This window comes from Diceros bicornis, chromosome 23 (genome assembly GCF_020826845.1).
Source record: "Diceros bicornis minor isolate mBicDic1 chromosome 23, mDicBic1.mat.cur, whole genome shotgun sequence".
NCBI lineage: Eukaryota > Metazoa > Chordata > Mammalia > Perissodactyla > Rhinocerotidae > Diceros > Diceros bicornis.
In genome coordinates this window covers 42,169,951-42,314,129 of record NC_080762.1, presented here as the reverse complement: position 1 = coordinate 42,314,129, position 144,179 = coordinate 42,169,951, and the positions used below count along the sequence as shown (strand labels likewise).

Below are 144,179 nucleotides of genomic sequence, written 5' to 3'. Positions count from 1 at the left end.
AATTTTTGACAAAAGGGTGCCAAGAACACACAATGGGGGAAAGGATAGTCTCTTCAATAAATGGTGCTGGGAAAACTGGACAGCTACATGCAAAAGAATGAAATGACCCCTATCTTATATCATACACAAAAATCAACTCAAAATGGATTAAAGACTTGAATGTAAGACCTGAAACCATAAAACTCCTAGAAGAAAACATAAGGGGTAAGCCTGTTGACATCTTTCTTGGCAATGGTTTTTTTGGATTTAATACCAAAAGCAAAAGCAACAAAAGCAAAAATAAAGTAGGACTACGTCAAACTAAAAAGCTTCTGCACAGCAAAGGAAACCATCAACAAAACGAAAAGACAATCTCTGGAATGAGAAAAAATATTTGCAAATCATATATCTGATATGGGGTTAATATCCAAAATATATAAAGAACTCATACAACTCAATAGCAAAAAAACCAATTATTAAAAATTTGGGAGAGGAACTAAATACACATTTTTCCAAAGAAATACAAATGCCTAACAGGTACATGAAAAGTTGCTCCTCATCACTAATCATCAGGAAAATGGAAATCAAAATCACGAGACATCACCTCATACCTGTTAGAATGGTTGTCATCAAAAAGATAAGAGATGGGCCAGCCCCAGTGGCCTAGTGGTTAAATTCAGCACGCTCCACTTCGGCTGCCCGGGTTTGGTTCATGGGCGCAGACCTACACCACTCATTTATCAGTAGCCGTGCTGTGGTGGAGGCTCATATACAAAATAGAGAAAGATTGGCAACAGATGTTAGCTCAGGGTGAATCTTCCTCAGCAAAAAAAAAAAAAAAAAAAGACGAGATAACAAGTGTTGATGAGTATGTGGAGAAAAGGGAACCCTTCTACACTGTTCATGGGAATGTAAATTGGTGCAGCCACTATGGAAAACTGTATGGAGATTCCTCAAAAACATTAAATACAGAAAGATCATATGATACAGCAATCCCACTTCTGGATATGTATCCAAAGAAAAGGAAAACAGGATCTCAAAAAGATATCTTCACTCCCATGTTCCTTGCAGCATTATTCACAATAGCCAAGGTATGGAAACAACCTAAATATCTATCAACAAATTTATGAATAAAGAAAATGTGTTATATATATCTACAATGGAACATTATTCAGCCATGAGAATGAAGAAAATTTTGCCATTTGCAACAAGATGGGTGGACCTTGAAGGCATTATGCTAAGTAAAATAAGCCAGACAGAGAAAGACAAATACTGCATAGTATCACTCATATGTGAAACCTAAAAAAAAAAAAAAAAAAAAAGCCAGAGTCATAGAAACAAAGAGTAGAAAAATGGTTGCCAGGAGATGGGGGATGGAGAAAGTAGGGAGAGGTTAGTAAAAGAGTACAAACTTTTAGCTGTAAGATGGATAAGTTCTGAGGATCTAACGTAACACATTGTAACTACAGTTAATAACATTGTATTGCATAATTGAAATTTGCTGAGAGTAGAACTTAAATGTTCTCACCCACCACCCCCGCAAAATATAAATATGTCACATGATGAGTGCGTAAATTAATTCAATGGAGGAAATCACTTCCTAATGTGTACGTATATCAAACCACTGTGATGTACATTTTAAATATCTCACAGTTTTATATGTCAATTTTACCTCAGTAAAGCTGAAATTTTAAAAATGTCCTCTGCAAGGAGACATAGTTGTTCCTTCTCCTCCTCCTCCATCTTTCTGCTCCTTCTGCTTCTGCTTCTTTTCTTCTTCCAATTCTTATGCCTCCAACTGTTGTTTTTCTTTCGTCAAATAGCATTAGCTAACACTCCAGCACAAGGTTAAACAGCAGTGGAGGTAGGGGGCATCTTTACCTTGTTCTTGACCTTAATGATAATGTCTCTAGTCTTTACTCGTTAGGATGCAGACTTTAAAATAAAACATATTTTATCATGTTAAGGAAGTATCTGTCTGTTCCTATTTTGTCAAGAGTTTCTATTAGGAATTGTGTTAAATTTTCTAAGTTGTTTTTAGCAGCTATAGGGAGAAATATATGATTTTTCTCCGTAGAACTATTAATGTGGTGAATTATGTTAATAGATTTTGTAATGTTAGAAATCCTTGTATTTCTTGCATCAATCCCACTTAGCCATATTATTTTCTTTAAGCAGCGTTGGAATCTGTTAACTAATATTTTACTTAGGATTTTGCATTGGTATTTATAGGTGGTATTGGTCTATAATATTCTTATTTAGTGCTTTTTTATAAAAGGAATTTCAAAGTTTTTCTTATTTTTTATTCTCTGAAATAATTTATGTAGCATTGGGACTATCTGGTCTCTAAAATTTGTTAGAATTGCCAGTAGAACTATCATGGCCTATTTATTAAAAAAAATTTTTTTCATGTGGAATTTCTAGATAATTTATTTCTTCTATGGAAATAAGTATGTTAAACTTTCTCTGTCCACTGGAGTCAATTTTGATAAGCTGTATTTTCTTAAGAAACTTCCCACTTTTCACATTTATTTACATAGAGATATGCAAAGTTATCTTTTTATCCATAGTTATTTCCTCCTTTTCATTTCTTAGTTTGTGTCTTTGTGCTTTCTTCCTTTTTTTCCTGATGAAATTAACTGGTGGTTTGTCTAATTTGGTATTTTTTTATGAAAGAACCAGAATTTTGGTTTTTAAATTTTGATCTTTTTTTCCCCAATTCTCTGCATCATTAATTTCTGCTTTTATCTTTATCTGCCTTTTCAGAGCTTACTTCTTGTTTACTTTGTTGCTCTCTTTTTTAGTTTTTTGAATTGGAAATTTCATTTATTTATTTTCACTCTAATTAATATAGAAGTTTAAGGCTATGAATTTTCTTTTGATCACTGCCTTAAATATATCCAACAGATTTTCTGACATGTAGCATTTTCATTTTTAATGTTATTCAGAATTTTGGTAATTTTTGTTTATATTTTCTTTCACTTTTTCAAAGAGTTGTTTAATAAAATTAAAAAGAAATTCACGGGGCCGGCCCGGTGGCGCAAGCGGTTGGGTGCGCGCGCTCCGCTGCGGCGGCCCGGGGTTCGCTGGTTCGGATCCCGGGCGCGCACCGACGCACTGCTTGGTAAGCCATGCTGTGGCGGCGTCCCATATAAAGTGGAGGAAGATGGGCACCGATGTTAGCCCAGGGCCGTCTTCCTCAGCAAAAAACAAAAAAAGAGGAGGATTGGCGGATGTTAGCTCAGGGCTGATCTCCTCACAAAAAAAAAAAATTCACGTTGGAAGCCCTTTTGATTTTTTTTCTTGGTGAGGAAGATTGGCTCTGAGCTAACATCTGTTGCCAATCTTCTTTTTTCGCTTGAGGAAGATTGTCCCTGAGCTAACATCTGTGCCAGTCTTCCTCTATTTTGTATGTGGGACGCCCCACAGTGTGGCTTGATGAGCGGTGTGTAGGTCTGTGTCCAGGATCCGAACTTGCGAACCCTGGGCTGCTGAAGTGAAGCGCTCGAACTTAACCACTATGCCATTGGGCTGGCGCCCCTGGCCTTTTGATTTTTGACTGCATTTTTCCCTTCTAATTTTATTGCATTCTAATCAGTGTGTAGAGTTTGTAATGTTTCTATTTTATGCAATTTTATGATGTTTTTATTTGTCACCTAACACAGTATAAACTTGGGTCAATTTTTCATGTGTACTCACAAAGAATGTATTCTTGATTTTCAGAGTTAGTGTTGTATTTCATATATATTTATAAGATCTATTCTATTGACTATATTGTTTAGGTTTTGTGTGTCCTTATTTATATTTTTCTATTTGACTGGTTTTGTACTGAGAGTGGTGAGTTAAATATTAAATTTTCTTATTATTTGTAAATTTCCATCTCTTTCTCCTTGTATCCTCAATGGTTTTTGATTTGCATATGTACTTTATGTATTATTTGGGGCATAGGTATTCATAACTATTCTATCTTCTTTGTGAATTCTTGCTTTTAGCATTACATAGTATTTTTATTTTTCTTGTTTATTGCTTTTTGACCTGAATCCTGCTTTATGTTAGGATTACAAACCCTGCTTTCTTATTGTTTCCTTTTGTCTTCTACATCTATGCCCATACCTTTATGTTTAACCTTTTAAATTTAAATGTTTTAGATGTATCTCTTGTGTACAACATAGTTGGGTTCTGTTTTATGAGCCAATTTGAAAATTTTTCTTTTAATAGGCAAGGTGAGCTAATTCACATTTATTGATATGTCGTATGTTTGGTGCTGTGTCATATTATTTTATGTTGTGATTACTGTGTGTATTATGTCGTATTTATTATATTTCTTTCTCTAACTTGTGTGTGTTTTTGCTACTTTTAAAAAAGTTTCTTTTGGTAATTAAGAACATTTTTTTTTCTCTTTATTACCTTTATGTTTATACTTTTCATAGTTCCTTTCATCCCTTTATTTCTTACCAACTATTTACGATCTTGTTTGTCAGTTTTAAATGGTATCCTTTCACTTCCATCTATTACCTGTATAATGACTTTACTCCATTTTCCCCTTTTCTTATTCTTTATCCTCCCATTATTTAATTGCATTCATTCTACTTTTTTAGAATATAAAATGTTCACGTTATGTCCCCACTCTTTGTTTTAGTTTTGGCTTCACAATTAAGTATATTAAATGTTTATCACAGTGCCTTTGCTGGAGTTTCCCCAATTCTCTATTGGTTGAATAAAGATCATTGTCTATTTTATTCCTTGAGAAGCCACGTGTGTACAATATTATCTGAATTTCTGCACATTCAAAACTGCTTTCTATAGCTTTAAAGGACAGCTTTGGTGGATACAAAATTTTTCACTCTTTCTTTTTTTTGAGTTTCTTGAGAATGATGTTCCACTGTTGCCTTGATTTATATATTGCTCTTGAGAAGTCTCATACCAAATTTTCTTACTCTTATAACTACTTTGATCTGTCTGTAGGTCCTAAGAATTTTTTTCTTTGTTATGATGTCCAGTGGTTTACTAGGACTGTTTTATCTAGTTTTCTCATATATACAGTGATACCTTTAAATATGTGAAATTTGTTATCTCTCATTTCCAGAATATTTTCCTTGACTATATTTTTAAATTTTAGTTGTCGTATTATTTTGTGTTTTTTCTTCTGGGATTCCAATTACCTGCATATTGGACCTTCTTTTCCTGTTTTCCATTTTAAGCATTTTTCTCTGACCTCTTTCACTTCTTTCTTTATCTTATTTTCGTTCTCTTGGTTGTTATTCTGCCTTTTTCAACATCTGTTATTAAATATTCATTTGAATTTATTCTGTCTTGGGCACCTTATAATTTATAATTCTTTTCTGAGATGATTTGTCCTTTACACCAATGTCTTTATTTAATCAATTCCTATGCATATTTTCCAGTTTTTAAAAAAATATTCTTAGTTTTTCAATTTCTAAATCTAATTTTCAAAATGTTCATTTGATGCTATTTAATTCAATTAGGAGTATTGTGTTACCATTTTCTTCTGCCTCATGGATTTTTTTTTTTTTTTTTGGAGGGAGAGGAAGAATTTTGGTCAACTGAAATGCGTTTTCTCTTTTCTTTGTACAGTAGCTTTATATGGAGTTAGTTTTATATTTTCTAGTCCTAGGCAATTGTTGGATAGGGTTTCTAACTCAGGAGCACTGTTTCCTGAAGTATAGTGAAGTTCAGTCTCTTTAATCAATAATGTTGGTAGTGCTGGTGTAGGTGGAGGGATTGGTGTTTCTTTTTCTCTTTTGTTTCTGTGGGACTTTTAATATTTCCTTCTTCTTTATTTCAGTTCAAGAAATAAGGTCCCATGGCTCCCAGAGGCACCGCTCTTTCTCTCTTTGATATGATTCTCACCCAGAAGCAATGCTTCTTGGAGGTTGTCACTTTCTATCCTTTTTCTTTCTTAGCCCCTTCCTTGTGGCTGGTGCTGTGAAGTATCAAGATCTGTTTTCAGTATTTTAGTGCTTAGTGTTGGACTTTCTCCTTCTGGGGGTAATTTTGTCTGTGCTTAGTCTCTGCCCTTTGTTCCCCTCTCCTCTTTTTCACTGAGTCTCTCATGTCTCCCCTTCCCCATTCTTCAGATCCACAAGGTTGCAGTGATTATGGGAGTCTTGTTGGAATGTGGTGTTTATTTCTCTACTTACAGTAATTTTAAATTTATGCTATTCTCTGTCTTTCTGTAATGTTGAAGAGTCTTGTGTAATTTTGTGTTCCTTGTTGATTTTATGTTGTTGTTGTTTTTTTAAAGAGCATATGTAGAAAGGCTTTGATTCAGGTAACTGTCATTATCCTCCAGAGCAGGAAGTCTTTATCTCAGAAGATATTTTGAAATGAACTGTTTCAAATAAGTATTTTATGCCCTGGTAAGTTTACCGGGGAAAAGGTCTTCTGACAGGCTAGGGGTAAAATAAATTCCACCAAGACTCTCCCATTAAAAGGTTGAACTTTATTTATTAGAAGCAATATAGAGGATGTGGAAAGTGCTGGAACTGGACAATTATTTCTTCTTCTCTTGGATCTCTTTGAGAACTTTCTTCTGGAGATGCTCTCTTTACTCCATCCCACTCAGCAGATGGCCTCTGGGGATGACGTGTACAAATATTGGTACTCTTGGATGGCCAATTAAAAAAGGAAATCCAGCTTAGTTCTAAGATCAGTTCTACTTTAGGATCAGTAGAAATGAAAGTTTATTCTTTTTTTCTTTCTTCTCTTGCCATTGAAATAATGAGATCTGCGATGTCAACTTCAAGGTGTCAGCTTAGAGGAAAGAGAGTGTGGACCTGGATGAATGGGCCTTTGAACGGATGGAAAGAGAAGTCTTTGAGGCTCATATGTGGTCCATCACAACGCTCTAGAGAAGAGGTTTACGTTGACAAAAATTGAGACCCTTTTATTGTTCCCCACCTCCCCCCCACCATGTAGACTCTTGCCTTCATCTTTACCCAGTTCCTATCCTCTTTCAGCTATTCTCATAAGAAAAGAATGCCCTCATTCTGCTCAAGGCCAGTTCTTTCCAGCTGGACCCTGATGCAGCCCCTCCTGCATCTCCTAGAACTTTCCTCTCTCAGTCTTTCATTCTCTCTCCTGAATCTTAAACATCCGTGGTATGTCAACTGCTAGCCCTGTAGTGGCTACTGCCCCTTTGGCTACAAACCTGATCAAGTATTTATTATCCTTAAAAATCCTTAAAGTAAATTCTTCCCTCATGTTATGCTACAGCTACTATACTATCTATTTCTTTAAACTTCTAAAAGGAGTGGTCCATATTTGCTGCCTTTAATTCCTCTCCTCCCATTTCTGTCTCTACTCTATGCTTTTGCACCTATGTTCCTAGCACTTCTCAAAGTGTCTCTCCTTAATGTCACCTATAACTTCCTAATTTCCAATTCTAACAACATTGTTTGGTCCTTGAATCACTGGAATTCTATGGTTCCTTGGCTTCTATGCCATGGCACACACTAGTCCTCCTTGTGATTTTCTGACTAGGTCTCCCTGGTTTCCCCTGTGAACTTTATTCAGGGTAGTGACCAGAGAGATGTATCCTCAGTAACTCCTATTAATCTTTTGCCAAGCTCAGTGCCTGGAATGGAGCAGAAGCTCAACATTCTCAAAACACTGCATAAGTGAAATAAAACCTATCTCCAAACTATGACCTTCAATGTGTGATCTGCTGTAATTAGGCCCAGCTAGGGCTGTAGGCCCCACTTACTCTCTAGTCTCATCGTTCACTCAAGAGACATTTAAGATTGAGAGATTTCACAGATAAATCTGGATTTTTTTCTTCTCTTGCTTAACGTGAAGCTGTGGCAACACTGAGCTGGCATTTCTTTAAAGCGACTTTTCATGGAATTGAGTAGCTATTGCTCTCTTATGGACAGGCATGTACTCTCAAGCTTGATTTGATCCATTAATTTACTTTGCCTGCCTGGGGCATTTTAATTTGGCCCTTCTATTTCAACCTGTTATCTATACCCAAACCTTACCTTATCTCGTGATATCCCAAGGAAGTAATGATGGCCCCAGGTAGGTGTCTGATTAGGAACAAAGGGACTTGGTATCCCAAACACATTTACTCCTAACAATTAGGTATTTCATATATATTTATTGGTTGACTTAGCATGTAATTAACTTATAAAGAACTTTCAGAAACTTTAATCCAGGAAACAGAACTGGAAAGTCAAATCTCAATTATCTGTGCTTTAAAGAGAGGTCCATCACAAGCATAAAATAACATTTATGTTAGTGCAGGTATGCCTTGTTAAAAAAAACACAAAACATAAAAATTTGGGCTTATAAAGTAAAGACATTATGACTTGATAATTTTGATTATGCATTGTGTAGTTCCTTTATAAAAGGAAGCAGTGCTGTATACTTTTGAGTAGTAACTATCAAGCCCAGTTAAAGCATGATTTTATTTATAAGTAACTGACCTTTTTTATTGAATTCAATACTGATAATACCCATTATTTAAAAAATTAAACATTTAAGTGAAACATATAAATATTTCAAAAAAAATCTATTTAATTCCTTTGTTTTAGTACAATGCTATAGTCATTCATCTTTGGCTTTTTAATTTAAGCTCATATATTTTGATATGGTCATAATCAATGGGTTGTGCAACATTATCTTCTTTCTCATTTAGCATTGTTTTACGTGAGCATTTGTCTGCCTATATTTCATATTTAACCCTTTATTGGCATCATATATTCTATCAAATAAGTATGTCAGAATGTACCCTATTTTGGAGATTTGGATTGTCTTCAGTTTTTCACTGCTATAGTAATGGTATTATAAATATCTTTTAATTTTTTTTAACTCCCTTTTGAATGATTTCCTCCCATTCCTTCTTAAAACTCTTTTCTTCCTTGGCTTTTTGGAAAGTACTTATCATTCCTTCTCTGTCTTTTTTTTTTTGTCCTCTTTAGCTGTTCTTGGACCTTAACTGTCATCTAGGTCTCTGAAGCAACCCATTTGGGAATTTTATACTTCCAGTCTTATTCAAGTGTTGCCTTTATTCAGATCATTCTCAGGTGTCTATATAATGCATAAACACAGACCTTTATGAAGTACATACTGTTAACCATGCTGTCTTTTAGGGATACAGTGGTGAATAGGATATGGTTTCTGCTCTCAAAGACCATCTGGTCTAGAAGATGTAGGCGTTCACATACACTTACAACAGAATGATATGGGTTAGGTACAAAGAAGACACAAAGAAGAAGCTCATCAATTCTGCTGGGTGAGGGAAGATCAGGAAAGTTTATATAGAGAAGGTCATTTTTGAGTTCAGTTTTGAAATAGAGTTAGTTGTTCAGTAGCCGGAAGATATGGAAAGTATGAGTAGGGGAGATATGGAAAGAAGGGCATTCCAGGAAGAGAGAGTTACCCAATCAGAGATACTGAGATGCAAACCAGATAGACTATTCAGACAATTTCATATGTTTCCATTTTTTGGAGCTCTTAAGAAGGAAACAAGGATAAGATTATGAAGGCCTTAAAAGCCATATAGACTATGACAATAGTAATTAAAGAATTATAAGTACAGGAGTGACATGATGACCTAATTTGCATTTTAGAATATCATTCTAATGACTATTTGGAGGAAGGCTAAAATGGGATCGAGACCAGAGACAATGGAACCAGTTAGGAGACTATTGCCATAAACCAGGCATGAGATGATGAGGGTCTAAATCAAGATGGCAGTAATAAGGATGGACAAATAGGATGGAGGAAAAATCAACCAAGATTTGGTTACTGATTGGCTGCAATCAGTGAGGTAAAAGAAGGAGATGAAGATGAGTCCCAGGTTTCTGACTTTAGTGACTATAAATATTTGTCCAGTGAACGAGCAGCACGGATAATGGTATTAACTAAGAGAGAGAATTAAGATAATGAATTTAGTTTTGTCCAAACTAAATTGCAGGTACCAGTGTCAGGTAAGTGGATGGAGATATGATGATACTGGAAGTCTGGAGAGAGATCTGGGCAGGAGCTGTAGAACTGTGCTGTCAGCCTTGAACAGTTCCTTATTTCCAGTTGTTGTAGGACATGTCTACGATATTCTCCCATCACCTGAAATTCAACACAATCAAATTCTAACTCATCAGCTTTCCCCCCAAGCTAGTTTTCTTAACCCTCTCATGGTTAATTCTGGCACTGTTAAACCGCTGACCTCTAGACTCTAAGCCACAGTGGTAAGCTTTATTCTTTTCATCTTTACGGTTATTGCCAAACTTGCCTATTATCAAGTTCTGCAATTTCTTTCTTCAAAATTTCTCCAGTAGAATTTTCTCGGTGCCCAGAAACCTAGGTTTCAGTCCTGACTCTACTGCTAACTGGGAAGATGATCAATGGTACGAGCCATGCAACCTTCCTAAGCCCTAGTTTCCACATCTGAGAAAAGGAGGGCTTTGAATTAGATAGCCAGTGAATTCTCTTCCAGGTATTCAGTCTATATCTTTTCTTTCTGATTCTGATACTATCATCTAGGTTTATATAACTGCCTCCAAACTGGTGTCCCAGGTTTCAATGTCATTCCCATTCAATCCCATACATATAATTGTCACCTGAAGCTTCCATAAATACTTGTCTTTCATGTTATATCTTTGTTCAAGAACTAGCCTAATGGCTCCCTTTTGCCTATTGCATCAAGCCTGACTTCTTTGTCAAGTTATCAAGATTCTACAAAATAGTTTTTTCCTAGCCAAGGTTACCCTTCATTACCTTCTAACATCATCCCTTATCTCCAGTCAGTCTAGACTTCTGACTGATTTCTTCAAAGAATTTGATTATGATCTTTTCCCCACTTGAAAATCCAGTACCCTTCCCTCTGAATCCTAAATTATCTTTCAAAGATCAACTCAAGTCCTTGCCTCCAGGAGATTATGTTGAACCGTTCCATTCCTTAGTGTTCTCTTTTCCTCTGATTTGCAAGAGCATTGTTATTCTATGGCACAGTTTAGTGCCTAACTATCCATAAACTTGATTTTTGACTGATTCTTGTGCGGTGACTATCTTCTGTGTCTGTCACAGCCTAACAGAGTACGAAGCCTAACACACCATAAATACATGTTGGTTTATTAGCTTTCAGGAGCACACATGTTTCTCAAAATAAGGAACAGACTATAACCTCAATGTTTGAAATAGCAAAACAAAATAACAAAACCAGGGCTCTGAGGGATAGCCTGTAAGATGATTGAAAAATCATACACTAGAATGGACATGGGTAATTGAAGAGCCTAAATAGTCTATTAAATAGAAAATTAACTCGAATTATTTTTGGCTTATTTACATGCAGTTGCCACTTTGGGCATTATGGGTTCAGGCATCATCATTAGAAATTGTGCATTTAGGTATTGAATCATCTCTGCTATCATAAAAGCATTTTGGTTTTAAGGATGCCACTTTTAACTACTGGGGAAATTTAGTGTGATTTCAAGTTACATATTGTTCTAACAGGTCAAAATTTAAAATAGATTCCATGAATTTTGTGAAGAAAGCAGCCACAAAATTAGCCATAAAGTACTTGGGTATGCTCCTAGGTAATTTTAGCTCAGTTTTGAAATTTGAATGCCTCTTTGAACTTCACAATTTATTTCTATTACATTAGATTTCAAAAGAAAAGAAATCGGCCACACTTCATCTTTTCTCCATATCTGTCATCAAACACTTACCTGATTTTGCAATTACTTTGCAAGGCACTTTGAAGTAATTTTTTTTTTTTTTTTTTTGGTCTCTGGAAAGATTTTATTTTTTTTTTATTTATTTTTTTTTTACTTTGTGAACACCATATTTTATTATATCCCCTCAGTCTTTTTTTTTTTTTTTTTTTTTGCATGGACAAGTAACTACTTTTTTATTTTTATTTTTTTTTAATTTTTTATTTAATTTTTTATTTTTTTAAATTTTTTGTTTATTGCAGTAACATTGGTTTATAACATTGTAAAAATTTCAGGTGTACATCATTGTACTTCTATTTCTGCATAGATTACATCATGTTCACCACCAAAATACTAATTACAACCCATCACCACACACATGTACCGAATTATCCCTTTCACCCTTCTCCCTCCCCCCTTCCCCTCTGGTAACCACCAATCCAATCTCTGTCCCTATGTGTTTGTTTATTGTTGTTATTATCTACTACTTAATGAAGGAAATCATGCGGTATTTGACCTTCTCCCTCTGACTTATTTCACTTTGCATTATACCCTCAGTGTCCATCCATGTTGTCACAAATGGCTGGATTTCAACGTTTCTTATGGCTGAGTAGTATTCCATTGTGTATATATACCACAGCTTCTTTATCCATTCGTCCCTTGATGGGCACTTAGGTTGCTTCCAAGTCTTGGCTATTGTGAATAACGCTGCAATGAACACAGCGGTGCATGTACCTTTACAAATTGGTGTTTTCAAGTTCTTTGGATAAATACCCAGCAGTGGGATGGCTGGATCATATGGTAGTTCTATCCTTGATTTTTTGAGGAATCTCCATACTGTTTTCCATAGTGGCTGCACCAGTTTGCGCTCCCACCAGCTGTGTATGAGAGTTCCCTTCTCTCCACATCCTCTCCAACACATGTTGTTTCCTATCTTGTTAATTATAGCCATTCTGACGGGCGTCAGGTGATATCTCATTGTAGTTTTGATTTGCATTTCCCTGATAGTTAATGATTTTGAACATCTTTTCATGTGTCTGTTGGCCATCTGTATATCTTCTTTGGAGAAATGTCTGTTCAGGTCCTTTGCCCATTTTTTAATTGGGTTGGTAGTTTTTTTGTTGGTAAGATGCATGTGTTCTTTATATATTTTGGAGATTAAGCCCTTATCAGAAGTATGGTTTGCAAATATCTTCTCCCAATTGTTAGGTTGTCTTTTCGTTTTGTTGATGGTTTCCTTTGCTGTGCAGAAGCTTTTTAGTTTGATGTAGTCCCATTTGTTTATTTTTTCTATTGTTTCTCTTGCCCGGTCAGAAGTGGCGTTTGAGAAGATGTTGCTAAGACTGATGTCGAAGAGCGTACTGCCTATGTTTTCTTCTAGAAGTTTCATAGTTTCAGGTCTTACATTCAAGTCTTTAATCCATTTGGAGTTAATTTTTGTGTATGGTGTAAGGTAAGGGTCTACTTTCATTTTTTTGCATATGGCTATCCAGTTTTCCCAACACCATTTGTTGAAGAGACTTTCTTTTCCCCATTGTATGTTCTTGGCTCCTTTGTCAAAGATTAGCTGTCCATAGATGTGTGGGTTTATTTCTGGGCTTTCGATTCTATTCCATTGATCTGTGTGTCTGTTTTTGTGCCAGTACCATGCTGTTTTGGTTACTACAGCTTTGTAGTATATTTTGAAATCAGGGAGTGTGATACCTCCAGCTTTGTTCTTTTTTCTCAGGATTCCTTTAGCTATTCGGGGTCTTTTGTTGTTCCATATAAATTTTAGGATTCTTTGTTCTATTTCTGTGAAAAATGTTGTTGGAACTTTGATAGGGATTGCATTGAATCTATAGATGGCTTTAGGAAGTATGGACATGTTAACTATGTTAATTCTTCCAATCCAAGAGCACGGAATATCTTTCCATTTCTTTGTGTCTTCTTCAATTTCTTTCAGAAATGTTTTATAGTTTTCGGTGTACAGATCTTTCACCTCTTTGGTTAAGTTTATTCCTAGGTATTTTATTCTTTTTGTTGCAATTGTAAATGGGATGGTATTCTTAATTTCTCTTTCTGCTACTTCGTTGTTAGTGTACAGAAATGCAACTGATTTTTGTATGTTGATTTTGTATCCTGCAACTTTACCATATTCGTTTATTACTTCTAAAAGTTTTCTGGTGGATTCTTTAGGGTTTTCTATATGTAAAATCATGTCATCTGCAAATAGTGAGAGTTTCACTTCTTCCTTTCCAATTTGGATCCCTTTTATTTCTTTCTCTTGCCTGATTGCTCTGGCTAGGACTTCCAGTACTATGTTAAATAGGAGTGGTGACAGTGGGCATCCTTGTCTGGTTCCTGTTCTTAGAGGGATAGCTTTCAGTTTTTCACCATTGAGGATGATATTAGCTGTGGGTTTCTCATATATGGTCTTTATTATGTTGAGGTACTTTCCTTCTATACCCATTTTATTCAGAGTTTTTATCATAAATGGATGCTGTATCTTGTCAAATGCTTTCTCTGCATCTATTGAGATGATCATGTGATTTTTATTCTTCATTTTATTAATGTGGTGTATTACATTGATTGATTTGCGAATGTTAAACCATCCCTGCATAACTGGAATAAATCCCACTTGATCATGGTGTATAATCTTTTAAACGTATTGTTGTATGTGATTTGCTAGTATTTTGTTGAGGATTTTTGCATCGATGTTCATCAGTGATATTGGCCTGTAATTTTCTTTTTTTGTGTTGTCCTTGCTGGTTTTGGTATCAGGGTAATGTCAGCTTCGTAGAATGAGTTAGGGAGCTTCCCCTCCTCTTCAATTTTTTGGAAGAGTATGAGAAGGATAGGTATTAAGTATTCTTTGAATGTTTGGTAGAATTCACCAGGGAAGTTGTCTGGTCCTGGACTTTTATTTTTGGGGAGGTTTGTGATTACTGTTTCGATCTCCTTACTGGTGATTGGTCTATTCAAATTCTCTACTTCTTCTTGATCCAGTTTTGGAAGGTTGTATGATTCTAAGCATTTATCCATTTCTTCCAGATTGTCGAATTGGTTAGCATATAGCTTTTCATAGTATTCTCTTATAATCTTTTGTATTTCTGAGGTGTCTGTTGTAACCTCTCCTCTTTCATTTCTGATTTGACGTATTTGTGCCTTCTCTCTTTTTCTCTTGGTGAGTCTAGCTAAAGGTTTGTCAATTTTGTTTATCTTTTCAAAGAACCAGCTCTTGGTTTTATTAATTTTTTCTATTGTTTTTTTCGTCTCTATTTCATTTATTTCTGCTCTGATTTTTATTATTTCCCTTCTTCTACTGATTTTGGGCTTTGTTTGTTCTTCTTTTTCCAGTTCCTTTAGGTGCATTGTTAGATTTTTCTTGTTTGTTGAGATAGGCCTGTATCACTATAAACTTCCCTCTTAGAACCGCTTTTGCTGTATCCCATAAATTCTGGCATGTCGTATTTTCATTTTCATTTGTCTCCAGGTATTTTTTGATTTCTTCTTTGATTTCTTCATTAACCCAGTCATTGTTCAGTAGCATTTTGTTTAATCTCCACGTATTTGTGGTTTTTCTGATTTTCTTCCTATGGTTGATTTCTAGTTTCATACCGTTGTGGTCAGAAAAGATGCTTGGTATTATTTCAATCTTCTTAAATTTATAGAGACTCGTTTTGTGGCCTAATATGTGATCTATCCTGGAGAATGTTCCATGTGCATTTGAAAAGAACGTGTATTCTTCGGTTTTTGGATGGAATGCTCTGTATATATCAACTAGGTCCATCTGTTCTAGTGTGTCATTTAAGGCCAATGTTTCCTTATTGATCTTCTGTTTGGATGATCTATCCGTTGGTGTAAGTGGAGTGTTAAAGTCCCCTACTATTATTGTGTTACTGTCTATTTCTGTTTTTATGTCTGTTAATAATTGCTTTATATATATAGGTGCACCTACATTGGGTGCGTAGATATTTACAAGTGTTATATCCTCTTGTTGGATTGTTCCCTTGATCATTATGTAATGCCCTTCTTTGTCTCTTTTTACAGTTTTTGTTTTAAAGTCTATTTTGTCTGATATGAGTACTGCTACCCCAGCTTTCTTTTCATTGCCATTTGCGTGGAGTATCTTTTTCCATCCCTTGACTTTCAGTTTGTGAGTGTCTTTAGGTCTGAAGTGTGTCTCTTGTATGCAGCATATATATGGGTCTTGTTTTTTTATCCAGACCGCCACCCTATGCCTTTTAATTGGAGCATTTAGTCCATTGATGTTTAAAGTAGCTATTGATAAGTATGTACTTACTGCCGTTTTTTAAATTTTTTTTTTCTCAGTGTTTTAGTAGTCCTTCTCTGTTCCTTTCTTCTTCTGTACAGAATTGATGGTCACTTTAGTTTGACCTCTGACTGAAAGCTGTACTCTTTAGCTCCCCTCCTCCCTCCTTTTATGTTTTTGATGTCATATCTAACCTCTTTTTTGTGCATTTGTATCCATTACATTCTTATCATGGAAATAGATAATTTTTCCTATTTGTGGTCTTCTCTTTTCCCCTTAAATCAGTCCCTTTAACATTTCTTGTAGCACAGGTTTCTTGGTGACAAACTCCTTTAATTTTTGCTTGTCTGGGAAATTTTTGATCTCTCCTTCCATTTTGATGATAACCTTGCTGGGTAGAGTATTCTTGGCTGTAACTTTTTTCCTTCTAGCACTTTAAATATATCGTGCCATTCTCTTCTAGCCTGTAAGGTTTCTGCTGAGAAGTCAGCTGATAGCCTTATGGGGTTTCCTTTGTATGTAACTTGACATTCTCTTGCAGCTTTTAGGATTCTCTCTTTATCTTTAATTCTGGACATTTTGATTATGATGTGTCTTGGTGTGGGCCTCTTTGGGTTTATCTTGTTTGGGGCTCTCTGTGCTTCCTGTACCTGGATGTCTGTTTCCTTCCTTAGGTTAGGGAAGTTTTCATCTATTATTTCTTGAAATAGATTCTCTGCCCCCTTGTCTCGCTCTACTCCTTCCGGGACACCTATAACACGGATGTTAGTGCGCTTGATGTTGTCCCAGAGGTCCCTTAGACTGTCCTCAGTCTTTTTAATTCTTTTCTCTTTTACCTGTTCACCTTGGGTAATTTCTTCTTGTCTTTCGTCCAGCTCACAGATCCATTCTTCTGTATCCTCTACTCTGCTTTTGAGTCCCTCTAATGCATTTTTCATTTCCAGTATTGTATTCTTCATTTCTGATTGGTTCTTTTTTATATCTTCCATTTCTTTGTTGACATTCTCACTGAGTTCATCTATCCTTCTCCCCAGATCAGTGAGCATCCTTAACACTCTTAGTTTGAACTCTCTGTCGGGTAGGTTGCTCATTTCTGTTTCACTTAGTTCCTTTTCTGGGGTTTTGTCCTCTTCCCTTACTTGGAATGTATTCCTTTGCCTCCTCATTTTGCCTCTTTCCCTGTGCTTGTGTCTACGTATTAGGTAGGTCAGCTACGTCTCCTGCTCTTGGATAGGTGACCTTATGTAAGTGATGCCTTAGGAGGCTTCCAGTGTGCTTCCCTCAGTTCTCAATGTTCCTGGGGTGACCCCTATATGGCCTACGTGTGTCCTTCTGTTGTGGCCTGTTTGCTCTCCCTGTAGGTGCCCAGGGAGGCCGAGTTATGCTCCTGACCAGCTGTTGTAATGCTCAGCTGCTTGTAGTTGTTGTGGGCCCTTCAGTGTCTTTATCAGGTGTGGGGAGCCCCAGCACAGTTGGCTGCAAGTTCTAATACCACATTTGTGTTGCAGTATTTCTTTTAAGTGAGTAGGCCCCCAGCGTGGCAGTTTGTTAGGCTCAGGGCCTTACAACTGCTGTAAGCCTCTAGCCTATTAGGTCTCTTGTCAGCTCTCTGAGGATTGCAGCTGAGTGGGGCTGGCCTCAGGCACAGGAGCACCCAATTTTTTCAGGCTTTGGAAGGTGGGGCAAACCCCCTATGTGGGTCTTTGAGAAGCACAAGTCTTCTGCAGCTGACAAGCCCTGCCGCCCACAGGTCCACACACACAGTCAACACAGTCCTGCCCTTGTTTTAGTTGCCAGGCTGCAGAGAATCCAGTCACCAATCTATGCAGTCCCACAAGTTGCCTGAGGGCTTGTTGTTGGGTGGGGCCAGTCTCTAGGGTGGGCTGCGTGCCCTGGCTGAGCTGGATTAAATCGGTGCTCTAGCGGGTGGGGCAGACCCTGGGCTAGCAGGCCTCAGGGAGAACTCCAATGGCGTCTGTGTCAGCATGCCCACACCATGCCACAACAATGGCCACCGCCAATGTCCAAGTCCCTGGAGAGATCTCACCTGTCACCGAGATGCACTCAGGGCCTATTAGGTGAGTCTCTTTTCACCACTGCACTGTGCACCTTTCTTTCTGGTGATTTTAGGTTGCTTTCTGAAACGGGTGAGTTTGCGCGCAGGCCCTTTAAGAGCCGGTTTTAGTTTCTTTGTGAACCGGGTTTTCTGGGGGTACTCCCCAATGGTTTAGTAGCAGGCAAAGTCAGATATTATGCCGCTGGTCTCAATTGTGCTGGGTCCACAAAATGCCCACAGTGGGGGCGCTCCCAGCTCAGGGCCCCGCGCCTCCAGGGAGGGCTGCGTACCTGTGAGCTGCTCCCGGAGGCGATGAAGCTGGCGGCTTGTGAAGGCGGCGTTTTCCTATCCAGAAGGGTGTCTCTGCCTCTTCTACCTCAGTTAGGATTGTCCGTTGTTGCAGGAATTCCTCTTATCCAGTTTTCAGTTCTGTCTCAGGGGTAATTTTTCCATGAGTAGTTGTAAATTGGCTGTGTCCACGGGAGGAGGTGAGTTCCGAGTCTGCATACGCCGCCATCTTGACTTCTGTCTTTGGATTTCTACTATCAAGATTGTTGATTATCACATTCATGGGTGAGTTTGATTAATGGGAAAATAGTGATACAAATGTGAAAGGACTCATATTCCACGGAAGAATGAGGATGAAGACTGAGTCTTCCTATGTTGTTTTTCTGATTCAATCATAGAATTGTAAGATTTGATAATCTATAGAGCAGTGAATAGACATAATATTTTTTTGTTATTACATATAAAACCCTACAGTTACCTGAACTTTTGATTTATGGGGTCTGCAGAAAAATATATCTTGTTTTCAAATAGTTTCGGAGAGGGGGGCTCTAGTCTCTCTCAATATGACCCTTTCCAATATCTTAACTTTCCTCATCACGAAATATTTATTTCTATCTAGCCTAAGTCCTGACCACTGTCATTTGAGCCCAAATCCTATAAATTTTTATTTATAGCTTTGGAAGTGTTCAGGAAATATATTTGAATGATTTCTGACTGCTGTCAAGCCCTAGTAACTTGTAGTGCCAGGTATTGAACCAAATGTCCTCTGGCAGGGATGGTATTTTGAGGGGAAAAGACAGAAACTGGCAAAATCTTTTTTCATGCACGTGTGATTTTATGATGGAATTTTATGACAGAAACCAACCAAGTATCTTTTATATGGTTTACGATGTTATCACCTCCTAGGCTGAGATTTCTTTCTCATTATTCATGTTTATTTGGCTTAAGGCAAATTAAAAATCAGACAAGAATATTGTGATATAATTTTGATTTTGCAGATGTAATCTGACACCTGAGCAACTTCAGAGAAGTTTGCTTCTTTTATTTGTGCTATTTAGTTCTGTTCTGAAAAATGCTTTTGCTTTTTCAAAGGCAGATATTGTGCTTGTCTGTATGGCTTGTGCAATTCTGAGCACTCAATCAGCACTTGATATTAATGGCAAACAAGAAAAGCTCTGCATATTATAGTTATTTTTCTAGCTTCACAGATTTTAAAGATGGGATTTTAAAAATTAGTTCACTCTGAAAAAAAATTGTAGCTCGAGTTCTCTGACTATGGTATATATTGATGCATTTCTTTGATAAATTTTTCTTCAATCGATACAGTAAATGGGGTAAAATTTATGGGAGAAATTTATGTTTTTCCCTTCTGAAGTCCCAATTTGTTATCATGCATGTTAAGTGCCAGAAACAGGTGTCCCTTTAAATAGGGTTTTAGATCACCTGTCACCTTCACTGATTTCTTATGAGTAGTCACCTATCCATTGCAACATGTGAACCTGGTCCTGACCAAATCTGATTGGCCCAGTTGTGAGTTGAGCATCAGACCAAAAGGCAGCATTTATAGGCTGACCAGTCTACCCTTTTAATGTTTACCTCCCAATTCTCCTGGCCTTTATGCTTTATAATCAGCATGCACACACATGTGTGTGCACAAATTCTCTCTCTCTTACTTTTTTTCCTACATCTCCAGGCCTCCGTTATTATCTCTTTATCCCCCCACTCCATCTACTTACTACCCAGTGCCTGATTTTCTACTTTTTTCTGCGAATCTCACATTTAGTTCCTACTGCATCGGTCTTCCTCCCCCTTTCTCGGGCCCCTTGTTTCTCCACCACAAGCACATCCAAGTTTAAAATAAATAATTAGAAATCAGTATTTATGCATTTCATTTTGAATTTTAATAGCAATTGTGAATGGGTAGCATCTCTGCTTGGCATACAAGTATTAGATATGACTCTAACAGGAGTCATGGACATATGAAACATAAATTCAATTTGATTTTCTTTTTGTCAGTATTCCTTATTGTTATGGATTGAATTGTGTGTCCTCCCCCTGCCCCCCAAATTCATATGTTGAAGTTCTAACCCCTAATGTGACTGTATTTGGAGACAGGGCCTTTAAAGAGGTCGTAAGTATGAGGCCCTAAACCAATATGACTCCTGTCCTCATAAGAAGAGGAAGAGACATCAGGCGCATGTGCACACAACAGGGAAAAGGTCTTGTGAAGACACACAGAGAAGGCGGCCATCTGCAAGCCAAGGAGAGATGACTCAACAGAAACCAACTCTGCCAGAACCTTGATTTTGGACTTCCAGGCTCCAGAACTGCAGAAAATAAATTTCTGTTGTTTAAGCCATCCAGTCTGTGGTATTTCGTTATGGCAGCCCTAGCAGACTGATACATTTATATAAGGCTTGAGTTTGAAGACATGATTTTAGTGAACTTTGATTTGAACAACTCAACATGATATACTTAATTCCAATCAGCATCAGTGTCAACACCTGATCAATTCAACTCTGCTATCATGATACCTGGAGGCTATAAGTTAAACACTGGTTTTAGTGGGGATTTGATCAGACATTAGTCGCCTGTGCTTCTCAGTTATGTAAAATAAATAACTTCTAGAGATCTGCTGTACAACATTGTGCCTGTAGATAACAATGCTGTATTGTACACTTAAAATCTGTCAGGAGTGTAGCTCTCATGTTAAGTGTTCTTAGCACAATAAAAGAAAACAAAGCAAAAAAACAACATCCCCCCTCCCCGACTTGTTTGAAATGTTAGCTAGGACACACTTGGGTCTGCATTTGTCCTGAGTATTCTGTGTCCTGAGATCTAGAGCATTTCAACCTCTGACTTAGGACTAATATTGATCAGAAACTATAAATATTCATGACATGGTACCCCTCGTTAAGAGGATATGTGGTATAATATAATCTATTTAGCTTGGAGTTTCAAGATGGTTGTTGATGATCACTCCATTAGTAATTTGTTTTTTTGAAACTTGAATCTGTAACCTCATTAATTTGGCTGATACATAGACAGCACATACTGAAGATCAGGCTCAGCTCTAAAAATGATAAACGATTTTAAAAAATGAATTGTAAATTACATGTCACACAACACAAATCAGAGATTCAGATAGATAATCTAGGTTTAAGTTTGATTATGATACTTGGTAACAGGCAGTACCTTGTGGCTGTCAATCCTGCATACATGCACAGCCTTGAATGTGTAGGATATGGCCTCTGTAAAGGTCCTCTGCAGGGGACTGTACCAGTTAGGATTTAGTTAGGAAGCAGGGCCACTATGAGTATTATGGGAATAGGAGATTTCTTATGGGAATTAGACCTGACACAAATGTGTGAGGAACTGGGGATGTGAGGTCCTGAAGAGGAGTTGGAGGATCTGGGAAGGAGTTACTAACCAGTATGCCTGAAGTACTGGCCAGGATGGACAAGTTGGAGCTTGCAAAGAAGTCTGTGTTGCCTGCTCTGAGAAGCCAAGCTCACGCAGCTCTTAAGTGGACCCATGGAAAAGTCTTTGGGAAGCTGTTGCCCCTGTGTGGCTACCACATCTGAGGGTCCACAGCTCAGCAGCTGGTGGTGTGCTTGGGGCCACTGTTGGCTAGCAGAGCCATCAGTTGGCAAGAAGAACTGGACACAGAGCAGAGGAGAGTGAGGACAAACTGAGACCTACCAGGTGCCTCTGCATTTGTTTGCTGCCATGTCTGACTGTGACCACCTTCTAAGAGTAAAGGCTGCTGCTTCACTTACGTCTTCCAAATCTTGCAAAAGTTTCTCTTTTGGCTAACTTTAACCTGGATCCTTCAGTGTCAACTTAACCAAGGTGATATAGCTCAGCACAGGACTGTTAGTTTCCACAGAGCTCTGTAGGACAGAAGAGTCATTGTTTGTGGTTTAGAACCAGCATCATTCTAGGAGTGTCATTTGAAGGTTGTTGAAAGGTATACCTGCCGAAAAATATCCTCCCATCCACCAATCTGTCTTCAGTGGTGCCCAGAGTTCTCACCATTAGTATCTATTTTGAGTTAAAGTGTTATGTCTACAAAAATTTCCAGTTAAAATGCAAAATCTTACTGGGAGAGTTACTATATTAAATCTTGTTAATCATTTATATAAACATTACTTTATCACTTTGCTGGCCTAACAACTGAGAAGGTCTCAGTAGAGAAGAGGGAGAAATCTCCAGTGTTATCCTAGAAGGTGAGGATGAAGTGAGTATCTCGGTGGAAGCCCCATAAACATATAGAGAGTACATAAATGGAGAAGAAAGGATGCAAAAGTGGAATTTGCCTACTTAATTGTATTTCCTAGTAATAATTCTGCTTAGAATTAGCCTCTCCACTATACTACTCAAGGATGAAATTACAAATGGCACTCGTGAGATCTTAATATTCATATTTATGTTCATGAAGTTGATACTAGAATATTTAGAATCATTTTCAGTTTGAAAAGGTATATAACTGTGCAATGATTTGTTCTTTAGTACCAGGAAAATCAACTTATTTTCAGGTTGCCTGGTCTTCACACATACTATTTTAATTTAGCATTTCTTGATTCCATTGTAAATCTTGGGATGGAACTTTAAGACAAGGATGTTTATTAAGTTTTCCTTCCCTTTCCTTTTCTTTTCTGACGTGGTTCTTGAGACAAAACGCAGTGGTGATTTCTGGCTCTGACCTCTGGCAAACTGTGATCTCCTGCAAATTGGCTTGGGTGCTTTCCTTTCAATGGGCAAGATTGCAGGCAGAGACAGGGGCACCTGGAGACAGCTACTCGTGTTCTGGTTACTGTGAGATGTGATGTACAAGAGCAAAATTAGGCAATCACGATAGATTGACATCGAGGACATTCAAGGTGAGCAAGTGCTTCTAGTTTATACGTGAGACAGCAAGATAAATTAATAAAGGAAATTGACAATCATTTATACCGGCTGGCATTAGTAGGCATCTCAGCTAGGCTGCTGGCAAAAGGTCACAGCTCACCTGCCATGGAGACAGCCAACAGTGAGGCCAAAAATGACTCGTTTTCAAACATTGTTTAGATACTTTATACTCTGTGGTGACAGAGGAGTGTCTCTTTACCTCTCCTTCTTCCTCTCCCACCCCTTGACTCTTTAACTCACTTGTAAGCGTGCACGTGCTCTCTCTTTCTGAAAACATGCAGAAGCAATAAATCAGCCAGTTTAAGAAGACCCTGCCAGCCCAACACAGATCGATTTCACAGGGAAGTCGATGGGCTGCTAATAGAATTACAACTACCTGTCAAAACAGGAAAAACATATCTGTGACAGTGACAAAGGGCAAATCAATTTAAGAAGAGGTTTTTTTTCTCCCAGCAACGTAGATGTGGAGTACATGGGTGTCTCTGAGATCCTGTTATTGTGAATAGCAACCGTATACTTGGACCGTTAAAGCTAAGGTTATGTCAATGATTCTAGGAGAGCGTACCTACTCTTTTCTTTTCTAGGAGGTTTGTCTGGTAACTGTAACAATTTGCTCTGTAATAGAATATAACAGAGGGCTGCTGCCTGAAAACACATTCTTTTACCTTTGTTATCCCAAATAAGTTGGTCTTGTCCATTAAATAATTATATTCCCACAAATTTTGCATTTTCATATGTTTCCTGTTGTGTCTCATTTCAGACAAGGAGCTGTGCATTACCAAGGACATCTATCTGGCAAATCTTTATCTTCTAAGTCAACTTGATCATTTTCAGAGCCCTCATAAAACTGTTAGCAATGTGACTCTTAGTAACAGCAACTTCTGTGTTCAGGCTTAGTTTCTTGCAAAGGGAATCTTAATCATGAACACAACTCCAGGCCTAAACCCATTGTATATTAAGATGAGGCTTTTTTAGGTCAAGGACTTGATTTTTATGTAATTTAATATGCATTAACTGAGCCCAGCACCATGGATTTTCTGCAAAACATAGAGACTGTGACATAATAAGAAATATATATTTGGTTTTTGACCCCATTTCATAGCCTACAGCTCCTAAAACCCTTGGACTCTCTGAAGTGACAAGTGTCTTTTTATATGCTAATGAGATGATTGATTAGAAGATTGGAAATTTCAGCCCCAATCCCTGACCTCTGGGGAGGGGTGAGGGGCTGGAGATTGAGTTAATCACTAATGGCCAATGATTTAATCAATCGTGCCTGTGTAATGAAGCCTCCATAAAAATCCCAACAGAAGAGGTTCAGAGAGCTTCTGGGTTGGTGATCACATGGAGGTGCTGGGAGGGTGATGCCGCCCTGAGAGGGCATGGGATCTTTGTGCAACACATACCCCCAATAACTTAGTCTATGCATCTCTTCCATTTGGCTGTTTCTGAGTTGTATCTTTTATGATAAACGGTTAATAGTAAGTAAAGTGCTTTTCTGAGTTTTGTGAGCTGTTCTAGCAAATTATCAAACCTGAGGAGGGAGTTGTGTGTACCTCTGATTTATAGCTGGTTGGTCAGAAGCACAGGTGATAATCTGGATTTGTGATTAGCATCTGAAGTGGAGGGGTGGGGAGTAGTCTTGTGGGACTGAGCCCTTAACCTGGGGGTCTGTACTGACTCCAGGCAGCTAGTGTCAGTATTGCTTGGTGTGGAAAACCCACACATTTGATGTCAGAAGTGGTGAGATGAGGTGAATAGAAGAAAATAGGAGAGTTTTCCCTTTTAGAAACAAACAAAAAGTAATTCAGTGTTACAACAGAATCTAACGGTGTCATTGTACTCAGGAAACACACTGGGTCTCAGACTCACCAAGGCTCAGTCAGTAATCAGTGTCCTCTCATTGCTGCTCCCTCAGTGGAGAAGAACCGTTGTGAGGCAGTATAGACAGAAGTTAAGAAACATGGTTCTGGAATCAGACATGTCTGCATTTTGGTCTGCTACTTTCCACTTACTAGCTACATGACTTGGGTAAGCCGCTTAACCTCTTGAAGCCCGTTTCCCATTTTGTACAATGGGGCTATTAATAGTGCTTACCTCATGTATTTGTTATGAGGAGTAAATGAGCTAACTTGTACATCCTATGGCCCTTCAATGCAGAAGGGCAGAGACCTGACATCACTTATTTCTATAATCTCCTTTCTACTCTTGACTGGGCCAGAATGATCCAACTGGCCATTTTTTTGCTCCAGGAAGCCAGATGAAGTCTCCCCATGCTGTGTTTAAGTGAACAGACATGTAAGAAGCACTGTGATTTCCCCCAGTCCTCCATATACACACCCCTTCCTTGTCGTGTATCTATAGGATCTTATATGTTCTTCTACTATCATTTCCATCTCTGCCTTTTGACACTGGTCTCATCGCTGCCTGGGAAACTAGGTTAAGAGGACCAGGAAAATGCCTTATGGTATCTCTGGTACCTTGTGTTTGCTAGTTGGTGGCTTTAGCACCTGGCATTGAGGGCTAGTGATTCACCCTCCTGGCTCAACCTGGCTTTGGTGTCTATAATTCTCATTCACATGAACTCATTTGAATCCCCACTCCCATGGAAATGAAGACAAGAACAAAATATCAATCACTTTTCAGGAATGTTTGATAGCAATCAATGACTTTTTTTTTTTTAATTGTCCTCTTTCAGACTGAATGCTGATCTGAGCTGCATTGCATGAGGACTTCAGAATAAAACCATACTTGGCCTAGCTGTTTCAAACGATGTCTTAAAGAGGGGCAGCAACCTAGTTTGATGCTCTGCTATTACCTTACATCGACATACTTCTCACTTGGGCTCTACGTCCATTCACATCTTCTACTGCAGTTCCAGGAAATTCATCCTGCAGCTGTCCCAGTTTCAGAGCTATTGTAGTAGCATCATTGCTTGACATACACAAGTGTTGGCTGTAGCCTTAATTTCTGTTCTTCCTTAAAGAAACTTATAAAAAGGCACTATGGTGCATCTGTGTGGATAAAGACCAAATGCAAGTTTCCCTTGTTATTGATAGGATAAATGTATAATTTGTCTCAATTTATATTCAGGATAATTATGTGATGACTCAATACTTAGGACGTTTATACATTACTACCCTGTAACGTCTTCCTTATCATAGTGGAATGGTTTTATTCTCTGAAGGATGAGGAACACAATGTCCTGTGGGCTTAGTATTGAATATTTTAAGTAGGATAGAGCCAGAGGAGGAGTAACGTAAGATCTCCATGTTAGCCCCTGCGTTGAATTTCTTTGTGTAAGTCTGCATCCTCTGCCTCAAATTCCTCTTGCTTTTGTATATGTGTGGGGAGAACCTAAAAATAGTGCTTGAAAGAGTTGCCAAGATCTTAGCTTTGTGTTGGGGAAACCATCCACTAATCTCACTGCCAGAAACCAGAGTCAAAGAAGGTATTCTGAAGCGAAGTTTTTTCTTTTTAGTGAAGAAGATCAGCCCTGAGCTAACATCCATGCCAATCCTCCTCTTTTTGCTGAGGAAGACTGGCTCTGGGCTAACATCTGTGACCATCTTCCTCCACTTTATATGGGACACCGCCACCGCATGGCCTGACAGGCGGTGCATCTGTGCACGTCGGGGATCTGAACCCCGGGCTGCCAGCAGCGAAGCGCGGGCACTTAACCGCTACGCCACGGGGCCGGCCCCCTGAAGCGAAGTTTCAGAAGAAGAACAAACATTTTCAGGCTGATGTCTGGCAAGGCGTCAGGCCTTTGACTTGGTTACTGAGGAGATGAGGTGGGTGAGAAAGCTCCTGTGGCTCAGGGCCGGGGGATGGGCACTCACTTCTCACCTCTGTGTCTCAGCAGTCTGTGTGATGTTTGGTGTGTAACTGACCCAACTTGAGGTCCAGCAAGTGGAGGGAAGCAGTTGCTATGAAAATTATTTTTAAATTTAATAAATGTATGGTATGATTATTAGTTTTTAGAACCACAGGCAAGAACCCTATTAGGTGTCATTGTTCTGCAGCCAGCGTGGTAATTTCCTCCTCTGCAGGTTCTCTCCTCTCTTTCTCCACCCCAGAGACCTGTTGTGGCTATCTCCTCTAGCGCAGAGTTAAGACTATCTGGGGAATACTAGCTAATTGCTGAGTAGCTGATCAGAATCATAAAGGTCGGTAATAACAGGCAACAACCTACTCATGTTCGAAAACAGCAGGATGTGACAAAAGCAATATATCTTGATAAATGCACTTCAGAAATCTATTGAGTTTATTTTGTCTCCCTCAGGCTCTGTCTGTCCATCTTCATTTGCCCCTTTCAGTTTCTGCTTCGTCCCCTCTTTGGGTTTTGTTTCTTGGTATTCCATGTCACTCTCTGTTTTGTCCCCCTTTAAGGGGTTTTGCATCCAATTCCAATGTGTGTGGGTTTTTTCCCACCCGACCACCAATCATCTGACACCAGCTGGGTATCCTACAGTTCAACTTAATTCTGACGCTATCTACCCAGAGACAGCACCAGATTCCACAGGCTAAGGGCTCAGTCCCACAAGACTGCCCTCCTCTTCAGATGCCAACCTCAAGCCCAGGTTGTTACCTGTGCGTCTGACCTACCAGCTTAGAGGTTTGATTAATCTGCTAGAGCGGCTCACAGGACTCAGAGAAACATTTTACTTACTAGATTACCGGTTTATTATAAAGGATGTAACTCAGGAACAGCCAGATGGAAGAGATGCATAGGGCAAAGTATGCGGAAAGGGTGCGGAGCTTCCATGCCCTTTCTGTGTGCCACTCTCCCCCAATCTCCACCTGTCCACCAAGCCTAAAGTTCTCCAAACTTCTTTGAGGGTTTTTATGGAGGCTTCATTACATAGGCATGATTGATTAAATCAATGGCCACTGGTGATTGATTCAACCTCCAACCCCTTCCTCTCCCTGGAAATCAGAAGATGGGACTGAAAGTTCATGGTTGGTTCCCCTGGCAACCGGCCCCTTCTTAGGTTACCTTTGGGCTTTCCAAAAGTCACCTCAATGACATAACAAAAGATCTTTTTATCACTTAGGAAATTTCAAGAGTTTTAGGAGCTCTGTGCCAGAAACGAGGATGAAGACCAAATACATATTTCCTATTATAAATCACAATATCACACCTTTGTTACTCTCCCCTTAGTGACGTTGATGCTGAGAGTACCATGAGTATTCCTCTCCTTGTGTCCCTTCATCCCTTTTTCTTTCTCTCTCCTCTCATCTTTTTTCTTTTCTTTTCTTTCTTCATCCTCTTCTGTCCCTTAACTCCAAACGTTTGTCCTTTCCCACTAATAGAACAGAAGTACGGCTGGTACTACTAACCACAATTTCATGACTTGCATTTCACCAGCTTCCGGCTTCCACAAGGCCCCTCACTCTCCCGTCAAGGACCTAGCCAATTATTTCTGTAAACACTTCGTTTGGAGAGGGCAGGGGTGGTGCCTCATGTGAGCCCAAGTGCAGCACCCTGTGTTCCTTGTGCTGAGCCCCCCTTGAGCTCCACTGCTTGCTTGTGAAGTCGTGTGGAGCAGAACACCACCACTACTGCTGCCCATGCCATCAGTGGCCACACTGACCCCTGTGCCAGGGTCAGGCTTCTTGTGCTCTAGAGGCTGTGAGCCCTCGCTGTGCCTGAGTGACGCTACTTCCCTGGGGCTGCTGCCATGCCGCGTCCTACTCAGAAGTAGGGAGAATGTCTCGTGCCTCACCTGGAGGACTGAGGCAACTTTCGTAGTGGCCTGCATCAGACGGTCCCAGAAGGAAACAGAGGGCACTATCAAAAGAGGTTTTGGGGAGAGTTTGAAGGAGGGATTATTTTCAAAGGTGTTATTAGTTATTAATGGTTCACAAAATATTTTTGCTGCCTTATAATAATTACATAATAACAATAATCACACTGACTTCTATAAGTTGGGTATACAAATGCTATCATTGAAAAATATTCAAGGCTTCCTTTTGGGACTGAGGATCAAATCTCAAATCCTTTACATGTCCTACAAGTTTCCCCAATTCCTCCATACCTATCTGGCCTGATCTTCAGACTCTCCCCCCTACCCCCAAACTCTGCCTTCCTCTTGTTTTGCAAAGTGGACCAAACTGTTTTCCTCTTCAGGGCCTTTACCCATGTTGGTCTCTGCCTGGAACACACTTCCCTCTCTCTTCCCTTCCTTCATATGGTTAACTCATTTCTCAGGTTGCAGTGTCATTTCCATGGAGCATTGCTACACGCTTTCATAACATCATCTATATTTTCTTCATAGAACCATGACAAATAAAAGAAGGCAACAGGGGAGGCTTTTGTGGAACTTTGATGACAGTGATCAACTTAACTCTGAGCATGTGAGGTTTGGTGGGAGTTGGGAGTGGGTAGATTTATTTACATAATTTGTGTGATTGTTTAATATCCATCTCCCTCACTACATGACTGCAGGGATCATGTTTGTTTTTGTACAGTCATGCTTCCCCAGGCCTAGAACATAATAAACTAAGTACCCACTATATGCCAGGTGCTTTACTTACGTTGTGTGGGTTACTTTTTATCTTCACCACAATTCTGTAGGCAGAGATCAGCAAACTACAGACCATGGGCTGAAACTGCACATTAATCATATTTGTGAATAAGGTTTTATTAAAACGCAACCACCCTAATTTGTTTATATAAACAACATGTATTGTCTATAGCAACTTTTGTGCTACAAAGGCAGACTTGAGTAGTTACGAGAGAGACTCTTTTGCCTGCAAAGCCAAAAATATTTACCATCTGACCCTTTACAGAAAAAGTCTGCTCTAATGTAATGCAGAATCTCCATTTCACAGAGAAGGAAACTGAAGATCAACAAGTTTCAGTGACTTCCTCATATCTAGACTTCAGGTGGCAGAACTGAGATTCAAAGTTACCACACCCCCTTTTATCATCTTTCCCCACAGACCAGATCTCCTTGCTGACATATATTTAGGGGAGTGGAGAAAATTCCAAAGGAGAGGTCATATTTGGTCTAGGTCTTAAAAGAAAAGTTGGAATTCTGCAATGGACAAGAGAGGACAAAACAGTCTAGGCTGAGACACAGGTGTGAGAGAGCTTGGTGTGTTTAGGAGATAGGTAGTTGGAGTGATCAAAAGAGGGTGCTGGTGATTGTGGGAGCAGGCGAGGAAATTGACAGGAAAGGAGGCTGCTACAATGAGAGGAGCCTGTGCCAGACCAGGAAGCCTGAACTTTCGCTCCCAAGCCTGGGCTTTCTGCTTTGCTTGTACATCTTCTTTCTTTGTCAAATAATTTGAGCATTTGTTCCAAATATATTTATTTTCCATGAATTATCTACATGTAACACTCTTTTAGTACTATATTGTCTACATTACAAAATGTATAAATATAGAAATTTTAAAAAGGTAACTGAAGGTAAAATGAACAAAATAATTTTTATTTATTAGTGATTCACAATACCTTTTGGCTGCCTTATAATAATGATGATGTTTAGTGAGAGCAATGTTAATGAATATGCTTAATTATATTTGAAAATCTTGGCTTAACACTGATACGGCTGTTTGAAGGTAACATTTCAAGACTAATTTTCTTTTCTTTTTTTTTTTTTTTTTTGGCGAGGAAGATCAGCCCTAAACTAACATCCATGCCAATGGCCCTGAGCTAACATCCATGCCCATCTTCCTCCACTTTATATGGGATGCTGCCACAGCATGGCCTGACAAGTGGTGCGTCGGTGCACACCAGGGATCCGGACCTGGGCCTCTAGCAGCGGAGCGCGCGCTCTTAACCGCTGTGCCACGGGGCTGGCCCCAAGACTAGTTTTCTTTGATATGTGGTTTTAATGGTATCACAGCCAAAAATAACTCACAAAGATACATGGATTCAAGTGAAAGAAGTACATTGTTGGTTTCACTTACAAATTATGATAATTATTTTTCAAAACTATCCACCAATTATGCAAAAATTTTTGTTTCAATTCATCCGGTGTATTTATATCTTCCCTGCTGTCAATTGCTTGTCAATATGCAAATGATTTTGAAAGTGGTTTGTTTTTATATTTTACACAATGTGTTCAAGCTACTGAAACTGTTCACCCGGAAATTTTTAAACAGATTAGGAAATTGTAAGTTTAGGTATCTAGATTTGGCAGTTCTTGAAGATGATACGTACCTTTTCCAGCAACAAAAATCATTTAACAAAGAAAATATTTCTAAACATTTATTTTCGAAATGCTTTCTCCAAAACACAGGTTTCTCCCGAAAAGAAGTTATTTCCTCTCTCTCTTACACTGTCACCTTTACCTAGAAGGACAGATTTTGTGCTTATTTTTTGAAAGTAAATGCATCTCAATGACAGGTCTGATTATCTCATTGTTACTTTCACCTTCTCTCGTGGTTGACTGAGAATTCAAACAGAGAATGGGAGAAATGTTTGTTGTGCCATTTTCTTGTTATTCATTGGCATCATTAGTATTTTCTTTAATCCACAGCTTCTCTGAAAGATTTCTTTAAGCCATTTGTCCCTTTTGTGACGGTTGGTCTAGCAAAAGTATTCCAATAACCTGTAAATCCATTTCACCTGGAATACGTAAACTGAACAGTGTTATAAAGTGCTCAAGTAAATGAATGACTGAGGGCTCCACTGTCAAATCCTTGAAGTCAATGCATATTTTAAATATTAGAAATCCTTAACTACTTTCTTGTATTTTAGATATCCAAAAGAAGAAGTTGTAACATTTTACTCCCGCACCTCCATGGCTCATCTTGTTCATCCCCTGGACACATACACCTTATTTTGGAGACCGCTGCTCTGAGTACCGCAAAGCAAACCACAAGTTATTAAGTGGGAGGCAGGTGACATGATCAGGTTCAATTTGTCTTTGGAATTTTGTTTTGTGGCTTTGTGTCTAGACACTTTAAGTGTTCCCCTAAGGTTTTTACTGTGTGCGTATTCAAATAAATAAGTTAGCTGGTTTTAAATAATATTATCCAAACATCTTCAGACTAGGCAGCCACTCTGAGCCTCGTGAAGGCTTGTCAAGCCTCATTAGTATCTCGATGCCCTCTGAAGTTCTCTGATAACTCCAGGGGCTTTTCCTTTTAGGTTGGAGGATAACGTGCTTTGGGTACAAGGAGACGACTGAGGTCACCTCAGTGTGGAAAGAATAGTCGTGTTCTGCAAGAGCCAGGGCAGATGCTTTTCGTGACCCTATTAAAACTAAAGATTTAAGAGGAAGAATTATTAGCTCTGACTCCATATTAAAAAAAAAGAGGAAGAAGAAAAAAAAAAGAGAAATGACTCTAGGTTAAGAGTTGCTCGAGAAGTTGTGCTCTTTTTAGGCCTTAATGAAAAATTCTTGTTTGTTTGTTTGTTTGTAATATAAGCATATGAAGATAAAGAACCAACCACTGACCTTGAAACAAGGAGAGAAAAAAATGGAGTTAGTCTCTGAGAAATAGAAGTTGTCAAAACAATACCTACCTAGGCGAAATTCAATAGCCATTTCGGATAAAAGTGCTGTGCTAGTTTATTTTGCAGACCACGTAACCAGTACAGGAGGGACTTCATCCCTTGTTAAACCTGCAGGTTTACTTTTGAGAGAAGGATTTTCATTATCTCCTTAGGAAATAATTATGTAAAAAGTTGCTTTATTTCATAATTTTTCCAATTACTGTAATTGTGTGAGTTTAAAAGACAAAATAAATTAAAAATTTTAAAGACTGCTATGTGTAGCTGCTACAAATGGCTTACAGCACAGCATCTACATAGAACCACGTCTTCCAAATTCTTGAGTGGTTGGAAAATACGTTTTATGTCCCTGGAAAAGGAATATATAGATACACAAAATCTTAAGTTGGTATCTTAATCAAGCTACCAAGATATGATCGATATCAGACAGCCGAATGAGTTGTGAGACAGAGCATCTCTTTGGAATTTCAAAGTAGGTGCTTAAAACCTTTTATGAGTCTTCAATCCTTTACTCACTGAGTATAGAAGAGAATTGAGAGGGTTGATATTCGTGAACAAGGAATTTTTTGTAAAGGATTTCTTTGGAAAAAGGTGCTGGATGAGTTGTGAGTTGCACCCTCTACCGTCAAGGGAGAAGGTTAGAGGGTGCCTGCCTCTTGCTTCTGGCCTTCAACAAGACTACTTGGAGACCTTGAAATGTGGCCCCTGCAGTTAGCCAGGCACCAAGGACAGGTATCTGTCTTATGGATGGGAAATACAGAATATGAGAGATGGCTGCCCAGCTACCTTGGTACTGGAGGAATGAATTGTTTCTGATATATTGGGATTAGCCTATATCCCAAGAATTTGTTCAGATAGAGAATTTGTGGGTATTTCCCATGATAGATATGAATCATGCATGGGAGACAGTTGATGTGGTGGTCATCTTTGATCCTGTTCAATAGCACTGATTAGAGGGGCTATGGCACCTCAGCAGGCAGAGTGAACTTTTGGTCACTGATGGAGTCCCAGCAGCTGCAGAAGGGATCAGGTGAGCAGCTTGACTGGAGATGCATTGCCTGAGTCTAAGAAGTGGCAACAGATGATTGCAATGCTTGAGAATCCCCAAGGAGCTCTCAAATGCACCTCAAAAATAAGAGCTTTAAACACTTGACAGGTCCAGAGATCATGAAGCTGTCTTGAAATGTTACCAATCAAATAAAACCTTTCTTCCTCCCATCCTTCTCTTACCTTCCTCCACTATAGCTATGGCAGGACAGTAAGATGGGGATGAGGTTTTAGAAGTACAAGACTGGGACAGGTGGGGAAAGATACGACAAGATGATCTGATTCCCAAATTGAGACTGTGTCTGTGACCTAACATCAGTGGGGGCATTTTGTAATCTGACAGTGAACTGAAAAGGTATGGTATTGCCCAAGGTTGCATCTGGGGGAATGGAAGAACTTTCCTCCACTGATTAAATGTTAAAAGTATAGTGGGAGGCAAAAGTAAAGATGCTTACTGATTATATCTCATGAGTCCTGCCTATTCAACATCCTGGTTACAGAGTCATCCCTTGGCTTAGGGCCCCCAGGACAAAGAGGCAAGAGGACATAGGGAGAGCACTGCCCTCAGTGATCCAGGGACCTGGAAGAAGGGCTGATGTGCAACGTTTCAGCCCCTTTCCCTTTCCTGCTGGCTGCAGTGGCAGGGCTGGGGGCAGAGGGAGACATTGTTGTGAAGTAAGCAGCGAGTGCTATTTCTTTTGGTCTGCAAGGAGGGCTGTTCAGCAGGTTCCGTTGGTCTCCTCATGAATGAACTATTAAAGGGCTGAAAGGGTTGTGCATCTGAGGCTTGGAAAGCACTGCAATGTATATATCCTCCCAGCTTTTATATATGTCTAATGCAAAGAAAACCTCTCATAGTATTATTGAGTATGTAATTTTTTCTTTTCGCAAAAGGAGTTGAGAAAAGAAAGTAACAAGCACTGAAGGATTCAGGCACGGGTTTTTTGTGATTCAGGCAAAATCACAGCATCTTGCTAGTTCAGGGTGGGAAAAGTAGTGAAACTCCACAGTGCAGGGATTAAGATTGCAGGTTTTGAGTCAGGCTGTCGGAGTTTGAATCCTGGGACCTCAGATAAATCTAAGCCTCTGTTTCCTTGCCTGTAAAAGGGGTAAACTACTGGTCTCATGGCATTATTATAGAAATTAAAGAAAATAATCCCCATAGAGTGCCCGATGCAGTTCCTGGTACTTGATAAGTGTGTAGTAATTGTCAGCTAAGATTAGTATTGTTTTCCTAATCTGTAAAGTTGATTCCTACCACTCAAGGTAGCTGTGTTCTGTAAAGTCACCGTGAATATTGAATTAGTGAATATGGAACCATTGCTCTCAGAGGAAATAAAGTATTAGGTTCCTGTGAGCCTCTAGTCACAGTATTTTCATCAACTGATTAATATATAACTTTGTTTTATATGTTTCTGTTTAAAGATCCCTTATTTAATATATATTGTTGATTCATTAATATTGAACTCATGGATAACAGTGCTAAAATGAATGCCTGAATGAAGATTATCTAATGCACCTATTTTCTCTGTGAGGCACATTCTTGTGCTTAAAAACACCAGGCAGCACTTCAGTACTACACCTGGGAGCTATTTTAAACAGCAAATCACCAAAAAAAAGCACAAAAATGTGAAAACCGTGACACCAAATAGACTGTGAAAAGGACACTTGTTTATAAAATGAGAGCTGAAACAAGAAGGCAGTGTTCCAGCCTGTTTGACCTCAGCTGGGAATGTGCATACTGGGCAATTTAAATTTTTTGCTGCTCTGCTCATGTCTGAGAATGCAAAAGCACAGAGTATTAATTTTTTGGGAGGGTTACAAATAAATTTTAGTGCGTAGGCAAATGCACAAATACAGAAGCCATGAATAATGAGAATCAACTGTATCTGGTTGACCGGCAACTGGTGATCCCAGGTCTGCTTGAATATCTCCAGTAATGGGAGAATGACATACAGAGGCAGTTCATTCTGTCCTTGGCCAGATCTCACTTTTACAAGCTTGCCAAATTCTACCCCATGGGACCTCAAAGAAGAACTTTAACATTTCTTTCAAATGACAGTCATTTATATGCTGGTTGATAGCTACCGTGTCTCCTCGGACCCATCAGTAGGTCGAGCATCTCCATCTCCTGTATCTATTCCCCATATGATAATACTGTAATTGCCCTCACTGTTCCTGTTGCCCTCCTTGAAACATGTTTCAGTGTTTCAACATCTTTTTGCGAGTGTGAGGCCCGTGACTAAAGCTGAGTATCTGAGTGCCAGGTGAGGTCTGATCAAGACCCAGAGAAAAGTGGCAATTCCCTCTCTGGTACTAAATGCTAGCTTTTGCTAAATATTTTTAGAGTTTATGTGGCAGAGATTGTTAATGTGCATGCAATAAGTATACATTTATTGACATTTCTTTGCCTCGTGCGTCTAAGTGGGGTCATGTGACTAATTCTTTCCAGTGGGATATGGATGGCAATGATGTAAGCCACCTACAGGTCTGATCCTTAAGAACATCCCTAGGGATTCTCTGTGACCACCTTAGGAGTCATGTGCTCCAGATGACATAGATACAAGCTGGAAGTAGCTCTGGATCCTGAGTCATCTCATAGTGGAGAGCTGTGCAGAAGAGCTGTTCTTCTTGGCATGACTGTGAAATACTATTTTATTCTTTTAAACACTGTGATTTTTGGCAGCATACAGTGTTAATTACTGTGAAAAATATAATCTGTAACAGCTTTTTTTGTGGTCATATTGTGCTGTTGACTGAAACAGAGTATGCTATAAGCTAAAATCCATTGTTCTTTTTAATATAGGCTGCTACTTAGATATATACCCCTATCATGAACTTGCTGATTTTTTGGACATAAGGTCCAATATATTAAATTTTTCTCTATTAGATTTTATTTTTTAGGTCTAGTAATCCTTTTCTAACCTTAGATCCTTATTCTGTCAAGCAACCATTCTTTCAAATTTTGTATCTTTCACAAATGTAAGCCTTTAAACTGCTCACTGATAAACACTTTATTATCAAATACCCTGGGCCTTGGTATTAAGACAAAGAAGATACAAACCTTTTTTCTAGCTCAATAACATATTATTTTCCTAAGTGAATTACTGATAAATTCTGGCATTGTTCTTTTTTCTTTTTCCCTCTTTTTATGCTTTCTTTCCTTCAGTGTAACTACTTATTATTTTATCTGGATTTTTTCTATCTTCCTTTAATTTTAGTCTTAATCTTTCAGTCTCTAGAAAACATATTCTTCTCTCTCCTTGAGAAAATACCTGTCAATAGCCAAGGTTATATCATTCTGGAATCTGATGCCAGGGCCCAGGGATAAAACCCCTACCCTTTGCCCCCATCTGCAAAGCAAAGGATTCTCCTATTATTTCCTCTCCCTTTTCCAAAATCTTGACTGTTACTTATAAAAAAGCTTGAAAACACTATTGAGTCCTCAAGCTGTTTGTTTTCCTAGTGCAGTGAAAAAAACACTGCCTTCAAAATTAGAGGACTTGGGTTTGAGTCCCGGGTTTTCTAATTATAAGCTTAGTGACCTTGGAAAAATGCCTTAACTTCTATGAACCTCAGTTTTTTAAAAAAATCTGTAAATAAGGATAATAGTTCCCATTCTGGATACTCCTAAGATTGTGTGAAGATTGAATAAGTGAATGGTGCCAAAATGTTTAGTGCTAGATGAGTTAGTGTAGTTGCCATCTGCCAAGGATGCTTCCTGGGTCTTTTCTGTCATGGTTCTTCATCCCTTCACAGAGCAGAAGGATTGTATGGTGGCCGGTAGGTCTGATATATCTTGGCAGGTCCTCAGATATAACCATGTATAGCTGTCCCAGGAAGAGAGGAAAACTCCCCGCTGACTATATTGGATCTGTTCCCACTGGTTTTCATCCCTCAAAAGTAGATGAGGGCCCAGCTCTGGGGCTGTAGGCACCGGAGTTATTATTGCTGGGCTCAGCTATAGACTTCCCAATGTCCCCTCTAGATGCTCCATGAAAAAAAGTGTTTTATGGTCATAGAGGTCTGGGAAATGAAGAATTTGTCTTGGAGATTTTCAATACAACATTAACATATTGAAGGCTCTGAGAAATCTTGTAGTAAAGAAACACATTTAACTTCATTTGATTCAGTGGTTCTCAAAATTAGCGGATCTTGGAAACTTTTCTTTCATGGGAGTCATATTAATGTCATGCTGAACTAGCTTTCAACAGAAGCCTCTTTTGGAAATGTTGGCCTAGGATGATAAACAGTTAAATATCCCTCAATGGATAGTAATGTGGCAGTTTATTTTTATCTGATCTTTTCCCCAACCTGGCCCTGTCCCAGCGAGGTTTTGGAGAAAACTCACAAACCACTAGTCTGTGTATCAGATTGTTAGATACCCTCACACACACTGAGAGAAGTAGTTCCTTACCTTCACTACCTCTGGTCTGCCAGCTCTCCAGGATGTTCCTGGAAATCTTCCCAAACCAGCATATTTCCTCCCTCGAGCTCATCCTTTAAGCAGTGTGGCATCAAACAGCTTTGGGGGCTATGTGACTTTTGTCTGTGCCACTGAGAACAGGTGGCTAGAAGAAGGGATACATGGAGTACACTGGGGAGCCTCCTTGTGGCCGTCGCCTCTGCTTCTTCCCAGACAACATAGTACCTGGATTTAACACAGCCAGTCAGCTCGAGGAACCATGAGGTTCAGGCAAACTCGCACCTATTTCTACAGCCCTCATGTTTTCTAGTATCGTCCACTTCTCAGAACTCCACTTTGACCCCTGATCAACTTCACCAAAATGATACCACTGAAATATGGAAATATAGGTTCTCATTTTTTGACAATAGCTGCCTCATCTGCTACCTGTTTCCTTCCCTCAACACACTCACATGAATTCAACCCTAATGATCCCAGCTATTGCTTCCTGAGTACTTACTATGCACCAGGCGTTGAAGCCCTTCACATGCATCAACATACTTAATCCTTACAACCTCAGGGTGATCTAGGAACATTTATTGCCCAATTTCAGAGAAATTAAATAATTTTCATGGAGACATATAGCTAGTCAGTGGTAAAGCTGGACTCTAAAACTTTAGATCTGTCCTTCCCCAAAACCCCTGCTGTTGTCAATGACTCTATATTGCCTTCTTTAGGATATGTCCGGCACCTCCACTCCAGACACCCTGGTGAGCTACAGCAGTCGTGTACGCGCCAGCATCTTTTATTTCCTCACTTCCGTTACTTAATGCTGCATTGAGCTAATTCTGCCCCAGACTATTCCTCCAGGGGCTTTCTCTTCTTCTGCCCCTAATCGTCAGGCACTGCTACAGGAGACACTGAGTCACACAGATCCAGATCATGGTAGAAGTATGCTGTCCAGCTTTAATCTGGCCCTGCTATGCTTGTTCGCCCTTTTCATCTCTCATTGACCTCAAGCATGCCTCATGGGAGTTACTCTCTTCTTTTCTCTTAAGCTCCCAGACCTTCCATTGCCGCCATATAGATTTTCCACAGAAGACTGAGGAGTAGAGGAAATGATACAGTGAAGGAAAGGCAAGGTGTTCAGTGTTGAGGCCAACCCTAAGATTTTTATATCCTCTGCCTTCACTTCAGCAAAGTGCTCATCCTCCTTCCCCTTTCATTCCACCTTTCAAACTCAGTCAGCAGGTTCCTAGCTCTGGTTATAGCCTCCCTTGTACTCTGGGAGATCATTTCTTACCATTGCTCTCTGTCTCCCTTCTGCCCAGATCATTCTCTTCTCTGACATCTTAACACTTAATCACTTGATGTTTGTATTACCCCAGTACATTGAGTTTCTCAAAGATTACTGGTTTCTTTCTTTTCAGATCTAATGAACTTTCCTCAGATCTCATCCACTTCGACTCCTTTAGATATTTGGCAATGCTGACCACCCATTTAAAAAAATATTCTCTCATTGACTTCTATAGCAATGTGCTCTCCTGCTCTTTTTCTGTATCTTTTTCTAACTGCTATGCCACTGTTAGTCCCATTCCTCTTCCTGCTTTCCAAAGCCAAAGTCATGTTCTCTGCTCTCTGTTTCCCACGTGTACCTCTCTTTACTTCAGCTATCACATCCTTGTTGAATGACTTTCAAATCTGCATTAGTAATCTTGCTTTTGTCCTTGCCCCGATAATGCACTTCCAACTGTCTACAGCATAAGTGTACTTGAAAGGAAAAGTGAAGCCTTTCACTTACCTCTAAAATGGGTTCCTTTTTATAACTACTTTATTTCTGTTAGTGGTCCCAGTAATATTAGTCTTCACATAACCCTGAAGTTATGTTTTACATTCTCCATCTCCTTCATGCAATCTACATACATGAGCTTTGTCCTTTTATTTCAAAATATTTTTCTTATTGTCTACATGTCCCTTTTCCCCACCCAGTACCCTAGTTAAAACTGAAGACTGTGGAGTTTGTTCTTGGGACCCTCACTCAAACAGTTCTGGACCCTGAGCACCCCCAGTGATGTCTGTTTCCTATTCCCTCAAATTTACAGTGCCATCAGTCTATCTTCCGCCCTCTAATCAAAATTTTCTCTCTCAAAAAACAAAAACAAAAATATTTAAACTCATTATCCTTGTGGTAGGAATATCTGATAATAGTTTATCATATTGCCCAGTCCTATTACTGCAACTCAAGTTTCCTTGAAGTGGAATCTAGCTTTGCATTGACATAATGAAGGCTCTAAATCTTAGATATCATCCACCATGAATAGGGACCTCTGAAAATAAGCAGCTTGTATGAAAGCCCAGTGCCACTCTCCTTGCTGAAGTCCTAATCTTATCAGCCCTTTGTCTTCTCTCTTTGATTCCAGAGTCTCCTTTTTCCAATTAATTCAGCTACCAACTTCCCACATCTGTCACTCTCCCTTGTTGCTCCAACATTGCCCACTGCACCAAGTTATGTTCATCTGCTTGTTTTGGCATTTCCTATGGACTATTCTCTCTCACTGCCTTTCCAATGTTATTCTCGATTACTCTAAATATTCTCTCAGTCAGCAAGTGGGCCTTTTAGTCTCAGCCTTCCTTGCCCTTTGCTTTTGCTATTCTTTTGACCCTCTTCTTCATCTATTGAAATCACATTTAGCTCTCAAGGGCAATGTAAATCCCACTGTCTCTGTAAGGGTAATTCTTTCACTTTATCCAACACCAATTTCTCTCTCTTTTGAATTGCTATTGTAATTACAGTCAGAACCACTTAAATCAGCTTATAACATTCTCTAAATTTTTCTTTGCTTTTTGTCTTGCCTCTTTGACTTGTGGGCCAGGGTAACATCTTTTACTCCTTTAACATTTGTATAATATAAGCATTAGATAAGTATTAGTGGATTGGCAGCTTGTACTTCCATGTTTATTATAACTTGACCCAAGTTGATAACTACCTGAATATATTGCTGAAGTTATTCTTTTGATTCAGTTAAAAATGGATTTATTTTTCCCACATCAAGAGGTAAAATATATGCCCATCATATTCACAATATTTGTGTGACTTCCATAGATGTTGCCACAAATACTTGGTTGACAATAGAAGTTTTGGAATTCACTTCTAAACGATAGGGTAAGGTTTAAAGAAGTTTGATAATGAAGGCATTTAAAATAAAAGTGTAAATGAATGTATGAATATGCCTCAGACTGAGTCACACAACCTTTCCAAAATGAATTGCAAAAATAAGGATTAAAATAATTTCTCAGGCTCTTACTGTTAAATTATAGTGAAATGAAAGCATTTAGATGGGGCTTAGTTATAGGCATTGCATCGTTAATTATAGTGGTTGCTTTGCTTTTGTTCCAGTGCATTGTAATTAATGAAGATCTACAGCTCTGTGCTTTGTCTTGGAAAACATATGTTGTTGTCATAGGCATCAATATAGCTAAGATATTCTTCATTTATTTCTCAAGTGTGACTCTTTTTAACACAGGGGAGCCCATTGTTGAGGCAGCAACAGAAAAATCACAGCTTGGATGGATCAGAGAGCAATTGACTCTATTCACATATGCCTAACCTTGTCTCAACACCCCACAAATGTGGGTTATAATGACATATGGGACATTGTTTAGACCAACTCAGTGATGATAGTATAATCACGCCTTTTTAAAAATTTTCAAGCCTGAAGAAGTACTTTAGGGTACCAGTGAGGAAAAGTTAGCAATGGCATAAATTAAAATGCATATTCTTGACTTGAATCTTGGTTCAGCCTGTGTGATTATATGTGTTTGCCATTTTGAGGATATAACAACTTTTTTTGAGGATATAACAAACTTTTTTTGGGGAGGGAGACAGGAGGTAGGTAACTAAAAGAACCTCCAGCTTTAATGATATCAATGTTTTATAAGCACTAAATATGAAGAGCCAACCACAAAAGGGAGGAGAGGGTAAGATTTCCGCCTCCTGTTAGAGGTATCACGTAAATGTAGAATTAATGGTAAAGAACATAATTTCCAAGTTTTTCTCCGTCTGGTCTCATTTGCTCAGATCCTTCTGCAAAGCACTAGCTCTAAAAGAAAAGGCACTGAATTAGTCTTGGCACATGGCCCAGCAGAAACCTGACAGTTACCTCCCCACAGCCTTCATGAACATTTGAGGGCTTTGCGCTGCTGTTATTTTGAAATAATCGGTGTGCACACAAGAGTGAACATACAAATTGTGCCGCTTGATCCTTCCTCCTTGCTCTGCAGGGACCAACAGGGCCCCCTATGGAGATGTGGATGGCAGAAAAATCCTTCTCCATCTCCCTCCCAAGTTCCCTGTTGGAGCTGGGCATGCAGCCTAGTAGGTGTTGGGAAGCACCAACTGATTGCCAGCGCCTATCTGTGAGCCCTCTGGCTCCGATGTGACTCTCTCTACCTCTCTGAAGTGACCCCTGGTCGGCGTTTGAAGCCTCTGAGGATTCTCAGGGATGCAAATGATGGGCCAGAGGGTGGCAATGAGAAGGACAGCTCCTTCGTTCTGAGGGGCTAACGGTCCTCTATGCCTTAGGAGCAGAGAACATTGCACCCACTTGCTTGCCTAAATCCATAGTGGGTTATGAGCTATGAATTGATAAAAGCCCTATTTCCTCTCTAGGTGTTGAAAAAGTGGGCTAATTTTGATATTTTGAAGAGGAGTTTTAGAATTTTGTTCTAAGATCCACTTAAGGTTTTTCAAAAAAAGCACTTCCCTGTTTATAGAGGAAAACACTGCCTACATAATAAGAAGAAAAAAATCTCTCAAATCTTGAAAAAGCTAATTGACTTTAGATTCTCTTATCAAAATACGAACTGATATCATAGGACTCCAACAGATTTATCCACTACAGATCTTTTACTTTAATTTATTGGTTACTTCACAGAATTGCCAACTGCATTACAGTCCCAGCTGTAGTGGGAAAAGCACTATCATATAACTCTTGAGCAGATGTGTTACAAGAGTCTTTTCATTTCCTTTCTTAAACCCTAAGAATAATGACACTGCAATATCATGTGGTGAAAAGAGCAATAATTTGATAAACATTGTCTTTCCATTAGATTAGAGCAATTAATCTGATTCTAATTTGGCTGAAACATTATCATACTGGAGTCCCCAGAGCCCTGTGAATAATCTCTAAACACATTGGCACACTCAGTAGACAAACATTATCTCCACTCGCACTGTTCTTCCATATGGTCTCCTCCCATGGTGATGGAGGGCACCCTGCTGTTTCAATCAAATAAATGTCAATTATCTGAGATAGATTTTTAGTTTTTGAGCCCAGGCTTGCAGTGCAGCCAGAATGACTGGGTAGAATGGTCTGCAACTCATTCCTGCACATGCCACTTGCGTTTTATAAGGAATTCACACCTTGCCGCATCATCCAGCATTCCAGGAACTCCATAAATGAAATGGGTGGTTTCAGAGGCTCTGTGTGTGTTTGTGTGTGTGTGTGTGTGAGAGAGAGAGAGAGAGAAAGAGAGTGAGAGAGAGAGAGAAAGATTCTTGACCTTCATTTAGCTTTACTTTGCTTATTCTGGAAGATAGAGAATGTTTTTTAAACTGAAGGAGGGATACTCTTCACCCTCCGTTGTCTGAAACAGGGTTACTGCGCATGTTCATGCCCTATTTAATCACTTCCCTCTTGGTAGCAGCATTTTCTGTCCTTGAATGGAAATCTGGACATAGAGATCTCAGAAACAATAACCCATATCTGACTGCTGGTTCTCCTGCAGGCCTTTTCCTAGACATGTTTGTTCTGAGTATGGAGGGCTTTGGGGGTGAGAGCTGCAGGACTTTCCCACCGGCCTCGTGGGGCTTGCTGATGAGATCAGCTGCAGCTCTGGACTCCGAGGCAGTGGAAGGATGGAGGAAGGGATCCCACCTTCTCCATGTCCAGGGGAGGGCCCTGCAAGGGCACTCCTGGAGTGGAAGAGGAGAATCTAGTCTTTTAGAAAGAGGGCTTCACATTTGAAGCTGACATCATCAGACCGAGCAAAGCAGACAGGGTTAAACAGCATGACATGCTGTGAGGACTGTCAGTTCTACATTTCTTTGCAGAGCCCTCTATCTTTAGGGTGTCAATTATCAGGTGTTGGTTTTGTTATCAGACAGGCCCTTGTCTCAAAAGCTTGTAAATTTGCCCAGAGACCTGAGGGCTGCTGATGACTATATGTCTAGACTAAAAGCACTAGGTCACCCTCCTTGCTGCTGCTACTGTGACAAGCTGGCACAAAGAGAAAGGCAGTCTGTGGGGATCTGGACTAATTCACTGTGGCAATCCAGCAAATGTTGTCAGAAAGGATTTCATTTTCTACATTGGCTGTGATCCCAAATCAAGGAGGAAAGCCACTGAATGCTCAGAGTTAAAAAATACAGTAGCATCAAACTCCTCCTGCCTCTGAAATGGTCTAATCAGAGACTGTCAGTCATTGACATCAAATGTCAAGCCCCAGGTCACCCACTGCACTTAGAGGGCAGGAAGTTCCTTACTCCAGAGGTGGGCTCTGTGCACCTGCTCTGCCAGGCGGGAGGTGTGGAGGATGGATACTTTAGCAACAGCTGGAGCATTTGCTGAAGAGAGTGAACATTATGCCAGGCTGACATGTGGAGGAGGTTCATGAAGAGAAGACTGAGATGAATTAGAGGTGGTAAGGTGCAGTGGTTAAATATGCAGACTCTGGAGGGAGGTGGCTTGGGTTCAAAGCCTGAGGTCACCACTTACTATATGATTCTGGGCAAGTTACTTAGCCTGTAGAATTCTGTTTCCTTATCTATAAAAAGGAGATTGAAGATAGCACCCAGCCCATGTGTTTGTTGTGAGGATTAAATAAGGTAACGAAGGTAAGCACACAGCATAGTGCTGGCACAGTGTATGTGGTCAATGAACATTTGCTACTATTCTTAGACAGTGACGGGCTCAGAAGACGTGGCTTTGAATTGTGTGGCTCCACCGCTTACCAGTTTTGTGTCTTTAAGTCACTAAATCAATGTAAGCCTTAATGTCTTAGGTATCTTATGGATGTTACACGGTTATTTTGAGACTCAAGTGACAGAGATGCAGCGTTGTAATGAGGACACACCAAAGTGTCCACGGCAGCAGTAGTGGTGGGCTTCTATGTGCAAACCAGGCAAACTGCCTTCTCCAGTGCTTCTTAGTACAGAGCTGCTGAATTCAGTAGATGAAACACACACTATATGGGGAAAGGGCTCTGAGTCTGTACAAGTTTGCTCGGGCTGCCCTAACAAAGTACCACAGACTGGGTGGCTTAAGCAACAGAAATTTATTTCCTCACAGTTCTGGAGTCTAGAAATCTAAGATAAAGGTGTTAGCATGGTTGTTTCTTCTGAGGACCTCTCTCTTTTTCTTTGTTTATGAATCAAATTAGTGTAGGTGATGAAGATGAATTATAGAGGTCAGACTTCTGTCTTATAATTTAAATTTCAGTTTTTCTTAGGAGGCAAAACATTGCAATAACCTTACTGAGAGCCTAAACAAGCTTGTGCACATTAAAAAAATAACATTTTCTAGAGTTTGATGATCATCAATCATCTATTTATTCACTTTTAAAAGATTTATCATGATTGCCTTATGATTGCTTATTGTGTGTGTGTGTGTGTGTGTGTGTGTGTGTGTATTATCATTCAGAGAGGCAATGTGATGCAGGATGAGAGAATCACAGATGTCTGTGTGACAAAGCTATTTCTTCTTTCCACTTTTATTGAGATATGATTGACATATAACATTGTATTAGTTTTAGGTGTACAACTAGTGATTTGATATACGTATATGTTGTGAAATGATCACCACAATAAGTCTGGTTAACATCTATCACCTCCCTTAGTCACAATTTTTTTTTTCTTGTGATGAGAACTTTTAAGATCTACTCTCTCAGTAACTTTCAATATAGAATACAGTTGTATTGTATATTACAATATAGTTAATATACAACACAGTTATAGTTAACTAGTATTAATATAGTTATTAATATAATGATATGGTTATTACAGTTATATAATATAGTTATATAGTTATATATAACTACAGTTATAGTAGTTATATTATATTATTACCAATTATATAACCAATTAACAGTATTGTTAACTATAGTCACCATACCCATTCCCAGGACTTGTTTATCTTGTAACGGGAATTTTGTACCTTTTGACCACCTTCAGCCGTTTTGCCCACCCTCTTTCTTGTTGGCTTGGAAGTGTCTTCACATGGTCTTACCTCTGTGTGTGTCTATGGCCTAATTTCCTCCTCTTACAAGGACACCAATCATATTGGATTAGAGCCAACCCTAGTTATCTCCTTTTAACATAATTACCTCTTTAAAGGCCCCATCTTCAAATAAAATTGCATTCTGAGGTCCTGAGGGTTAGGATTTCCACATATAAACTTTGGGGGGACACAACTCAGCCCATACCAGAGTCCCACATCAGGATTATATTCTCATTGTGATACTCTCAGTTCTAGCAGATTTGAACAAAAGCAGGAATTTGAAAGAATATTGAACTAGATATCATGGCTGCTGTGGTCTAGTCAGCATTCACACAAATTAGATGAGTGACCTTGACCAGATCCTTTACTACGTTAGAGCCTCAGCATCTTCTCTATTGTTCATTCTAGCATTAACATCTTATAATGATTTAAATAACATCTATTCATCTATCTCTCTCTCCATCCTATCATCTACTCATCTCATCATCCACCCATCTATCTATCTTCTCATCCAATCAACAAACATTTATTGAATACCTATTGTGTTCCCATCACCAAGCCAATTTCTAGAAATACATGATGGATGAGATGCATTCTCTTCCCTCAAGGCATTTGCTAGTCTAGTGGGGGAGACAGACAAAGTAAAAAGTACATGGATTCTCTCTATTCCCTCTTCTACATGACAATTCTTCAAATATTTGAGGAAGGCTGACATTTCCTGTTTTTTTCTTCTGGCTTCTTGTTTACAGATTAAATACACTCTAATATCTTTAACTACTCCTCATATCATAGTCTCCAGACTCTTCATTCTTTTAAATTAATGTTCTGTAGTATTAAGTAATTACTTTTTTAAACAATTCAGAAATAAATAAGAGCTATATGAAGATACTTTAATGCCACTTGATGAGGAAGCAGACAATAATGAGACTTTACCCATGTTGGGTCCTCACACTGATTTAATCGGGATCAAGATGGGATGTTACAAATTACGTTGGTGTCTCAGATTATATTTCACTCACATTTTCTCCAGTTGTGTCACTCAGCCACATTTACTGAGCTCTCATTTATTTTGGAGCATTGTATTGGGCAAGGTTATCATATACCTTTTAGTCAAATGTAGAAGTCATAATATTGATGCAAGGGCCACAATATTACAAAAACAAAACCAAAACTATTAATCATGTACCAGACACTTGGTGAACTTTATCTCGTTTAAGTATTATAACAATTCTATGATATATTCACCATTTCATAATTGGGGCTACTGGTCTTGGAGGTTAAATGACTTGCTCAAGGTCACTCAGCTGGTAGGAGGATCCAGGATTTATTCTCAGATCTCTTTGATTCTAAAGTCTTGGCTCATAACCCCTCTGCTTAAGCCCCTTTCTAAGAGCCCTCTGTTCAATTACAGGTCAGGGGACAGCTTGGTGGGTTTTCGGTTGGGCTGGTGGGATAGTAGAGTTTCCACGTAAGGGTAAAGTTAGCCGGCAGATTTAGGCCAGGCCTCATGGAGATTATACCTTGATGGAGATGTTATGGTCCTGAGTCTGGGCCTTAGCTTTTCCCTTTTCGGATCTCACTTTTATTATTTTGTCAGGGTGATCAGGCTTTGCAGGATAGAATCTCTCTAACGAAATACAAAAGAGGATGATTTCTAAGCCACAGTGCCTATTTACCATGGGAAATAGAATTGATTTTTAAAATCAGGAACATTTCTTCAACAAGGCGCTCCCTTTCTGTGGGGGTAAGTCACTCAGAAGGACAAATAATAATTTAGATAGTTGCTTGGCGAGCATAGGGTTTACAGCAAACAGATCAGGTTTTGTCCAAGGGAAGTCTCCTCAGGCTAATATAACTTGGAGTTAATCCTTCTCCGCCTTATGGTTATTTCTGCCTAAATTACTGGAATCTATCTTCCAGAATCATGACATAATTTTCTTTGGTCGCTGTTAGACTCAGACACACTGACAGTCTAACCTTTCAATTCTCTTTAGGCAATATTTCTCTTTTGGAAATATGTTATCGAAAACATCCCTTGTGATGACATCCTTCATGTTATAACATTCTAAATTATTGTTTGTCTTTATCAGTTTACACTGTAGGTTGTCTACTTCTTAATGAGATTTGGGTTGGACCTTGTATTGGATGTAAGGGTTGAGTCATCCATTTCACAGCAGGCGGGAGGTTTGGGACACTGACCTCAGCTAGAAGGTTGAGCCCTAATTAGCCTAAGAAAGTCACAGCAAAGCTTTACTCCTAAGCCAGCACCAGTGTCTGTTTTAGGATGCCAGGCTTAAGCTGACATGCCATTTCCTTTGCTAGAGGGATTGGTCCAAGAATTTTTGCATGTTCCAATTTGGGAAAATGGGACATGAAGGGAGATTTGGGAGAGGGAAAAAACTTCCCTGCTTTTAAGAGGGAGCCATGGAAAGAGTAAAGGTGTGAGGCCAGAATGCCTAGAATTATTTTTCTGCCAATCTAAGGGTGAAGTCCCTAGACTTCAGGGAGGAGGGAAGGAGGAGGGAAGAACCTAGATCAGTGTAGGGGAATGGGGCTGGAGTCATTGTATGTAGTCAAGGCCAAAGCCCAGCCTATCTCTAGACTTTCACTTATGTGTGCAGATACATTCCCTCTTTGTGGGAGCCAGTTTGATTTAGATTTTCAGATACATGCAGCTGGACACATACTGAATGAATGATGACTTTCTCAAATCCACTTCATATTCACAAACCGCCAGCAAAAGTTCTGCAGATGACCAAACCTATTCATTATATGTGACTTTTTGATACTCTCAGTTCAGGGAGTGAGATCTTTTAAACAGTCATTAGATTATGGGGTCCAATTTACTTTTTGTTTAATCACTGTAGTTATTAATCTATCCATAGCTCACAGAAATATCAGCATAGCCATTGCTCTGAGCTCAAGGCCAGGAACACTTCTATAAGTATACCCATATATCAGTCAAATGCATCATTCCTCAGAACCATCAGATTACCAGCTCCAAAAGTCTGTCCTAGTCTTCACCCTGGCTTCTTTGTTTAGTGCTAGCCCCACAGACATTGTCGGAAGACTTTACTACCTCTGGATCCCCAGATGAATCAAATTTAGTGACCTATTGTTCAGGATCCAACCAGAATCATATATATTATCAAAGTGCTGGTTGCCAATGAAATTAAGAGGTTATGGCAGAATGTGAATCAATGTACTGATTCCTTCATAGAAACAACAAAAATGTCTGCTGAACTAAACAATATGCTTCGTGAACTAATTAGTTTACCTTCTGGAGTGAGCTCCTTATCTTGTTATGGATAAGTAACAAACAAACAACAGTTTGACAGCTGGTCTGTAGACTCCACTTTGAATAGCAATGAATATGGTTCTAAATAAACCATTCACTCATTCATTCATTTAATAAATAAACTTACTAAACTAATATGTGGAAGTAACCCACGGATAATCTTTGGAGTTAACCAAGAAATCTTCTGCCTTACTCTTCATATTCAACCAGACATCATGCCTTCCTCTACATTCCTGCTGCCATTGACTTTATTCAGGCTTCCATTACTTTCTGAAATGCTGCCATTTCCCTGTTGCCAATCTTGCCCTCTCCAGGCCACAACATACTGTTAAAATATATATATATTTCTGTGCTCAAGGTGCTTCTCTAGCTTCTATATTAATGAAACCTACTATGTTGGACTTTTTGCTGAATACACTGCAAATGGATGTTAGTGCCTTGTACTGCAAATGTTCTTGGTTAATGAGCCCTTCCGCCATACTCTCCTGAGATGAATGTGTCTGCAACTTTTGTAGTTTCCTCTGTGGCCTCTCTTTATGCCATTTGTGTTCTGGAGAAAATTTTTAACTCATAATGGTTGATAAATGATGTACAAAGGATAATGCTAGACCTGGGGCAAAGAGACAAAGGAAGAATGTCTTGTTGGATGTTATAATGCAAGTGCTGTGGTGGTTCAGTCGTCTTTAAGAAGTGATTCAGGAAAGACAGGCTATAAAAGGGTGGGTGGATGTTCTTTGAAATTAGGAAGGGCATCATCGTTACCATCACAGCCTGGAAGAACTAACCAACAATTGTATGAACAAGAGTGGAGAGAAACTATAGTCAGAAAAATATAATGACTTCAGATGATTTGATAAGAAAGGAAGTGCAACAGTCCTTGGGGGATTCTGAGACCTCTTCTCTTAGGAAAGGATGCTTTAATGATCCCTAAGTGCTAATTATATTTTGGCTCAATTTCCACCAATGCACCTCAGTGCCTAAAGGGTTACTTTTTATTGTAGATGCAAAAAATTAGTAATCTCTCTGTCCCTTAGCCTTTGAAGAGCTGAAATTTTATTTTATTCCACTATTATTTTATATAACTCTCACTAAAATGCACTATTATTTTACATAAATCTCACTAAAATGCATCATATTCTTTTCTGCTTTATTTCTGGCAATGGTGTTAAGCAGATTTAAAGTTTTTGTGGTAATTGTTGGAGTCATCATTATGAACATTAATTTTATTGTATTATTCTGTAATGTGGTGATATCTTCGGTAGGCAATTAAGTTATGTGATACTGTTTTACCCCTGTATAAACCTCATATGTGAGAATAGCCTAGAACGTTTTAGATAAACAAGAGTAATGAAGGGAGACTGGCCCTACCAGATAATTTAATGCCTTATAAAGCTACAGTAATCAACAGTATTTTTATGGTATAAAAACAGAATATATAGTCTAGAAATTTATTCCAGTATATAAGTATTCAGCATATAATAAATATGGGATTTAAAACTAGTTAAGAAAGAATAGATAATAAAAAAATGACATTGGGACAATTATCTAATCATTAAGACCAAAGAATTAATGTTTAGTCTCTACTTCACATGATTAATCCCAGATGGCTTAAAGAAATGCTAGAAAATGTAGTAGAAATGAATATTTATATAATCTTGGGATGGGGAAGGGTTTTTGAAGCAAGATATTACAGCCTTAAGGGTAAAGATTGATAATTTATCTACATAAAAAATTTAAAACTTCTGAATTTTAAACACACCCTAAACACAGCAATTAAAAGAGGAATAGTGTCATATCCATTAGGATGGCTACTATAAAAAAAAAACCAAACAGAAAATAACAAGTACTGGTGAGGATATGGAGAAATTGGAACATTTGTGGACTGTTGGTGGGAATGTAAAATTTTGCAGCTGCTATGAAAAACAGCATGGCAGTTCCTCAAAAAATTAAAAATCTAGAATTACCATATGATCCAGCAATTCCACTTCCGGTATATATCAAAAGAATTGAAAGCAAGAACTCAAAGAGATATTTGTATACCCATGTTCACAGCAGCATTATCTACAATAGCCAAGGAGTGGAAACAACCTAAGTGTCCATTGACCGATGAATGTATAAACAAAATATATATACAAACAATGGAATATTATTTACCCTTAAAAAGGAAAGAAATTCTGACACATGCTACAACATGGATGAACATTGAGGACATTATGTATGTTAAGTGAAATAAGCCAGTCACAAAAGCACAAATATTATTTGATTCCACTTATATGAGATACCCAGAGTAGTCGAATTAATAGAGACAGAAAGCAGAACGGTGGTTACCAGGGGCTGGGTGGGGCGGGGGAGAGGAATGGGGAGTTATTATTTAATGGGCACAGAGTTTCAGTTTTGAAAGATAAAAAAGTTTTGGAGATGGATGGTGGTGATGGTTGCACAACAGTGTGAACGTACCTAATGTCACCAACTGCACACTTAAAAATGGTTAAGATGGTAAATTTTATGTTATGTGTATTTTACCACAATTTAAAAAAGTAATAATAAGAAGAGGAATAGTGATGCTTAGTTGTTAAGATCATACTCCAGAGTCAGACACACCTAGGTTTTATCCCTACTCTTCTTTTCTCTTATTAGCTCAATGAATTTAGGCAAATTTGTTAAACTCTCAGTGCCACAGGTTTTTCATCATATGGTTATCTCGAGGACTAAATGAGATAATTCCTATAAAGTGTTTTTTAAAGTGCATGAAAAATGATAACTGCTCAGTTACTGCTTTCTATTATGTTACAAAGTCAAGTGATGAACATATATTATAGATTTATAGACCTGATATGTAAAGAACTCAAACAAATCAATGAGAGAGTGATAAAAACCCAGAGTTTATGGACAAAGGACATATTAGGCATTTCTGATTTCAAGGAATGAAGACATTTCCAGGCTAACTTAAGAAAATAGGGACTTTTTGAAGAATAAATAAAAGAGATAGAGTCTCAGAGAAATCCAAGAATAGGAAATTAGCACAAAATTAGAAATAAATCTAAGGTAGTCTAGGGATTCTGACAGTAGAATCTACATTTGTCTCCTCTTGTTTAATCTATGTCTCATTTCTTCTCATCTAATAAATCATTGCTTCACTCCTTTATTTTATCAACATCATAACTTTTGCTTACCCTTGGTGTGTGCTTCCTTATATCTTTGATTTCTTCATGACTTGGGTTTGCTCTTCGCCCTTCATGGATCTTACTCAGAGCATCTTTTCAACTTCAGTTTCTGCTGCTAACAGCCTGATTTTTCTCCATTTATCCAAATCAAATTATTAGAAATGGAATCTGATGGGAACTTTGCTTGTTTTTGTCAAGAATCTTATTGGACCTTTCTTTGTTTCTGTCAAATCTTTTCATAACAGGTCATCTTGAAGCTCACTGCTTAGCTGACTTTTGGCTGCATTTATATCACATGACCAGCCCTAGTCCAGTCAGCTGTGGGCTGGCAGCTTTCTGTGTGGAACAAAACAGGATCATCTAGGGCTGCCTCTACAGAAGGGGCCATTTGTATTTTCTGAATTTTCTTTTTATTAAGCGCTTTTGTAATGACCAGATTGTTGGATTTTTCTAGTTGAAGATCGACTCCCCCTTCAGTTTTTATGTCTGCTTTTAATAGTTTATCCCTAACTGTTTCTATCACCTTGTTCACAAGCTGCTAATCTGTTATTCAACCTTCCGTCTATAAATCAGAACAGTACAGAGGTGCAGTGAGAAGAGAAGATAACCAAATTGGTAAGCTTAATTTACCATGATTTATAGAAGAGAATGTCAATGAACTCTGCTTTGAGATTTTTTTTTTTTGAACTTTTTTGAATAAACACATGGCGTTGGTGCAGAGGCTTTTTGAATTACTTCAGGTTTGTTCTGGGTTCTGGGAAGGTGAGGTGGCTAAGGTTTATCGGATTCAGCATAAGTTTCTTGTACATTTGAGCAGATGTGACACCTTTATTTAGTATATCATATTCCTTTATGTACTTGTGTTATTTTTTTTCCCCACAGTGTCTTTGCTATAAAATGTTTCCTTTTCAGTAAGAAAATAAGCCAAATTTTCTTGTTATTTTTTGGTTAAGGTGGGAGGTGCACTTTTCGGGGAAAACAATTAAAAGTAATATAAAACTCTACAGTGTCAAAGTAAGATGATCTTTTTATGCAAATATTACCTTGCAGTTTTTAACCATCTGTTCTTAATTGTACTTGTAGCAGACTATCCTCATATTCTAAGAGACATATTGTGAATGCTAAGGTACATGCCTAAGAAAGCCCAAGAAAGTAGGGATCAACATCATGTATTTTAAAAGAAATTAGTTAAAGGAAAAATTTCACCCGTGTTTGTGCATGAAAAATGGAACTGAATTGAAAAGAAGGAGATAAATTTTCTATTTCAGTAGTGGAAACAAAGATAAACCATGATGATTCTGTTTGGGGACCCACGTATATGCATGTCATGTAGTAAGACACAATTGCTTCCATAGCCATAAACTATTTCTATTTCTTCCTTTTTGTTATGAATTAGGATTTATTGTTCTCCAGGGACCCCAGAGATTTTGAAGGAAGATAATATAAAGATGGATAAACCATATTCTCTATCCCATCTGTACTTGAAGAAGTCAATATATTTTTGATGTAAAAAATTGGTTGTAGCTTGGTGATGAAGACACTATGGCTTGCAAAGGAAGACTCCCTGAAAACTCACAGAATGAGTTTTGACTTTTGGCATACTGGTAAAGGGTGAGTAACACGCTGGGACAACAGTTAGTCAACAGCATTTCAGGAGCACACATCAAGTGTGCCATACTGAAAAGGATGTAGTACTAGTTCCAATTTTGGGGCATGTGATTTCCGTATATATGTAGGACAGATTTATAGATTGACAGAGAAATATCATTAGGATTGTTGGTTTGACTGCAGAGAAGCAGCATAAATGAACCTCTGTCCAAGTGGGAATTTGTTCTGCTGCGTTTTTTCTCCTTTTCTAACTCAGCAAAATCACATGAAAACCATAGAGCTGGAAAGGACCTTGGAGATCCAATGTCCGCATTTTAGAAATTAAATGGAGTGGTTGATTCAGGATGGGAAACCCGAACTGTGGTACAATTGTGATTTTAGTATACTGCACAGAACTTGTACCCTGTTATGCTTGCAAAAATAGCAATTTGTTTCACACTGCATTACTAAAATAACTCTTCAAAATTTGTTATTATTTCTTAAGGCTTAGAATGATTGTTTGTTTTGTATTAGGCAGACTTGATGGTTCTTCTCACAAAGACAAAGAACTTATGACTGAGTCTTCTTCCTGTATGTTTTATAAGGTGATCGGAGGTTATTAACGGGCATATTGCGAGACCAGTAGCTTGCTTTGTGTCGGGGTGAGAGGATGAAATGTGGTTGTGTAATAGCTGTGTGTTGGTAATGACTCCAGATTTCAAGGTAAACCATCTGGATTATAGTCCCACCTCTGCATTAATTAACTCTGTGTTCTGGGTCTTAATTTCCTTATCTGATCAAAGAAAGTTTCAGTTAAATAATCTCTAAGGTCCCCACAAGCTGAAATATTGTAATATTATAGATCAGGAAAAAGTTAGAGAAACTTTAGTCTATACTTGTTACAGGGCTGTTATGGGATAAAGATTTGAAGAAGTCTAAGTCTACTTTATCACAATTCACCAAACAATTGCCCAACTCTTAATTTTACACTGGCTTTTGGATTTTCTTATTCACAAAGTTGTTGTCCAATTTGAACTGTCAACCAGTAAGAAGTGAGTGCATCTACCTTTATATATGCATTACAACCACACTGAAGTCTTGATTCCACTAAGGAAAATGCTGGAACTCCTATGCTTGTCTGACTTTGCATATGTCATTTCCCCTGTCTACCATCCCTTCTATCCCGTTTTGGCCTTGACCTGGCAAACTCCTACTTATCCTTTAAGATCCAACTCAAATGTCATCTCCTTGAGAAGCCTCCCATAACCATCTTGGTTGTCAGTCAAACCAATATTTCTTGTTCACCTACTATGTGCAAAACATTCTCTCAGTAGATGAGGATGGTCACAGCTCCAGCTCTCATAGCTTAGTAAGGAAGATTGACATCAAGTAAAAATGAATAATAATGACAAGAATGCAAAGTGATGTGAAGGAAAAGCACTGAGTGCTCTTGGAGGGTCCACTGGAGGAAACTAAACTTAGGCAGAATTATTGGCTCTCTCCTCTGGGTTCCCACAGCACTTTATTGCATGTCTCTACCGTGACACTAATTATGTTGCATTCTTACCAGTATTATCGGTTAATGTATCTATCTCCTCTTCTAAACTTGTGTTGTCCAATATGGTAGCCCCTAGCCACATGTGACCTTTTAAATTTAAAGTAATTAAAATAAAATAAAATAAAATAAAATAAAATAAAAATTCAGGGGCCGGCCTGGTGGTGTAGCAGTTAAGTTTGCACTCTCCGCTTCAGTGGCCCTGGGTTCACAGGTTTGGATCCCGGGCATGGACCGTCGCACTGCTTATCAAGCCGTGCTGTGGCAGTGTCACATACAAAGTAGAGGAAGATGGGCATGGATGTTAGCCCAGGGTCAATCTTCCTCAGCAAAAAGAGGAGGATTGGCAACGGATGTTAGCTCAGGGCTCACCTTCCTCACACACACACACATACACACACACACACAAAATAAATAAATAAAAAATTCAGTTCCTCAGTCACACTAGCCACATTTCAAGTAGTCACATGTTGCTAGTGGCTGCCATATTGGACAATGCAGATAAAGAATATTTCTATCAATGCAGAAAGTTCTATCGAACAGTGCTGCTCTAGACTGTGAATTCCTCAATGTCGAATATTGTGTTTCATTCATCTTTGTATCCCGAGGACCTGGAACAGTTATTTATGTAGCAGGAACTCAATATGGATTTATTTATTTACTTATTCAAAAAATATTTGTGTACATGCCTGTTATATGCCAGGTACAATTCTAGCTGCTGAGAGTAAAGCAGGGAACAGAAAATAGTTCCTGCTCTCATGCAGCTGACCTTTGAGTGGGGTTGAGGGGAACTGGACAATCAACAAATCAAGAAGTAAATTTATAATATATCAGATGGCGATGAGTTCTATGGAGAAAAATAGAACAAGTTAAGTTACATAGGAAGTAGCAGGAGAAGGGGTGAAGGGTGGATGGATTGGGCAGGAAAGGCCTCACTGCAGGGATGAGTCACTCAGAGGGAGCAACAAGCACAGTGTCCTGAGGCAGGAGTGTGTTTGGCCTGTTCCAGGAACAGCAAGGAGGCTGGCTTTCCTGGAGCTGAGCAAGTACCGCAGAGAGTCATAGAAACAAGGATAGTGGAAAGCAGAGGAGGGAGCAGGGCCTTTGGCTTTTACTCTGAGTGAGACGGGAAAAGATGAGAATTGCTGACAAGATAAGTGAAGGGGTTGGACTTTTTTTTTGGTGAGGAAGGTTGTCCCTGACCTAACATCCCAATCTTCCTCCATTTTGTATATGGGATGCCTCCACAGCGTGGCTTGATGAGCGGTGCATAGATCCGAGCCCGGGATCTGAACCTGCAAACCCCGGGCTGCCAAAGTGGAGCACGCAAACTTAACCACTATGCCACTGGGCCAGTCCCTGGACTTAAATGTTTTAAATGTGATCAGTCTCGCTGCTGTGTTGAGAATAGACTGAAGGGAGTAAAGCCAGAGACAAGTTACAGGATCTTAGGCAAGAGAAAATAATGGCTTGAATGGATGGTATCATGAAGGTGGTGAGAAGTGCACATATTTTGATTGTAGAGGAGGCAGGATATGCTGACGGATTGGATGGTAAGTGTGAAGGAAAGAAAGGAGTCAAGGATGACTCCCAACATTTTGGCAGAATGGACTTTGCATCGACTGAAGTGAAGAAGACTCTGGAAGTTGCAGATTGGGTAGGAAAATCAGGAATTTGGTTTTGGACATATTAAGTTGAAATGTCTGTTGGGCATGAGTTAGATATTTGTGTCTGAAGTCCAGGGGAGAGGTCTGGCTAGAGGTATAATGCTTGTTGACTACATGACTAGACGAATGAGTGAATGAGACATTATTATCTTAACATAGTAATTCTGAATGTGAAGCTGCAGCACTTAGTCCTGGGGAGCAATTTGCATACGGACAAGAGAAAAATAAAAAAGGAAGCCTTAGAATCTGAGCAGGCAATAAATGTATAGCCCAACAAGTAAGATGAATTCATTCGCGCTTGCAATTATTATTTGAGCAGGGGGTTTTAGGGTTTTTAAATCCAAAATTTCCTCCTGTTCAGATGATGGGGCAGAATGTATTAGTTTCCTGTGGTTGTTATAGCAAATTACTACAAAGTCAGTGGCTTTCAACAACACAAATTTATTGTCTTACAGTTCTGGAGGTCAGAAGTCTGAAATGAGTCTCAGGCTAAAATCAAGGTGTGGGCAGGGCTGTGTTCCTTTCCAGAGGCTCCAGGGAGGAATTCGTCTTTCTCACATCGTGTCACTGTGACTCTGACTCTCCTGCTCCCTCTTTCCCTTATAAGGACCCTTGTAATTACATCAAGCCCACCTGGATAATCCAGGATAATCTCCTCATGTCAAGGTAGTTAATTAGCGACCTTAATTCCATCTGGAACCTTAATTCCCTCTTGCCATGTAACATAACATATTCACAAATTCTGGGATTAGAATGTGGATACCTATGGGGGAGGTGATGTCTTGAGTCTGTTCATTCTTTTAGTACCAAAAGATCAATATATAAGAATAAAAGCAATTTAGAAGATGTCTAGAGTATAAACAAGCTCCAATTAGACATCCTTTCAATCACTTTTATTATTGTATATTGATCTTTTGGCACTAAAAGCCAAAAGCATTGAGAAAAGCTAAGTAAAAGAGGCACTTGAACAGGAGACCACATTTATACAAAATTGTGCACATGTTCCGCTTTCAGTTAATATTAGGAATATTTATGGTATGTGTAAAAACAAAGTCAGACCTAAGAATATTGTGCTGGAGGGTGTATGTGTGTGAATGTGTATGTGTGTGTTTGTGTCATCATTCCATATAAACCTTTTTATTGGTTGTAAATCTTATATAAAATCATATAAAATAAATAATGGAGTTTGTTGTATGCTACTCTCAGGATTTACTTTTTTGGCTTTTATGTATACCTTAGATTTACAAGGACTATATTTTCTGAATTTATAGTCTGTAAAATTCAAATACCTTTATGGGTCATAGGATAGAACATTTGAAGTTGAGATTATCCTGGGGTAACTATTTAATTGGTTCAAGAACTATGGAATCTTATTCTGAAATGTCTCTCCCAGCTATTCTCGCCAACATTCTCATGGGCACCTTTTCAACCCAGGCCAGGACCACTGTAACAGCTTTCTAGTTGGCCTTACTGAGGTGATTCTGGAGGCAGAGAGTGCAGTGGTTAAGAGAGAGGGTTCTGGAATCAAATGATCAGAGTTCTGTCTTATTTTGACTATGTACCAGATGGATGGCTGTTGACAAGTAACCTTACCTCTATAAACCTCAGTTTTCTTTCCTGTAAAATGGTGATAGTACTGATCTCATAGAGCTGTCAGGAGGTTTATATTAAATTAAGGAGTAAATGAACTTGTCAAGTTCAAGGAATAGAAAGGCCAGTGACTGGGAACGTGGGAGGTAAGCAGCAGAGGTAAAGTCTGAGAGACTGGCAGGAACAAGACCATGTAGGGCTCTGAAGGCCTTGGCTATTTTAGGAGGAGTCCAGATTGGAGGCAAGGAGAGCATTGTCTGAATTAAGGCTATGGATATGAAAAAGTGATGCTGGGTCTTAGAAATATAAAGAAGTAGCACCTGTAAGACTTGGTGGTCTTCCGGGTGTTGGGGGAGGCAAAGGAGGAGAGTAAGTGAGAGATAGAAGTTTAGGAGGAATCTCACATTTCTGACTTGGGTGGCATCATTCTCTGAGACATGTAATATAGGAGGACAAGGGAACAATGAGTGCAGTTATGGATAGGAATTTAAGGTTCCTACAAGATATGCAATTGCAGATGTACGTATAAAGATGGATATGTGGATTTGGATCTTAGCAGAGAGTTTGGGCTAGAGGTATAGGTTTGAGAGTCCAGCATATAATATATTACTGACAGAAGACAAGTTTGGAAAGAGTTTTGAGAGGGAGAGAGGAAGGCATTCGACTTATGGCAAAAAAGTAGAAAAATCTGGCATCTCTCTCTCCTTAACTTTCTTTCTTCTTACTGCCCTGCTCAAAACACATAGAAAATGGTTATAGGAAATTCACCCAAAGGCCCAGAGAAGTAGCTAGGGTGCTGCCCAAGGTTCTGGGAGGAATAAAAAAAGATTTCCATGAAAACTGAAGTCATAAGCCTATGCCACATGTAGATTTGAGGTCCGTATTTACTCTACTTATATTGTGTGGGAATCCTAAATGAAGAAATTTATAAGCATACCTTGTTTTATTGTGCTTCATTTTATTGTGCTTTGCAGATATTGCATTTTTTTACAAACTGAAGATTTGTGGTAACCCTGTCTCAATCAAGTCTATCAGTGCCCTTTTCCCAACAGCATTTGCTCACTTCAAATTTCTTTGGTAATTTTCACAATATTTCAAACTTTTTCATTACTATTATATTTGTTATGGTGATCTGCGATCAGTGGTCTTTGATGTTACTATTGTAATTGTTTTGGGGCGCCACGAATTGTGCCCATATAAGGCAATAAACTTAATTGATACATGTGTGTGTTCTGACTGTGCCACCGACTGGTTGTTTTCTCATCTTTCTCCCTCTCCTCCAGCCTCCCTATTCCCTGAGACACAACAATATTACAATTAGGCCAGTCAATAACCCTACAATGATCTCTAAGTGTTCAAGTGAAAGGAAGAGTCTCGCGTCTCTTTAAATCAAAAGCTAGACATGATTAAGCTTATTGAGGAAGGCACGTCAAAAGCTGAGACTAGCTGAAAGCTAGGCCTCTTCTGCCAAACAATTAGCCAAGTTGTGAATGCAAAGGAAAAGTTCTTTCTGGAAATTAAAAGTGCTACTCCAGTGAACACACGAATGATAAGAAAGCAAAACAGCCTTATTGCTGATATGGAGATAGTTTTAGTGGTCTGGATAGAAGGTCAAACCAGCCACAACATTCTCTTAAGCCAAAGCCTAATCCAGAGTAAGGCCCTAAATCTCTTCAATTCTACGAAGGCTGAGAGAGGTGAGGAACCTGCGGAAGAAAAGTTTGAAGCTAGCAGAGGTTAGTTCATGAGGTTTAAGGAAAGAAACCATCTCCACAACATAAAAGTGCAAGGCGAAGCAGCAAGTGCTGATGTAGAAGCTGCAGCAAGTTACCCAGAAGATCTAACTGATTAATGAAGATGGCTACACTAAACAACAGATTTTCAATGTAGATGGAACAGCCTTATATTGGAAAAAGATGCCATCTAGAACTTTCGTAGCTAGAGAGGAGAAGTCAACAGCAGGCTTCAAAGCTTCAAAGGACAGTCTGACTCTCTTGTTAGAAGTCAATGCCGCTTGTGACTTTAAGTTGAAGCCAATGCTCATTTACCATTGTGAAAATCCTAGGCCCTTAAGAATTATGCTAAATCTACTCTGCCTGTGTTCTAAAAGTGGAAAAACAAAGCCTGGATCACAGCACATCTCTGTACAACATGGTTTACTGAATATTTTAAGCCCATTGTTGAGAACTACTGCTCAGAAAAAAGATTCCTTTCAAAATATTACTGTTCATTGACAATCCACCTGGTTACTCTGATGAAGATGTACAATGAGATTAATGTTGTTTTCATGCCTGCTAACACAGCATCCATTCTGCAGCCCATGGATCTAGAAGGAATTCCGACTTTCAAGTCTTATTGTTTAAGAAATACATTTCAAAAGGCTACAGCTGCCATAGGTAGTGATTCTTCTGATGGATCTGGGCAAAGTAAATTGAAAACCTTCTGGAAATGATTCACCATTCTAGATGCCATTAAGAACATTCGTGATTCATGGGAAGAGGCCAAAATATCAAAATTAACAAGAGTTTGGAAGAAGTTGATTCCAACCCTCATGGATGACTTTGAGGGGTTCAAGACTTCAGCAGAGGAAGTAATTGCAGTTGTGGTGGAAATAGCAAGAGAACTAGAATTAGAAGTGGACCCTGAAGATGTGACTGAATTGGTGCAATCTCATAATAAAACTTGAACAAATGAGGAGTTGCTTCTTATGGATGAGCAAAGAAAGTGGTTTCTTGGGATGGAAACTACTGCTAGTGAAGATGCTGTGAAGATTGTTGAAATGACAACGAAGGATTTAGAATATTAGATAAACTTAGTTGATAAAGCAGCAGCAAGTTTGAGACGATTGACTCCAATTTTGAAAGAGGTTCTACTGTGGGTAAAATGCTATCAAACTGCATTGCATGCTACAGAGAAGTCATTTGTGAAAGGAAGAGTCAATTGATACGGCAAAGTTCCTTGTTGAGTTATATTAAGAAATTGTCACAGCCACCCCAACCTTCAGCAACTACCGCCCTGATCAGTCAGCAAACATCAAGAGGAAAGTGAGAACCTCCATCAGCAAAAAAATTATGACTCACCGAAGGCTCAAATGATGGTTAGCATTTTTTAGCAATAAAGCATTCTTTAACGAAGGTATGTACATTGTTTTTTTAGACATGATGCTGTTAAACACTTAATAGACTACAGTATAGTGTAAACATAACTTTTATATGCACTGGGAAACCAGAAAATTTGCGACTTACTTTATTGCGATATTTGCTTCATTGCAGTGGTCTGGAACCAAACCTGAAATATCTCCAAGGTATGCCTGTATATAAAAATTGAGAGATGACCAGTGAAACCCCTGAAGATCTGACAGGAATAAGTATAAAACTTCCCTAAAAGGATACTTAACTCTAAGGAAATTTTCACAGAAAAGCTATTCCTTTATGTGTAGATGAATTCAAAATAAACATTTACGAACCCTAAGAGGAAATGATTCACCACAAGAGAAAATCAGTTGTGCCAGTGCTATGGACTGAATGTTTGTGTCCCCTGCCAATTTGTATGTTGAAGCTCTAATCCCCAACATGATGGGATGTGGAGGTGGGGCTTTTGGGAGGTAATTATGTCGTAAGTGTGGATGATCTCTCTCTTCAGCATGTGAGGAAAGAAGAAGAAGATGGCTATCTACAAACCAGGAAATGGGCTGTCACCAGAACCAGCCACGCTGGCACCTTGATCTTGGACTTCCAGGCTCCACATCTGTGAGAAACAAATTTCTGTTGTTTAAGCCACCCAGTCTATGGTATTTGTCATAGCAGCCTGAACTTATTAGGACTGTCAGTTACCAACTTACTGATTCTCAGATCCAAATCTACCTCTTGTTGCCCTGATTTTTGATAATGGAGCTAGACCCTTTGCCAGCTGGTATGACGTTAGGCTTGTCAGTAGAGAGTGCTGGAGGGGCCCTGCAAGGCACAGTGGAGGAGGGGGCTTCTCTTCCCAGTTCTTGTGTCTTTGTCCTTTCTCCTCAGGACCAGCTACATGTGGTGTGTGGGAGACCCAGTGGAATTCACCCTCCAGTGAGTTTCTCTGACACTCCAGTGGGCATTTTTTTGCATGCCAACTCTGACCTGCCCATACCCCAGCAAGTAGCTTCCTGTAGACCAGCTCTGGCCCACAGTACCCCAGCAAATGTTGCTGGCACCTCAGTGGGCAGTTTCCTGTGGGGCAGCTCTGACCCACATCATGTCAGAAAACCCTGCCACCCAGTAGGCTGTAATCACACTCTGTCCAAGGCTGAGATCTGAATCTCAGCCTTGATGGGGTGGGGGTGGGAGTGGTGGGGGTCCTTTTCCAAATTTGTTTCTTCCTTGAGTACCTACCCTCAACCCTAGAGGTACCAGCTGTTTTCTAAATTTGCAATTTTTTTGTGTTCTTTAGAGTTTACTTTTATCCCATTTTATGGTTAATCACTTTTTTTTTTTTTTTTTTTTTTTTTGTGAGGAGATCAGCCCTGAGCTAACATCCACCAATCCTCCTCTTTTTTTGCTGAGGAAGATGGCCCTGGGCTAACATCCGTGCCCATCTTCCTCCACTTTATATGGGACGCCGCCACAGCATGGCCTACCAAGCAGTGCGTCGGTGCGCGCCCGGGATCCGAACCAGCGAACCCCGGGCCGCCGCAGCGGAGCGCGCGCACTTAACCGCTTGCGCCACCGGGCCGGCCCCTATGGTTAATCACTTTTACTAGTTAATAATTCTTTTTATTAAATTGTCCTGGGTGGATCCTGACTGATATATTAGCAGACACAATAAGCGGAAAAATAAGTACCTGAAGAACAGGAGATAAATAAATAATCTGAAAGTGATTATAAAATAAGTATGCATAAAATGAACAAAGTATTAAAAGAAGTAATAAAAACTGTAAAGAAATAGTAGGGCTTTATGAAAAAAGAATATAATACACAAATTGGAAAAGAATTAAATAAAACATTTCAAAATTACAAAAAATAGTCATTAATTTAGACTTAAATTGGTGGATCAAACATCTGGTTAGACTCTGCTTAAGAGAGAATTGATGACTTTAAAGATAGCCCTGAGGAAATTACCCATTTTCAAATGGGCAACAAAGAGATAAGAAGTGAAAAATTAAAAAGAAAGGAAGTACAATAGAATGCAATAGAATGGGTGCAGTCAAATTAGGTGATCCAATATACATCTAATAGGAATGTTCTTTCTTTCTCTCTCTATATCATCTATATTTACATATAGCTATATAAATATATAGATATATTTCCAGGGAAAGAAAATAGAATGGGTGAAGAGGCAATATTTGAATAGAGACTAGCTTAGAACTTTTCAGAACTGAATAAATACCAGCAGGGTTTATTCTAGGATCACAGGGATGATTTAACTTTATAAAATCTAATGTAATTTGCTTTGGGGGAGGAAGAAATTTTTAAGTTTTTCCGGCTGGTCTAAGAATTAAATTGACATGAGGCAGAATAACAGAAGAAAGGCAAACAATGTTTAATAACATGTATACATGGGAGAAAACCAAGAAAACTGAGTAACTCGGCAAAATGGCCAAAGCCACCACTTTAAATATTATCTTTAGCTAAAGACAAAAGGGAATGTTGGGGGTAGTGGTTTGGGACTTCAAAGAGAGAAAGGCAATTCACATGGAGATGGAAAAGCAAATGTTTGGTAAATAAATGTTTGCCTTACATCGCAGAGACAACGGGACATGGAGAGCACTTGGATCAAATGGGCCTTGCTATCTTCCTCCCTGTCTACCGCACCTTGTTCATATTATACTATGGTTATCTCTGGTGATAGCTCCTTCCTGGAACAGGCTTTCTATCTTAAATCTTTTTGGCAGTTAGGGGGAAGGTCAAAGTTTCTTCCTGAGTCTTTTGTTGTTAAAAATAATCAAGCCAAAGAGACTTTTTGGGGTGGCAAATTCTGCTCCCCTACATTACCGTATCAACAGAGAAAAAATGCGCTTGTCTCAGGTTAACAAATCTTAGAAAGCTATGAATTAAAGGGAACTTCATTAAAATAAAAGGGTGCCTACCTAAAACTTAATGTGAACCTCACATTTAATGGTGAAAGATTAGAAGCATTCTCTTCAAGTCAGGCATAATTTAGGATGTGTGCTGTGACTACTTCTATTTAGCATTGTGTTGGAGGTCCTAGCCAGCTCAATATGGAATGGAAAATAAACAAGAAGTATGAGGAAGGGAAAAATAAGAAACCAAATTGTTGGTATCACAGATGATATGATTATATACATATGAAATTCAAGAGAATCTACCTACAAATTAGTAAAAGTAGCCAGTGAGTTCATCAAGGTTGTTATCTACAAAAACTGTGTACAAAAATTTAATAGTACTTGTATGCAACAGATATGATCGGCTTAAATATATAATTTTAAAATATCCCGTTCTTCTAGCCACAAAACTACAAAACATGAGATTAAATTTAACATAATGTATACATAACTTTTATAGAAAAATTTATACAATTTTATTGAAGAACATAAGAATATCTAAATAAATGGAGAGTTATACCATAAATTTTGACGGGCAAGCTTAGTACCTTAAAATTTTGACTGTCCCTCAAATAATCCAAAAAGTCAAAGCTAGTTTAATCTGGCTTAAATTTAATTTAATATTTCTGAGAATATTAGTTAACATTCTATTATTTCTGAGAATTTCATAATATTAATTTAAGATTTCCTGGAAATCTTAAATTTTCTCAGAACTTGACAAACTGTTTCAAACATTTGTATGGATGAATAAGGGCCAAGGATAGCCAAAGGAAAAAATTTGGAGAAGGTTAAAGAGAATGAACTGACACTATCATTTATCAAGAGTTGTTATAAAAGCATAGTAATTAAAATGTGTTGTATTGGCAGAAGGATGTACAAATATATTGATGTAACAGAACAGGGAAACTAGAAACACCATGTGTGTATATGACAAATGAACATGTGAGAGAAGTTGCTTTCAAGTCAGTGCAGAAAAATAAAATAATAGATGACAGTGAGATAACTGACTAATCATACAGGAAAAATCAATTTGTAAGCCTATCTCACACCATAGAAAAAATAAATGCTAAATGGATTAAAAATGTCAATTTGAATTGAAAAATATAAAAAAAATTAAAGAATATAACTTTACGATGTTGGAAGCTGGAGAAAGAGCTCTTACACAAGACTCAAGAGCACAAACCTTAAAAAGATTGATAACTTCAGGTATTTAAAATAAAAAAGATCCGTACAAAAAAATACCATAAAATGAAAAGTCTCATACTTGAAGAAAATATTTGTAACCTAAGCAACTAATAAAGGATTAGTAAACAAAATACATATTAAATAAAATCCTAAAAGCAATAAGAAAACATTTCAGTAGAGAATGGACAAAGGATATGAAGAGTCAATTAATAGAAGACGACATCCTTAAGGCCAATAAGTATATAAAAAGTTGCAAAACTTCACTGGTCATTAGGGGAGATGCAACTTAAAACAAAATGGGACATTTTGCAACCAGTAAATAGGCAAAAAACATAAGGGAACGTAGAAACTCGCAAAAACTACTGGTGTTAGGATACATTGGTGCGTCTACTTTGGAGAGTAATGTAATAACATCTATGGAGTTGAAAATGCGTATACTCTGTAAGACAGCAATTCTACTTTTAAATTATATATCCTGGTTGAATTCTCAAATGAGGAAGTATCTTCAAAAATGTTGGTGCAGCATCGTTGTATTAGCAAAAATTAAGATAATTTTTTAAGAATAGGAAAATGGATAAATTAAGCAGAATTTAATAGAATACTAAAAATTAAAAATGTAAATTGGAAGGGTACATATCAGTGTCTGTAGTGATTCTCCTAGGGAGGGAAGGAACAGTATCTCTGAAACTTTATTTGTATCTGCCACATTTTATGTTTCAAATATCTGAGGCAAATATTGCCAAATATTGACATTTGTTAAATTGAGGGGACAGGTGCTTTGTGTTTTGTCATATTATTATTTGTACTTTTCTATATGTTTGAAATGTGTTTTCTATATGTTTAGTTTATAGTTAAAACTAAAATATTTATTTAAATGAAGGCAATAGTAAGAAATGTTAAGGTCTTTTGCCTAATCCTTATTGTGACCCATAGCATAAATTTGAGATTGTTGCTATCATTTTAGATGGAGTCTTTAGTCTTAGAATTAAGAGAAGATATCTGACTAATAATAATAAAAGAACAGCCCTGAGCTAACATCCATGCTAATCCTCCTCTTTTTGCTGAGGAAGACCGGCTCTGAGCTACCGTCTATTGCCAATCCTCCTCCTTTTGTTTCCCCAAAGCCCCAGTAGATAGTTGTATGTCATAGTTGCACATCCTTCTAGTTGCTGTATGTGGGATGCGGCCTCAGCATGGCCAGACAAGCGGTGCGTCGGTGCGCGCCCGGGATCCGAACCCAGGCCACTGGTAGCAGAGCGTGCGCACTTAACCGCTAAGCCACGGGGCCAGCCCAAGAAGGAATTCTTAATCTTGGTTTCCTTAGTGCTGTCTTCTAATCAACTAAGCTAACTGTCCACAAGTGACAACATTTATAAACAAAGAGCATTGTTTGCTTGATGAGTTTGGACGTAGTCACAAGATTAGGATAAGGAATAGCTGTATTGCTTGTGCAGCCTAGAGCAACAAGATTCGGTTAACATTGCTAATCAATTTGACATGAAAAATGTTGCATATTATAAAACATTTGGGCTATTAATATCTTGGTATCAAATTTAATTGAATTAATTTCTGAGATGCAATTTTTGTTGAAAGAAAAGTAGTAACAAATGATTTGTTTTAATTTAATTTTTATAAAACAACTATGTGTATAGAGTTGAAAAAATGGTAGACTTGAATGTAATTTGAGAACTTTGAAAAGAAGAAAAAAATCTCTTTCCTGTATTTACAGATATTCAGAATTCAGAAATTCCATTTTACCTGTAAGAGTTAGGTTTCTAAAATCCTCATGGTGGGAGAGTTTCTTAAAGTTTTACTTATTGTTTGGTTAGGGGATGAAAGGACCTAGAGGAAAAATAGGATAGGAAGAGCAAGATTTAGAGAGGAAAGGTATTAAAGCTTATATATATATGTGTGTGTATGTATTTATGCATATAAATGTATATATGTATAATTTACATAGATACTAAAATATAAAATAGCAATTACAGTAGATAACAAGAATATTGATGATATTATTCATATTTTATTTGAGTAATAATAGCAAAAATCTCATTAGTTCTTATTTATCTTTGATTTCCAGTTGACTTCTGAAGGTGCAGGTAATGTATTGTTTATGAAGAAGGGAATGGTTGGGAGACACAGGGATGGTTCAACATCCGCAAATCAATCAACGTGATACATCACATCAACAAAACAAAGAATAAAAACCATGTGATCATCTCAAGAGACGCAGAGAAGGCATTTGACAAGATACAACATCCATTTGTGATAAAAACTCTCAATAAAATGGGAATAGAAGGAAAGTACCTCAACATAATAAAGGCCATATATGACAAACCCACAGCCAACATCATACTCAACGGGGAAAGACTGAAAGCCATTCCTCTGAGAACAGGAATGAGGCAGGGCTGCCCACTCTCACCACTCCTGTTCAGCATAGTACTGGAGGTTTTGGCCAGAGCAATTAGGCAAGAAAAAGGAATAAAAGGAATCCAAATAGGTAACGAAGAAGTGAAACTCTCACTATTTGCAGATGACATGATTGTATATATAGAAAACCCTAAAGAATCTGTTGGAAAACTATTAGAAACAATCAACAACTACAGCAAAGTTGCAGAGTACAAAATCAATCTACAAAAATCAGTTGCATTTCTATATGCTAATAATGAACTAACAGAAAGAGAGCTCAAAAAGATAATACCATTTACAATTGCATCAAAAAGAATAAAATACCTAGGAATAAATCTTACCAAGGAGGTGAAGGACCTATACAATGAGAACTACAAGACATTATTGAGGGAAATCCACGATGACATAAAGAAATGGAAAGATATCCCATGCACGTGGATTGGAAGAATAAACATAGTTAAAATGTCTATATTACCTAAAGCAATCTACAGATTCAATGCAATCCCAATCAGAATCCCAATGACATTCTTCACAGAAATAGAAAAAAGAATACTAAAATTTATATGGGGCAACAAAAGACCCCGAATAGCTAAAGAAATCCTAAAGAAAAAGAACAAAGCAGGAGGCATCACAATCCCTGACTTCAAAACATACTACAAAGCAATAGTAATCAAAACAGCATGGTACTGGTACAAAAACAGACACACAGATCAATGGAACAGAATTGAAAGCCCAGAAATAAAACCACACATATACGGACAGCTAATTTTCGACAAAGGTGCTAAGAACATGCAATGGAGAAAGGAAAGTCTCTTCAATAAATGGTGTTGGGAAAACTGGACAGCCACATGCAAAAGAATGAAAGTGGACCATGTGCTATCGCCATTCACAAAAATTAACTCAAAATGGATCAAAGACCTGAAGGTGAGACCTGAAACTATAAAACTCATAGAAGAAAATATAGGCAACACACTATTTGACATTGGTTTTAAAGGAATCTTTTCGGATGACATGCCTACCCAGACTAGGGAAACTAAAGAAAAAATAAACAAGTGGGACTTTATCAGATTAAAGAGCTTTTATAAGACAAATGAAACCAGAATCAAGATGAACAAACAACCAACCAGCTGGGAGAGAATATTTGCAAAACATACATCTGACAAGGGGTTGATCTCCATAATATATAAAGAACTCACACAATTGAACAACAAAAAAACAAACAACCCGATCAAAAAATGGGCAGAGGAAATGAACAGACACTTCTCCAAGGAAGATGTACAGATGGCCAATAGGCACATGAAAAGATGCTCAACATCACTAATCATCAGGGAAATGCAAATCAAAACAACACTAAGATACCACCTCACGCCCGTTAGAATGGCTATAATCACCAAGACAAAAAACAACAAATGTTGGAGAGGATGTGGAGAAACAGGAACCCTCATACACAGCTGGTGGGAATGCAAATTGGTGCAGCCTCTATGGAAAACGGTATGGAGATTCCTCAAAGAATTAAAAATAGAGATGCCCTATGATCCAGCCATCCCACTACTGGGAATCTATCCAACGCACCTGAAATCAACAATCCAAAGAGGCTTATGCACCCCTATGTTCATTACAGCATTATTCACCATAGCCAAGAAGTGGAAGCAACCTAAGTGTCCCTCGACTAGATGATTGGATTAAGAAAATGTGGTATATATATATATATACAATGGAATACTACTCAGCCATAAAAAAAGACAAAATCGTCCCATTTGCAACAACATGGATGGGCCTGGCGCGTATTATGTTAAGTGAAATAAGCCAGAAAGAGAAAGACAAACACTGTATGATCTCACTCATATGTGGAATATAAACCAACACATGGACAGAGAAAACTAGACTGTGGTTACCAGGGGCAGTGGGGGTGGGAGGTGGGCACAAGGGGTGAAGGGAGTCATATATATGGTGATGGACAAACAAAAATGCACAACCCAAAATTTCACAATGTTAGAAACCATTAAAACATCAATTAAAAAAAAAAAAAAAGAAGGGAATGGTTGGGAGAGGGAGAGAGCTGGCTTCTCTTACTCAAATCTTTGATTCTTCACACTCTCATTCAAGTTGAAGTTTGAGTTTAGTTTAATTGTGGCTTTGGGGGACTTTGATACTAAGCATGGTTAAATGCCACTGTTTAATGATTCAGACCCTCTAGAAAGTACTTTCTGCAAGTAACTTTTGATTGTAGAAAGTATGATCTTTTGGGAAGTTTGTGTTGCATTGTTTTTAGAGTTTGCAAGTCCTTCTAATTCTTCCGTCCTTGTTCCTCAGAAGCAGCAATGTAAAGAAGAAGAGAGGCAAGAGGGATCTTTCCCTGCTCAGAGCCGATGCTATGGTTCTTGATCATCTGATTGAGGTTAGTTACAGGAATGGCCCAGCAATTCCCTTCTATTAGAACTGGAATCGTCGTGTTTGCTGAAAATATTGAGGGAATGAAATTCCTTTGTACTCAGATTTCGTGTAAAGGGAACTCCTGGTTGGGGAGGGAGAAGTCTAAACATATCTGACTGCATTAAACCATGGAATTATAGAATCCTATGTTATTAAAGCTGGAAGAAACCTTAGAAGTTTTCTAGTTTAACCTTTTCATTTTTCATCTATTGTAGGAATATTTAAAGCTGTGTTTAAAGGCACAATTGACTCAACTCTTTTCTAATTTATCTTGACAGTCATAACAGTCAAACCAATTGTGTGTAGAAAGAGACACAGAGACAATTTCAAGTGGAGTATTAACCTCTTGATACATTATTTTAAATATCAGTCATAAAAAAGCCAAAGTTTAGAAGCCCAGCTTATGGCTTATGTCATCCTGCGTATTTTAAATGTACCATAGTTGAAATTTAAATGCCAAATTGTCTAGATATCACACACTGCCAAATATGCCTTAAATAGACAAGGACTATGCTATTTATAACCTACAGAACACCATGAAAAACCTCATTTTCCTAAGTGTAAAGTGTGGAAGCTAGGATGAAAGAGAGTGTTTCACTTGATTTACAGGCTTTAAGAGATTAAAAATAAGGCACTCCAAACCAAGACCTGGCTTCCAACATTTGGCGAGTATTTGTTTGACTGCATGAACTGTCTCTGTGCAAAAATTGCCTCATTATGGTTAGAATGCTTTTTCAAAGTGTTCTCAAAAATTGTCTTCACAAGGTGGGGAAATCATCAAGATGAATTTTTAAAAGTCTACGCAGGAGAAAAATGGAGAGAAACCTCTGGAGGCTGTATATATGAGGCAAAATAGGGTGTGCAGGAAACACAGAAGTCCTTTTAGGCTTCTAGGTCACTTGCACACTTTCTTCTGGCAGAGAGCAAGATGAGATTGAACGTGCCAGGATTTTATTAGGGGAGATGCCTGTGAAAGGATATAGAGAGGGGTCAGATAAGGCTGGGAAAATCATCAGACCATGGGGCATGCCTGACTCTGAGTCAGAGGGAGAGAAGGTTGGCTAAAAGCATCCTGGAGTGCTGTGCAGTCTAAGGAAGGTTTGTCGAGGCCTTGGGCCCAAGTTGGACAACAAAGGGGTCTCATGTCTCCCAGGAACCAGGAACCCATCCACTGGAGTAGCCTTGCTGCACACTGTCAATGGCAGTCAACTGCCTGTGGGAGGTACAGCTTTGGGGCAAAGGCTCAGAAGGATTTCCTAGAACAGCAGCTGCAGCCCTGGATGAATTTCACTCCCTGTAATAGGGTGTCTGCAATGTGGGTCTCATGGCTGCTACATCGACCCACGGGCAAGATTATGAAATAGGCAGTTTCATCGCATTCTCTCTACCTTTTTCTCTCTACTACATCTCCTTTTCCTTTATAGGGTGTTGCTTCTTCTCTACTTTTCTTAGTCATTTAGTAGAGCCTTTGAAATACCTCTGCTCCTGGAAAATGCTTTGCTCCTGGAAAAGATCTGTTATTCACAGTAGGGCAAAATTCCACGTTCTTCAAATATTTGCTTTTGTATCCCCTAAAAGAGTTTAAAAAAAGATGTATACGTCCACAAATTTTTGGTTTGGAGTGCCTTATTTTTAATATTTTGAAGACTATAAATCAAGTGAAACACTCTCTTTCGTCCTAGCTTCTGCACTTTACACTTAGGAAAATGAGGCTTTTCATGGTGTTCTGTAGGCTATAAATAGCATAGTCCTTTTCTATTTAAGGCATATTTGGGAGTATGTGATATCTAGATAATTTGGCATTTAAATTTCAACTACGGTGCATTTAAAATATGCAAGGTAACATAATAAAAAAATGATGTACACATTCACAAATCTTGATGTAGACATCTACAAATTTTCTCCCATAATGCCTCCGTGAATCATGGTGGTGACACTCTGTCCTAAGAATCCATAATGAGGTACACTTTCATTGCTCACTATATTATACGAGAGATCCAGGGAGGCTGCAATGACTGAGGGAGGATCCAGATAGCAAGGCTGCAGTGGATCAAGGTCCCAGATAAGTTGGAGGGCACCTTTAGTGGAGATCCACCATCTTCTGTTATCCCACTTACCCTACATGCCTCATAGGAGACCCACTGAGGACGGTGACGTCTAGGGGAGCTAAGGCTTAATTTAATTGACTCTGGGGCCCTGGTAAGTGCTACCTAGCTAGCCCCCACTCAGCTGTTAGGGCACATATGGCACAATAAAGGCTTGTTGAGTATTAAGTAACACAGAACTTAATCAATTGCCCTTCCTCTTAGATAATATCCTCTCTCAACTCTTGAACTTTACTGGTATCTCAAGAAGTTTATTTGCTGCAGATTGGCTGTTCTTTTCAATTTTAGGCTCATTTCCCCCAACAGGCAAACTGTTGCACTTTGCACTCACTAATATGATTTGTCTGTCCTTAACTGTGACCCAGGGAGGAGTGGATTGTTTCTAATGTGCTCAAAGCATTCCTAATTTCCTTGAAGTGAGTGACCGTGTGCAACTTCCTGGTTGAATTCTGGTGGGGAAATATGTTACTGACCATGGTGGAAATCTGAAATTTGCAGCAAATTGCGGACTTAGAACAGGGAGAAACCGCATGCAGAGAAGATGCCCCATTTTCCCCCAGACACCCTTATTCAAATCTCATTCAAGTCGTTCCTTCCTGCTCTTGTATACTGGTTGTGGTTTATACAGAATACAATTCAGTCATCTGTGTTTTCATCTGTGGCTCAAGGACATCTTGGCATTTCCTCCTATTTTTGACTAATGCAGCTTATTGCTGCTACTAAGTTTATAACTATGCTTTTGTTTGGGAAATGATCTGATTTTTCAATAGAGTAGGACTCAGTGCCACTAATATACTTTAAAATAACATTTTAAAATTGCCTTTTTCCCTCTACTTAGACATTTAGTTGCTTTCCCAACATACAATTTTTTATGGATGAGATTTCCATTTAACACCACGATTTAGATTAAATTACTTTCTTCAAATCACATTGCTCCCATAGTCTACTTAGTTTTCTAATTCCCATATGCTCCACTATTGCCGAAGCAACTTCATCTATATAATGTGACTGAAGAGGCAGCCGTCATTCACAACATGGCACAATCTGTTAAAGTGGTAAATATTACCCATTTCTATTATTAGAGCTGAAATGGAATTTTCTCTTGCTGCATTTTCAAGATGTGACATAATTAGATAGCAAGCATGGAAAAGTCGGAAATAGTGGAAACTAACGGTTGTCATCAGTACCAGGGAAGCTTGAATTCAGTCTGCCTTGCCTGGCTCCTGACTCGTTCACACAATGCCCCCAGGCCATCTCATTCTCTGTTTGAATTATATGGTGCTATGTGAGCTTTGCAGGTAGTGGGGTAAGGAAGTGTGAAGCAAGGTTTCCAATTCTATATTGGTTTTCAGACTGAATGAGAACAGGGAAATTCTCACTTGATGTTTCATTCTCTTCAGCCTGCATCCTACAGACACACCTTCCCAGCTCTGAGAAGTAGCTGAGTAGCTTTTCACTCTACCTAGAGAGGCTCCTGACTTCTCCCTTCTTTACTACAAATTAGAGTTGTAAAAACCAAAACAAAACAACTGTCCTTGTTGCAGAATTGTTATTGAAATTAGTGCATTGTACAATTCCTGGCGGAAATGAGGGAGGGATGGGGAAATAGGAGTGTGTATGTGTGTGTGTGTGTGTGTGTGTGTGTGTGTAGACCTCACAAAAGTGATTGAGGAAAGACCTGAGCTAACTGGAGAAAATCTCAAATACATAATTTTTTTTTTCAAAAGATGTTACTGTAAGAGCTTATAAGTTAAACATCAGATTCTTTTTGGGCCAGTCAACTTTTTAAAGGAAAATGTTTATATCTTCAGTAGGACTATTAACACTGTGGTGTACCAGCTAATGTTCATTGAGTGCATTCAGTGGAATTCCAACTCAACTTTCCCTACACTCAAGTTGTGCATTAATCACTGATACTGCATAGTCTGGCTTGTCTCATTGCTTAAATAGTTTCCTACTCTTTTATGTTATTATTAGACCATAGTATATTGCGGATTCTAAGCAAAGTTAATAGGGTAGCGTGGCTTGATTTGTTTTAATAAACATTGGATAAAATTGCTGGTTTCACTAGAGTGGTGTGATTTGCAACTCCCCATGGAAATCTTCCTTTTGACTCAAGTACTTTGGAATTAGAAGAGCTGCAAACCTCTCGTCTTCCTTATACATTGTATGTGGATAGTGGAAAGAGGCCTGGATGACTATCAGGAGCCATGCCTTCTGATACAGTTTTGCCCATAATGAGCCTTCTGACCTCATGTGATTACTTAACCTCTCTGAGGGCTGTTTTTTCATATGCACAATTATAGGGGATGGACTTCATGATCTTTCTTTATGATTTAGGCTGGCCCGAAAATCCATAAGATCTGAACAAGAAACACTAGTGTAGTTCTGTATGTTTGGCATTGTTCTCTGACTGACTTAGTGAATGAAGAACAGGGACACCAAAGATTATTCATGTCTTTATCAATGCTCAACAAACCGTGTTGAGATTATGCCTCTTTGACAGATGGAAAATGATTTTGGTGGGAAGAGGAATGACTGAATCAGTGATTTTTTTGTTTGTTAAGATGTTTGCAGCATGCTAGTTGAAAATCAGGGGCTTAGCCACACATGACAGCAACCTTTTCAAATTGTCTCTGTCCTCCTTGGTGACAAACTGATTTCAATTCACAGATAGTTCACAGATAGCCGCCTCTGGAGCTACCATTAGTAAAGAGACTTGATGCCTCCTTTCTCAATCGGATGCTTAGGGGTACACATCCCCAGCTCTTTTCCAGAGCCTAGGGCAATGATCAATTCAAACACTTTATGTGTGGCTACAAGAACACACTTATAAAAGTATACACTAGCATCTGAGAATGCTTTTAGTGCTTCTATGTAAATGATTCCCTTCCTTAAACCTCCCTCACTGCCTAAAAATGTTTTGGCCAAAAATGTTCATATCATGAGCTTGATATAGATGTTGCCTAAGATTAAAATTTTAAGGATGAATAATGATGTGATAGGTGGTTGTCATTTATTAGATACTTACTGTGTGCCAGGCACTGTGCGTTATACATTCATTACCATTGATAAACATTATCTCATTTTAATATCTAACAACAATCTTATAAAGCAGGGACTATTATTGTGCCCATTTTGCAGATAATGTAACTGAGGCTTAGAAGGATTAAGTGACTTCTCCAGCCTCAACTTAACTAGGAAGTGCTAGAACTAGAGCTCAAATCCATGTCACTTGACCAGAAAGCTTTGTCTTCACCAACACTGCACAATTCTACCTCACCAGGTCATCTTCCTTCTGCCCAGGAACAAACTCCCTCACCTCCAGCAGGTGATGCCATAAGTGCAAAGATGTACTTTGAAGAACATGTGTTTTTACCCTATTAATTGAGCATTCTGAAATTTCCCTTCCAGAGCAGAGCCACTGGAAAATACCTGGGAAGTTACATATTCCTATTTACATGGAGACATTGCTGTTTCCTACATTTAAGGAGATTCCTCCCAATTTAAATGAACATCTTTCTTCCCATTGAAAACAAAAGTGCCTCTCAGCCAACAAAGGAGCAGAATATCTCCCCAACAGGTCTTTTAATTTGCAGATGCTTGAAAATGAATGAAGACCAAAGGTTTTTTGCAGCCTGCTTTTCCCTCTGGGAGACATTGAAACATGTTAAGGACAAGCATCACTTTAAAAAATTAATAAAACAAGTTGGATTCTAAATATGCTTCAAAAAATAGGTTTGCACAGATTTTATGCCATCTTGTGCTTTTAGACACCCAGTGAATAGTTCTTTCCTACATCTAACCCATGTTGTTTGTATATATAGGCTTTTGTAGTACCCAACATCTTAATTTAACCGGAAAGATCATTACCATGCAACGCATTTGTGTATTGCAGAAAGCTCCACAAAAATGTATCTGTGTCCTTGCAGATAAGGATGTTACCATTTAGATTAACTGAAAGAAAAACAAGCCTAACAATGAATGTTGCCTTTAAAAAATAAATAATCTGATTTTCAAATAACATCCCAAAGCCACTGAGGGGTTAGCTGTCATTCTGTCAAATAGAGTTGGCCTAGTTTGCAGTGGATCATCTTAAATGGCAAGGGCCAAATGCGTGTTTCAAACTCCCAGCTGAGTTGTTTCTTCTGGAGGCATATGGGCTGTTTGACCGTCTCTTTTTGTTAGGATTAGGGTTAGTATTTTCTGTCTTGTTTATTGGATTTACTTAGACCCAAATAGGACCAGCTCTGGACAAAAGTATGATGGAGATAAGGGCTCGTTTAAAGTATCCCTTAATCTTCCCTTTAGCACCTTCCTCTGGGAAGTGTATTGTGTACCCCACTTCTAGGGAGAGGAGTACTGGTTTACTGCCTGTCACTCTAGCAGCTGATCCCAGTACACTCTGTTTAACCACCACCACTCACATCTCTGCTCCCCACACATGTTCTGGAACATCCCTTTCACCTTGCCTTTCATCAGTGCTTACCCGACCAAGTTCCATTTTCCCAGGGTGACTGAGGCTAATGTGATAAACTAATGACTGATATTGGGTGAGCAAAACATTAGCATTTAAATAGGGACCTTCTGGAGGAGATGCACTTAACAGGGAAGAGGTCTTCAGAAGGAGCAACTTCAGACATTATGACAGGACCAGGTCAAAGATAATTTTGTCAGCTGGGGCATTGGGGTTATGAGCAGGGGCGGCCCTAGTTTCTAGCCTTTCTCTCAGTCAGGCTTTCAAACATTTATGGCAGGATCCCAACAGCTTTCACAGGACTTTTGACATAAGTACTTTGACCCAAGAACATTTCTTTCTGCTCCTTGACAGGCTCTACCTTTCCTCCTTCAGAGGAGTATACCGTTCTTGAAACAATTGAAAATAGAACCTCTCTAGCAGTTAGTAAGCAAACATGACTTAAAATGTGGCAAATAAGATTTTAAAAAGCCCTAAATCCAGGGCCTCTGCATTGCACAGCTCCAGGGTGCAGTCCACATAGAATCACAATGATCGCTGCCTCCTGGGGACCTGAACACAAAAGGCTCTGCAGAAATCTAGATTTGTGCCTGGGGATCCTGATAAAAGTGGGCTCCATTCAGCCTAGTTGGGACTACAGATAAATTTTTACTCTCCCGTTTTTTGTAGGTACAATATAAGTGTCCTGATTTAGGGCTCAACGCTCACCGTCATCCTTTTACCCCCTGAAATGCTGAGAGAATAAGAGCTTGCTACATGAAGCAAAAACTACAAGGATGCTTGGGGACCATTTAACAAGTCTGCCTGAAGAATATCTGTATGAAAGCAGCACCGACTTCAGGCTGCTGGCTTTACTATCTTTATTAACATATTCAATGTCCCCTCCCTGGTTCTTTGGATAAAGATGACGAGAGAGACGTCTGTTCCAAAGCTGTTCCACTGAATGGCAATTTTGATGACTTAATGCCTTTTCAGACTTCTGCTGCCACCGCTGTTCTTTGGTTTTGATTTTAAAGCAGCTGAATGGAATCTTTAACCTTTCCATTATGTCTGCCCTTTTTTTTTTAATTCTGAAGAAATAATTCAGAACACGTCAAGGACAAACGCTTGAGTTATAGAAAGTTTTTTTTTTATTACTATTATTATTACAAAGCCACCCCAAAGATCTTTTAATTTCTTTGATTGTTTAAAGCAGCTCTGTAGAAACATGACATCTTAGATGTGGAGAGAGTTTGTAAGCGAGCATGAAAGTCTGAGTGCCAGGACAATGCAGCTGGTTGCTGGGATTCCCAGGCACTCCGGAAAGCGAAAGGGGTCAGTAAGAGTTTATCGGAATTTGATAGCAGCCTTCATACAAACATCCAGATAAAACTACAGCCAATTACTACGTACGGCTTATTGTGCACGTCCCCAAATTCTGTGGAGATTTAAATCTTTCATCCAGAATAAAGATTTGTAGCTTAATGACCTGATTCAGGTACAAAGAAGAAATAAATCTGACAGCTGGGGACCAGAAGAGGTATTAATCTCCCAAGTTCACATGAGCCTTTGTTTCCCTCTTTTGGTTTTTATGCAACAGGGGCAAAAAAAGAGTGAGTGACTCTGTTTGTATTTTAGCTCGAATTACATTGCTCGGGAGAAAAAGGGCAGGGAAGTGGGGAGTGGGTGTTAGACAGAGTTGAAAGAAAGATTTTCCATTCTTTGGAGCCAGAGCAAACGACAGGAACGCGGGGAGATGGAGCCGGGCTAGTCCATTCCATGGTCTGCCCAGGGCTTTAGAAAGAGGCAGGCGGAGAGGGAGGGCATTCAGCAGAAGGAGCACTGGGGGCACCTGAATATGGTTTCTGATCACCCAGGCATAATTTAGTGGGACATTTCACGGTGAGGAGTTGGGTACTGAATGGATAATTATTCTACTTTTCAGTTTCAGGTTTGACCCCTGGCACACACTGACCCCAGGTGAAGACAGAGCCCGCTCTGTAGTCTACCAAAGGATAGGCTCTGATCTAAGCCCTCTGAAGCAACCTTGGCTTCTGGATGTATGACCTCTTCAATTAGGCTTCTTTACATTTCATATAGAGGGAGGGCTTTTAGCTCATTTCCCCACTTCTGCCTTTGCTCAATGTGAAAACACATTATAAAATATAATCGTTTGAGGGTGATTCTAACAGTTCTAATGGACTGGCTGTTCTGTAAGAGAAAAATAATATGATTTTAAAGAACTTTAACTTTTAAAAGTGAAGTGAGTACCACACGCTGCAAAGGAGTACATTGATTTAAAGATCACGCATAATCCTGCAAAATTAGTCATGAAACAGACACTAATTTTAAAGAATAGTGCTGCTGTTAAAATATATCTCTGCACAGTTGTAGGACAAACAGATTTGATTCCCCCAGGGGGAAACTGAGAGGTCTGTGTGGTCTTTGCCAGTCTATGAACTTGCTGTCTGTGTCAGTGACAGCTGAGTACTTCAGGCCGTAGGACTTGGATTCCTAAGCAAATTCTCCAGGCTCCCACAGAAATAAGCGATAAAAATTGCCCTTCTGTGTTTTTAGTTAACTTCCTTTAGATCTCACTGAGCCAAGAGTCAAATCCGCCATGAGTAAATGTGTTGAGCATTGTCAGAGAGCTGTATTAATGGACAGAGGCCCACTTTAAAGGTCATAAAGTATTTCTCTCACATGGGTGATGAATAGCAGTTTGGAATTTCCTTGGCTCTGTTATACTGTGTGCTGAGGTGGTGGTAACATTCGTCAGGGGCAGCATGTCTTGGCTCATTGGACTAAATGAAAGGCTAAGAATTGAATTTTCTGCCATGGCAGGGTCTTATAGATAAGTCGTGTGATTTTCTCTAATGAGGTTTGCAAAGGATCAGTTTTAACATTTGAAGTTATAGCTACTAGTTATAACAACGAGCTGGGCTTGAACCCAGTGAAACTGTTACAGTTTCATCTAAGACCTCTGTAACTAGAATCCATAAGGTTACCAGATGTCCATAGGAAAGTGAGCAGAACTTTGAGGGTACAGGATTAGGATTTAAAATCTCATTGGTAGACTGTGGAAGTAGAATAAAGCAGAAGAGGACTGGTAAAGACAAGATCATAGTATTAAATCTACAGAGAAAACAATTTGTACAAAGATGGGATAGGAAATAATGGCTGTTACATATTACCAGCCGAAAACATAATTTGCATACTTTTTAATTATTTTCTGTTCCTCTGCTCCATTATTTCATAACTCAGCATCCTGTCTGGTAAGCCTTCTTCCACTGGAAATAGAGCCAGTGGGGAGCCTAAACTTATAAGGAGCTTGCTTATTTCCCCACTGCCACCTTCGAAGCCCGCATAGTTTTGAGGTAGGGCTGTGAGAGTCCAAATACAGAAAAATGACAGCTCACAATGAAAGACAGAGAAGTCTGAGGCTATAGAATTCCCCATTATGAAGCAGCCTGGGGCCATTTAGGGTAGGGGCAAACAGCTTGCACATCTAATCTTCCTGAGGTTACTACCTTATTAAAGAATAGGGCAATGATTAATTATTTTTACATTGCTAACACAAAGTCATCATGAGAATGTGAAATGATGTTCAGTAAAAATTTTGGCTCTTGAAGTAAATATTTCTATGTGGAACTTCTTATTCTCTAATGACACCAGATAAATTTACTGACTTTGCAATCTATTATTACTATTATTTTTTTCACAGATAGCACTAAAATAAACTTCAGGGTAGCTCTTGCACAATAATCGTACAGTTTGATGCAGCAGGGACTAAATTGATAGGTTTTCAAGGATATAATTTTGAAAGCAAAAGTAGATGGCTTTAGACATTTTAACTGTTTCCTACCTTTATTCACTTCCATCTTTACTTAGTAGATTTCTTATAAAAATGTAAAGCATGCACAGAAAATGAGAGAAAAAATACCTTCCTGTATGTTGTACTTACATATTGAATCCAAAAATAGGTAAAAATGATTCTCCTAGCTGGTTAAATGATTTCCAACTTTTGTCATCTTCTTCAAATGTGACATTTTCTGTGGCTTTTGAGGCTAGGATAAATAATCGGGGAACATCATTTTAAAACAAGTATTCCAAGCAAAACAGAAAGAAGAAAAGAAACCCCCACTGTAGCATAACTATTTTAAAGATCTTGGCCTATATAATTTGCTGTTGGAAACAGTTCCTCACTGCAGGGAAAACCAATCAGTCATACACATCCATGAATAAGTTGCAGCACCGTAGTATTACATTCAATATTGCAAATGTCGGTGACTATTCACAGTGGCAGATCCAAAAAGTTCTTAGCAAGTCTGGTGCTATCTATGCAAACAGTTTGTTAGATTAAGACTAAGTATGTTGGTGACATGGGTCAAGGAAAATGGGGTGTGCGTTCCAACACAAGGGAGCCTCCTCTAGGCCATTGCAGAGGAAGAACATTGTTTTTCCTTGGCTTCAACATAAACTTGTCTTTGACAAAATAAGCAAAAAGAACATCAAATCCCAACTAAGTCAAAGCTAAAGAAATAAAACCTCACAACTGCCCCCATATTTTGCTGTTTTCTTGGTCCATCTTCATAGCGTAGACTCTATTATCAGAATGAAAGCCTTCACTTTGTCCTGAACCAAGGACTTCTTGGAATTGTGCACTGGGTCAAAAATGTAAGCCAATTCCATCTACTGTCTTTCATCCTGTTGAAAAATTACTAATGAATATTCCCTAAATATTGAATGATCTTTTTCTAGTGTAGTGCGGAATGCATTTTCAAAGTGGTAGGCTGTGAAATATCGCTAATGGAGTCCTTATAAAATAAACACTGGAGTAACAGAGCTAGCTGTTTTTGCTTTATGTTCTCTTCAGGAACCAGTCTTTATGAGTATTCAATAAATATTAAATAATTAGGGTTATAGCTGTAGAAGCACAGCCAAAGGCTAAATGGCGTTTTCAAGGTTGTAAAATGTTTTAGCAAGGAAACCTGGGATTGAAATGAAGAGTTCTTAGCCTCTTGCTGGGGCTTGGATCACTGTGTCCCTCTATTTCCTTAATCACTTATAACCATTGGGTTCCTTAGCAACTCCTAATCCAGTGCTCAGTTAGGCAAAATTTGGAAACCTGCAGGCAATGACCTGTTTTTCAATGGGAGAATGTATTTACTTCCAGCTGGAACACATCAAGACAAGCCGTTTCTCTTATAGCCCCATTCTTGCCAAAAGACTGGAAAATAACTTATTAGAGAGTCTAACATCTCGAGAGCCACAACAACAGCTGCACTGAATACAGAACACAGAGAATGACTGGGCGCTGTGAAACTGGGATGACAGAAACCAATGCAAGGATAATTCCAGGCCTCGCTTTGATCTTTTCAAACTGGGGGTGAGTGAGAAGGAAACTTTAATGCCTACATGATCAGATCGACTCAGCCCGTCTGTTCATTTGTACACCATCCTTGTAGCCTTTGTGTACGTGCTACTTGACATCACATTTAAATTAATAATGGAGACTTATGACTGAATCTTATTTTTAGCACCTCTCTGTAGTTCACATTTCAAGATTCTTAATTAGGCCAAACAGAGTATTGGGAATATAAACTCAGTTTAAAAGTATATGTATATTAGTCATGAAATTCAAATACTGTGTAAGATCAAAAGAAACTAGGTTCAAATAATACATTATTTGTAATATGCACTCCCATCACACTACTGAATGTTTAGTGATTTAATGAACTGAGTAACTTAGAAATTATATCATTTACCAAATATATGAATTTAATTGGTGCAGTGATATTTGCTTTTCAGCCAGTTGGCAATAGCATTTATGGAAAATCTCCTGTGTCCTGGACAAGTGTAAAGAATGAAGAGGGAAAAATTCCAATCTTTTAGTGTTTCATTTCTTTAAAAATCTCACTCTTGCTAGTTGAACAAAAAGATTTAAAAGTTGAAAGTAAATGCTATCACCCAACCACTTAAGTGCTGCTGAGATATTAGACAGTTCAAACTTTGATAGTTTAAAATAGGAAAATCTATTACCTTTTATTTAAAATTTGAATGTATTTCTAAGTTGGTCCAGTTATGGCAACTGGTGTGCATCCTCTACACAATGTTTCAGTGGTGGACACACAGTCTGAATGTTGAGCAGACATTTACAAATATTTATTGAAATATGATGATTTATATTTATGTGGCATATAAGCACTAGTTCTAGATATGTTGTATAACTAAACTAATTATAATATAAATAAATAGAAAGAAACTAAAATTTCAAAATAATTTTTGATGTCCTAGTCCTGTAAGTAGGTTTTAATTTCAATTGTTACTGAAAAACCAAAAAATTTTGTCATAATAGTAATATATCAAAATAAATGAATGCTATTATTTATTATAGGTTGTACTTTATGCACATAATCTCGTTGAATACTACAGTAACTCAATGAGTCAGAGACTTCTGTAGTGATTTTAGAGGTGAAGAAACTGGTTCCCGGGGAGAGTAATATCACCAAGCTAGAAACTGGCAGGGCCAGGCTTTGAACTCAACCCAGTATGACTCTAAAACCTTTTTATGCTCTCCTGTGTTAAATGTTGAAAGATGTTACTGAGATGGATTCCAGTCTGGAGCTCTATTCATATATCAGAATGAAAGCCTTCTCCTTTATTATTAAGTACAGTTGTACATAATAAGACTGGAGTGGATGTTATTTGCCCTCTCATTTGCAGGAAAGACGGGTAGAAGGAAGAGGAAGTACAAAAACAACATATATGTGAGTCTGTACATAGTTTCATTCTTAAAAGTATACAGGCACTGGTGGTAGGGGAGAACTTATTTTGTAAATTTGTTTTATAAACTGTGTGCTATGAAATTCTAGCACCACTTTCACTGAAAAAAAAATTTACTGCTATATGTATATATCTTATAGAAATACCTTGGAGTTTATAGAGTATCTCCAAAAAGTGTTGTGATTGATTTTAAGATTGACAAAAAATGACTAAACTACCTTTGGGATGCCCTGCACAATATTGAAAGGACCTTGAAGAAGAAATGCAAAACCATGCGTAGCAACTCTTAGTAATTATGTTTATTTTACCAGTCAAGAGTAGAGCATGGCCTGGAAATTGGAGATTTCTTTTTAAGCTTATCTATTAAAGTAAAAATGCCTAAAAGAATTCTTTGGTACAATAGAAGAATGTAAGGATAACAAATGGGTTTCAATTCTAGTGCCAATTCTAGTTAATTCATAGTTGCTGTCTGGAAAAGCACTGTGTTGAGAAGGATTCTGAGGCTGTTGTCTGAGATCAGGAAAGAAGGCTGTGACCTATTAGCAATATCTACGATGAGTGAAAGATTTGGGTATGGTCACACATGTGCCATGTGTTACGTCACCTGACTAGTGTTTCCCCCCCACCCACCAATTTATCATGTTCTCATTAGATATGAAATCGTTGAAGACAGAGACAATGCTTATTTCATTTTATAGGGTGATCAACTGTCTTGCTTTGCAGGGGTCTGAGGGGTTTTCCAGGATGTGGGAATTTCAGTGCTAAAATGAGTAGACTCCTGATCAGTTGGTCACCCTATTTTTAAGAACTATTTATTTTGAAATAATTGTAGACTCACAGGAAGTTGCAAAAAATAGTACAGAGTCCCATGTACTCTTCCTCTAGCTTCTTCCAATGGTGACATCTAATATAGCTATATTGCAGTACATACCCTACTTTTGTATCCCCATCTGTATCAAGTGCCTATATAGACACTCAGCAAAGGTTTGTTGAATGAATGAATACGTGAGTGAATGAATGCTGATGTCAGGTGAGACATTCTCTATCTGTATTTTTATGAGTATTTTTAAAGAAACAGTAAAGAAACAGGTTTCCCAAAATGTTCCCAAAGCTTAAAAATTATGCAAAGACCACATGAGAAATACTTCATTTAAACATAGAAAAAGTGGGAAAAGCATAAAACCATTTTTAAACTGATCTGTACACAAGGAAAGTTGGGATTATAAAATGAACATGGAATTGTGACCTTTAAAAGAAGGGTCTGGCACAATGGCTCAAATTTCAGTTCAGTAATGCAAATCTCTGGGTTTTCTTCCATTTCTAGGCACTTGAAAAGACACATTGCAGTAGATTTGAAAGTATACTCAGTATGCTCTAGTGTACTATTTAGTGTAGAACATAGAAGCAGGGAGAAGCTGGCAGCTGTGAGTGAGCTGCTGAATCATCAAGGTTCAGTGTGGGATGGACAAGCAGAGTGGATTTTCTTATCTTGGTGGGAGACAACTAGGCTGAAAGTGATCTGGGATGCTTTTTTTGCAGAGTGCAGTCCTAAGTTTATTTTGGTCTCTAGAAAATGCTCATTTTGGAAATTATCCACGTAGGAATAGCATGAGTCAATGATTCAAACTTATGGGAAAATAAAAGTTTTATCTCTCCGAAACCATCATGAACACACACACATGCATACTATAGGCAAAGTTTACTTAAAACTTAGAACATCTGAAAAAAGTGATCTAAGAAAACTGATCACTTCTTTTTCTGTTGGTATTTAATTTTGAGCTCCTTTATCTAACTTCCAAGTTCATCCTGGTTCTATTTCAAAACTGGACTCCAGATTCCTTAGATCTTGAGAATTAGTCTATCTTGTCTGTGACCACATAGTCACCTTTGACCTCCAGTACTGTTCATTTTCACCTTGAATTTCCCCTTTAATTTGTTTCTGTTTTTTTTTTTTTTTTTTTTTTTTTTTTGCTGAGGAAGATTTGCCCTGAGCTAGTATTGTTGCCACTCTTCCTCTATTTTTTTTGTATGTGGGACACTGCCACAGCTTAGCTGGTGAGTGGAGTAGGTCCGCGCCTGGGATCCGAACCTGCAAACTCGGGCCACCACATTGGAGTGCGCGGAACTTTAACCACTCAGCCACGGGGCCGGGCCTATGTTTTCCCGCTTTTTTATCTTCTCTTTTCACTTCCCCATAGTGGCAGCAGGGAGGAGTCATGTAAATCATTTTATTATAAACCTTCCTTGTCACTGTATGATTAAACTCTCTTTGAAGTCTGTGAAGTTGGACACTAAATGACCTGTAAGAAATTAAACGTGCTGGATTTCATTTACTTGGCACCCAAAAGGTGTTCTTTTTAAACTGACTAGGGAAATTTTGCCTTCCATTAATAGATTGAAATCAAAGTTGTCTGTGTGTTCCTAACAAATAGGTTAACATCAAATCTTTCTCCTTAGAATTCTACTTATGTCATATCTCTCCATATCTTGTGCTTGGAGCAGGGCAGAGGGTGGAGGAAGACAAATGAAGGGGCATCTAAGCTCCTCGCCAGCTCTCTGGAACAGGTCACTGATCCTAGCCACTGGGCATCTTGCTCCAGAGAAGGAGGAAGCCACAGCACCTCACCCCAGCTGATACAAATCTCCATTGAAGGCGCAAAGCTGCACTGAAGGGGAAACTATGTGTTTGCTCACATTGTGTCCACACGTGCACCAGTGTGATTGAATTTAATTGAAAGCAAAGGCAAGTAGAGTAAGACGTACACTTTGACGCCAAACAACTGTTTTTCGCTAATGTTTTCACTTCTGTGATTCCATTCTCTGTTCTGGCTGGTTGTGCTACAGAAGTTCAGGCAGCTGTGGTTTTTAGCCCGGTATTTTCTGCACCTCCTAGGACCCTGCTGGCATAACTGTCCTTCATGATTGATGGGACTCCACGCCCCTCGTCTAGGGGGAGGCCCCCCTGCAGAGGGGTTCCTGGATCAGGGCACACACAAGTGGCTTGTCTGCCTCTACATTCCTGGGAGAGTTGGGGTTCCCAACTTCCTTTGTGTGAAGTGAAAGAATAGAGCTGATTTACAGGGTAAATAAAATATCAGAGGAAGTAGACGTTAGCTGTTACTTACTGCTAAGAGAGATTTATGAGATTACATAGTAACTGAACCACACTTTAAGCTGTGGTCATTATGGTCTACACAGTTCCATACCTCATTAGAGAGAAAAAAATGTGGAGAATGGAGAACAGTAAGTCCTTCTTCTGTTAAAAAAATGTTTCTGGTGCTGGTGCAGATGTGATCTATAATCAAAAGAACACTCTACATTTTTTATAGCATCTTTCCATAGCAGGTTTCTCTAGAGACTGTAAATCCTACTCTACCAGAGTTGAGTGGAAAATCTTCCCTTTTATGTTTGGAGAAACTGAGGCCTGAGCCTCAGTCAGCACTTTAAGGTGCACACAAGAAGTGAATGGCTGAGGCAAGAGCACCTGGAAATTTTATTTTATTTCCAGTCTGTTTTCACCCCTCAAAAAAAAAAAAAAAATCCAGTGAATAACAAAAGAGAGAAGAAAAAGGCTTACTGAATTCATTGATATGCCAGGCAGCACCCCATGTTCAATTCCATTTCAAAAGCTTTTTCCTCTATAGCACTGACGGATTCCACAAGTCTTGGAGCAAGTTAAGGGACTGAAGTGTGCTTGTGGGTATAGTGAGCTATTTTGAGTGTGCTTTTTGAAAACTGAAAATACTGGAGCAAAACCTGTAAAGGCTCAATGTTATTCTTGTTATATAAGGGAAGGGATTCACGTAAATCAAGAGGTATGTGGTTCAAGAACTGGACAAAGTTAGAGGCAGTCTGGTCAACATGCCACATCTTCTTGGATGCTAAATCCTTGCTACTCAAAGTGTGGTTCCTGGACCAGCAGCATCAGCATCACCTGGGTGCTTATTGGAAATGCAGAGCCCCAGGCTCCATCTCAGATATATTGGGTCAGAATATACCTTTTAACAAGATCCTGGGGATTTGTATGCACATTAAAATTTGAGAAGCATTGTGCTAATTGACTCCAAGGAGGGAGTCAGACCTGGGCCAGGACAGGTGAGACCTCAGTGCTGAGCCATGTGAATGTAGATTTGGGATGATGTGGTGAATATTTGGGATGCTAAGCAAGATGATCAAGGTGAGTGTTTGTGAGTGTTCACAGAATCAAGACAGGGAAAGGGAAGGTAAGAAGAGTCAGCCAGCGAGGCACAGGGACATGGAAATGGACAAGTTTGAGAGCGCCCTCCTGGAGTGAGCCAGTAAGCAGAGGAGGTGGGGGAAGAGACAGGTGAGGACAGAGCCAGGGGAGGTAGGAGGGGGAGTGAATCTCCAAGAAGACAGCAAAAAGAAATGATGGTTGTGCTTTCTGAAAGAAAACCATGCTTGGAAACCAGGAAAGCTGAAGAGGTTGAGGGGGCTGGTGTATGGTTAGGATCCCTCTCAAGGAGGAGGGTTTTGTTGATAAGGCCTGTAGACTGATGCAGTGGAACACGCAGCACAGGCCCTTCTCCAGGATGGTCCCATCTGTTTTTAGGAGGAATTTTCCTTAAGGCAAATGGATCCTTGATTTGGCCTCCAACACTGGCATTTTTAAGTCACATCAACTTTTTTGTTTTCATTCCATTTAACCCAGAAAGGAAGTTAATAGTAATTTTCTTAGGCATACTACTACTGGGTCTGAAGAGAATTAACATTTTAAATAATCTTTGGGAAATACGTGAATAAACAGGAAGTTTTAGAAAAGCATAGTATTATAGGCCAAATTATAGTCTAGCTTCTGACACTGTGTCTACTAAAATTACAAATGTTAATTTATAAGGAAGATTTTATTTCAGAAGCAATTAGAAAATTTGGTCCTAAGCTTATTTAACTCCTACCTCTTCATCCCCAGAATAGAATTAGTCATATTTGAAATTAGTAACTGAAAATTTAATCCTAACCCTGCATCTGGCCCTTCGCTTCATAGGATTACACTCCAGTTTTAGAGAGAGGAATGTATGCACTGAGCCTGATCTCATTTTACACACTGTTTGGTAAGCTTTCTTTATCTGAAATAAAAGACCAAAGTAGTCCTTGGGCAGTGTTAATTAAAAACCAGACTGAGGCACCATGCCTGTCTTTGCAGGGTGAGGAAACACACAAAGTTTCTTTGGAGGCTGGTTTCTTTTAGTGAGTTAAGTCCAGGGCCATGTTTCTATCTGTAACTATGTTGTTTAAGGAGAAAAAAGCCTTTGAATTCTGCAGATGAGCCCCAGGCCAGGAGTAAAGAAATGGTATTGTCTTCTGTGCTCTCTGGACCCCAAGTAGCAGTCTTTTTAGATGAAGGGCTCAACTTTTTGTAAGATGACCATGATGGATACAGTACTCCTCCTCATTTGCTAAAAGGAACTTCCAAGTGATGGACTGAGCAGGAGCCTATAGAGCCATACAGCTGCTGCTGCTGGAGATTGATGGCAGCTCTGCAAGTTGTTCAAGCACATGTGGGAATAGTTCTTAGCAAACACAAGTGCTGATTAAGCATCATCTCCTCCAATAAAAAGGATGGGTGTATTTAGGAGGTGATGGAGGGGAAGAAGCAGAAAGTTCCTATTAGAATGAAGTCGTTAATCTCTACTTAAATGATCCTGTCTGGATTCACCACTGACTTTTGATATGAGAAGAGTCAATTATGTCCGTAGTCCACTGCTTCTTGTTCTTCAGTGGTGGAGTTAGTGCTAGAGTTAGTTTGCTGGTAGAATTAGTAGTAGAGTTTGTATATTCATGCATCCCGAGTTGGTCATAAATAGACATCTTATAATCATCTAATTAATTGAACTATATCACTTTTTAATTTCATTTCCTTGAAGAGGAAGGAGAGTTGCTGAAGATGTAGGGAAAACTGATGCAACTCAGTAAAGAGAATCTCTTTATTGACTGTGATGAGATTCTTGTTTGGCAATGGCTATAACCTAGTCATTCTTTCCCAAGGCTCTTTTGGCAAAGATGACAATGCCAAAACATTTGTATTTACTGTGTAACAATTGCCACCATTTATTGAGCACTTAATTTGCACCAGACACTGTACTAAGCACTTTACGTGTATGTAATCCTCACAGCAACCTGAAGGCATTGTATTGTATACCCATCACGGTACGAGATGAGAAAACTTATGAGTTTTATGGATCAGAAAACTGAGTCTTAAAGACATGTAACTTTTCTGAGGTTAAACAACTTGTAAGTGGCAGAGTTAAAACTCAAACCCTGATTTGTTTGGGACCAGAGACCATGCTCCAAACACCTGTGCTAGTCAGTGTACCATAGAACAAAGGTTTGAGCTTTTCAATTGAAATATGCCATATAAAATAAGAAAGATTACACTTCCCAATGTAACAAGTTGTTCCTCATTGTCCTTCATCTACAAATTAAAATATTTCCCATCACCTAGTGGGTTTTTGGCATGACAGCTCCACTTATGCTCCCTTGTGGTCTCTAAATTCTGTCTCCCATATACTCTAGTAAAGCAAACATATCCTGGGTCCCTTAAGTTTCTTTTCTTTTATTCTTTCTACTCTGGCCTCCCTTCATTTTCCCACATCAAACTAAAGACTAAATGAGAGGATAGATGTGAAAGTATTTTGAAAAGTTAGAAGGAAATAAAACAAAGTATTATGATTATGTCTGAAACAGCCTTCTACATCTGCTCGGTGAAACTACCCCTCTCTTTCCAATTGAGACACTCAGCAAAATTGTTTCTGGAAATTCCAGAAGGCAGAAAGGCTATGCATCAGGTACATGAGCTGCCAAGTCAGTCAAAAGTGTCAAATCAGTTTATGTGTGTAAATACTATTCCTTAAACCTAATGAAGGCCTGTTTCCAGGGAAAAGTCATGAAGAAATTTTGGAGGAGAGTAAGCGTTGTGTTGCCTGAAAGCTGTTCCATGACCAAGAGGTTAAATAGCCTTCTTTTGCCAAGAAAACTGAGTAGACTGAATATGACAGCGTGTAGACTGGTTAAAATGGGGTGAATGAGGAAATAAAAAAGTAACAAAAAAGAGAAAAAAGGGTCAAGAACTCTGTTTCAAGAAGAAACAACACACAATTTTTAAAGAAAAATTGATTGCTAAAACCAAGGCTTTCTCTTAGTTTGTATACATGATACCACAACCAATTGGGGAATAATACAGGAGTTATAAATCAGTGGAGATTAACTAAATGCTTATAGTGACTGGCTGTGAAATCTCAAATTGGATGAAATTTTTGATGTATCTTTTAAAAATTTTATGACCACATGTGTGCTTTGTAAGCCATACCAAGTGAATCACCATCTACATGTTCTCAGATTTCTACAATGGCCCCTAATCATAACCTTGTTATTATTTATGGGGCTTAAAATTTGGTTTTATCCACATGATGATTTATAGACTGCACAGCATCAAAAGTATTTAGTGACTGTTCATGGCACCAGTGTCTCCTCCAGAAGATTCTCCCTCTCCTTGCTCTGGAAATGCTCTCTAGTCCTCTGTTCTGCCCTACATTTCAGCTGGTGGAGACCAAGAAGCCACTGAATACGTCTTGGCCACTGACGTATTCCAAATGGCAATAAGATCACAACAAAGCAACCTATTTTTATAAATCTCTATTTACTTGTAATGAACTTGCTTTAAAAACAGTTTACAGAAGCCTCTCAAATAAACTAATTATTGAGAATGAAGAAATGAAACATATTGTTTTGTAAATGTAGGTCTTGCCCCTCAGCAAAATTTGAAACATGTGTTATTGACTCTCTTATTCACCCATCTCATGTTTTTGCATCTCCTTGCTATTTCCTGACACCTCAGCTTTCCAGATCCTTGTGTTGGGTGTAGAAGAACCTTACCCAGGCATACATACTGTCTTTGTCTTCGTCTTTGCTGGCTGCGATATAATGATTAGATCTATCATAATCAAATCCGATAATTTAATTTATATGAACTATGTTGAATAACGTAGTGTTTTACTTCTTTAAGAATATTTAAATTTTTAAAGAGAAAGGCTGAAACAATAAATGCTTAACAAAGGAATGAATCTAAATGGAATGGCCAGTAGAAGTGCCTTTGCTTAAATGAATTATAAATAAAATTTTCACTCCAAAATTCATCTTTGGGTTGGGACTACCCACAGAGACTCTGAAGATAGAGATGTTGAAAGCAATTGTTTTAGATACACTAACGTTCTGGGAAAATATTTTTTGAGAAAAGATACTGATCTAGCGATGACTAACTACATAGAACTGGGAAGTATGTGACTGTGTTAGCCCAGGTTTCCTAGGACCCAGAGCATCTGAGGTGGAAGTGCTAATGCTTTATTGGGGAGGGAGGTGCAATACCAAGGCAGCAAGAGTGAGGGGGCAAGGGAAATGAGGCAGAGAAGGAGGTGGTGCATTACTGAGCTTCAGGAGAAACACAGCTTCGTACTACTGTGTCTCTAACGGGGCCTCACGGAACAATACAGCTCAGGACAGTCTGAGTGGAAGGAAGGGTGTGGAATCTATCTGTTGAGCCTTCCTATCTCCTGCTTTCACTGGTTCAAGTCTATTCCAGAAGGATTAACTCTGCCGCATTTCTGGCTTGTGTTACCAGGGAGGCTGAGATAGGTGGTTAGGCTCTCCCTTCAGTGAGAGGCTGAGGCCATCCTGCAAGTGGAGGGAGGAAGAGAGGTCATGTTACGCTCAGTGAATCTGGGGATCCTGTAGGTAATCCCAGGGAGTGGCTCTTCATGCTGACAGCCATAGATAGAAATGGTGGTGATGGTGAGAGAAGAACAAAACCACAGAAACTGTCCCAAACAGTATGAAGATTACCAAAAAAGAGAGAAGATGGCCGTGTTAAACTTAAGTTGAATAGTCATGGAGCACATTTTCAGGGGAGGTATGCTGGTGCTGAATGTCCAGAAGAGAGGAGAGGAGAGTTTCAGGAACCCAGAGATGCTGCTTCCTTGTGGTTCCAGTAGCGACAATGACATACACTGTGACTAGATTCTAAGGCCCTTGAGGACAGGATCGTGTCCTTTTCAATTATGTCATTCTAGGCACCTAGCATATGCCCTAGGCAAGCTAATAAGCATTTATTGAATTAGGAATTAGATGCTTTAAGTTGAACCAAGTTCATCTCTTTGTTTACAAATAAGTTTTGCTTTGGTAAATGAGCTTAAGGCTTGTGTGTGTGAGGACCAGGGCTATGTATGTACGTGATTTTCCTCAGGGCAGAGAAGAAGACTGTATTGCTTGGGAATTATATAGCATAAGAGTTAGAGTCAAACCAATTTGGGTTGAATCCTGGCTCTGTCATGTGCAATGTGACTGTGGGCAAGTTAATTAATATCTCAAAGCCTCACTTTTCCCCATTGGTATAATGTGTATAACAATCGTACTTATCTGTGGGATTGTTGGTACAAGACTGAGGGGGATACACTAAATGGGCAATTACTATTAGTTATTATTACCATCGCTCTTCATGCTGTGAGTACTTACAAAAGGCAGATTAAACCTGGTCTGACAAAGAATTTCTTTCAAATTTATCTCATGTCAATATTTACATACCTCTTTATAGAAGGCAAAAAGCATTTGGTTGGTAAGTCCTATACAGTTATTTTGAAGGTTGTTTCACGTTTCAGTGCTATGTAAAATAAGAAATTCAAATGAATTAGGTAGTTTCTTTTTAGATGATAACTATGCTGCATGTATGGCTCATTCAAGTTAAATTGAAAGGAAACTTAAGGGGCTTTAGTGTCTCATGCTATGAATGTGAACATAATTTGAATCGAAACTTTCTATTTTCTACCTTCCCTGTTATTACTGTCCTCCATTAACAAACAGAAAAATACTGTCCATAAGTAATTACTGCTTAATCATGTCCTGGATGGATTTTGTAGTCATCTATTTGATATACATGGTAAAAGTTACTTTTTTTACTAGTGGCAGTGTTTGCTATAATTTAACAAATAAAAACGTCACACAACAATCATTTCCAATCAAAGCAGATGTGCCAGCCTCTACACAATTGTTTGAATATTGTTAAAAACTCAGAGCCAACCAACATCTACGTGAGGGAGAAAAGTAAGCAAATTATTAATTTGCTCTGCTGTCCACTGTTAGTTACTCTTGAATAAATTTATTTATTTTTATTTAATTAAGATTTGTGCCCTTATCAGAAATGTAACCACAAAGAAAATACTTCCTGGATCTAGCTTCTTACTACAAAGTAGAAATCTCATGAAAGCAAAAATTTGAGTGGAGGGAAAAGAAAAAAAAAAAAGAGAAAGAAAACATGGCAATTTAAATTTATTGGAGGATTTATAATCAAGACATAAGCTCTTAAATCAATGGACACTTAGTTTTGGAAATAAAATTATAAATAGAATTATAATTCACAGATGTGTCCATGAGGTAGGGGGTTCAAACACCAGCTCTGGCACTTACCAGCTATGTGAACTGGGGCTAGTTAACAAAGTTTTTGAATTAAAATAATATTAATAAAAAATGGAAACTCTAATAACCACTTTACATGCTGTTCTGGGGTTTTGAATAATGAACAAAATATGTGTGAAACATCTGTCAGACAATAGGAATTTAATAAGTATAAGCTATTATGTTCTTACCTGCAGTGAATATTGTCATCATGCAAACCACCTCATCTATGAGAAACCCCTGCCCTCATTGTGTTTATTCGCTGAGACAGACTGCATACATTTGATCAGACATAGAGTTCATTATTAATTGCATTTTGATTGAGGGGAGCATGGAAAGATCTAGATAATCCCTCATCCTGACACTTTCATCTATTATCCTAAATATCCCCTGGGGACTTGTTTCTGATGTAAATTTCTAGGAAAAAAGTAGTATTAAGAGAAATCTTATTCAGACTATTGAACCCCATACATAGCCAGAGAAATTAATGTAAAAAGATTACACAACTGGGACTTTCTTTCTGTTGATTAGTAATTTGTACTTTGCAGTAAGGTGAAGGAAAAGTGATCTAGTTTGAGGCCTCAACTCTGGGGATTTAGTAGCAGAGGAAAACTCTCAGCTCCATTATGTTGCTGACTTTCTGAAATTAAGAAATAAAGAAGTTATGGGGTTTGAAATACATAGCAGAGATTGCATTATAATAGCCTGGTAAATAACTAAGAAAAGTTTATTAACCCATTTATTAAAAAAATGACTTCCCTCCACCATATATACTACACTGGTGATAAAAATGAACAAAATCAGTGTCCATTTTTATTCCCTTGTATAAATTCTTTCTCACCTTGGATGAAAAGGTGAGTGGTTATTTCTACTGCTGTCTTACAAGGTAGTTATTTTATGTTTTCCAGGCTTTTGGAATTCCAATCACCACAGATTTTTATTAGGCCGCAACTTTATAGTAAAAAACACCCCAACTATCTATTGGCTGTTACCTATTTACTTGAAAATGAATTCATTTAATACTAGGAAAGATATACTTCATATTTCTCAGCTTTCTACTTGTGTATACAAATTCTGTTAGAGCTGAAACTCTTCAGTATTCACTGACCTGTTGAAGAAGGGAAAGTGAATCAGCCAACATAGATTATTAACTGGAGCAAAGGGACCATCCCCTCCCACCCCTGTGTGACAACTGGGGACTATAGTGGAATCACTTGAGTTTTTTCAAACATGCTCCAACTCCTCAGGTATTCTGATACACCCACCCCCTTCCTGGCAGGTGACGTTGGTGATGGGTTTCCTCTACCCTTTGGAAATCACACTCTAATAATGGTGTGAGCAGGTCACATCTCTCTTGTTTGGGGGTGGAAAGTTTTTGAAAATCTCTGGTCCTGATGGAATTTTATAAAGTCTTAGGATATTTGCTTGGGAAGCATATAGAGAAAGCCTCTGTTGCTTGGAAAATAAACAAAAAAATAACCCTCAATCCAATAAAAAGCAAAATACTCTTCAAGTCAATACATTTCTTCCTTAATAACTTAGAGAGTAAGGGCTTGAGATCAAATTATCTGAGGTCTTTTTACATCAGGCTGGCTAATGTTTTCAAGGTAAGTTTTGGAGGCATGAGTATGTTCTGGGAAGGGTTTTTGACTTTCTATTTTCCAGACCGGTGTGCTAGAGAACAATGCTTTTGCAAGACATACTGGGAAAGATGAAAGGGAAAAGTTTGGATGGGTTTCATGGCCACATTAATTGGGAAATCCCGTATCATAATCCAAAGGTTGAGGGGTCTTACAATCATAAGATCCATCATACTCAACAATCAAATGAGAATGCATGTTGCTCTCTTCCTTAGCTTACCTTGTAAGCCAATTCTGACTATTCAAAATATGGGGAGGGGAGGAAGGGATATTTGAATCACTTCTGTTGACTTTGTAGCAAGCAACCAAAATTGTTAGCAAAGATCTTGGAAATTTTAACGATTCTAAATGTGATGCACATACTCTTTTGATCTAGCCTTCTATCTTTCTACCACAAATGAATATGTTGAAGGGCATTACAAGAGCATGCAGTAAACTTTCTTAATTAAAAGTTTAATTAATCAAAAAAGGAGGCTACTTTACCTTTTGATGTTTTACTACTTCCCTGTGTGAATTGCTTTTGGCAGCTCAGAGACAACTTTAAAAACCTAAGTGCTGTAAAGTAATCCTTGCATTTCCAGGCATGATTTAATCAGGGCAAGATTTGAAAACCTATGGCTCTGTGATTAGAAGCCCCTACCTTTGTCCTAGATCAGAATTTGGTTTTCCAAGGCCTTCCACGACCAGCTGACAATGACAGAGCAAAGAGCAAACAACTTGTGCATGAAACAGAGGGCTCAGTGATACCATTCTTAGGGACTCTGTGGCTGCTTATTCACTGAATCCTGCTTACTTGCTTGTTTCCATTGCAGACTGTTAACCTACACACCTTCACTGTTGGAACCGAGGCTTCAAGGATGTACCAGAAACTATATGATATTAATTATCATATAGTGTGAGGTAAAAAAAAATCCCCTTCCATAACATTTTAAAAGTAACACCTACTTTCTAGTTATAACATAAATAAAAGTGTACTGTCCTAAGTGCTTTATACGTATAACTTATTTATTCTTTACTCTATGGCATAAGGACTGTTATTTTAACCACTTTAAATATGAAAAAATGCAATCAGAGATCATGCAGCTAGTAAAGGAGGCAGTACTGAATCTGGCCAGCTGGCTCCAGAAACCATGCTCTTAACATCTGTGAATGACTGCCTCCCATACCTGTTGAAATAGATGAGTCAAGATGTGAAAAGTTGAATGAGCTCAGATAGCTATTGGAGATAGCAGAATAGATGTCAAAAGGCAGTGTATGATTAATTACCAAATAAATTATATAGGCCATACATGTTACTGGAGTATAAAAAGAGAAGGAATTAGATTAGGTTAGGGATGCATTGTCAGGTCATGCTTCCTTGAGGGTGACTGGAGAGAAGAGTGTGGTTTTAGTTCAGGCTTGAAGGAAAGGTGATGTTTGCAACATCAGAGAGCATGGTGTCTTGGGAATTAAGTGGGTCCTGGTCAGTTACCTACAATTGGGCAGGCTAGGCCAGGAGAGAGGGTTCTAGGCCTGGAATTAGAATTCTTTCCTAGAGTAGGACAGGAATCAGGGAGCTGACTCAGGTGTAGGTGCTGAAATGCTCTTCAATCTGACAACCATGGAGCTGTTTTCAAGGGGAAAAATTATTATTGTCAGTTGACTTTGAAAGAATACTGATGTAGTAGCAAGGTGTCTCAACATATAGATGAGACATGGCCATGGGGAGATCCAGGCAGAACTGGTAACAGAACTCCATATCCTGAGAGGTGAGGGAGGCGTGTGGGGGTGTGGAGGCTGGAGAGTCTCTAGGAGGACAGACACTTGGAACAGGAAAAAAACAAAAGCCCCATTATAAGAGCTGGGCATAGGAGTTAGGGATTGTGTTTAGAAATGAGTTGGGGACCTAGGTTTTAAAGAGTGGATGGGCATTGTTCTGTTTGGAGAAGCAGCAAGGAAGTCTTGAAGGTGCGCTCCAAAATATGGGGGAAAGGGTAAAGTGGGGTGAAATTACTTCTGCCTTCAGTCATAAGCAGGCCAGGGAACAGGGAGTATAACTGAATGTGAGGGTGGGAACTAATTTGCTCCAGTTGTGCGGTAGAAGTGATGAGGAGGTAATGGATTAGAAAATGCTTGACAGAGAGGAAGTGGTAAAGTATTACAGGTTGGAAGGACAGTGTGAACAGAATCGTGAAGACGTATGCAGAAAAGTTAGGAAACCACTATGATTGGAAAGGAGAGTCTGTACAGGTCAACAGCAGGAAACAGGATTAAAAAGTAACATTGAAGTCAGATTATCAAGAACTTTGATTTCCAGGCTAAAGCGATTGCCTTTCATCTTGTTGGCAATTGAAAGACTTTGAACACTTTTGAGCAGAGTGGTTGATATCATCAAAGCAATTGAGCGGAAGTATAATTTAACAACAGTGTGCAGGGTATGTTGGCAAAGGACGGAGCAGGAGATCAGTGAGGAGGATTCCACAATAGCTTAGGATAAAGCAGTAAGGACCTGAAATAGGTTGGTGGCAGTGGGGCTTGGAATTGAGGGAAAAGATGCAAGAGACATTGCAAAATGAGACCTGATAGGACTGGGCAACTGCTGGGACAGGTGACTGAAGCAAAGGGTAGAGTCAAAGAAGGTGCCACAGCCTGGGTGATTCAAAATTTTTAAGAGGAAATGTGCAAGTCAAAAATGGGACACAGTCTTGGAAAAGAAAGGTTTGGTTTTCCCAATGTTTAATCTGAAACAACAGGGAGATAGTCAAGAGGATATGTCTAATAGACCACTGGAAACAAGGTACCAGATCTGGGGAGAGAAGTAAGTGCTGGAGATCCATATTTGTAAATCTTCCACCTAAAGATACTATTTGAGATCATGAAAGTCAATGAGCTATCTGAGGGGGGCAGCTAGAACATAATAGGGAATACAAGGCCACAGTAACAAAGAGGGAAGAGAATTTCATGAGACAAATGGGTAAGTAGTCAAAAATTTCAAATGCTGAGAGAAGTCAAGGAGAATAAGAACAAAACACAGGACCATTGATAACAGTTAGATGGTCATTAATTAAATTTAAGAATTATTTTTAGCATAATGATTAGTGTATGAACTAAGTATGAACTAAAAAATGTACATGCAACTACGTACATTTTTTTTTGTGAGTTGAAAAGCTAATATGTAGTAGCCATCTTCTCAGAAATGTAGTTCAGATATGGCTGAACAATGTTTGCATATAGGTCTTAGATATTATTTGTCTGGTGTTTGGGAAACCTTTTTCGTTTCCCACTTAGTCCCCTAAGTTGATTGAGTAGTGAGTCTTTTAAATATATTTATATTCTCTGCCTGCTCCATCCTTTATTTCCATGTCCTTTGGTGCAACAAAGTGGAAATATTTTATCTCAGTTACTATAGGTCAGGGTTTATCGATCTTGGCACTATTGACATTTTGGGCTGGGTAATTCTTTGTTGTGGGGGGCTGGCCTGTGATTGCAGGATATTTAGCAGCATCCCTGGCCTCTACCCGCTAGATGCCAGTAGCACCCTGCGACCCCCACCAATCCGGTTGTGACAATCAAAAATGTCTTCAGACGTTGATGAGTATCTCCTGAGGAGCAAAATCATCCCTTGTTGAGAACTACTGCTGTCAAGGAAATCTGTGATTTTGGTCTTCCAGGACTTAGTTGCTCTTCTGCCATTCTGGTAACTACGCTCCAATTTTCCTTGGGGAAACAACTTCAAGACAAGAACCCTGGCCTTTCTAGTTATATGAGCCATTAAAATATATTTTGTTTGTTTGCTTAAGTCATATTTTCTCTTACTCCCAACAGAAAACCCTATAACTGATACTAAAATGAGTTCCAGAATTTGGGGTTACAAATGAACGATCCTACAGTGTGGAATGGGCTGTTTTAGAGTTGGTGGTAGAGAGTGAAGACCCTTCCATCACACTCTTAAAAAGTCACTCTTTTAAATATTATCTCAGGTGGTGGAAATGGAAAGCTATGTTATGCGATAGTGAAGCAGATGATTAAAGTGTCATCTTTGGTATCTTGGTGCTCAGATCATGCGCTTACTGAGGCTGGGGAATTAGTTAAGGGACTTGGTAGCAAAGTGGCAGGATGCTGGATCTTATGGACTGTATTTTGAAGCCTCAATAATATCCTACCAAAAAGAGACAAATTCAGGTAGGAGCTGTCCTGTCTGAAGGTGGAGAGGTAAGAACATTTGTCTTGCTAAGACAGACATTTTTTTGCCCACGGTCCAGCATTCAAGATGGTTTAAGAGTCTAGTTTTACAGGTTTGGACAATCCTAATCCTAATCTCCAAATTAAAGATATTCACAGAAAGTCAGGATGGTGTGTTCAGGCAGGAAGGTGGGAAACCATAGGAAGTGAGATTGAGGCCTGGGAAATCAGACTTTCCCCAGGCCTCTTCAGGTAACTTCTGCTATACCTTCCTGCCCAAAAAAGAGGCCAGTTTTCCCCATGAGAACTGATAGGCAGTTTAGGGCACAGGGCAATTAGCACCCTGGTGACAAATTGCTCCAAGGCAGAAAGCCAAGATGGGTGTCATTAGATCTAGCCCAGACAGGGTGGGCTGAGCACCTGGGCCTGCTGCTAAAGGACAGAACTCCCAGGCTGGGTTCTAGATTTGAAAACTATGACCCAACCAGATCCATGGGACTTGAATACTAAGTCATTGAATTGACTGGGAATCAAAAAACCAAAAAGCTACCAAGTATTTAAGGGAACTATAATGCCAGAGAAATACCAAGTCTGGCACACTGGCTCAACATCAGTTACATAAAACCCCCAAACCTCCACCAACAAGTTATTTAAAGGAAATATTCTAAACCAATATTTATTCAGTCAACAAATATTTAATGGTGCCAAGGGTTAGGCACCGTGCTCTAGTGATCATATAATTTTAAATGAAACAGATGGTCCTCCTCCCCATACCCAGAGCTGAAATTCCCTTGGAGAGAGCCAGATAATAAACAAGTAAGCAAATAAATGAATAGATGAAGTTAGAGTATGTTAGTTGCTATGACAAAAAAGAGAGCGAGAGCTGTAATAGAGATCGACCAAGAAAGCAGGATGGAAATATGCAAGTTTGGAAACTCTCCCTTTTCTTCTATAAAATATTAACAGGCTATTTTGGCTATTCTACTAAAAAGCACTGAAGTGGTAAATTAGCTTTGGCTTTGACACTGTACTTACCTCTTTGAAAGGTCCAGATCTTTATTATTCATCAATTTCCAGTGCAAAGGTAGGCAGTTGCAGGTGGACTTAATCACCTGCAGTGATTTGAGCAGATTTGTCGAAGGCCATCTTCCTTGTGCAGAGATGGTAACCTGAAATGCAGACTGGATGGCATATTACAACCACCTAATGAATCTGCTCCCTCCCAATTGGGATCTCGGGCGCATTTACTCATCTTCAACCAGTGTAATTAAAGATGAAAAGTATAACAGTGATGTATACTTCTCTGGGGAGGGAGTTGTTTTAATTGTAGACCCATCAGTGGAAAATGAACCATGCTGGAGAAAGAGCAGGATTAATTACACACCTGTTGGTGGTATCAAGCGAAGCTGTTGCATTCTGCTGTAATAGGGGAACTACCTAGAAAAACCCTGCGATTTGGCAAAGCTCAAAATATCATCTCATTAGAGCTTATAATTTCTGCCTTTTAAGTCCCTGAATCATCAAGTTTTAGGTGAAAGGACCTTGAGGTTGTTTAGTCTAATTCACATGATATACAGATGGGAAAACTAAAGTTCAGAGTAGTCAACTGACCTGTCCAAATTTGCACAAATAATTTGAGAAGCATTTATTAAGCTTCTTTGCCAACTGCTCATGTCTTCTAAATGCTATCTGTTTATATTTGAAAGTGGATGGTAGAGGCCAGAACCTCTATTCAGAACCTCAGAAAAGGTGTTAAAATTAAAACCAGACAGGTTTCATTTTCAGACGGCTTTTCTCAAAACGTGAGGTACAGACCATTAGTCAGAGGGAAATGACTATGGTCCTAGATCCTTTAACATCTACGGAGCTATAACCAGCTCTTCTAAATTCCTGAAGGATATAAAGGATATAAAAGAGAGAGAACTCTCTGTGAAAAATCATATTTTAAAATGTCATCTCAGAATTCTACCTCAAATTCGTATTTAATTTTTTTTTCCTGGTGACTGTTCTGAAGTGTGTGATCCTGAAAATCTTCTCCTACCACTTTGCTTAATGCTAGACTGCATGTGGGTCTGAGTGGTTGGCCCCATGCCTCATTTTCCCTGGGCTGCCTCCTGGGATCTGCTTGGCTTTTTTAAGGCAAGTTCTATCAAAAGCAAGCAGTACGTCTAGGCAAAACAGAGCAAGAGAACACTAAGATGAAAGACAAAAGGTGCATGTGTTCCCACACACACACGTATGCAAGAGAGAGAGGTGGGGGAGGGAGAGAGATTCATTTATCAACTCAACAACTTTTTACTGAGATCCTATTGTGATGGCTTCTAGGGATGGAGATATAAACCAAAGAGATATGACTACTCTCTTCAGGGAATTTACGGTTTTGAAGAAGTTTGAGCACACTTTTGGCACTATTAATATCTCAGGCTAGATAATTCTTTGTTGTGGGGACTGTCCTGGGTATTGTAGGATATTTTGTAGGATTCCTGGCTTCTACCCACTAGATGCCAGTAGCACACCCCCATTTGTGGCAATCAGAGATGTTTCCAGATGTTGCCAAATGTCTTCTGGATAGTCCCCAGTGGAGAACCACTGAGCTAGAGAATAAGCAAATGTTCACAATTAATTACATAATCACAATGGTATGTAATTCTTTGTGGTTATATTTTCTGGTTGGTTACTTTAGAAAATCAGTACAGAAGAGAAATACTATTTGTTGGGGGTAAACTTTTTATTGAAATAGAAGATACATGCATGAAAGTGCATGAATCTTAAGTGTACAGCTTGAAGAGTTTTTACAAAGTGAACATACCATGTAAATCCCCAGATAAAGAAATAAAATATGAGCAGTTCTCTAGAAGCCTCTCTCCTGCCTCATCCCAGTCACTATCATAACTTCCACCACCATAGTATGTACTCTTTTATGATGGACTTCTTCTGTTATTCTATCTTTTATGAGAGTCCTTCATATTGTCCATGTGGAACAATTTGGTTTTTTTCTCATTGCAGTTTAATTTCCTATTTATCTATTCTACTTTGGTGGACATTTGGGTTGTCCCAGTTTTGGGCCGTTAACGATAATGTTATTCTGAGTGATGTCATTCAGATGGTGGAATAGGAGTTGTCTACCATCTTACCTTTAAAGAACACTAATTTTGACAATCACCTATGGACAAGAGTAGTACCTTTGTGGAAGTCTGGGAGTCCAATGGAGGCATACCAGCACACTATTGGAGCAAAAATATCCAAGACTTAGCCACATTGAAGAGGGTAAGAGAAATAGTTTCACTTTACCTGCATCACCTCTCCTCCAAAGTGGCACAGCCCAGTGCCAAGAGAGGTCTTCTTGGCCTGTGATTTTTCCCACGAGGGAAAGTGAGAGCATGAGAACGAGTGTCTAATTTCCCCAGCTGTACAGGAAGCTGCCAAACAGGCCCACTTCTTTCTTGCCGCATCCAGAATACTGTGGTGAGCTGTGTGACTGAGGGGCAGAAAGCGGCTGGGAGAAGAGCAGCGAGGGCTCAGAACATATCAAAGGGAGAAAGCTTATTTAGAGAAACAAGAGTTACTAATACAATTTTATATGTCAATTATATTTCAATAAAGCTGGAAAAAAAAGAAATAATGACTGAAAACTTCCTAAATCTGAGGAGAGATTTGGACATCCAAGCTTATGAAGCTCATAGGTCCCTAAACAAATTTAACCCAAAGAGATCTTCTCCAAGACACATTGTAATAAAACTGTCTACAATCAAAGACAAAGAGAGAATTTTAAAAACAGCAAGGGGAAAAATAATTTCTCATATACAAAGAAATCTTCATAAGGCTATCAACAATTTCTCAGCAGAAACCTTGCAGGCCAGGAGAGAGTGAAATGATACAGTCAAAGTGCTGAATGAAAAAAACTGCCGGCCAAGAATACTTTACCTGGCAAAGCTGTCCTTCCGAGATGAAGGAGAGATAAACACTTCAGACAAACAAAACTGAGAGAGTTCATCACCACTATCCCTGCCTTACAAGAAATGCTAAAGTGAGTTCTTCAAGCTGAAGTAAAAGGACACTAATTAGTAACATGAAAACATATGAAAATATGAAACACGCTGGAAAAGGTAGGTATATAGTCCAATTCAGAATACTCTAATACTGTAAAACGGTGGTGTGTTAATCAATTAACTCTAGTATAAAGGTTAAAGAACAAAAGTGATAAAAATAACTATAGATAGAATAATTTGTTAATGTAAATGGACATACAACATAAAAAGATGTAAATTGTGACGTCAAAAGCATAATAGTTGGGAGGGGAATAAAAGGGTAGAGTTTTGTATGTGGTTGAAGTTATCAGTGTAAAATAGACTACTATAACCATAAAATGTTTTATGTAAGCCTCATGGTAACCACAAAGCAAAAACCTATAGTAGATACACAAAAGATAAAGAGAAGAGAATCAAAATATACCATTATGGAAAATCATCAATTCACAAAGGAAGACAGTAAGAGAGGAAGAAAGGAGAAAAGGAGTTACAAAACATCCAGAAAACAAATAATAAGATGGCATTAGTAAGTCCTTCCAAATCAATAATTACTTTAATGTAAATGGATTAAATTCTCCAATAAAAAGATATACAGTGGCCAAATGGATAAAAAAATAAGATCCAACTATATGCTGTCTACAAGAGACTCACTTCAGCTTTAAGAACACACATAGGCTTGAAGTGAAGGGATGGAAAAGATATTCTATGCAAATGAAAACCAGAAGAAAGCAGGAGTAGCTATATTTATATCAGGAAAAAATAGACTTTAGGTCAAAAGCTGTAACAAGAGACCAAAAAAGTCATTATATAATAATAAAGGGGTCAACTCATCAAAAGGATGTAACAATTATAAATACATATGCACCCAACATTGGAACACCTAAATATATTAAGCAAATAATAACAGATCTGAAGGGAGAACTAGACACCATAGAATAATAATAAAGAACTTCAATACTCAACTTTCCACAATGGATAGATAATCCAGACAGAAAATCAGTAAGGAAACATTAGACTTGAACTATACTCTAGGCCAAATGGACCTAACAGACATATACAGAACATTCTATCCAACAGCACTAGAATACACATTCTTCTCAAGCACACATGGAACATTCTCCAGGATAGCTTATATGATAGTCACAAAATAAGTCTTAATAAATTTGAGAAGATTGAAATCATACCAAGTATCTTTTCTGACCACATGATATGAAACTAGAAATCAATAACAGGAGGAAAACTAGAAAATTCACACATATGTGGAAATTAAACAACACACTCCTAACTACCAATGGGTAAGAGAAGAAATCAAAGGGAAATAAAAAAGTATCTTGAAACAAACAAGAGGACACAAACTATACAAAATATTATGGGATGCAGTAAAAGCAGTTCTAAGAGCAAAGTTTATAATTAAAAATGCCTACATTAAGAAAAAAAAGATTTCAAATAAGTAACCTAACTTTACATCTCGATGAACTAGATAAAGAAGAACAAACTAAGCCCAACGTTAGCAGAAGAAAGGAAATAAAGATCAGAGCAGAAATAAATGAAACAGAGACCAGAAAAACAATAGAAAAGATCAGTGAAACTAAGAGCAGGTTTTTAAAAAAAGATAAATAAAATTGACAAACTTTTAGCTACACTTAGAAAAAAAATAAGAGGACTCAAATAAATCAATCGGAAATGAAAGAGGTGGCATTATAACTGCTACCACAGAAATACAAAGAATCTTGAGACTACTATGAATAATTATACATCAACTATTGGGTAACCTAGAAGAAATGGATAAATTTCTGGAAACATATAACTTACCAACACTGAATCATAAAGAAATAGAAAATCTGAACAGACAAATAAAAGGTAAGGAGATTGAATCAATAATCAAAAATCTCCCAACAGAGAAAAGTCTAGGACCTATGGCTGGTGAATTCTAATAAACATTTAAAGAGTTAATACCAACCTTTCTCAAACTGTTCCAAGAAACAGAAGAGGAGGGAACATTTCCAAACTCTTTTTATGAGTTCAACCTTATCCTCATACCAAAGCCCAGTATAGACACTAAAGAAATAATTACAGGCCAATATCCCTGATGAACATAGATGCAAAAATCCTCAGCAAATTGAATTCAACAGCGCATTCAAAGGTTCATACATCATGGTCGAGTTGGATTTATCCCTGTTATGCAAGAGTGGTTCAACAAATCAATAAATGTGATATAGCACATTCACAGAATGAAGGATAAAAATCATATGGTCATCTCAATAAATGCAGAAAAAGCGTTTGATGAAATTCAACATCCTTTCATAATAAAAACTCTCAACAAATTAGGTGGAGAAAGGAATGTACGTCAACATAATAAAGGCCATATATGACAAGCCCACAGCTAACATCACACACAAGCATGAAAGCTGAAAGCTTTTCCTCTTAAGATCAGGAAAAACACAGAGATGCCCACTCTTGCCACTTCTATTCAACATAGTACTGAAAGTCCTAGCCAGAGCAATTAGGCAAGAAAGAGAAATAAAATTTATCCAAATCAGAAAGGAGAAAGTGAAATTGTCTCTGATTGCAGACGACATGATGTTATGTATAGAAAACCCAAAGACTCCCCCCAAAAAGCTGTTAGAACTAATAAATGAATTCAGCAAGGTTGCAGGATACAAAAATCAATATACAAAACTCAGTTGTGTTTCTTTACACAGGAATGAAATATTTGAAAGAGAAATTAGGAAATCAATCCCATTTACAATAGCATGAAAAACAATAAAATACTTAGGAACAAATTTATCCAAGGAAGTGAAAGACCTGTACACTGAAAACTGTAAGACACTGATGAAAGTAATAGAGGAAGACACAAATAATGGGAGGATATCCCATGTTCATGGATTGGAAGAATTAATATTGTTAAAAATGCCCATACTGGAGCTGGCCTTGTGGCCTAGTGGTTAAGTTTGTGTGCTCGGCTTCAGTGGCGTGAGGTTCACAAGTTTGGATCCTGGGCATGGACCTACACACAGCTCATCAACCCATGCTGTGGCAGTGTCCCATATACAAAAATAGAGGAAGATTGGCACAGATGTTAGCTCAGGGCCAATCTTCCTCACCAAAAAAAAAAAAAAAATGCCCACATTACCCAAAGCCATCTGCAGATGCAATGTAATCTCCATTAAAATTTCATTGGCATTTTTCACAGAAATAGAAACAAACTAATCCTAAAATTTGTGTGTAACCACAAAAGATCCTGAATAACCAAAGCAATCTTGAGAAAGAAGAACAAAGCAAGAGGTATCACACTTCTTGATCTCAAACTCTATTACAAAGCTATAGCAATCAAAACAGTATGTTTCTGTCATAAAAACAGACACATAGAGCAATGCAACAGAACAGATAGTCCAGAAATAAACTCACACATAAATGGTAAACTAATCTTTGACAAGGGTGCCAAGAACACACAATGGGGAAATGATAGTCCCTTCAATAAATGGTGTTGGGAAAACTGGATAGCCACATGCAAAAGAATGAAACGTGACTCTTATCTTATACCACTCACAAAAATTCACTCGAAATCTATTAAAGAGTAAAACGTAAGACTTGAAGCTGTAAAAGTCCTAGAAGAAAAGACAGGGAAAAATCTCCTTGACTTTGGTATTGGCAATGATTTTTTGGATATCATACCAAAAGCACAGATAACAAAAGCAAAAATAAATAAGTGGGACTACAACTTATGCACAGCAAAAGAAACAATCAACAAAATGAAAAGGGAACCTATGGAATAGGAAAAAATATCTGCAAACCATATATGTGTTAAGGAGTTAATATTCAAAATATATAAGGAACTTATACAACTCAATGGCAAAAAAACCAAATCACTGATTAAAAAATGGGCACAGGGCCACAGACATTTTCCCAGAGAATACATTCAACTGGCCAACAAGTATTTGGAAAGGTGCTCAATATTACTAATTGTGATGAAATAAAAATCAAAATCATAATGAGTTATCCCCTCACATCTGTAAGGATGGCTTTTATCAACATTGTTGGTGAGAATGCGGAGAAAAGGGAATTCTTCTACACTGTTAGAGGGAGTCTAAATTAGTACAGCCACTATGGAAAACAATATGGAGGTTCCTTAAAAAATTAAAAATAGAACTATTGTATGATCTAGTAATCCCACTTCTTGGTATATATCTGAAGGAAATGAAATCATATCTTGAAGAGATACCTGCATTCCCATGTTCATGGCAGCCTTATTCACAACAGCCAAGATAGGGAAACAACCTAAATGTCCACTGACAGACGAATGGATAAAAAAGATGTGGTATATATACATTAAATAGAACATTATTCAGTCATAAGAAAGAAGGAAATTCTGCCATTTGTGACAACATAGATGAGCCTTGAGGGCATTATGCTAAGTGAAATAAGTCAGAGAGAAAAAGACAAATACTGTATGATCTCACTTATAGGTAGAATCTAAAAACAAGTCAAATTCATAGAAACAGATAGTAGGATGCTGGGGGTTGCGGGAGATGGGGAGATAGGGAGATGCGGGAGACAGGTAAAAGCCTTCAGTTATAACCTGAGTAAGTTCTGGGGATTTAATGTACAACATGGTGACTACAGTTAATAATACTGTATTGTATACTTGAAATTTGCTAAAAGAGTAGATCGTAAGTGTTTTCATCATACACACATGCAAGTAACTATGTGAGGTGATGGCTGCGTTAATTAACCTGATCGTGATAATCATTTCACAAAGTATTTGTATGTCAAATCATCACATTGTACACTTTAAATATATACAGTTTTATTTGTCAGTTATATGTCAATAAAGCTGGAGAAAAAAATGGCAATAATGTTGTTTTTAATATTCTTAAAAAAAAACCACCTTTATTAAAAAACAGATTAGTGGTTACCAGAGGGGAAGGGGGTTGGAGAGTGGGTGAAAGGGGTAAAGGGGCACATATGTATGGTGACGGACAATAATTAGACTACTGGAGGTGAACACGATGAAGTCTATTCAGAAATTTGTTAATAATAATATACACTTGAAGTTGCACAATGTTATAAACCATTATGATCTCAATAAAATTACTGGGAAAAAAAGATGGTAAATTTTATGTTATGAGCTTTTTACCAACATAAAAGTAAAATAGAATAAAATAATATGAATGTGTGAAAAAAAGCACCTTTATTAAAATATAATTTATATACTATAAAACTCACCCTTTTAAAGTGTACAATTAGATGATTTTTGGTATATTCACAGAATTGTGCAACCATCACCACTACCTAATTTTAGAACATTTCCATCACTCCAAAGAGAAATCCTATACATCTTAGCAGTCACTTTCCATTTCTCTTCCCCTCCTCCCTCAACTCCTGCCAACCCTAATGTACTTTCTTCTGTTTCCGTAGATTTGCCTATTCTGGACATTTCATATAAATGGAGTCATATAATATATGGTCTTTTGTAACTGACATCTTTCGCTTAACATGTTTTCAAGACTCCTCCACGTTGTAGTATGTGTAAGTACTTCATTCGTTTTTTATGGTCCATTAATACTCCATTGTATGGTTATACCACATTTTGTTTATGCATTTATCAGATGATGGACATTTGGGTTCTTTCCACTTTTTGGCTATTATGAATAATGCTGCTATGAACATTCATGTACAAGTTTTTGTGTGAACGTAAGTTATTTATCTTAAGTATATACTTAGGAGTGGAGTTGCTGGGTCATATGATAACCCTATGCTTAATTTTTTGGGAAACAATCAAACTTTTTTCCACAGCAGCTGCACCGTTTTACAATCCCATTAGCAATAACAAGTTTTCCAATGTCTCCATTTCCTCATTGACAGTTGTTATTGATCGTCTGTCTTATTTTAGCCATCTTAGTGGGTATGAAGTGATATCACAATATAGTTTGGACTTGCATTTCCCTAATGACTGATGATGTTGAGGATCTTTTCATATGCCTATCAGCCATTTGTATATCTTCTTTGGAAAAATATCAATTCAAATCCTTTGTCCATTTTTAATTGTGTTATTTGTTGATTTGTAATAGTTGTTTATGTATTCTGGACACAAGTCCCTTATCATATATATGATTTGAAAATGTTTTCTCCCATTCTGTAGGTTGCCTTATTCACTTTCTTCATGATGTCCTTTGAAGCACGCAAGTTTTAAATTTTGGTGAAGCCCAATTTGTCTATTTTTCTTTTGTTGCATCTGCTTTTAGTTTCATATCTAAGAAATCCGTTTCCTAATCCAAGCTCACAAAGATTTACTCCTTGTTTTCTTCTAAGGATTTTATAGTTTTAGCTCTTACATTTAGCTCTATGGCCCATTTTGAGTTAATTTTTGTCTAATGGTGTGAGGTAGGAATCCAACCTCATTCTTTGGCATGTGGACGTTCAGTTACTCCAGCACCATTTGTTGAAAAAACTTATTTTTTTTGCTGAGGAGGATTCGCCCTGAGCTAACATCCATTGCCTATCTTCATCTCTTTTTCTCTTGAGGAAGATTAGCCCTGAGCTAATATCTGTGCCAGTCCTCCTCTATTTTTTTGTATGTGGAACACCTCCACAGTGTGGCTGGTGAGTGGAGTAGGACCACGCCCAAGATCCGAACCCGTGAACCTGGGCAGCCGAAGCAGAGTGCGCGGAACTTGAACCACTCGGCTGTGGGACCGGGCCCAACAAGACTGTTCTTCACCCATTGAATTTCATTGGGCACCCTTGTTGAAATCAATTGACCATAAATGTAAGGTTTTATTTCTGTATTCTCATTGTGCCCAGTGCCACATTTTCTTGATTTCTATAGCTTTGTAGTAAGTTTTGAAATTAGGAAGTGTCTTCCAACTTTGTTCTTTTTCAAGATTTTTTGGCCATTCTGGGTTAATTTTTTGGCCATTCTGGGTTCCTTGAGTTTCTATCCAAATTTTAGAATTAGTGTCAAATTAGCAGCTGGGATTTCATTAGGTATTACACTGAATCTGTAGATCAATTTGGGGAGTATTGCTGTCTTAACAATATTAAGTCTTCAGATCCATGAATCTGGAGTATCTTTCCATTTATTTAGCTCTTTAATTTTTTCAACAATGTTTTGTAGTTTTCAGTGTATAAGTCTTCTACTTCTTTTGCTAAATTTATACCTATTTCGTTCTTTTTGATGCAATTGCAAATGTAATTGTTTTCCTCATTTCATTTTGGATTATTCATAGCTAGTGTATAGAAATACAATTGATTTTTGTGTATTGATATTGTATGCTGCAACCTTGTTGAACTTTTTTACTAGTTATAATAGTGTGTATATGTATGTGTGTGTACTTTGTGGTTTTCTATATATAAGATCATGTCATCTGCAAATAGAGACAGTTTTATTTCTTCCTTTCCAATCTAGATGCTTTTTACTTCTCATTCTTGCCTAACTGTCCCGGCTAGAACATCCTGTGCAATGTTGAATAGAAGTGGTGAGAGCAGATATCTTTGTCTTGCTACTAATTTTAGGGAGAAAGCATCCAGTCTTTCATGATTAAGTATGATGTTAGCTGTGGATTTTTTGTAGATGCCTTTTATCAGGTTGAGGACGTTCCCTTCTATTTTTTGTTTGTTGATTGTTTTTTCCATGAAAGGGTGTTGGGTTTTGTCAAATGCTTTTTCTGTATCTATTGAGATGATCATGTATTTTGTCCTTTATTATCTTAATAGGGTGTATTACACTGGTTGGCTTTTGGATGTTAAACAAAGCTTGCTTCCTAGGATAAGCCTCACTTCGTCATGGTGTATAATCCTTTTTATATGTCACTAGATTTAGTTTTTTTTTTTAATTTTGTTGATGATTTTTGAATCTATATTCAGAAAGGATATTCATCTGTAATTTTCTTTTCTTGTGATGTCTTTGTCTGGTTTTGGTATCAGAGTAATACTGGCTTCATAGGTTGGAAAGTGTTCCCTCTTCTATTTTATGGAAGAGTTTTGAAAGGATTGACGTTAATTCTTTTCGACATTTGGTGGAATTTGCCAGTAAAGCCCTCTGGGCCTGGGTTTTCTTCTTGGGAAATTTTAAAATTATTAATTCAATCTCTTTACTTGTTATAGGTGTATTCAGATTTTCTATTTCTTCTTGACTCAGTTTTGTAGTCTGCATCTTTTAGAAATTGTCCATTTAATTTATCTAATATGTTGGCATACAGTTATTCTTAGTATTCCCTTATAATTCTTTTTATTTCTGAAAGATTTACAGCGTTGTCCTCTATTTCATTGTAGATTTTAGTAATTTGAGTCTTCTCTCTTTTTTTCTTGGGCACTATTATGGACTGAATTGTGTCCTCCCCAAATTCATGTGTTGAAGCCCTAACTCCCAATGTGACTATATTTGGAGATAGTGCCTTTAAGGAGGTAATTAAGATTAAACGAGGTCGTAAGGGTGGGCCCCTAATCTAGTAGGACTGGTGACCTTATGAGAAGAGGAAGAGACACCAGGAGTGCGCCTGAACGGAGGGAAGGCCATACGAGGACACAGTGAGATGATGTCTGTCTGAAAGCCCAGGAGAAGGATTCACCAGAAACCAATTCTGCTGGCACCTTGATCTTGGACTTCCAGCCTCCAGCACTGTGAGAAAATAAATTTATGTGGTTTAAGCCTCCCAGAATGTAGTATTCTGTTAGCAAGTACATATACACTCAAAAAGGATAGTTATTTTATGATGTCTATTTTTATCTTCTGGCAACTTGCAAGGATTTTATCTTCATCTTTGGCTTTCGGTAGTTTCATTATGATATGTCTAGTTGTGATTTTCTTTGTATTTATCCTGCTTGATATTTGTGGCTACATGTCTATCAATTTTGAAAATATTTTACATAATTTTTTCAGATATTGCTTCTGTTCCATCCTCTTTCCGCTCTCTTTCTGAGACTACAATTTCACATGGTAGACCTTTTCATCATGTTCCAAATGTTATTTGTGCTCTTTTCTATATATTCCATCCTTTATTTTTCTCCTTACCTCAGTCTGTATATTTCTTCTGACATTTTCCAGTTTATTAATCTTTTCTTCAGCTGTGATTAATCTGCTTTAAATCCAATAAGATAGATGTCCAGTGATTTTGGTCAGTAGCCGAGTAAAGCAGAATGATTAAAATAATGCACACTCTAAAAAAAATCTGCTTTAAACTTTACTATTGAATTTTTATTTTCTGTTACTGTATTTTTTTATTCCTAGGTTGTCCATTGATAATATTTTCTATCAAATTTATTTTTGATAATTTATGATTCTCTAGTGAAACTTTCATCTTGTCATCAAATCCCTAGAATATATTAATTACATTTATCTTAAGGTCTAAATCTGATAATGTCAATATCTGGACCCCATCTGGATCTGTTTCCATTGTCTGTTTTTTCTTTGGCTTTTTGATCATGTGGCCTTGTTTCTCTATATGCCTGGTAATTTTTTATTGCATGCGAGGCATTGTGTATGAAATGTTGTATGGGTGATTTCAGCCTCTGTATGGTGTTACCTTTCTCCGGTGAGGTTTTTTTTTGGCTTCTAATTAAGGACAAGAGCAGTTTTTTACATTCAGAGATTGAACAGAGTTGAATAATTCCTCCAGAAGTGTTTTCAAAGTGTGTCTGTATGTCACAAAACTTCTGAGAATGTCTTTATTATACTCTCGCATTTAAATTACTTTCTAACTAGACAAAAACTCTCAGATCAAGATTTTTTTCTTTTTAATTCTTTTAGAAACATTCTTCCATTATTTTCGTGCATCTGTTCTTGTCCTGTATAAATGATCTTCTCTTTCTCTTTTTAAGCTTTTAGTCTTTTCTTTTGTTCTCGTATATTTTAAAATTTTATTATAGTCTGCCCAGGTGGAGACTTTATTTGTCCTTTAAGGACTGTGTGATTATCTCTCAAATTGAAGTTTTTAAACTTCCTTTAATTCTTGGAAGTATATCACCATTATTTTGGAGATATTTCCTTTCTTCCATGAGAGGGAGCATATTGTAGTGGATAAGATCACAGGTTTTAGAGTCAGAGAGATTTAGATTTGAGTCCTGTACCACTTACTAACTGTGTGAATTGTTCAACCTCTACTCTGTGTCTTAGTTTCCTCATTTGTAAAATGAGAACAATAATGTTCCCTTCTTCTTAGGGTTCTCATAAAGATTAAATAAATTTATGCTTATAAAATGCTTAGAAAAATGCCTGGCATAGAATAAGAATTACATAATTATTTGTTTTTTTCTTCTTTTATTTCTGGCTTTCCATGTTTCTGAACAAGACTCTTCTACTTCTATATCAACAACTCATTTTTTCTTTTTATATTTCAGTCTACTTTTGCTTCTGCTGCCTTCTGGAAGAGTTTTTCATTTGATTTCTCAGCTCACTAACTTGTTCTTCAGCTATAATCATATACTTTTTATCTCATGTATACTATGAAAATTTCAACCATTTTATTATTATTTCTAATATCCCCTCATAGTCACTTTTATGATTTCTTGTTCCTGTTTCAAATTACTGGTAGCCTCCTTGCTTATCCTTTTTAATTTTTATCTTAAAAAATAATTCATTTAATATGATATTTCAGTATTGAGTGTAATAAGTAAAATAAAATATTTTGCCTGAAGTGATAGAGTTCTGTCTATCAAAAAGTTAGAAAATTTGGGGCCGGCCCGGTGGTGCAAGTGGTTAAGTGTGCGTGCTCTGCTGCGGCGGCCCGGGATTCCCCGGTTTGGATCCCAGGCACGCACCACTGCACCGCTTGTTAAGCCATGCTGTGTCGGCGTCCCATATAAAGTAGAGGAAGATTGGCATGGATGTTAGCCCAGGGCCAGTCTTCCTCAGCAGAAAAGAGGAGGATTGGCATTGGATGTTAGCTCAGGGCTGGTCCTCCTCACACACACAAAAAAAAGTTAGAAAATCTGGAATGATGTCATGTCTCAGATGTTTCAAAATAGTTAGGGGTAGGGGGAGTAGTTGGGATTAAAAATAAAATAAGATTGGCCATGAATTGAGAATTATTTAAGCTAAGTAATGGCTAATAGGGATTTTTATACTATTCTGTTTACTTAAATATGTGTTTGAAATATTCCATAATAAAATGTTAAAAAAAATAAAAATTTAAGGAGAAGTTCAGAAAATGTCACTAAAGAAACAGTCTTAGGTCATAGGTACTGATAATCAAGGGTCCTCCTATAACCATAAACAATATCCTATTATTATCTTTAAGAATCAATTTGCACAAAATTGAATCATTTATTAAAACGAGGCAATTATTTCCTTACTCATGTTAAGAAATTATGTTTTCTTGTAATAACAGATTTTCTAGAGATTAAAATCTAAAGTATTTTTCTCAAACATGTGAAATTTCTCTGAGAGAATAATTTCAAATTAATACTAAAATAAAAGGTAGTTGTCTCCCCAAGTCCATACTCAAAAACTACTGTGCATGGGAGAGATTTACACTAGGGTTAATCATGTTTTTCTCTAGCTGGTGGAAATACAAGTGGTTTGAATAGTCCATTTTAAATTTTTTTGATAGTTTTTCCATGGTTACTTTCATTAAAAAGTGTCATGTCCCTGTAGGTGAGAAACACCTACACTACAATTAATTCAGATTCTGAATAGACAATATTGGGAGGGAGGGATGGATGATAACATTGAACCTACATAGAGTTTTTATTTTTCAAAAATGAATTAGCTTTATCATTTCCACCAGTCTCAGAAAAAACGTGTTTATTGTAAAATATTTTAGATAATATATATAGAAACACATAAAGTATGAATAAAAAATCCAGTGTTCCTTTCAGAATATTTTTATGTAAACCCACACATTTCTTTTTAACTGGATCAAAAAGCATAGATGTAGTGATTATGACATTTCCTAGCTTGGAATAGAAACAACATTGTTGTTATAATGTAAGTAACAACATTATTGTTCCTGATGTTGAAACCTATGAAGTCACTTTCAGGTAGTTACAGCTGTTTAAAGTGACTTCTCAGTCAATTCACTTCTCTCCCACTCTCCTCTGGATAACATCTCAGGGTAACGTCTCCCCTGTCTGCTCAGGGTAGCATCTCGGTTTCAGCTGGTATATGCTGTATTTAGGCAACGGTGGGAAAGGGCATATGGCCAGAGAGCATCCGCAGCCATCCGCTGAGGTGTTACTCGTCCACTGTGTCTTTGATCATTGTCTTTACTTCACTGCATCTGCTGACTTGTCTGAGTCTGCCACGAGTTGTGTTTATGCAGATCAGCTTATGTTTTTCTGGTCCTAACTGTAAGGCTGCACCTGCTCTGTTGTGTGCCCCTTTTGGGGATACAGGAGAAATTTGAGTTCTTTTAAGTATAATCAGACTCTTCTTTGACTACTGTTACCATCTATTATTAATTGCATAAATTTTAAGCACAGCTTGCTTCAGTGAGTTCTAAAATACCAGGTTCTGGCAATCAATAGCCTTGGCTTTCAAACATTTTCCTCTGTTGGGGCTCCCACAGCCTATTTTGACACTCAAAGCCAAGAATTTTTCTTCTCTTTCTCTTTCTTTTTCTTAGAATGACCTCTGAGACAATGAATGGTGTGAACTGATGGGGTTATCAAGGGGAAGGGACAAAAAGGAAATGCAGGGGAAAACCCCAGAGGTAAAATATATCCAAATTCAATCCCACCCCATGGATCTACCTCATTTTTCCTCTAAAATGGGAGGTTTGAAATTTTCTTCTGCTATATGAAAATTATACATAATCATACAGAAGATTCAATATTTCCAATCAAATATGTCATCCTATATCCTTTTTCTAGACCACTGATAACTGATTCACCCTGTGTACATCTCATATTGCCATTTACACCAATATGCCCTTATTTTACATGGATGGTATATACTATATTTGCTATCCTGTGACTTACTTTGTTTTTTAAAAATAATTTTATGAAATATTGAACAATAAAAATAATATTTATAAAATACGTGTGGGTTATATAGAATAATACAATGACTACTCATATGCTAACCACCTAGTTAAAGAAATGGAAACTCTCATTTCCCTGTAAAGCCCCTGTGTCCTCTTTCCAACTTCCTTTCCCTTACTCTCCCCAAAGGGAATTATTCTGAATTTTTGTGCGTATCTTTTCTTTGTTTTTAATTATAGTTTTTTTTTTACTTGAGCATATCCCTAACCAATAAGTTAGCCAACAAATTTAGTTGTGTATTAAAAAATTCTATAAGTGAAATCACACTTTATATACTTTTCTGTGACTTGGTTTATCCACTTAACAGGTTAATTCTAGATTCTCTATGTTGTGTGTACAGTGTACTTTATTCATTTCCACTGCTGTATGGTATTCCATACTGGAATGTACCATAATTTGTCTATTTTGCTGTTGATGGACATTTGGACTATTCCAGTATTTTGCTTGTATAAAAAGTGCTCCTATGAACCTTCTTGTACATATCTCCTAGTGTAATTCCAAGTTCTCTAGGCTAGATAGATTCTAAGGAGAAAAATTTCTGGATCATAAGTTATGGGGAATCAACATTTGGTCATCACTTTTCTATTTTTGCCAATTAGATGAGTGTAAATGATAGCTTATTTTGATTTTGATTGTATTTTCCTGAATACTGGTGAAGTTTAGCATCTTTCAGTGTGTATTGACCATTCAGATTTTTTCATCTTTGAAATGAAAAACTCCATTTCATGCCTTTCCAAATATTTCTATGCTAGTTTCTTTGTCTTATTAATTTGTAGGATTTTTAAACTTGTTTTTGATATGAATTCCTTATTGGTTATGTGGATTGCAAATATCTTATCCCAATTAATGTTTATATATGTTAAGACTCATTTGGGCAATTAGATGGTTTTCAGAGTTTTGCTATAACAACACACCATTGAATATTTTGCAGTATTTTGTTCCATTTAAAAAACTTGTATTGAGTAGGCTAAATCCCAAGAGTATAATTTTTGGGTCAAAAGGTATGAATATCCTTATGGACTCTAAGTAAATATTGCTGAATAACTTTCCAAAAATGTTGTACCAATTTGCAATGCCAGAAACAGTGAAAAGATGTAACAATTTCACTTTAATCAACCTTAGATTTTGTCATTAAATATTTTTGGCTAGTCTAATGTGCAAAATGTTTCTCAATATTGCTTTAATTTGCATTTCTTGATTGCTAGCCTGGATGAACATTTTTCACAGTGTTTGTTTACTAATAGTATTTTCACTTATGTAAATTGTGTATTTTTACCTTCTGGGTCTTTATTTTATGTTAGGCTAAGAATAATAAATACAGCTGTCACAAACCAAAAGTAGAAAGTGCTCTTCTGTTTTCAAAATGATTACAGAAATTTCTAAAGTCTGAGTGTCTTACGTATAACTACTTATGGTAATTTTAACAAATCTTAAAAAAAATCATCTATGTGTCTGGCATTGGGAATGCAAAGGTAAAAGAGTTGGCCCTTGCTTTCAAAGGATTTAGTCTTTCAGGTTAAAGCAGAGAATTATGACAGAGAGGTGCTCCAGTGTTATGGGGGCCATGAGGAGGGATCTCTAACTCAGATGAAGGTTCTAAAAGGCTTCCTGAGGTGGTGACCCTTGCTCTAGGCAGGGAGATGCGTGAGTGTTAAGTAACTGGAGTGGGTGTTGCAGACCGAGCTGACTGCATGTGCGAAGGGACAGAGGTGGTGAAGAGCATGGCCCTTCCCTGTGAGGTACTGGAGCTGGCACGGCAGCAGCAGGCTAGAGACCCACATGTCCATGCTAAGGAGTTTGAAGTCAATTCAGAAAGTGCTGGAAAGTCTCCAAGGATTTTTAAGCAAATTTAAAAACTTCTCACAATGGCAGAATAGGGTGGAGAATAAGTGGGTCATGAAGAGAACAGTGTAGAGACATTTAGCTGTATTCTGGGGAGAAGAGATGCGACATAATGATGGGAATAAAGAAAAGGTGATGAACTTGAGAACTATTTGGAAGTGTATTGATAGCTTTAAGAAAACCCAAGGCTTAAGTCAAATTTGCTATGAGAAGATGTGGAAAGGCCACTATACCACAAGGGACAGGCGTGACAATCTCAGGGCAGAGTCAGAGAGGGACAAAGGGTGACCCAAACCCTTTCTCTTCCTACCTGCAGCTCCATCCCTTACTATGAAGAGCCTCTCCTGCAACCATCTGGACACCCCACAAAATTATGTCCTAGTCTCCCCACAGCAGACAGCTGCCTCCTTGCCCGAGGGTGTGCATAGTGGCTCCGTCTGCCCTTGGGAGGAAAGAACCCCAGGAAGAGGCTTGTGCAGGCCCTAAAGCGAATGCAAGGCTGTTGTGACAGGGAGCTCAGGCTTCTGGGCGCCCAGAGTGTCCTCTAGGAAGGGGAGCATTGGGCTGCAGGTAGCCATGTACTGTGGGCCTCAGAGACCCCTTGCTCTATGAAGCAGGGCCTGGCCAGAGGAGAGAGCCCCTTTTGCTGGGACTGAGGGCAGTGCAGGTGAAAGGTCCTGCCTCAGCAGGTGTGATCTCCTGGCAGGCATGTGGCTTTGAGGCTGGAGACTGAGCCTGGGTCGTGTGGGTTCTGTGGGCAGCATCAGTGGGTGCTCTGCTCTCAACTGAGCTTTAAGTGGCTGGAACAACCTCCTTAGAACAAGTAAGCTAGAGACCTTTGCAAACTTGATGATGACCACATTTTTTGGAGACACCCATAGGGAATGACATTTATCCACTTTTATCCAACTCTAGCTTCAGGTTGGGTTGTCTAAGGAAATATTTCTTATAGAAAATTAGTATTTATGTTAATAAAAATATCCTTTTCGAATTATTAATACTTCTTTTGGTTCTGAATAGTCATAGTTGGCTTTTCTGTACTTGTTAAGTATCAATTTTCTCATTCTTAGTAATGACAACCTACTTACAAATTAGCAAGTTTAAAATATTCAACTATTTCCAATAAATATTGAGTAACTACTAAGCATGTGGTTGGGAATATAGTGGTGAACCAGACAGAAAAAACTGACCTTTCTGGAGCTTAGATTCTAGTGGGGGACAGAAAAGAAAAATGTAAAACGTGAGTATATAAGATAATTTGCAAAAATGATAAACACTGTATGAAAAATAAAACTGGGAATGTGCTAGAGAGCGATAGTGGAGTGGGGAGACTTTTCTAAGGACTGAGCGTTGAGCACGAGTATCACTTAGGCTTCAGTTCTGTTGGTATACTAAAAATGTCTACTTTTAGCCATAATGGCCATTTTCTCCCAAAAGTTCTCTCTGACTTTGTTAAAATCTTCTTTTGCTCTAAAAGCTTCATGCACTGTTCTCTACAGCACTGATCATGTTTGCATTTCACATTTATTTGGGTATTATTGGATTAGTGTCCTTCTCCCCCAGAGACTATGTTCTATGGGAACAAGGATAAGGTCAGTCTTTGCTCTCCATACCATCCAGACACCAGCAATGAGCTTGCTTGTTGTAGGTGCGCAATAAATACACGTATTTTTTGGAGTGAATGAATGAATAGCAGTTTTTACGTGCTTAGCATGTCTAGAATTGTGTGTATTTTTCTGTTATGTTTCAAGGTCAGAGTGTACTTGACAAAGTGGGCGCATGATAAATGTCTCAACATATAAAAATGAATTTTTCCAGATCTTAATATGTTGATCTGGATGAATAATATGTGGTCCTGTTTGATTTTGCAAATTGGATCATTCCCACTCAGGAATAGTGGCGGAAATACAGGTAAAATAGTAGAGAAGCCCTTTTAGAAATGGATACTATTTCTGAGCTGACAAAATAATCTTCCTGTGTTAGAAGAGGAAAGGGAGCAATGTGCTGGATGAGAAAGTTGAAATCTAAGCAGAATTTAGACAGACAGGAATAAATCTAGGGTTACTATGTCATTAGGACACAGATTTATGCACTATTTTGATAATATTTTTGGGTAGAACTCAGGAAAAGGAGGAAACTATTTTAGAACAAGCAGTATGAAAAAAAGTGTAAATTCCACAACTTACATTTTCCAAATTACTCAATATTGTTAGGATTCAAAGACTGACTTATGAGTCTTTTCCTTTTAGGGGCCACCAAAACTAGAAGGGAAAGAGAAATAGGGAATTACTGGGCTTGAACAAAAAAAAATGAATGGATGACACAAAAGGAAAAGAACAAGTGGAGAGGCTGACTGTTTAGGAAAAGATCGGCCCTGGCCAGATCCTCCTTACACAACACAAGCAAGTTCAATGGGTGAACTCTAATGGGTGTTTGCTAACTTTTCTGATCAACTCTGTGCATTGCAACAAATGGATCAGAAAGGAAGGATCATGTAGGAAGATGGGACAACCTGTGGCTTCTTCCTTCTAGGCCTGGAAGATTCTCAGTGATGGGAAATTGCTTTCCAATTTCCAACAGCTCACATTACCTCTAGACACAACTATTACAAAGTTCTTGTTCATATTGAGCCTAAGTCTGTCTTCTTATAGCTTCTGTCTATTGTTCTTAGTTATAACTAAGTTCTTGATGCCTTCAGAATAAATCTAATTTGTGTTCTACATAACAGCCCTCAAACATTTGTTGTCATGTCTCTGATCCTCCTCTTGTCCCCTTTTCTTCCTCTGTAGGCACCTTCTTTGGTCTCCTCTGTGAATGCATGGTCTTATCTGTCTACATTCTCCTTTATCTGCGATGCCTCGAATTTCAATATGGAGTGGGGTGACCACCTCCTTCACGCAAAATATTATATTGCCATTAATGGAAAACACTATTCTTGGTAGCCACATCATCCTGCAGGCACCTATTGAGCTCAATGCCAGATAAAATCCTTAAGTCTTTTTCAAAATTTTCTGTTGCTGATCTATGTCACCCCATTCTGCCTTTATTCAGTCACTTGTTTAAAACAGTTGTTGTCCTATGACTCCAGCCTGATAAATATTTTAGATTCTAATTCTGTCATCCAAACTATTTAATATTCTTCACAGTTTTATGCAATAGAAAAAAATTGTTAAGCATGCCTCTCTACCTCCATCCAAGTCACTGGTAAATCTTGATCATGAAAGGATCAAGCTCAAAGCCTGTAGTTTCTGTTAGAAGGAACTTCCTCACAGGTTGGCATCAATCTGTTAATTGGTATCCTCTTTGGCATAGTTATTCAATCTATTACAAATCTATCTTATCATACTGTCATCAGGCCCAGTGGTTTTCAAATTTTGCTACACATTAGAGTCAGCTGAAGACCTTTTGGAAATTCTGATGTCCATTTCCCACCCCAGACCAATTAAGTCAGAATCTGTGGGGTGGGATTGAGGTATTAGTATTCTTTTTTTTTTTTTTTGTAATGAGGAAGATTGGCTCTGAGCTAATGCCTGTTGCCAATCCTCCTCTTTTTGCTTGAGGAAGATTGTCCTTGAGCTAACATATGTGCCAATCTTCCTCTACTTTGTGGGATGCCACCACAGCATAGCTTGACGAGTAGTGCATGGGTCCACGACCAGGATCCGAAACTGTGAATACTGGGCTGCCGAAATAGAGCATGCAAACTTAACTACTGTGCCACCAGGCTGGCCCTGAGGTATTAGTAGTTTTTAAAGCTCTCCTGGTAATTTCAATTTGCAGCCAAGGTTGGGAACAACTGACCCAGCCCAATATTCCCCAAGGTTCTCTGATAACAAGAAGTAGCTGGGGGTACATCTTATAAGTACAAATCTCTGGTCCCATCCCCTACTCACTGAGTCAGAATCCTGGGAAGCTTCAGAAACTTGGGAACACTGATAGCTCATACTTAAGAATTTTTCCTCCAAAAGAATAAGACCAGAGAAGTAGTCAAATCCCTGTTGAAATCCAGATTTACTATTTCACCACATTTCTCTGTAAAAGAAGGAAAAAGGTCAATATGACTTACACTCATGTAATAAATTGTACTTTTTGTAGTAAAATATCATCTTATTTATGGTAGCCCCTCAGATGAAGTTCAATTTATATCTATATATTTTTTGTGTGTGAATCTTCAAGGACATTTATTCATTCAACAGAAATGTATTGAGTGACTCTTCTGGGCCAGCCTTGATGCCAGGGAGGGGAATACTACTGTGAGAAGAAGGTCCTTGACCTCGTTTGTTCACAGTCGTCTGGGGTGGGGTGGAGGAGACACAGGCATAAAACAAGTGCCCTAAATAAGTACGGATTGTGTTTAGTGCAATGAAGGAAAGAGAATGCTGAGACAGGAATGATGGATTGTGGGGGTGAGAGGGTTGATTTGAGAGAGAGGGCTTCTCCAGGAAATGGCCTTTAATGATACGTGGAGCCTGAGGAGGCAACCCTAAAAGAAGGGAGAGGAGAGTACTGCCGGGCAGGAGAACAGCGTATGAAAGGCTGTGGAGCAATAAAGAACCTGGAATTCTTAAGGAACAGAAAGAAAACGGAGGAGGGAGGGGGAGGAGAATGAAGTAGACAACCTAAGGACAGATTTTGCATTGTAGTAATGAGTTTGGATCTTATTCTAAGTAAAATGAGAAACCATTGAATGTTCTTAAGTTGGGGGGTGGGTGATGTGCTTGTCGGGGGAAAAAGATTGAGCGGAGCCGCAGGGAAGAATGGAGGCCAGCTGGGATTTTTTTGCAGTAGTCCGGATAAGATGATAATAGATTGGGCTAGGATGATGGGAGTGAAGAGGGTGAAAAACAGATGAATCTTGGAGATAAAACAAAACGTACTTGGATATGGAGTATAAGGGAGAGGGAGGAATCCGTGATGAATGTTTGCTATAAAATATTACTGGCCTGATAAGTCTTATCTACATGTGTCATGTGTGTGAATAACATTTTATTTGGTCGGGAAATGCTTGGGATAAATAAATAAACTGTAACCAAAGAATAGGTTAATAAATGCCTGCTGTGTATAGTCTGTAGGCCAGTTGCTATGGGATATACTCATCTGATTAACATGGTCTTGGGTTCTAAGGAGGCATCAGGGCAATTGGGTTCCAAGCCCAGCTCTGTCATAAGTTATTTCATTGCCAGTTTTTGGTTACTGATATAATAAATGTAGAGGTGATAATTGATATAGAATTAATGAGTATCTAGAATAGTAAAATAAAATAGTAATTGTTTGAATGAACATCGTAGGTATATGATCTGTCCGCTGTGTCATCATGAGTTCACTTGCCTTTTCTGTAATGTGAGGGCTTTGGACCAGATAATCACTCAATTACCTCCTAGCTATGACATTCTGTATTTCTGTCACCAAGACAGGATTGTCACATTAACTACAGTTCAGGGCATTCTAAAATAAATGCCAAGTGAATGGGTCATGTAGGAATTTTCTTGGAAATTCTGATAAAAGAGAGGCTAGTCTGGAGTGGGTTCGACAAGTGAGTTTGCTTGGGGGAGAGTGAGCAGATGCGTTTGGCAGAACTGGAAGTTAGAGTTATTAGGGAACAGTGGCAGATAAGCTTGCAAAGATGTGTTCAGATGGGATTGTGGAGAGTCTTGGATACCTGCTTGAGATGTTTCAGGCTTTATCCTGTAGTGAGTTGCGAGCAATAAAACCAAAATTTATGGCTTTGCCTTTACAGATCAATTTTACTTGTACACAGCATAGGGGGATCTAGGAGTAAGTTGGGGCAGCACCAACATCAGTGGTCCACGTGAGATGTGCTTGTCTTGTGACCCTGGGATTCACTTTTGTCCCCTCTTTACCCTAGAAGTAGAAGCAGTCTTGAGATATGGTCTGATAGATGCAAGTTTGGACTCCTTACTCCTTACTTGGCCACTTTCTAATTCTGAGATCCTGGGCAGACTCTGGACTGCTCTCCACCTTACTTTTATGATCTCTTAAGTGGGGCCAATAACACCTTCCTTATGGGGTCATTGTGAAGATTAAATATAAGAATTTTTAAGTCTTATGAACCCTGAAGTTTGCATGTGCCCTGATATGTGTATATGCATGCGTGTGTGTGTATATGGAGCAGATGGCAGCAATGAGGATGCTCAAACTGAGTAACTGCTGGAGGACTAGAGGCAAGACGGGGGCACACTCTGGCCTGAAAGAAGGACTGAGGCTTGCCACAGCTCATGCTCTGTCAATAGAGATGTCTGAGGCTTTCTTTCAGCAGGTTTTGTTCCATTTCATTTAGCGTTACAGGCTTACAATTCAAACTCGATTAGTCAGGACATTTTACCGCAAAGCTTGACAGCAGTGCTCATCAATTGATGGTTATGATGGGGGAATAGAAACAAATGCTGAAGGGGCAAGCAACCTGAGATTTTACTATATTCTTTGGGTCTGCATCCTCTTACTTCCCCTGCATGAAAACCGTTGGTAAAGTGATTCCATTCTTTCACTTGGAGTATTGCATTGCTTTGGTGGGCTGGGGAAGCAGGAAAGCTGAAAGCCACTGCCGTGGAGAATAAATAGTGGTGTCCTACAAACTTTCCCAGCAAGATTCGTAAGGTAACCCAAGACCCGCGGCTTCTTGGTGGCTGTCTGCCTTTTCGGAAAGAGTGAGCTCATGGCTAAGAGTCCTTGTGGATTAAGAAATGCTCCAGTGGCCAAGATTACAACTACCAAAAGTCAAGTAGGTTGTTTCAGTTGAGGGGCTGGGACAGGTCTTGGCCCCCGTCTTTGAATTCTTCCATCTATGGTTTCATTCTAACTCTCTGAGCTACTACACTCAAGTCTTAGCCTCTGGTCTTTCATCATGATTATGGTTAGATACAGTTTGTAGTGATTATAGATTTATTTTTAAAAGACAACCTATTGACCTTTTTATGAATAGCAGCTTTAAAAAGAAGTCTAGAAAAAGTCTCTAAGTCAAGCATATACGCTTGGTATTAGGTTTAAATTCGGAAGTGATGCAATGAGTAAGGCTAACCCCATTCTCCATGTGTTTTTAGTTATTATAGTGTTTGGTACAGTGTAATTTATATAAGCTTAATCAAATTTATTATCTTTGACAAAAAGGAAAATGCTTGGAATATTAAGTTGGTGTTTTTTTTAAAGATGAAGAGCATAATTAATTTTTCCAAACTTGTCTAAAAATGCTTAGCGGTCAGTTCTGCCATTTAGATTTATTTACACATATGTAAATTTGGCATTTTGAGAAGCAATTAATAAAGTTGCTGTAATTTTTAGTCTTGGATTTTCTCTTCCTGTCTGGCTTTTTGAAAAGGTACTAGGCTAAGCATCTAAATTACTATTCCAGTTTTCAAAGATTTTGGCTAGTGCTTTCTGGGATAAAATAGATGGTACGAAAACAGTTTCATTATGGATTTTTTAAAGGCACGTGGTTTCATTAAAAATAGCTTTTACTTGTATTGATTTTAAAGTGTAAATGTGTTAGTCTAACCATTATGGCAACTAATAATCTTTTTCTAATTGTAAATGAAATTGGGACTTTAATTAGTTAATTCCCAAATAGTCCTATTTTAGTGCTCCTTAAACTTCTGGATGTATTCCTTTTTTGCTTTTGTTTTCCCTGTGGTATTCATTTATAGCAAATAAGTTTTACTCTTTGAATGACTACCTAACTGTGAGGGATTTTGGACAGGTCATTTTGAACTTTTGTGGGCCTTGTTTTCTCCATCTGTAAAATAAAGATGTTGGACCCCAAAATATCTAAGGTCCTTTCCAGCTTTAAAATTGTTACTCCACCATCTCTTACCTTTGAACACGTGTGACAATTTTCTTGACCTTTTCGGGAACATATATCTATTAAGCGTCCTGTTTGATTTATTTATGTAGGCATCTCATCTGACCTATTTTCTAAGCTCTGTCGAGGTAGATGCCTGATTTCTTAAATTTTTTTTGAATTGCTCTTAGCATTTAGAAGAAAGTTCCATGCAAACAGAAACTCAATAAATATATGTGAAATGAATTTTCTCCCCAAAGCAATTTCTTTCTATATAAAAGATTATAAAATTACTAAGCTTTCACTTTTGTTTGTACAGTAAGTTTTAAAAACTGAAAAATCTGAATTTATTAACTTTTTAGACCCATAAGTTAATGTAATGTAATGTATACTTAAACAGAGTTGGTGAAAATAGAAAAGTCTGCCAGGTATCACTTGTGCTCACCAAGATTCTAGTTCTCTCCTCCTTCAGGCGTACACTACATTGAAGTTGGGCATGGCCATTGACTTGTTTTGGTAATGAGGTGCTACTCCTCTGTGGACGTATGAAAGAGCTGATGTGTGATTCCTTATGCTCTCTTCCCCAGCTCAGTGAACCTGAAACCTCAGTTGAGATGATGGAGTCATAAAATGGTGGAATCTTCATCAGTGTGAATCCTTGGATGACAAAAATGAGCTGAGTTCTCCCTTGTCCCCCATTCAACACGGTCTGATGTAGATATAGTTGGGCAGGTAGCATAAGGCAGAAACAAGGCTTTATCTTTTTTTGTCACTGATTTTTTTTGTTACCACATCATAACATTAGCCTATTCTGACTCTTTCAAGTTGTAAATTGGATGAAAATAATTTTATACTTCATTAAAGTTGTAAGAAAAACACTTTGTAAATTGAAATGTTTCATATTTTATTATGAGCCTCCAATAAGCTTTGTGAAAAGCTTAATCCAAACACTTGAGTAATATTTAGCTCAACTTTCACATATTGTTTTCATAGAGTGAAAAGTAATACTGCTTTTGATACAGCTGCAAAATAAATTATTAAAGAAACATTTTTAGAATTGTGTTACAATAGAGATAATGGAAAATCTCTGGTGGTGTGAATACTTGTTGGGTATGTTTTTATTCATACGCACTTTTCCCAGATAAGAACCAGGCTCAACCATTTCCTAAATTCATTATCATATTTATTTACCACCAGTGATTTTCAAGTCAGTTATTCATTTTTTTTATACAAAATAGGTTTTAGCATGTGTAAACAGACGTATTTGAACCTTCTCTAGCTTTAATTTCAGATTTTTCAATGTTTTTCCCAAACCCCAAGGAAAATATATTATAGAGACTAAAAAATTTAAGGAAACTGTCTAAAAGCCTTTAGCATGCCAACACCACAAGACACAGTAGCTAAACCAGCATGGACTCCAGGGCTGGATACCTGGGTTTAAATCCCAGCTCTACTAGTACTGAGCCTTATGATCTTGGGCAAGTTAGTCTTTTTCTGCCTCAGTTTTCTCATCTGATAAATGGGAACAGTAATCCTAAATCATAGGGCTTATGTGAGTATTACTATATGTAAAACACTTAAAACAGTGTCTGCCATGTAGTGAGTACTCAGTAATTGTTACCAACTCTGTCTGTTGGGAGGATTCTTCTATTTTTGGAAAAGTTCATCAACAAATTTTCATTTATTTTACGGTATGCTATTTGTTTTTTTTTTTTGGTATAGAGTTTGTTCTTCCATCCCTTTTTCCTTTGTCACATTTGTTATCATGCTGGTTCTTAATCATGCATGCGTATTGTAAATTATATTTTCAATTTGTTTATATTGATATCCAGTGGCCTACGAGGTTAGTTACCACTAAACGCTTATTACTATGACTAATTCCTTTAATAATACTACAAATCTATGAGATTAAACATGTTTCTAGAGTCATAAAATGTATCTCTGGGGGCCGGCCCGGTGGCGCAAGCGGTTAAGTGCGCGCGCTCCGCTGCGGCGGCCCGGGGTTCGCTGGTTCGGATCCCGGGCGCGCACCGACGCACTGCTTGGTAAGCCATGCTGTGGCGGCGTCCCATATAAAGTGGAGGAAGATGGGCACCGATGTTAGCCCAGGGCCGTCTTCCTCAGCAAAAAAAAAAGAGGAGGATTGGCGGATGTTAGCTCAGGGCTGATCTCCTCACAAAAAAAAAAAAAAAAAAAAAAAAAAAATGTATCTCTGATCCAAAGTATATAATATAGACTAAACATTAGTCAAGATAAAAAGCTAGGTCAACAAACATTTATTAATGTACTCAGCACTGGGTGCATGCTGTGGGAAATAAAATAGATATAAAGATAGGGCTCCTACCCACCAGGAATTTGTAATATAGTTGAGAAATTATGAATAATAAACATGAAGCAGAGACCCATACGAGATAGGTTAGAAACAAATCATGGTTCTTATATTAGTGATATAGGAATTTTGAGAAGGGAAGCATCACTCTAGGCTGAAGAATTCACAGAAGCTTCAAGAAGGAGCTGCAGTGTAGATATTCCAGATAATTTATTCAAATTTAGCTTAACTCATACACACTGTTTCTGTAGCACAAAAAAGCATGCAGCTTAAGGTATAGCTGAATGGCACAGCTCAAATTAATAAATCTGCAGAGGTCTTCAATGTTGTTATAACATAGAGCTGATAGGACTCTATGGAGCAACATGGGGACAGTGTTTGGGAATATCAGAGGAGAATGGATTGCATGAGAGAGGAGATGTTGAAGCCAGGTCTGAGTAGTGGGGCGAGATCACGTCAGGGTGCATGTCGGGGGCTGGGTAGTCTCTATGGGGCTGGGATGGGAGAGAGTGAAGCTCTTAGACAAGCCATATTGTGGCTTGGCTGGTCTTTAGTTTTAGGACTCAGTGCAACTTTTCAGAATATCATCTGTGGCTCCTGGATTATAAAGGGAGAAGATTGCATTATGAATCACATTGATAATGTGATTTGGAGTATAGCAATTGTGCCTTAAAGTCCTAAAATGGCATTCTAATGTAGAAATACGGGGGTCTTTCACATATGTTTTAAAATATGTGTTAATATTTGAGAAATAAATTACGGTAGCTTTCTATTAGTAGCTGGTGAATTCTGGCTCACTCTTGGTTGAGACGGTACTGTGGGTAATTGTGAGGCAAAAAGATTTGTGTTCTGGAAACATTAATCCGGCAACATTTTCAAAAAGGATTATGAGGGAGAGAGAGAGAGAAGAGTGCCGAGGAGAGAGCAGTGCCAGCAGGTGATGATGAAGGGGTGAAACAAGGAGGTGGCTGTGTGCATACAGAGGGTGTGGCAAATCCAAGACGCTTGAAATGGTGAATCAGCAGAGCTATTTTTTCAAAGATCTCTATTCCTCTGCTTACTTTGATGAGAAAAACTTTTTTTTCTGAAAATACATTTTGAAAAGGAGAGACACATTTGCAGTAGTCATATAACAGGCTTAACTGGGGAAAGAGGGGGACAGAAGGCAAAGGGAGACTAAGAAATATAAAAGGAAAGGAACTTAGCCTTCCCTGTTCTTCAGGGGGAGGTCTCCCAGGGGAAGTCAGCCTGAGCTGCTTAAAAGCCAGCCCTGGCATGGCTCACACCACCACCTCTGCCCCTCCCACATCCTAACTGTGCAAAACTCACTGGACTTTTTAAAAGAGGATCCCAATAGAGTCACTGTTGCAACAAATTATGAGAGCAAAGGCCAAATTTCTTCCTTGTCCGACACTGGGGAAGGATCAACATAGAGAAGAGCGTTTTGAACGCATTTCCCAGTCAGTAATGTTTAAGCAAAAATAAAAAATGACTTCACAGATTAGTAAGACATTTATAGGACAGTCTCTTTTTGAAAATTCTTCTTGCCATATAAAAGGAATAACTAACATGTAATCTGAAGGTCAGGATGATGTACATACATACATTATCTGTTCAAATATATCAAAGAAAGTGACCAGTGATAGTTTTTCTTGATCTTTATTTCCCATTAACCTCATAGTAGTAGTTGTAGATGTAATAAAAAGGAAAAGTTGCTTTCTTTCCTAGTTTGCTATAACCTTGGCCCTTGGCAAATAGGCAAATGGCAAATTTCAAGACTGAATTACCCCATTAGCGTGGGTTCTGATTTTTGCCACACTCGATGTGAGAAAGTGCTAAGCGGAGGTTGATGGGAAGCTGGGCAATTTGTAACTTTTTAAATAGGCTTATTAAGCACAACATCGACTCAAGTCTGCACACGTTGTTCCTGTGTGGCATGTCTGCTAATTATTCCCTGGTGACTGAATCAATTATAAGAGAGCAATACAGCAAGTCAAGAGTTGGGAAGTTCCTAGAAAAAGCTGTTGATGAGTGTCGATTCATACCTCTTTAACAGTTCACAGTTAAGTTTCTTGGTAGCCAATTCAAACCTTGCAACATTACATCCCCTGATCACAAGAGCTGTCAGTGGACAAGTGTCCTCATCTGGTAGGACATTGCACTCCACTGAATAAGGTCAAAGCTACCCAGCCACTCGGATACAGTTTGATTGGAATGAAGGTGGGTCCCAAGATAACTAATGCTACTTCCTAGCCCACCCAGCCTAGTCCACTTTCACTTTCAGCCACTGCATACTCAGGAATTCCTCCATTCTCTTTTCTAAGTCAAATCCCTCGCTGGCCGTTTCCAGAGGACCTTCATGGCTTGAGCTTGAGCCACAAAGATACCATCTTCTCGTTTGTAGAAGGAGGGGAGAGCTTTATGGTGAAGTTATTCATCCTGTGCTCTTTGATACTTCCCTGATCAGGTGCTCTGAATAAATGAATAAGGAAATTCCCGTTTGAGTTGGTTGACTTAATGCTAACAATAAGGCGGCCACTGGTCCTTTACCCTATACCGGGTACTGTGGTAGAATTTATCATGCATTCTCTTTTAATCTCCACAATAACCTTTTGCAATAGGTATTATTATTATTATTTTTTTTTATTGATGTTTTAATGGTTTCTAACATTGTGAAATTTTGGGTTGTACATTTTTGGTTGTCCATCACCACATATATGACTCCCTTCACCCCTTGTGCCCACCCCCCACCCCCACTGCCCCTGGTAACCACAGTCCAGTTTTCTCTGTCCATGTGTTGGTTTATATTCCACATATGAGTGAGATCATACAGTGTTTGTCTTTTTCTTTCTGGCTTATTTCACTTAACATAATACACTCCAGGCCCATCCATGTTGTTGCAAATGGGACGATTTTGTCTTTTTTTATGGCTGAGTAGTATTCCATTGTATATATATACCACATTTTCTTAATCCAGTCGTCTAGTCGAGGGACACTTAGGTTGCTTCCACTTCTTGGCTATGGTGAATAATGCTGCAATGAACATAGGGGTGCATAAGCCTCTTTGGATTGTTGATTTCAGGTGTGTTGGATAGATTCCCAGTAGTGGGATGGCTGGATCATAGGGCATCTCTATTTTTAATTCTTTGAGGAATCTCCATACCGTTTTCCATAGAGGCTGCACCAATTTGCATTCCCACCAGCTGTGTATGAGGGTTCCTGTTTCTCCACATCCTCTCCAACATTTGTTGTTTTTTTGGTCTTGGTGATTATGGCCATTCTAACGGGCGTGAGGTGGTATCTTAGTGTTGTTTTGATTTGCATTTCCCTGATGATTAGTGATGTTGAGCATCTTTTTATGTGCCTATTGGCCATCGGTATATCTTCCTTGGAGAAGTGTCTGTTCATTTCCTCTGCCCATTTTTTGATCGGGTTGTTTGTTTTTTTGTTGTTCAATTGTGTGAGTTCTTTATATATTATGGAGATCAACCCCTTGTCAGATGCATGTTTTGCAAATATTCTCTCCCAGCTGGTTGGTTGTTTGTTCATCTTGATTCTGGTTTCATTTGTCTTATAAAAGCTCTTTAATCTGATAAAGTCCCACTTGTTTATTTTTTCTTTAGTTTCCCTAGTCTGGGTAGGCATGTCATCCGAAAAGATTCCTTTAAAACCAATGTCAAATAGTGTGTTGCCTATATTTTCTTCTATGAGTTTTATAGTTTCAGGTCTCACCTTCAGGTCTTTGATCCATTTTGAGTTAATTTTTGTGAATGGCGATAGCACATGGTCCACTTTCATTCTTTTGCATGTGGCTGTCCAGTTTTCCCAACACCATTTATTGAAGAGACTTTCCTTTCTCCATTGCATGTTCTTAGCACCTTTGTCGAAAATTAGCTGTCCGTATATGTGTGGTTTTATTTCTGGGCTTTCAATTCTGTTCCATTGATCTGTGTGTCTGTTTTTGTACCAGTACCATGCTGTTTTGATTACTATTGCTTTGTAGTATGTTTTGAAGTCAGGGATTGTGATGCCTCCTGCTTTGTTCTTTTTCTTTAGGATTTCTTTAGCTATTCGGGGTCTTTTGTTGCCCCATATAAATTTTAGTATTCTTTTTTCTATTTCTGTGAAGAATGTCATTGGGATTCTGATTGGGATTGCATTGAATCTGTAGATTGCTTTAGGTAATATAGACATTTTAACTATGTTTATTCTTCCAATCCACGTGCATGGGATATCTTTCCATTTCTTTATGTCATCGTGGATTTCCCTCAATAATGTCTTGTAGTTCTCATTGTATAGGTCCTTCACCTCCTTGGTAAGATTTATTCCTAGGTATTTTATTCTTTTTGATGCAATTGTAAACGGTATTATCTTTTTGAGCTCTCTTTCTGTTAGTTCATTATTAGCATATAGAAATGCAACTGATTTTTGTAGATTGATTTTGTACCCTGCAACTTTGCTGTAGTTGTTGATTGTTTCTAACAGTTTTCCAACAGATTCTTTAGAGTTTTCTATATATACAATCATGTCATCTGCAAATAGTGAGAGTTTCACTTCTTCGTTACCTATTTGGATTCCTTTTATTCCTTTTTCTTGCCTAATTGCTCTGGCCAAAACCTCCAGTACTATGTTGAACAGGAGTGGTGAGAGTGGGCAGCCCTGCCTCGTTCCTGTTCTCAGAGGAATGGCTTTCAGTCTTTCCCCATTGAGTATGATGTTAGCTGTGGGTTTGTCATATATGGCCTTTATTATGTTGAGGTACTTCCCTTCTATTCCCATGCAATAGGTATTATTACTCTTCTCAATTTACGGATGAAGGAACTGAAGATTACAGAAGTCACATAGGTGTTAAATGGTGGTAGTGGGATTAGAACCCTTGCCCCTCTGAAGCTAAATCTATGCTTTTTATGTAAAATGTTGTTAGTCTGAAACAAGAGTGTTTTCAACAAATAGCTTGCTGGGGGAGGGGTATCTCTAGAGTTTAAAACTGCCCCTTTCAACAAACTCTAGCCTAGCCTCTGAAAAGTCTAGAATTTAGACATAGCAGGGTAAAGTGATTGAGAAATAAACTGGCTCATAGGTTTACCCAGAGGATGGGAGGTATCTGTACTTCTTCTCCACCTCCAGAGGGCAGCCCTGTGTGACCTGGGTTTGCTTTGCATCAGGGGAGCAAATTAAAAGATTTTTATTTTTTGCAGTCTGGGCTCAGTGAAGGAGGAGCTGGGTTAAATAGAGAGTGACTCCTAGGATTGAGGGAGCAGAAAAGTAGCCCAGCTCTGTAGCAGAAATTGGAGCGAGTGTTTTGTGTGTGTGCATTTGGCAGGTGGGGGGGAGGGGAAGAGGAGAGGAAGAAACCTCTGCTCTGGCTCCTTGAGGTCCGCTGGGGGAGGCAGGGCTGAGAGCATCTCAGTGGCACCCATGATAGACTGAAAACCAGGGTCCCTCTGCAGTTTTCCAGCACTGTACCAGGCCTAATGTGAGTGTACCCCAAAATGACTAAGGCTGGATTTTCTGCCTGATGTTTTCAATTTGATTGATAGTCTGGATTTAATTTAATTTAGAAAAATAAATGAAATATCCTACATCTCATGTATCAGAACAAAATTGTATGTTCTCAACAAGGGTGATATCATCCCCAAGGGGATGCAAATTAGTTCTTGGGGAGGGTTGAAAAAAGTCTTACTCCTTTTATATAGAGCTATACAGTGTATCTGTGATATATGATGGGGAGATTAGGAAAAATTGTTTAAAACTGCATCTTTAAAAAGATGTGTGAAAATGAAAATAAGTTGAGAAACGTTGCTCTAAAGTCTCAGATTCTTAGAGAAATATTCAGAGTTATAAGGGTGAGAGAGGAAGACATGAAGTGCCATTTAGGAAGAAAGATAGATGTACAAAGCTTGCAGGAACAGAAGGGAGTGGGGAGAAGGACAAGGACCCAGGCATTATAATTATCAATTTTTTTTTTTTTTTTTTTTGCTGTTTAGGTGGGCAAAAACTCACAAATAAAACAATAAATTCGTTAAGTTTATTCCTTTAACCTAGGAGATACTGTTATAAACTCTTTAAAATGTCTCTGCAAATGTCAGGAAATAGAATTTCCTCAATTACTCGTGTTTAATACCTTCTCTCTTGCAGGCAAAATTTGCCTGTTGTTGGGCATGCAATCTAAGCTGCTTGGCAATGTGGCTCTAGGTGTCCTCTCTTTCCCACAGTCATATTTAGTATGGTCCTACATTCTGTTTGCTCCCTCCGAAAATAATTGCTGCCTGAATCCCTAGAAAGTTAGTTGCTTTCAAGTTTCCTCCAAATTGCAAAAGGACCAGATAAGGATGGTTCTTTTTGGCTGAAGCTTAAATTCCCTAGATCAATGGTTCTCAAACTTCAGTTGCATCTGAATCACTTGGAGGCCTCGCTAAAGCTCAGGTGGCTTGCTGGGCCTTATCCCCAGACTTTTAGATTCAGGAGGCCTGGGGTGGGGCCCAATAATTTGCATTTCAAATACTGATGCTGCTGGTTGGGGACCACACTTTGAGAGCCACTGCCCTATATCAACGGGTTCCCTAACTGGTGAGTCATCAGAATTACTGAGCAGCTGTTACAAAACATGTATTCCTGGGCTCATCTCTTGAGAATCTGGGTCAGTGGGTCTAGAGAGGCACTCAGATTTTATACACTTTCATAGTCCCCCAGATAATTCTGATAAGCATTTGCGTTGTGGGAATTCCTCTTCCAAGTGGCTCTCATGAGAACCATCCTCTGACACTGGAGACCGACTGCCCTTGGGTTCTTCGTTTGTAAAATAACTTTGCCAGGCAAAGAATTGCTCCCCATGGGTGATGCAATTTTGTAGTTTCAATTATTAATATCGTCATTCTTATAAAGTGAATATTGATTGCATTCTCAAGATTACAGGGAAAAGAGCAGATCTCTCTCTTTGGGGGTTGGTTTATGAAATTGTACTGCCCAGAGACAGAATATTAATTAGACCATTTATGAGGAAAAAAATAAAAGCAAAACCCTGGATTGTGTGTTCAACTGTTCAAATAAGTCAAACAATGGACCACAGAGAAAGGTATAATATTTTACTTATCATTTTGGACTTGTTTTCATGCAAATCTTGACTTTGAGTTGAGGCAGGAGACTCTAAAGCACGGGCAAAATTCTACTAGTGTTTGGAAAATTGACTGCGGATATTTGGAATGGCAGCACTGACACTTGTGCTTGAAGAAAATATAATTTTTTGAACCTAATGTAATCTTCTTGAACTTGTTTTGAAAATGATTTCCAAGACTGGATTAGATGATTAAAGCTGAGATCTCTTTACCCTGAAAAAAAGGGAAGAACCACATCAGTCAATCAATTGATCAATCAATCAATTGAACTATTTAATCTTCATCTTTTTTCATTGCAAATTTGTAGTAGCCCCCAGATAGATCTTTAAAAAAATATTTCTAGGGATTTTATGACTTGTCTGAATTCAGGATGTTTTAGCAAGCCCAACTTGGGGAAAAACACAGTGATTTGTGCTGTGAAAGGTTAAGGGAATCCTGAGAGATTGTGTTAGGCTAGGATGGTGATACTGGGTCAGCTAAGCCCTTCTTCCTAGAAACTTGAGGACTGGAGAGTACTGATGACTCAGGGACCACACACTAATGGTTCTGGATTAGTTACAGATCCTCAAGGTACTAGCCCAGCAGCTGGAAAGGATGTTTATCAGAGAATCATGGATATATAATCACTTAATTGTTACATTTCTGGATATGTGGAATATGTGCTATCAATTACCTGTCAAATTTCATTTCTGGGGTCAAAGACTTCAGCAACTCCCTTCACCTCAATGAATAAACAATTCCACAGCAGAGTTTGAGGCGTGGGAGGCTCTGTGAAGAATCTTTGGCATCCTAACAATTTTTTTTAATGTTTTATATGCTACTGTCTATACCAACTTTATTATATATTATTGCAGATAGTTATTTTTCTATATTATCCAGTCCATTCACTCTCCTCAATAATTGGGAAGTAGAAATGCCTGCTCATAAATATCTATTGACTTAACCTAGCCACTAATGTATAACTCCTTTAACCTTCACCAAAGTGACACCTCGGAAGCAGTCATGCATGCAACTTTATTCACATATATACAGATATCCATTTCTTTCATGTCATTGAGAGATATTTATTTCATGGTCAAAAGTAGTGTCTCATAAAAATGTAACTGGATTTCCATTCTTTCTTTAGATTCCAAGATGCGTGATGGTGCCACTGCTGAGCTGTGACAGCTCTATTTGTCCCCCACTCTGGGGTTCTGAGTGGGAGCGTGGTCTCCTTCACTTTTAACCCTATAGGAGAAGGGGGTCAAAGAATAGGAAGGTAGAGGATAAGGGGGAATAAACAGAAATGCACTGACTGTGAAGAGAGATGACTTGCAAGAGGGAAAGTGTGGACAGATTGATTGAGAGAGGAGTAGGTATCAATCAAAGACTGTTTCCTCCAAAGAATAATGGCAAAACCTTTTCTCTTGGCTTCAGAATCGTTGCAACCCTTTGAAGAGCTGGGAGAGATTCTGATTTTGCACAGCTTCAATGGTGAAACATCAACACTGGAAAGTTTGTCAATCAGATTGAACCCGATCTCATCATGCTAATTCTAGGGTGTGAAAACCAGATAAACATTGCTTAGGAGTGTGGGGCTTGGAGTAAAAGTTAACATAAGCTTAGCCATATCTTTTCATGTCTGTTGGTGTTAATGTTGTCCTTCTTAAAGCAGAGAATGTCAGAGACTCAGACAAGTATCATTTGATTGCACACTTATCCTGGAGCTTTGTCACCAGTTAGTGTTCTGTAAATGCTCCTGGGTGGTGTTTTCATCACATATGGTTATTTCAGAGATGTGTGATAGAAATGGTCATTGCTTTCAAGCAGCGAACCATTTGCAGTAATTATATCTTATTAAATATGTGATAGGCATTGGAGACACAAATTTCCTGTGCTTAATAACTACAAAGAATCTTTGATAATAAGCCCAAGCCTTCACTTTTAAAAGTTTCTATTTTAGTGGGAAAAAGGGAACACAGGCAAATCACTATCCTGAGAGACTTAAAAAATGGCTAAGTTGACTCATTGTTTAAATGGAACAGGATCTTAGATCTCTTATCTTTTGATGGCAGACAAAGGATGGAGGATTGGAGAAAAGCATAGAAAATGAAACTTTAATTTTCTTGATGATGTTATACCAATAACAACAGTAGACTTTATAATGAAAGTCAGAAATGTTAACCCAAGTGAACACAAGGAAGGCCAGTGTTTTTTTCATAAGTACCCTTGGGTTCCACAGTGTTATTTCTTCCACACTATTGCATATTTTTCCTGTTTAAATAGCTCCCTTTGGAGTTAATGAACACTCATTTAACTGTACCATAAGTCATGTATGTTTCCCAAACATGAGAAGGCATGTCTGAACAGATAGATAGTGAAGCAGAGTAAGAAGATATCTTGGAATTGAATTGCAATTGTAAATATTGTTCGATATGATCAAAACTCCCATAAAACAGCAATTAACTTTAGATAATTACTACTTGGAAACTACATAATTGCATGTTTCCCTCTGGAGTCACCTTGCCTTTGTGCAGAGTATTTAATCGGTCATGCAGCTAACCTGAAAGAGAAGGGTACTTCTAGTAGAATTAAGAAATGTAGCTATATGACATTCTAAATCGCAATATGTGAGGCCACTGAGATATTTAATCAGGTTAGTTATTATATCTCTGGAATTAAATCCGGTAAGAGAAAAAAGTTTTAGTCCTGGGGTTAGTTACATATGAGCCTCCCTTCTCAGAATATAAAAGAGCTGCATGTGTGCAAATCAGAGGACCATTCTTGGAGGTGAATTAGTTTTCCCTCCACCTTGTAACTGTAGAGAGACCAACCGTGGGCGATTTCCATATGAAGCTAGCCCAGTGGGAATGCCCCGTGTTCTCCATAGCATAGTGGTCAAGACAGAGGCTCTGGAGTCAGGTCCTTTGGGTTTGAAACTTTGTTTTGCCACTTATTTGCTGAATAAGCTACATCTTTTTTGAATTTTAGTTTCATCACCTATAAAATTGGAATAATAATGTACCTACTTGCGGAGGTTTTAGGGACTTGCCTAAACTAGTATATGTAAAATGCTTCGAATGGTGCCTAATATTTGGTAAATGTTCCATAAATGTTTACTTTATTATATTTAGTTTTGTGATGGCAATTTCTTCCGTAAGATATATGCTATAAGATATAAACTGACTCCTAAATTTTGCTTCAGTTGTGCTGTCTCATTCACTATTCAAAGAGATTTAGTTTGAATTAGCCAAATATACATTGTCATGATCCTTAACTAGGATGATATATATTTTAAAAGCAATTCTAGCTTTGTATTTTTGGATAATTTAAAAATATAACCAGTACACCTATTATGTTCACCATAAAAATATGCATTGAAAGGCTCCATTTTAAAAGCACAAGGTGAATTTTTTTTTCGGTCATCAAAATTGTTCAAAGTCCCTTCAAGGACTCCTTCTTTGTTGAATTCTATGTGCAAGATCCTATTTGGGTGGTTCAGATTTAAATTTCTCTCATCTTTTAAAAGGCAGTATTTTATACCCCTTCAAGTACACATTTTATTGGATATTTCCATAAAAATTTAATGACAATTTCTTCGTTAAGTAATTTTTGGGTTTCTCAAGTCTGTACTTCATTTGTAGAACAAACAGGTTGTAGGATGACCTCCTGACTGGTCACAGTTACATGCTTTATTGTCTTATGAGAAAGTTCTCAGTAATCACAGGACTGTGAGCAGGTCCTTGACTCTCTAGTCTGGACAAAGTTAAATGCGTGAACTTGATAGGCATCTGCAGTTACCTATGTCTGCACAAACTGTGTGTCTTAACATTATATCAAGAATCTATGCAGGTATGAATGGTCTTCTGCAGATTAGAGAACAATTCACAGAGGCATAAAACAAGGCTGTATTCTGCCCCCCTTTTATTATTTTTTTTAAGTTATAAATTATTGGAATTTTAGATGGTATGGAAGCATGGCCCTCCATTATAAAGAAATTTCTTTTTTAAGCAGATGGTATGGTTTAACTGTCATGCCCCAGGAGTGGCTTTAATACACGACTGGTCCTACTAACTCATTGTTTCTAAAGGAATGACATAAGTTCCACTGTCATATTTCCTGGAATCTAAGATGCCATTAATTATAAATTTCACCAAAGATTTAATAACAGGTTTTAAAAATAAATATTGTATTCAATGTCCTCAATATTTGAGTAAAGTAAAAGACTTTCTCATTTCAGAAATGTTAACCTATGAGAAATCATGTAAGTGTATTTTACAACTGAGCAATGAGCAAATGGAGTACGAAGCATTCTTAAAGGACCCTGGGAACGCTTCTTGATGGGCCCAAGCCATCTCTGCTCTGGCAAGTACCTGTATGGATACTTCTCTACTGAAATGATCACCAAGGATGAAATCTTTTGGAGGGGTGGTCCGGATATAAACATTATATTAAATGTTGAAGTTCTTTATAGGGAGGATTGGGGGCATTCCATGTCTCCCAGGGAACGTGAGGGGAGGCTTCCCAATGCTATATATTAATACAAATTATAAAAATCTTACATTCAAATTTGGATAAAAGCCAAATTAACAGTCACAAACAGTGGAGTAAAATAGAGTGAACTTTGAAAAAATATATTTGAATCTTAAGTGGAGAATATCAGTGGAGAAGAATATGTTAGAAGTATATAAGTGGGAGATACAATATTTAGAAAGATATGTAAAGGGTTGGAAAATGTTGAGTAATATTCATAAGAAAGAAAATCTACTGGACAAGACAAATATATAAAGTTTACTTCATAAAAATAAAAAATAAGACAGTAATTTTAGAAGAGCACAACCATTTAGTAAGATTCCAAAGAGAAATGTTCATATTCTGGAGATCAGAAGAGTAAGGTAAATTGAAGTCAGCCAAATAAATCAAAAGCTACCCGAGACTGTCTTGTCTAGCCATGAAAACCCTTGTTCCTATTAGTGATATTATAATGAGAGAAAGGACATGGAAATGAAGTGAATGGTAATTTGGTGTGAAACTACATTTGGCCAAGTTAGCTCTATCTTCAGGGAAGGTTTGACAACTGGTCTGGGCCAGAGGCGAGATCCCCAGGTCACCACATTGTGGAGACCATAGGACTTATTCTCCAGAGTCTTCTGTGCATTGCTTGGGTTATAAGGATTTGGGTCAGGCTGTGGTCCCTATGGATTTTCTTGCCATGAGTAGCCATTAAAGTTTGCTGAATCCGTTCAAAAAGGTTAGTGTAGGCGTAAGAGAAGGAGCCAGACCCGATTCAATCACAATCCACTGCCCCCTTCCCTACCCTCATACTCTGCAAAGTTATTTTCACTAAGTTATGGTTTGACTTTCTGTCTGGTTTACACTGAAGGAAATTATGCAAAAGAAAAATATTTTTAAAAAACCCGTGAATGAATATACTGTGGGGATGCTACTGAAAACATTGTCTTCTATATCTTCTGTTGTCCCATTTTAAGACTCTTGAAAAATTTTTCTTTGAATTCATACTAGAAAAAAGTCATGCATCTGATTTTGTTTCTCCATTCATTAGAAGCTACTCAGATTCTAGGAGACAAAATTTTAGCTCAATTTTAATAACAGCATAGACCATATATGCTAGTCTAATTTTCCTTTTGGCCTTGATAGTCCGTCTTAATTTATATTTTCCTAGGCTCTAATTTTTCATTTATTTATATTTTGGTGTAAGCAATCTCGTGAGCTGTTTCAAATAATCTGTGTAACAAAGCTTGTTATAAAGAAATATGTGCAATATAACATTTCTAAGAAATTAAATATACTTTGCTTTTGTCTTTTCATCTCATTTTTGTTTGTTTAGTGTGATCTGATATTGTGAATTGTCAATGTGTTAGTTATAAAAAATGCTTGTGTGTCGAAGAACTAGGAAGTAGGATTTGTTAGAAAGTCAGAAACAATTATGAGAAATAATGTCTGGTTGATGGGCTGTATTTTGGTAATGTAGTATAATTTCACAGTTATTTATGGGATCATGTAGTTGATTACTTTTGTATCTTGTTCCTGTTGAACTTTAAAAGTGTTTTCGCTGGCTATGCAGCGTGTTATTTCTTGTTAATATAATCACCTCTGTGAATTAATCTCTGTTTCTTATGGGAAATGAAACTTCTAGCTAAGATCTCTGGGGAGAACCTTGATGGATCATGAGAGAAGGATGAATCATGAGGAAGGGGACTTACATATTTCTGACCAGCTCAGAGGAAGTTAATGTTGCAATAAATATGAAGGTCTTGTATAAGACAAACAAAAGCCATAAATACGCATTATACGAACATTTCTCAGTTAAATGCTTTATGGGGTCTTTTGGGATTAAATAGACCTTTTGGAGCCCTGAGCTCTTATTTAATGAGTGGCCAAGTGGCTCACCCAATGTCTCCCAGTGCTCTGGTGGCAGGACGGAGACCACGTTCAGATCTCTGGAGGCTCAGTCCATGTTCTTGCCCTTTCACCCCTAAACCAAACATGGGAGAGACTTCGGGGGTGATAGTCATTCTGTTTATGTGGAATTGTACAAATATTCTCAGGGAGTTGGAAAATAAAATTCAATTTCAATTTTGTGTCTATTTGGATAATTTTAAGTTTATTTGACTCATTCCTATGATATACTTTTTGAAAGAATGTGTATTCTATTAGAGATCTGACTGATGCAATATTCAGTTAAGTTAGTAAATATCACTCTTAATCGTTAGCGTAGAGTTAAGACTGTAGGCTTTGGAACCAGACCAACTAAATTTGAATCCTGATTCCTCCACTTAGGAGCTGTGTGACCTTGGTCAAGTTCCTTAACTTCTGTGTACATCAGTTTCCTCATCTGCGTGATGGAGATCATATTAGGAACTACCTCATTTTTGTGAGGGTTAAATGAGTTAATGCGTAAGTATTTCGCATAGCGCCTGGCACAAAATAAGCAGTCAACAAATGTTAACTTTTATTTCTCTATTTTTGATCTTTAGATTAGTATTTGCACAGATTTCCCCATGTTTTGCTATATTTGAATAACAAAACAAGATGTGGAAGAGAATGAGTGAGCTAAAAACCATGCAAGGAAACACAAAGGTTGTCTTAATTTGAGGAACTAGTCAATTTATAAAGGTTGATTGTAGCATTCTACCAAGTGGTCGTTCTGATTGTGCTTAAATTTTAGAAAATGAGGAATTCACCTTTTCC

General features: G+C 38.2%; 1 long non-coding RNA gene across 2 annotated transcripts; it reads left to right on the top strand.

Moving 5' to 3' along the window:
• Window positions 1-26,301: 26,301 nt before the first annotated feature.
• On the top strand, window positions 26,302-129,101 carry LOC131420524 (uncharacterized). 2 transcript variants are annotated; one of them, XR_009223557.1, is made up of 7 exons: window positions 26,302-26,958; window positions 29,446-29,524; window positions 31,878-32,033; window positions 54,223-54,437; window positions 71,173-71,257; window positions 97,553-97,640; window positions 128,132-129,101. It is a non-coding gene; the product is annotated as an uncharacterized LOC131420524 (long non-coding RNA). The 2 variants fall into 2 exon arrangements; XR_009223558.1 differs by lacking the exon at window positions 29,446-29,524.
• Window positions 129,102-144,179: the final 15,078 nt, after the last annotated feature.